Source organism: the organism of the source record quoted next, unplaced genomic scaffold (assembly GCF_019419815.1).
Source record: "Pyrus x bretschneideri cultivar Hongxiangsu unplaced genomic scaffold, Pyrus_bretschneideri_v1 Contig48, whole genome shotgun sequence".
Taxonomy (NCBI): Eukaryota; Viridiplantae; Streptophyta; class Magnoliopsida; order Rosales; family Rosaceae; genus Pyrus; species Pyrus x bretschneideri.
The window spans coordinates 1,264,976-1,381,494 of NW_025999785.1; the positions used below are offsets into that span (position 1 = coordinate 1,264,976).

The 116,519-nt window shown below is 36.8% G+C and overlaps 16 protein-coding genes and 3 long non-coding RNA genes across 28 annotated transcripts; 9 read left to right on the plus strand and 10 right to left on the minus strand.

Moving 5' to 3' along the window:
- Positions 1-602: 602 nt before the first annotated feature.
- On the minus strand, positions 603-3,290 carry LOC103954392 (auxin-responsive protein IAA16). The gene is made up of 5 exons (XM_009366215.3): positions 2,821-3,290; positions 1,707-1,933; positions 1,283-1,418; positions 1,107-1,168; positions 603-866 (listed from the first exon to the last, which is right to left on the minus strand). Exons 1-5 carry the CDS (start codon positions 3,111-3,113, stop codon positions 826-828), a joined length of 759 nt encoding a protein of 252 aa, XP_009364490.2. The 5' UTR covers positions 3,114-3,290; the 3' UTR covers positions 603-825.
- A 10,086-nt stretch (positions 3,291-13,376) lies between these two features.
- Positions 13,377-14,452, plus strand: LOC103954393 (auxin-responsive protein IAA4). Its single transcript, XM_009366216.3, has 2 exons — positions 13,377-13,728; positions 13,832-14,452. Exons 1-2 carry the CDS (start codon positions 13,523-13,525, stop codon positions 14,217-14,219), a joined length of 594 nt encoding a protein of 197 aa, XP_009364491.1. The 5' UTR covers positions 13,377-13,522; the 3' UTR covers positions 14,220-14,452.
- Positions 14,453-18,903: 4,451 nt separating this feature from the next.
- LOC125470029 (mediator of RNA polymerase II transcription subunit 14-like) lies at positions 18,904-27,268 on the plus strand. The gene is made up of 8 exons (XM_048568382.1): positions 18,904-19,119; positions 20,077-21,156; positions 21,312-21,409; positions 21,684-21,861; positions 21,980-22,958; positions 23,073-24,088; positions 24,600-25,678; positions 26,053-27,268. Exons 1-8 carry the CDS (start codon positions 18,904-18,906, stop codon positions 26,852-26,854), a joined length of 5,448 nt encoding a protein of 1,815 aa, XP_048424339.1. The 3' UTR covers positions 26,855-27,268.
- A 1,212-nt stretch (positions 27,269-28,480) lies between these two features.
- Positions 28,481-33,897, minus strand: LOC125470031 (transcription factor UNE12-like). 2 transcript variants are annotated; one of them, XM_048568387.1, is made up of 7 exons: positions 32,942-33,897; positions 32,143-32,247; positions 30,042-30,158; positions 29,676-29,741; positions 29,456-29,521; positions 28,970-29,041; positions 28,481-28,726 (listed from the first exon to the last, which is right to left on the minus strand). In XM_048568387.1, the coding sequence occupies exons 1-7, from the start codon at positions 33,287-33,289 to the stop codon at positions 28,496-28,498; spliced, it is 1,005 nt and encodes a 334-aa protein (XP_048424344.1). In that variant the 5' UTR covers positions 33,290-33,897; the 3' UTR covers positions 28,481-28,495. The 2 variants fall into 2 exon arrangements, with proteins under 2 accessions (XP_048424344.1, XP_048424343.1); XM_048568386.1 differs by having other exon boundaries at positions 28,964-29,041; positions 32,942-33,887.
- Positions 33,898-39,131: 5,234 nt separating this feature from the next.
- LOC103954397 (sec-independent protein translocase protein TATA, chloroplastic) lies at positions 39,132-42,016 on the minus strand. The gene is made up of 2 exons (XM_009366222.3): positions 41,540-42,016; positions 39,132-39,555 (listed from the first exon to the last, which is right to left on the minus strand). Exons 1-2 carry the CDS (start codon positions 41,861-41,863, stop codon positions 39,433-39,435), a joined length of 447 nt encoding a protein of 148 aa, XP_009364497.2. The 5' UTR covers positions 41,864-42,016; the 3' UTR covers positions 39,132-39,432.
- A 1,226-nt stretch (positions 42,017-43,242) lies between these two features.
- LOC103954398 (pentatricopeptide repeat-containing protein At3g18970) lies at positions 43,243-44,882 on the plus strand. The gene has a single exon (XM_009366223.3). The coding sequence runs from the start codon at positions 43,334-43,336 to the stop codon at positions 44,744-44,746; it is 1,413 nt and encodes a 470-aa protein (XP_009364498.2). The 5' UTR covers positions 43,243-43,333; the 3' UTR covers positions 44,747-44,882.
- LOC103954486 (light-inducible protein CPRF2) lies at positions 44,883-48,145 on the minus strand. The gene is made up of 6 exons (XM_009366320.3): positions 47,729-48,145; positions 46,308-46,404; positions 45,984-46,197; positions 45,774-45,849; positions 45,565-45,690; positions 44,883-45,446 (listed from the first exon to the last, which is right to left on the minus strand). Exons 1-6 carry the CDS (start codon positions 48,128-48,130, stop codon positions 45,054-45,056), a joined length of 1,308 nt encoding a protein of 435 aa, XP_009364595.2. The 5' UTR covers positions 48,131-48,145; the 3' UTR covers positions 44,883-45,053.
- A 2,423-nt stretch (positions 48,146-50,568) lies between these two features.
- On the minus strand, positions 50,569-52,968 carry LOC103954399 (V-type proton ATPase subunit F). The gene is made up of 5 exons (XM_009366224.3): positions 52,813-52,968; positions 52,031-52,109; positions 51,857-51,938; positions 51,211-51,293; positions 50,569-50,998 (listed from the first exon to the last, which is right to left on the minus strand). The coding sequence occupies exons 2-5, from the start codon at positions 52,091-52,093 to the stop codon at positions 50,834-50,836; spliced, it is 393 nt and encodes a 130-aa protein (XP_009364499.1). The 5' UTR covers positions 52,094-52,109; positions 52,813-52,968; the 3' UTR covers positions 50,569-50,833.
- Positions 52,969-55,421: 2,453 nt separating this feature from the next.
- On the plus strand, positions 55,422-58,667 carry LOC103954400 (GDP-mannose 3,5-epimerase 2). Its single transcript, XM_009366226.3, has 7 exons — positions 55,422-55,578; positions 56,251-56,661; positions 56,807-56,900; positions 56,984-57,113; positions 57,204-57,336; positions 57,847-58,054; positions 58,196-58,667. The coding sequence occupies exons 2-7, from the start codon at positions 56,252-56,254 to the stop codon at positions 58,349-58,351; spliced, it is 1,131 nt and encodes a 376-aa protein (XP_009364501.1). The 5' UTR covers positions 55,422-55,578; position 56,251; the 3' UTR covers positions 58,352-58,667.
- Positions 58,668-60,313: 1,646 nt separating this feature from the next.
- Positions 60,314-63,616, minus strand: LOC103954415. The gene is made up of 4 exons (XM_009366239.3): positions 63,313-63,616; positions 62,251-62,445; positions 61,138-61,319; positions 60,314-60,834 (listed from the first exon to the last, which is right to left on the minus strand). The coding sequence occupies exons 1-4, from the start codon at positions 63,599-63,601 to the stop codon at positions 60,535-60,537; spliced, it is 966 nt and encodes a 321-aa protein (XP_009364514.2). The 5' UTR covers positions 63,602-63,616; the 3' UTR covers positions 60,314-60,534.
- Positions 63,617-69,633: 6,017 nt separating this feature from the next.
- On the plus strand, positions 69,634-73,187 carry LOC103954414 (calcium-transporting ATPase 12, plasma membrane-type-like). The gene has a single exon (XM_009366238.3). The coding sequence runs from the start codon at positions 69,875-69,877 to the stop codon at positions 72,977-72,979; it is 3,105 nt and encodes a 1,034-aa protein (XP_009364513.2). The 5' UTR covers positions 69,634-69,874; the 3' UTR covers positions 72,980-73,187.
- Positions 73,188-89,128: 15,941 nt separating this feature from the next.
- LOC103954412 (perakine reductase) lies at positions 89,129-92,743 on the plus strand. The gene is made up of 7 exons (XM_048568383.1): positions 89,129-89,319; positions 90,630-90,797; positions 90,963-91,166; positions 91,263-91,435; positions 91,839-91,935; positions 92,017-92,170; positions 92,305-92,743. Exons 1-7 carry the CDS (start codon positions 89,263-89,265, stop codon positions 92,496-92,498), a joined length of 1,047 nt encoding a protein of 348 aa, XP_048424340.1. The 5' UTR covers positions 89,129-89,262; the 3' UTR covers positions 92,499-92,743.
- LOC103954410 lies at positions 91,633-94,929 on the minus strand. Of its 8 annotated transcripts, XR_668188.3 has the most exons (6): positions 94,789-94,929; positions 94,406-94,562; positions 94,244-94,306; positions 92,915-93,157; positions 92,428-92,520; positions 91,633-91,918 (listed from the first exon to the last, which is right to left on the minus strand). XR_668188.3 is itself a non-coding variant. In XM_018649208.2 (3 exons), exons 1-3 carry the CDS (start codon positions 94,541-94,543, stop codon positions 93,018-93,020), a joined length of 330 nt encoding a protein of 109 aa, XP_018504724.2. In that variant the 5' UTR covers positions 94,544-94,562; the 3' UTR covers positions 92,957-93,017. The 8 variants fall into 8 exon arrangements, 1 of the variants encoding a protein (XP_018504724.2); XR_007252312.1 differs by lacking the exon at positions 94,244-94,306 and having other exon boundaries at positions 92,915-93,146; XR_007252313.1 differs by lacking the exon at positions 94,244-94,306.
- A 940-nt stretch (positions 94,930-95,869) lies between these two features.
- LOC103954409 (probable aldo-keto reductase 1) lies at positions 95,870-105,221 on the plus strand. 2 transcript variants are annotated; one of them, XM_048568384.1, is made up of 8 exons: positions 95,870-96,020; positions 96,156-96,323; positions 96,469-96,672; positions 96,764-96,936; positions 97,021-97,117; positions 97,198-97,357; positions 97,446-97,636; positions 105,173-105,221. In XM_048568384.1, the coding sequence occupies exons 1-7, from the start codon at positions 95,961-95,963 to the stop codon at positions 97,622-97,624; spliced, it is 1,041 nt and encodes a 346-aa protein (XP_048424341.1). In that variant the 5' UTR covers positions 95,870-95,960; the 3' UTR covers positions 97,625-97,636; positions 105,173-105,221. The 2 variants fall into 2 exon arrangements, with proteins under 2 accessions (XP_048424341.1, XP_009364509.2); XM_009366234.3 differs by lacking the exon at positions 105,173-105,221 and having other exon boundaries at positions 97,446-97,827.
- LOC103954408 (probable aldo-keto reductase 1) lies at positions 99,385-102,337 on the plus strand. Its single transcript, XM_048568388.1, has 7 exons — positions 99,385-99,535; positions 100,360-100,527; positions 100,667-100,873; positions 100,958-101,130; positions 101,303-101,399; positions 101,512-101,665; positions 101,904-102,337. The coding sequence occupies exons 1-7, from the start codon at positions 99,476-99,478 to the stop codon at positions 101,918-101,920; spliced, it is 876 nt and encodes a 291-aa protein (XP_048424345.1). The 5' UTR covers positions 99,385-99,475; the 3' UTR covers positions 101,921-102,337.
- Positions 103,477-105,394, plus strand: LOC125470030 (probable aldo-keto reductase 1). Its single transcript, XM_048568385.1, has 7 exons — positions 103,477-103,615; positions 103,751-103,918; positions 104,106-104,309; positions 104,401-104,573; positions 104,662-104,758; positions 104,839-104,998; positions 105,087-105,394. The coding sequence occupies exons 1-7, from the start codon at positions 103,556-103,558 to the stop codon at positions 105,263-105,265; spliced, it is 1,041 nt and encodes a 346-aa protein (XP_048424342.1). The 5' UTR covers positions 103,477-103,555; the 3' UTR covers positions 105,266-105,394.
- Positions 105,395-105,719: 325 nt separating this feature from the next.
- On the minus strand, positions 105,720-110,973 carry LOC125470033. The gene is made up of 4 exons (XR_007252315.1): positions 110,879-110,973; positions 110,705-110,766; positions 109,727-109,787; positions 105,720-109,558 (listed from the first exon to the last, which is right to left on the minus strand). It is a non-coding gene; the product is annotated as an uncharacterized LOC125470033 (long non-coding RNA).
- Positions 110,974-112,271: 1,298 nt separating this feature from the next.
- Positions 112,272-113,172, minus strand: LOC103954406. The gene is made up of 3 exons (XR_668187.3): positions 113,032-113,172; positions 112,850-112,946; positions 112,272-112,692 (listed from the first exon to the last, which is right to left on the minus strand). It is a non-coding gene; the product is annotated as an uncharacterized LOC103954406 (long non-coding RNA).
- A 52-nt stretch (positions 113,173-113,224) lies between these two features.
- On the minus strand, positions 113,225-113,926 carry LOC125470032. Its single transcript, XR_007252314.1, has 2 exons — positions 113,790-113,926; positions 113,225-113,599 (listed from the first exon to the last, which is right to left on the minus strand). It is a non-coding gene; the product is annotated as an uncharacterized LOC125470032 (long non-coding RNA).
- Between the last annotated feature and the right edge of the window lie 2,593 nt (positions 113,927-116,519).

The following is a 116,519-nucleotide window of genomic DNA, read 5'->3' on the forward strand; positions in this document are numbered from 1 at the left end:
CGCATGAATTGCGTATTTGATCAGTCGACAGCTCGTTTGTTGCGCATAGCTGTCTAGAAATTATGCTTGTCACATACATAATTGATCAATCAAAAAATAAATGCCCCCAACAATGTGCACATGTCCCTGCTCCACCTTATCACGTATATAAAATTCATGGATCTAATTCATCGTCTTCTCAACAAATGGAAATATAAATAAATGAGTGAGCGGAATCATTATAATGTTTTATAAATCGATTATGTGTTATTGCACTGACACTTGTCGTAGTGATGTTGAAAGAAATTTTAAGTTCGAATTTTACCAGTCAATTATCAAAAATTAATATAAAATAATGTCTTTTAAGTTACTAATAATATCATAATTTAAAAGGAAATGTCAGATTATTCTGAAAACTAACATTAAACATTCATCAAAAATTAAAATAAGAAAACATAATGCAGAGAATCTCATCATACACAAGGCATAAAGTACAGTGCCAAATTAAAAATTAGAGAGAATAAAATAAAACCACTATTGACAAGTAACACTGGCAATATATATTATATAATTATTAAACAGTAGGGCTATGGACAATAAAGAAAGTTGCACGTGAGCCACTATGAAGTATGAACATCTTCTATAATATATATTATTGCTTCTTGTCCCTAACAAATCTCCGAATATATTCTTCCATGTAACTTTAATTAACATCATTAGACGACCAAAAAAAAAAGAAAAAAAATACAGAGTCACAGACATCCAAACTTCGTGCTCTCCATCTGTGTAGAGCCGGTCTGCTTACATTTGATTGTGTCCATGGCAGAAATATCAACCCACGGCAATCTAGCAACTTCTGTTCTTGCACTTCTCCACCGCTCTTGGTGCTGCAATGCAGTGGAAAAAATTAGACCAAATTAAAAGAAGACTACCAGTTTATTTTAAGTTTTAGTTTAAACTTATTTGACAACTGTTTTCCCTTTTTAAAATTTTGCTTGATTTTAAAAACTGAGAGCTGAAAATAGTTGCCGAATAAGTTCTAATTTTCGTTCAATAAAAAATTAAAAACCGAAATTGTTACAAATTACTCTTGAGTTTTCATGACATATTTAATTTAAGGCACTAACCAAGTCCAATAGCCTCAGATCCCTTCATTATTCGCAGGCGTTTGCATGAATTGACAAACATTCTGTGACAATCCAAGATAAATTTAGTGATGTGCAGCCTAATTTTGAACTAGATATAATTAAATTCGACTACTATATATGTATATGTATATGTATAATGTTAAGAAAAAACTTACTCCCATGGCACATCTCCAACAAGCATCCAATCTCCATCCTTGTCCTCATAACTAGGCACATACTCAGAACCACTCAGAAGGTCTATTAGTTTGCTCTCGTTCACGAAATCCTTCATTCCTTGTGACCCACAGTTACCTTCAATATTCCAAAATTAAGCAAAATTTTATCACTTGTAAATTACTAAGTGGAAAGGAGGGTATGAAAAACTACTTCTAAGCAATATATTCCTTGGTTTTTATTAATTTATCACAAACCATAAAACAAGACTATGAAACTGAAAAATAGTGGGTTGAAGAGAAAATCCCTATCAATTAGAGTACCACTTGCTTTATCACTTTGAATGTTACTAAATATCCAAAGGTATGAAAAAAATTGTGTTACTTGTAATTAAACTAAGCATTATTAATTAATTAATTAAATTACCGATGGTGAAGGAGCTAAACATTTTGCTTAAGGCAGTAGAAAGCTCTTGGTAGCTTTTGTACAACTTCAGGTCCACCTTACGCAAGTACGGCGCGCCATCCACGCTGACTTTAACAAATGCTGCAGTGATACTGTTGGTCTTTTCACCCTCATCAGAGCCATTCTTTTGGACGGCCAGGATGTTCTTTCGGAATGATCGGACAGGTGGCCAACCTACAGCTTGAGCCCTGTAATAATACAATAATGTGTGGTATAGTTAGGTAACATGTCTTTACTACTTTACTCATATTATAACACGTGAAAAGCAATCTTAAGTCAACAAAGCTCCCTACTTTACAAAGATCGGTAAAAGAACGTTTATGTATGCATGCTTACACTTACTTTACAAAGAGATTATTTTCACGATAAATTATTTTACTAATATACATCTCAAGGTATAACATGACAACTTTATCAACTATTATTATCACACGTAAAATAGTATATCTTTGGTACTCATAGAATTTAATCAATAATATACACGTGTGTACAGTAATGTTCTTGTCTATCTTGTTTTACTTTTGATGAGTTGTCCTTAATTCACGTTTAGTGGTTGAGAAAAAAAGCAAAATAAAATTCTATATGTTTTGTTGGTTTCCATATTCTTCCCGACAACAAACCAAACCATTCAAAAAATACCTATAATTCAATACGTAATGCAAACATTGTACGTAGTCCATACTCATGGCAATTATTTCTCTGGATGCATGTGATCCATGGAAAATAAAACCAAAAAAATAATGTATCAAACAAAACGACTTTCTAAGTTAGTGTTTGATGAATTGTAACAAGCGATTTAGATTCTAACTTGGTACAGAGAAATAATATATAACTTTAGTCAACTTAACAAGTGCTCGTTTTATGAGCACGTACTTAATTAATTCACAATTTTACGGTCGTCTTTCGGTAGATAAAAACCATTTGCATCGTCTAAACTAATAGAAAAATACTCTAGTAACAGTGAGTAATACTCGATGAAAATTATTTGTACCGTCTCAACTGACACAGTAATACTCAACTAACACACTAAGTAATACTCAAACTAAACAAGTAATTACGTAAAAAGAGAACTTACTTGGCAGCAGGAGGCTTAGTTGGATTATTTGACCTAGGAACAGGAGCAACATTCTTCTCCTTCTTCATCTCCTCCACTTGATCTTCATCACCAGCCGATTGATCTTCAGATGAAATATTGAGCTTCAAATCAACAGTTTCAGCAAACCCTCTCTTTCCAGTGTTCTTAGAAGCTTCACCATCCTTTCCAGCGGTGCCTAATATTCCACCAGGCAACCCCAGACGCAGTTCTGTCTCCTCAAAGTTTATCAAGCTGTATTTCTGATCCTGCTCTTCGTGTATCACACCACCCATCGTGCTTCTAGGGGTCTTTCTCTCTTCTTCTTCTTCTTCTTCTAGGATTTTTCTATGTGTGTTAGGGTAAATATTTGAGGCTGTAGCTTTCTGGATCTGAACAACTCGATGATATCTGTGAAGAGGGTGCAAAGAGAAAACGTGCAACTTTGGAAGAAGTTGAAAACAGGTGTGGTGCGGGATGATATACGGTTTGCTGAAGAAATCTTTAGGTGGAATTAAACGGTTCAGATGACGCCAAGTGGAGGGTTCAGTTAGCTGGATCGCTCGGGCCTTGTCGGAAAATTGATGTCACGGGTGATGTCAGGTTTGGAATGATTGTGGTGAGGCAAATGGACACAAGACAACATGGCGCTCTCTGTTTGCCTTTTATTTGTTTCCTTGCCATGGCTCCATCTCTACCAAAGGTTAATAATTAATTTTAAGGGAGTTTTAACGAAAAATTCACGATATTATTTATTTTAATGAAAAATTACATTTTTACACTAAAAAGTTAATCCTGATACTATTCACTTTACTCTTTATTTTGTCTTTATCATTAAAACTCAAAATTTTCAAGCAGTTTTCCTTAATTTCAAACTTAATTTAATTAAAGATAATATTAGAAAGATGAAAATTTTTAAATTAAATTTACAAATTAAATGATGTAGTTTTAGATAATTGGATATTAATTAAGATTTTGTTAACGTACTTATCTCTTATTTGATTTGTAAATTTAATTTAAAAATTTATCTTTCTTGCATTATCTTTTAATAAAACGTTATTAAGTAAACAAATTATTCTTAAACTTTTTTTTTAAAATCCAACTATATGTTATTGACACTCCTTCAAAAATATCTCTTTCCAACATAATTGGTCTACTTTTCCTATTCATTAATATTTTTTAATTAGTTTTTTAGTTGCCTAACTTTACTAATTATTACAAAATGTTTGGTCCTTTTTTCCTTTTAGGAGACAAGTCTCCATGGAGATGCTTTAGCTAGCCTACCTCCAGTATTAAAAAGTTCTGAGTGTCTTTTTTTTTATTTTGTGATAACGAATAATAATCATTGATCAATATTGATGTAGATCAAATAGCGATTGGGTTGCAAATTAAGTTGAAAGGCGCAAATTCGGCAACAAGACTTAACTTTAGCATATTTTGGGATCTGAATGTTATATTTTAAGCTGAATTCTATAGTTTGATATGCTTTACCAGCAATTTAAGATTTTAATTAGGCCGTTTGTGTTCTTTTCCTAATTCGTTTCTTATACGTGCTCCTAAAAGGTATAAGGCTAAGAGACATCATAAAACAACTCCTTTTTATCTGATTATACAAACAGCCTTTAGGGTGTTAGAGCCGAGTTCGTTGCGTTAATTATTAATCAATAAACTTGAGGGGTTTTTCATATTTTCTAGTGGATTTCAGTTTATTTGTTTTTTAAGGTGGTCATTTGATGCACGTTGTGGCAAATATCAACCTAATAATCGGATTCATCTCAATCAACTACTCATACTCACCCCATAAACTATGTGAGATTAAAGATTATTTTTACGATGGAGAAGTACTTTATTCTTTTAAGTCCTCAATCGAATCAAGCTAACCTTGGATCGCACAACATAATGCGTTCGGCTACACTATTAGTTTTCAACTCGAAACTTATATTGGCAATGAGTGGAGGTATTATGAATGTTTATAAGAAAATATTATGGGCAATACTGTATATTGGGAATCTTCAAACATAAAATGGCTACTACACACTCCTCTTTACCTTCCACACACCTCTTAATTTTTTGTTGTCGAATAAATTGAAGAGGATCAAAAAGCAAAAGTTAACAAGCATACGTGAGAGATAAAAAGAGATATATATGTGGATAGCATCACATTATAAAATGGGGAGATATCTACCAAGCATATGCTCCTTGCGTTATCATTGATGTATGTTAACCATTTAACATGACGGAAACCCACTTAGTACTACGGTCCCTTTCACTCGTAAGTGAGAAGTATAATTAGGTTCGATTCTCGTCAAAGACGAATTTGAATCATATTATTACTAGTACATTGTAAGGTTAAATCCACCCCTTCTCCTTTAATGTAGATAATATCATTTGTTAAAAAAATAAAAAAAACATGAAGGAAAAGAAAAAATGGACAGGTTTTGAAGCTTTTACCTACTTCAACGTATCCCATCTGCTTGCGTCTTTTATATCACAAAGATGACCTTTGTGGATATGAACAAATTAAAGCAAAGGTTGAAAGGGATATCAAAGATTATCCAAAGTTATTCCATTACCACCACAACAAGTGTTACAATCTAATTCGAAAAATGTAAACTCAAATACCATTTAATTATAATTAAGTTGATGTCGACCTTGAGCTTTATAAAACCCTAGTTTTTTAAAACCATAGGCGTCTACCATTGAAATCTAACCCTAAAGCCCTCTCATCTCCCTTTCTTTTGTCCTAGGTCCTAGAAATGAACAAAAAGGAACGAATCATGAACAGTAAACCCGAATTTTTCACCCAAAAAAATGTAAACCCTAATGATTTCGTTGCACAAAATTTGAAATTTGAAGCCGTTGATTATGTTGAATTTGCATGAATCATTGAATCCAACGGATTTGATTTAGCCATACGCATGAACCTAGAGGAGGGAGAGAGATGGGAACGCGTGGGAAAAGTCAACCCGATCGACTGAGGGAAAACCACGTGCATTTCTGCAGTATTCCATTGTAGAAGAAGATAGGAGCACTGACAGTCCGGGGCCCACAACCACCAGCATTAGGTGCCATTTCCATTTCCATTTCCAGATGGGATTCCATTTTTTTTTTTTTTTTTTTTTTTTTTGCGTGACAGACTTTTTGGGCCATCACATGTCGAGTAGCCTCGTACTATTTATTAGATTAAAAAAAAGGAAAAGAAATTATCAACCAAAATAAATTTATAAAACGAAATAAAGGCAATTGATCTAGTAATTCAGAAAGAGATTTCAGATTAAAAATAACAATCAAGTGTTATCTTATTAAATGAGGTTAGAATTACATTGTGGTTGGGTTTACGCCAAATCTTCTGTTAATTTTTATCTTTTCAAATTTTACTGAGACATTTATCGTTAGAGAAATATGACACCATATAAGTTTGTTTTTATCAGATAAACTTATAATTAGTTTTGTATATGGTTTAAAAACTTCCCCCTTTTATAATTTATAGAATATTACAGTTGTTCTTATCATTTCCCGTGAGTAGTGTAAATATTGTTAAGATAAGGAGTATTGTAAAGAATCTAAGCATGTCAAATGTTGAATAATTGCAAACACCATTGGCATGCATAATTTTGTTGCTGACTTTATATGTGATTTCGGTAAACGGTGCCTGAAACCACTTCAATTATTTTCGTTCTTATATATTTGCAAATAAATAAATGAAATCTTTTTATTTAATTACAAATAGGGATAAAGAGCAGAACATGATTGGTACTGATAATATGTTATTCCATTAATTGGAGTTTACTTAATTATAAATTACATTATCAATAATCTTGTAGTGATCATATATAATGAAATAACAATATGGGATTTCAAAATGCCTAATGAGAAACTTCCCTTGAAGATTCAGTCTCACGATAATAATATTAATTTGCCAGTGTTCTATAACTTATAGTAAAAGTATCCAAATACCATGTAATGAGAGTCCCTGCCAGTCATATCTGAACACCTTTCTAATACATATCGCTTCCATATAGACAGTAGATATATTTTTAGGCTTATTTGTCGATTTTTCTTTCGAATTTGTAAGGTGCTGCCAATTTCTTCTATGAACTTTAATTTTAGATGATTATCTCCTAAATTCTTATAATTAGCCAAATTCCCCCACGCCGTTAGATTTTCTAATTTTTCATCTGATTTTCCGTCCATCCTGAACAACGTCTTTTTACAGGCAAACTCCTCCTCCTCCGAATATCTTACGAGCCCCTTTCATTTTCTATGCTTCTCTCTCCAAAGTTCACAACAGATTACACACAAAGCAATAAGAAATGCCACTCCTGCAAAATTTCCCATCGACTTCGACAGTTAAATCTCATTTCCAATTTTTCCACCCGTCTCTAAACCTCAATCACTCTCCCAAAACCATCTCCAAAAATCTACTTCCACCAATTAACACCCAAATCCCAACCTGCCCACCACCCCATGCTTATTTTCTCTGCAACTACCCCACCAACACCCATCAATTTCCACTTTTACCCACCTCTTTCCCCCTATTTCCCACAAACTCCCGCATCCCTCAAACCCAATGCCACTTCCACTCCCCGACCCCATGACCTCTTCGCCATTAACGCATTTGCACCTTCATCCTCCAAAACTCTAGAAACCCCCCTACCCACCGCTCGCTACGTCACGTCACTTCGACTTTGATGGGGACCCCAATTCCAATTCCATAGTCCCTCCGCTTTCGCCATCGCCTCCTACCTTCCACCTTCCCCATTGACTTCTTGCAGAGGTTTGAGAAGGACCAAAAGATCATGCTCCCCAACCCTCACTTCTAGAAACTTTGTGTTCAACAGTTAGACCTCTTTTGCCAAATCGTCAACCCTGATACTCTCTCTCGATCAGTTTGGCTTTGGTGAGTAGCCAAATTACTTTTATGCTCGTAGAATTTTCTGGCGTTGATAGAGATAGATGGAATATTTGACGGAAAATTAGAAAATCTAACAGTATGGGATTTTGGCCAATTATAATAGTTTAGGAGGGTAATTGTCTAAAATTAAGTTCAGGAGAGAAATTGACAGCACCTTACAAGTTTGAGGGGGAAATCGACAAATACCTCTATATTTTTATGTTGAGAATAAACCTCACATTAGTGGGAGGAAGGACCTTGCATGAGCTTATAAGTAAGTGGGCTACTCCCCATATTGCCAATTGTTTTATGATGGAACCTCAACTTTCTTCATGGTATCAGAGCAGGTTGCCCCATGTGCAAAGTCAAACGGTCACAAGCGTTCCACGTCACCCTGTTGTGTTGTTCATGTATTAGGCTTGAAAATTTGCCACACGTGAGTGACTTGTTAGGAATAACAACCTTGCATGGGCTTATAAGTAAGTTGAGCTACTCTATTTTGCCAATTGATTTATGGTGAAACCTCAACTTTCTTCATGGTATAAGGTTGTACCACGTGTGAAAGCAAACGGCAACACGCGCTCCACGTCATTCTTTTGTGTTGTCCACGTGTTAGGCTTGAAAAGTCACCACACATGAGGGAGCGTGTTGAGAATGAATCCTACATTGTTAGGAGGAGGACCTTGCATGAGTTTATAAGTAAGTTGGGCTACTCCTCATATTATCAATTGATTTAATGATGGAACCTCAAATTTCTTCACTTTATTAGACATGTGGTCAATTAAAGTGATACAAAAAAACATTATTCAATGATAAACTGACTCTCTTGAGATCATCTACAACCAAGGGTTATATGCTAGTTTTAGCTTGATCATGTAATGTTCTTCTTCAATAAGGAGTGTATATCCTAGTCAGCAAGCAAAGATGAATACAAATAGCTCTTAGTATGGCTACTTGTAGCCCTCTAGCGGGCTACATTTATCCCTCTGACAACTTTTTTGTGATCCTCGCAAGCTTCTTATCTCTTTCCTCTCTCTCGCTCTCTTCAAATATAACAAATTCATAACGTTTGAAAAATAATGTGGAAACATTTCTATGACGTTTTTCAAATGCCACAAAACACGTCGTAAATCGAGGAGTCGTGGAAATTCTGAACGTACTATGACATCCACAAAACACGATAAAAATATTTTTGATGACGTTTATGCAACGTTATTGTTGATTCCTTTAAAGTTTTTGGTAAATGAATAATTATATTAAAAAAGAACCAATATAAGTAACAAACTACAACACATTAACGGCAACAAAGACCAAGCTAAAGTTGGCTGCAACGGCAACAAACTACAACACAACAACGGCTTTTATACCACGCAATCCAAAAGACAATTAATATTAAAATTTTCAGCACAATCGCATTGAAAATAACTCTATGAGGCTTTAGGAAAGGGGAAGAAAGCTAAAGCTTTGTGGGATGTTTGGTGTTGGAAGTTTTTTGGAACATTTAGTTTTAATTCAGATTGTTAGGTGCTAACCGTGCAATCAACTAATAAGGAAAGAAAAACATCTTTGCATATGCTTCGAGCTAGGGTTGCAACCGTTACAGGGATGGCCGTTTCAGAAAGCTATAGACATGGGCCACAAGGCCATGTTAAATGTTGCATGATATTTCATGGCTGGCTCATCCATCGCCATGGATGGCCAACAAGAAACAAACTGCTCCATCTTTGATTCAATTTTCTCATAAAAGCTGACGAAACACAGAAACTCAGAAAAACACAAATGACAAGGACCTGCCATCCACCACCAAACAAACGACTTAATAGAGAGAATGAGAGTCCCTCGTGTGGCGTGGACCCTTCTCCTTCAAATATCCGGGACCCAACTGTCAGCATCCTACACCTCTCTAGACCCTACACGTGTGCAGTAATTAGCATGGAACCAAAAAACCCAGCACAACAATCCATCAGCATCGAACTGGAGACAGGACAGACAGACACCACACGTGTGACTTTAATAGGGCGATGCTGATGGCTTGAAGCTTGAATTAACCTTTTCTTCTTCTTTCATGGTCCACGAGTCTCAGTGACTCAGTTGCAGCTTCTGAATTTCACATTTTTATCGCGAATTCTGTAGATGCTATGGGAGTATTTTATCTACTGAAGTTTTCTGTCGTCCGTGTTTCCGTCAAGATCCAATGGTCAAGATCTATCTTCAAAAACTCCTGTAAATGTTATATACCGGAACAGCAAATTTTCTGTGGAACCAAACGGAACAGCAATCAATCTACTGTTTGATACGGAGAGCTCTTTATTCACAACCGTTTATTTCCCATCAAAACACACAGCATCATGTGCATGTCTTTTTATCAGAAGCTTCAAATCAAGTTCAAAAGGCAAAAAATGAAAACCCTAAACGTGGCTTTGTTGAGGTCACGAGTGCATTGTCCCCCTCCTACCTTGCCTTTAATTTAATGAGAAAACGAAACTGATGATCCATTTCAAATTAGATTTATCATATGCGTAGAAATGTAAATTTTGGTGAAATAAATACGAGCCAAGTTGCACATATGACATGTGACTTATCAAAACCGGATAAGTCATCAGGCACACGTAAACTTTTAGAAAAAAAAATTATTAAAGAATTATCTTTAATTAATCTTGATTTAAATTAAAGAAAATAATAAACAAAATGAGTGCCAAATTAGAGAGATTGGTCAAATCAAGGATGACGACCAAATTAAGGATAAAATGTGATTGGTTTATTTGATTTAAATCAAAGATTATTTGATTAAATCAAGATTATTTGATGAAGTCAAATAACGAACCAAGGCCAAATCAAGTTTAGGTGATTTCGTCAATTAATTGAGTCCAAAATCAAGACCAAATCAAGCCTCAACCAAGGTGGAGATGCCTATAAATACGAGGCTCCAAGACAACTAATGTGTACACGCTACTAAAAACTGGTAGTAAACAAATATTGTACATGTTAAAGGAAGTTGAAGTTTTACCATACAACAAACACATGTGAGCCTTTGAAGCTTAGCCACGAACAAAACCACGGCCAATGAAGAATTAGACACAACATAATCTCTGAATATCGGCTTGTGTATTTCTCTTGTCACATTGAATAATATATTTGCAGTTGAACTAACCTAACTACTTCTACATGTACACTAATACGTATCTTTACTTGTGCACGTAAAGCCAATGACGCAGCACTTCTTTGTTTTTCTTTTGTTCTATCCAATGTAACCCAACATTTACAACCTATACTCTGAAGTTGGAAGAATTTGAAGTAGCGTTTTTCCTAAGAAATGAGAAACTATATATACTAATATGTTTGGTCACAGATGACAAGTGAAAGAAAGTAGCTAGCTTATATATGAAAGCCCTGTAAGAAAACTAACAACAATACTAGGCAAGGATGAAGATGAAGAAATGTGTGTGTGTGTGTGTGTGTGTGTGTAGCTGCAGATGGCGTAAAGGTCAGAGGTTCGTTGTGGTCGGGTCCCAAAGGATGTGAACCTAACTCTATGGGGCCTTATTTATCGACCATCATCGGCCGAAGGAGGGCTCATTATCTGCTGTCATGAAAATAAAATTAATGAAAACTTGTGGACCCTTTGTGTCTCTTGTTAGTTTGGCCCTTCCCTCTAAATAATTGTCAAAATTGAGAGAAGTTGCAGATCAATCGTGCATACGTGAGAGCTGAATTCAACTATTTACGCGATGTCATAAAAGTAAAAATGATTAGGATCAGTTTACACATATGTTCGTGACTAATCATAGCATGCCTCTTATAGGTTTCACTTAACTTTCTACGCAAATCCAACATTTCTCCGAAGGAATTATATTTAAATGTATACAAATTGAATATAGTCTCACAATTATTGGTGAATAATTCTCAACTCTAAGGCCACTTCATAATACCAAAACTGGACAAGAGATGCACAAAAAAAGGGAAGGTTGTGGAATAATTTCATATAAAAAGATACAATCAATCAAAGCCTTAATTTAGATTGCTATATTCATCCATAATGAATCTTGACATTGTTTGTTAAATTCTAGTTAATTTTAATATTTTAGTTATGCAACGATATTCTATTATGTGGGATGTGGGATTCAGTTTATGTGCATCACGAAACAACCCTAAGACCCTTTTTCTTCTGTGCGAGCCCTAAAATAGTAACGGCGTTAAGTTAGTACGGTTCTCCTGCTACTAATTTAAATGTTTTGAATATGAAAGCTCACATACAATCTTTTTTTTGTTATGGTTTTATTTGTAATCTACTAAGTATAATAAAAAAATTTCAGTTTTAAGTCAAGAAATATCATTAAAACATGGTTTTAATAATGATGATCATCTCATTTTGATTGAAATAATGAAAAGAAAAAAAAGTATATTCGTGGACTCGAAGGAAACGGAGCGTATTGAGGCAAGGGCTCATGGCGTCACATGCCAAAAAAACATGCCCTAACTTTTGCCCTAATTAAAGTCATGCCCATTCGGCTGCCCGGACCACCCCATTACGGGAGGGGATTTTTTCCGGATTCATTTTATAGGGATCCTAAAAATTCTTATATTTTAAATATTCATCATATATTATACAGTTAATTTTCATTGAATGCTATTTATGTTTAATTTTAAATAAAAAAATTAAATAATTTTAGATCACACTATACAAAATAAATAATTAAGATGTTAGAGTCCTCGTCATTTGAATTCGGATGGATCCAAATCCCCCATTACACCATGCCCTGCCCATCAACGACAGTCCATGTGGGCCCCAAACCTCACATGGGATGCACCCACCAGCCATAGCCCTTCTTGATCCGAGGGTCCCAGATACCGCGGAATCGATTGATTCATCTGGGTCGTTGGATTAGAAAATAAAAGTCTTCAATTTGGGCGGCTAAGTTTTGTCCCAAGCTTGTCCCAATTTGGAAGGACAACCGCCTCAAATGTGCTGCTCGTGTCACAAACACCATAGCTGCCCATGTCTAATTCATACCTGCCTAGTTTTGCTCTGTCCACGCTATTTTATGGCGCGTGACATCCACTTTCTCATTTTTCGTACGTCTATGTAAATTACATGTTCACAGGTGTGTAAATGTCGGCAAAGTAACATATTATGAGATCAGATTGTCAATTCACTGTCATTTTTTGTGCACTATATTCGATCTTTCTCAAAGACAATGTGTAACTTTTAATCAATATTCTTTAATTCGAATAACATGTGTTGGCATGGTTGATTGTTTGCTTATAGTGTAGAATCATCCCTTACAGCTTAAAATCTTGATTTCTTGTCTTGAAATGATTATTCAATTCTAAAACTAAGTTCACGACCATTTTATATCTTACACATACAAATTATGGGGTCAATTAAAATTATTGTTGCACGTTCTTATTTTTATTCTTGTAACAAAGGTGTACAAGGAGATTTATTTTTACACATCTATCAACAGTTCAACAACATACTACGTTAAATTATTACTTGAAAAAACCTTTAGCACGTACTACCTTCCATCCGTAAAATTTATGTAATAATGTGGCATGCACGCGCAAAAGGAAGAAAGATGCAAGTACCTAACTTTTGTTAATTTCCCTAGACAATGTCCTTGAACTTTATGACTGTCTCCACTTCTAATCTATATAATACCATTCAGCTTCATTTGCCCTCCACACAATTATATTCTACATCTCCCCTCTCCTCAAAGCCTCCATCACCGAATAGTCACGACTTGGTTATTTGCTAGTTCATCGTCAAGGTTTGAGCAGAAGAACAATCTTTGAAGAAAACACAGAGAAATCATGGTAATGTTTGCGCAGGATCTTGAAGCCACGGAGCTAAGATTAGGGTTACCAGGCACCAAGGATTCCGAGCAGAACACATCTTCTACTACTTTGATTAGCAAGAGCAACAAAAGACCACTGCAACCCGACATGAACGACGAAGACAAAGATTCTTCATCCGCCAAAAGATCCGACCAGCAGATTTCTCAGCCTCCACCTTCCAAGTAAGCAATCTTGGTACATATAAACTAGATGCTAAATATATGATTAGGGTTAGTGATTAATTTGCGGTCAAACAACTTAAACTAATCTGGTTATGTATTGCAGGGCACAAGTAGTAGGGTGGCCGCCGGTGAGACAATACCGGAAAAACTGCCTCCAAGCGAAGAAAACCGAGGCGGAAGCAGCCGGGATTTATGTCAAGATAAGCATGGATGGAGCTCCGTATCTAAGAAAGATTGATTTGAAGGTGTACAGAGGGTATCCTGAACTGCTTAAAGCGTTGGAAGACATGTTCAAGTTCAAAGTTGGTGATTATTGTGAGAAGGATTTAGGGTACAATAACAGATCAGAATTTGTACCTACTTATGAAGACAAAGATGGAGATTGGATGCTGCTTGGAGATGTTCCGTGGGAGATGTTCATCGCCTCGTGCAAGAGGTTGAGAATCATGAAGGGTTCGGAAGCGAAAGGCTTAGGCTGCTGCGCGCTCTGATCGAAGAACAATTAGACGAAATCAGAAGAGGTTAAGTCGTGTTTTCTCTCATGAAGACATAGAGCTCGGGCTTTCGATGAAGAAACAGAAACTTTGTTGAGTTGTTATAGAAAATATTTACAAGGAATTGTTAGAAGAAAAAGGAAAATTTTCATGTATAGTTTGTTCATGTTCTCTTCAAAAAGAGTTGTACAATGAAAAGAAACTATTAAAAAAAAAGAGAAGTTTGGGTTCGTTGTTGCATTGAATTTCAGTACAATTTTTCTGTTGATATTTGCTGAGGTTAAAACAGATCCCAACTATTACAACCCAACTTTGCAATTTGCCCTAATTTATGGTCCGAAATCTTGGTTGCCGGAAGCATCAGCTTTGATCTCTTCCTGATGGTGCATTCAGCCTTTGAAAAATTTTGTTCATTGCAATATCTCGCTTTCTTCCCTTCGAGTTCCTCAATCGTCGTTGGGACATTTTGTTAACTGCGGTTCGACATCAATCCTTCTCTTCCATTCGAGTTCCTCAATCGTAGATGAAACTTAGGCTGCTCCACCGGTCATATACGTTAGGGAAATTTTATTTAAACCCATATAACCTATTTTTACACCTAACTTAAATTTTAAATGTTAATTGTCTATTTTACCCTATTGCATAATTACTATTAAGTACAAAATAAAACTCAAATTTATCAATAAACCGAAATACTATACTTAAACCGTACGATCATTCTTTGTTTATTCTACTTCATTCTGACTAAAATCCTAATAGCTCTCAAAGAGAAAAACAAATTTTATTTTATTTTATTTATGGATGGTGATTATGAAGTTTTGAATCCGCCTCCAACCAATGTATGATTTTGAAATTTTTTTAGATAAGCAGATTGATTTATTTCAATTTACAACTGCACACGATTAAAATACTTACACAATTTCTCCCCATAACTTTTATCGTCTTTCCTCGTGCAATTTATATCCTAGTTTGTTCTTCGGTACCATGCCAATTAGGCCTCCACCCAAAAACGTATAACATTTCTTACCTTTATGAATTGCACAGGGTAAACAAATCCTTTCGAGAGTACCATGAGACATTGAGCAAGGGCTTCCTATGAGAATAATATCAGATTCAACATATACTCTTCGGATTACCATGGAACCTAATCAAATGATTTGATTTCAAGACACAATACATAACCTATATTCACCTATAAATCAAGCAAGGAGAGGAAATATATAATGATATAAATCAAGCAAGGAGAGGGAATATATAATGATGTTAAGAAGAATGCTTTTACGGAAGCCATTGAAAGGGTCAATTATGAGAGTTTGATGTCTATGCAGGATTTGTCTAAGAATCATGCCTGGAGAAGATTTCAAAATATTGTCAACATCTATAGAAGTGTCAGTCTTGTTGTTAGTTATGGCTGAATTCACACCTCAATTCTCAGTGTCCATTTCCAGACCGCGTAAAGATAGAGTTAAAAATCAAATAGTTGTAAAAATAAATCCACATATTGAATTGGGTTTATGGGGATATATTAGGTATTAAATTGGGTTTAAAGATATATTAATAATTTAGTTAAAAATCAAATGGGTGCAAAAAGTAAGTTGGGTGTAGAAATAGGTTACATGGGTTTAAATAAAATTTCCCTATATATTATCAGTAGCATTATAAGAGCCCTAAAGGCTAAATGTAAATATATCATCGTATTAAAAAAAATAACAATGAATTTATAAAACTTAATTATCATTTGGTGCTTGTTGATAATTCAAGTTTTTCTACTGAGTTTTCCTTATACGAAAATTGCACACGTTTTGTTATAAAATTTGGTACACCTATATGAACGCGTACCGTGGAAAAACCCTTCAATATGTATGTTAAGTTGATGCATTGCTTTGCTTTGTAGATTATGTATGCAGTTTAAGCAGCCATTAGACATTCTCAAATCCTGGGTTAAAACTCAAATTGCCACTTCTATTCCCCCCAAAACTCAACCCAACCCATGACTAAAATGTGGCCTAAAACTTAAAACTTAAAACTCAAATGGAAGCTAAATTTAGCCCAGGATTAATGGGGCTGACCCACTATATATGTATATTTTATTTAATTGTATATTTATAAATTCATTGAATCCAACGGTTAAGATCTAATTTGATGAAATTCAACGGTAAAAAAAATTTTAACTGTCCAAATTTAAATCTAACGGCTAAAATAATTAAAAAAATATATATTTCATTTGTTTCATATTTTTTCATAGTGTTTAACGAGTTTCATGGTGTCGGTTAGTGATTTTTCAGTATTTGTCAAAATCTAAATATTTTTAGGTTAAAATATTTATAAAATTAAATTAGGATAGTTTACATAAATTTTTATTTTAAAAAAAGTTACTTTAAGAAAAAAAAATTAGTCTAAATTCATTCTTTAATAATCTGAGGCTAAAATTTTAGCCTAGAAATGTTAGAGCAGAAAAGCTATTTCTGGGTTAAAAGCTAAATTTTATGGGCTAAAAATTTTAGGTTTTATGTCAAGGGTTGAAGATGGTCTTAAAAAGTAAATTGTAGCACCTTAGGCAGTGGCAGCCAGAATTTGATTGCAATTGAAAAAAAAAAAAAAAAAAAAAAAAAAACTGATTACACGAGAGATTTAGTATAGTTTTGCTTTTTTGCGCAGAGAGACCTTTTTTATTGCATGCATGCATATAAGCTTTTATATTTATATATATATATATATATTTTTTTTTTTAAATTTATTTTTAAGGAGAAGGGAGAGAGTTATAAACTATTACAATAATTTAGAGGGAGGGGAGTTTCGAACCTAGGACGCATGAGTAAAAACTCAACACCTTATTCACTAGGGTAATGGACCGCACGGCATGCATATAAGCTTACTTTTAAGTTCAACTTCTTGTATTTTGTTGGTACTAAATAAGTCTAGGTTTTCTTTTATGCTTAATAAACATACACCAGAGATTTCACAAATGTTATTTTCATTGTATACTAACATCAAATGCTCAAATTAAACACATATTGGTTAACGGAAGACAATGACTTTAACTACCTGGAACATGTATAAAATTGTCAAGCAAAGGTCTTTCAAATTTTTTGCGGGGAAGTCCTTTTTTTTAAAATTTTTTTTTTTAGATATATTTATTTTAAACAAACGATATTATCTACATTAATGTGGTTCAAATTCGCCTTTGGCGATAATCAAACCTAAGACCTTTCACTTATAAGTGAAGATGAATACTACTAGACAAGAGTCCTAAGCGGCGAAGTCTTGAATTAAGTTGGTGGAAAAGTAAGTTATTGGGGTCAAATACATCCAATGCATCCACCTTCCCTCCGCTACTGACCTTAGGTTTGCTGCAACAGCAGCTAAAGTTTGAGTACGTACGTGCATGTTGGGTTCTTGAACAACCATTACCCTTCGTTATTCTGGAAAGCTTTTCATCCACTAAATTATTTCTTGTAAATACTTTTCCGAAATTTGACACAAAGCATAATGTCAATTTTGAAAAATACTAAATTCTAGATTCAACTTGCTTTGGATATGTGTATATTTTTTTTATTAAATGATTTTTAAATTACTCTATTTTATGAGAAGCACGAGTGGACACATTACCTTGACCAAATAACTTCGGATAAGCAATAGGAGTACAAGATTAACAAACAAGAAAGTCAAGATTTTATATCATTGAAAGAAAATAAAAATAAAATTTTTATATGGGATTTACTTAAATAAATATTATGCGAGGTTGTTCATACTGTGTGAATTTTCAGTAAAAAAACAACGTAATTAAAAGATGGTATGTTGATAAAATGAACACATAAATTTTATTTTTTATACACATCTCATCTCTTAGTTATTATAACGAAGCCAGATTGACATTGCCACATAAGTTTTTCTCCAAATTTGAAGATATACAATTTTTTTTAATTAAGTAAACTATTTTGTCATCCGGCGATTGTCACGTTACAAGAATGCAACAACTCCACGTAAATTTTTCTTCAAACATATACTTATTTAAAAGCGAATCATTTAACTTTTATTTTGCCACCCAACACATGCCACGATGCGGGAATGTAACAAGTGACATGAAAGAAAAACAATTAAAAGGAAAAAAAAAGAAAAGAAACAAGTTGAGTAGTGCTATTCATACCATGTTTTAATGCTATATTTCTATATCACCTTAGGTGGCATCTGATATGGACAAACACATCATTTGAAAAATTTGCAAAATCCAAGGAAAGGAAGGAGAAAGACTCCTCATATACCACAATAATCGTTTAATTAACTAGTTTTTCTTAATTATTAGTTTATTAAATAATGAACTAATTTTAAAATTCTGATTAATTCAAATGATGTGGCTGTTTACATCAAATGTCATATTAGATAGTATAAAAATATAGTAAAAAAACATAGTTTGGAATTGGAACCAATCAGTACAAAGCAAAATGAATTTAATCCACCCTGACCCATGCATTTCACTTCCTCTCTCTCTCTCTCTCTCTCTCTCTCTCTCTCTCAGAAGCCCTTGACGAACACGACGACGCCTATGGAGAGAGAGCTGAAAGAGCACGCTAGCTCCCTTCTCTCTCTCTCTCTCTACAAACCCTAACGCCCTAATCTTCTCCCAGCAGCTGCGGATCTTTCGAATCCCAATCTGATTTCTCTCAATTCCGGAACCACAAGAATGGCGTCGGAGCTAGGGCAACAGACGGTGGAGTTCTCCGCCCTGGTGAGCCGCGCCGCCGAGGAATCCTTCCTCGCGCTGAAAGAGCTCACAGAGAAATCGAAGGCGGCGCCGGACCAGTCCGATACCGATAAGAAAATTGGACTGCTCAAGTACTTGGCTAAGACCCAGCAACGCATGCTCCGGCTCAATGTCCTCGCCAAGTGGTGCCAACAGGTCTCGTTATTCTACTGCCTCACTCAAGAAATCGATTTTGGGTTTTTATTTGGCCGCCAATTGGGTGTAAAAGTTATACATTTTGCGTCATATTTTGTGAATTATGCGTTAAATTATGTTACTTTACGGTTGTTTTTGGTGGGAGGATACGAATTCGGTTTCTTCGGTGGGTTCGTTTCTGTTCCTTAGAAAATTGTAATGCAAGTTAAAAGCTTTATCCTTTTCGGACTAGAAAATAGGTTTCGGTTTGTTGTAGCAAAATTTGTGCTTCAAAGAATATTAGAATGTAGGATTAAATTGTATTTTCTTTTTTTACGATTCGATGTTTGCTTGTACTTTTGGTATTGTTTTCTGCTCGAGGGTTCAGGCTTTGATTTGGCGGTCAAATGGAGTGGAGATTATACATTACAATTTCCCTTTCAAATTGTGTTAAATAATGTCAATTTAGGGACTTTCGGCTAGGAAAAAGCTGAGGGTTTATGGGGTTTGATATAGGACTTTGTAAATATGTCTGTGTCTCTTTACTTCCTGGGTTTGAATAATGGGAATTAAGGGTTTTGTTTTGGCTAGGAAAGGAAAAATGGGGTCTTCGGTGTTATTTGTGTTTTCTCCCTTCTGGGATATGGAAGATGATTTGCTGGTGCATGTTTCTTTATGTCTTTAGGTGGTTGAAAAGGTGACTTATACGACAGTTTATTAGCTCGTGATAGGAACTAGTTGTTTTATCGTAGGTACACAGTAGTGTCTGAATTTTGAAAGTCAAAAGCAATGCCATGGATGTGTTTATTGGTTAGTGTGAAGGTCTATGAACCATGTCTTATGCTGATATACCCAGAGTTTTTAGTGTCCCCGATGTTTCATGTTCCATGAAATTTATTTTAATCCCTATAAGCACTTTTCAACTCGGAAGCTATAAATTTTCAGCTATTAATAATATCCATGCATTTCTATTTGCAGGTCCCGTTAATACAATACTGTCAGCAACTTACCTCCACTCTATCAAGTCATGATACCTGTTTCACTCAAGCAGCAGATTCACTATTTTTCATGCATGATGGGCTGCAGCAAGCTTGTGCTCCTGTTTATGATGTTCCATCTGCAATTGAAATCCTCCTAACAGGGTCATATCAGCGTTTGCCGAAATGTGTAGAAGACGTGGGCATTCAGAGCTCACTAAATGAGGAACAGCAGAAGCCGGCTTTGAAAAAGCTGGACACACTTGTGCGATCTAAATTACTGGAAGTATCACTTCCAAAAGAAATTACTGATGTTAAAGTCTCCGATGGTACAGCAGTGCTTCGTGTTGATGGAGAATTCAAGGTTTTGGTGACTCTAGGCTACCGAGGGCACCTATCAATGTGGAGGATACTGCATTTGGAACTGCTTGTTGGTGAGAGAAGTGGACCTGTAAAGCTTGAAGTATCGCGGCGGCATCTTCTTGGGGATGATTTAGAGCGCAGAATGGCTGCTACAGAAAATCCGTTCATGATATTATACTCAGTTCTACATGAGCTTTGTGTTGCACTTATCATGGGCACTGTCACAAGGCAAGTACAAGCTCTTCGGCAAGGGAGATGGAAAGATGCAATTCGATTTGAGCTCATATCCGATGGGAACATGAGTCATGCAGGGACATCTGCCTCTGCGCAATTAAATCAAGATGGAGAAACTGATTCATCTGGTCTACGAACGCCAGGGTTAAAAATTTTATACTGGTTAGATTTTGATAAAAACAATGGTATTTCTGATTCTGCATCATGTCCGTCTATAAAAATTGAACCAGGACCGGATCTGCAGATAAAGTGTCTTCATAGCACATTTGTTATAGATCCATTAACTGGAAAGGAGGCAGAAATTTCTCTTGACCAAAACTGTATTGATGTTGAGAAGTTGCTTCTGAGAGCCATCTGCTGTAACAGATATACTCGTCTGCTTGAAATTCAGAAAGAGCTGGTGAAAAATGTTCAAATCTGGCGAGGTGCAGGGGATGTTTCTCTTCAGTCTCATGTGGAAGCAGCGGATGTTGACCATAAAAAGGTTGTTTCACGTTTTCTTGTTACTTGTTTCTGGTTATTCTTTTTTTTTTTTTTTTCCTTCTTAAATGTAGTCTCAGGATAATACTGTATTTTCATGAATGTGTTTTTCATGGTTCATTTTCTTCACATTTTGATATCCTAATTTTCTGTGTGCAGAAAGAAGATAAGTCCCATGCTGGAGAATATGAAGGGCAGGAAGTATTACGTGTGTGTGCCTATGGCTCGTCATTTTTCACCCTGGGAATAAACATTAGGTATCCTTGCTTATACGGTTATCAGTATATTATTACAGGATATATGAATTAAGACTTGCCAATGGACTTAAAAAACTGATTGGATGAACTAAGAAAGATGTGCAGCCAATATTGTTTCTGGTTAGACTTTGGAACAAGTTCTTGATGTACTTTTTAGGAGTTTTCCTGATTCTTAGAATCTTAGGACATTCTTGGTGGTTCATTCAGACGCAACTTTGGTATTCTTAAGTAGATGCTTTAGAAAGGTGTCTTCTGTAACATTTTTGACTTGCAGGAATGGGCGATTTCGTCTTCAGTCCTCTCGTAATATTCTTGCTCCTTCGGGAGTTTTGTCTGAATGTGAAGATGCTTTAAATCAAGGAAGTATGACTGCAGCTGAAGTTTTCATAAATTTGAGAAGCAGAAGTATTTTGCACTTATTTGCATCTACAGGCCGATTTCTAGGGCTTGAGGTAAACATTCTCTTTCATCTTTTGACATTATTTTCAAGAAGAAAAATCACTAGGGCTTGCCTGCTGGACTGTTGACGGTTACGTGCGGATTCACAGTATATGAACTGTGTTCTTGCAGGTGTATGAACATAGTTTTCCTGCAGTTAAAATACCGAAGAACATTTTGAATGGTTCAACTATGTTGCTAATGGGGTTTCCTGATTGCGGGAGCTCTTATTTCCTGCTGATGCAACTTGATAAGGACTTTAAACCCCTATTTAAACTGCTTGAAACTCAGCCAGATCCGTCTAGAAAACCGGATTCTTTAAATGACTTAAACCAAGTGATGCGGATCAAGAAAATTGATGTTAGCCAGATGCAGATGCATGAAGATGATATGAATTTAAGCTTGCTTGACTTGGGAAAACTACAATCCTTTCTGCCCAGTTCCAGGGGTTCTAATCAGTCTTCTGAAAATGGTCTTCTTTCGGATATCAGCCATGAAGGTTCTATGCCTATTACAGGGTGTCCACCTTCGAGTTTTTCTTCTGTTGTAGATGAAGTGTTTGAACTAGAGAAGGGGTTATCTGTGCTTCCTTTTTCTGTTCCTGGTTCTCATTTTGGATCTGCTCCGATGAATCGTCCCTCTCCTAAATGGGAAGGAGTTATGCAGATATCACAGTTAAATAATTCTTCAAATCTTTCTAGCATGGCCACCCACTATAATGGATCCTTATATCCATCAAATAATTTGAAAGGCCCCGTACATTCTGCTTCTCTTGGTAATCTACCTTCTGGCCCAGGAAGGAGTGCCACTGTGAGGAAAATACCAGTGTCAAAATCTGATCAGGATTTGGCTTCTCTTAGGTCTCCACAGTCAGTTGAGTATGGTTCTGGTACTTCAATGGATGAAGATCAGCTGAGATTTATGAATGAAACTTCAAAGGGTGCAATATATGGGAATAAATCATCCCGGTTATTATCTCCACCTCGGTCTACTGGTCCCAGAATTTCTGGGCCTAGTGTGAGACCCAACGGGCCCAAAAGTACACCTAATGGGCCTTTAACTGGACCTTCCAGAGTTGCCGGATCAAACTCATGTGCAACCACTCCCGTATGTAAGACACTTTCTCTGTGATATTTATATTATGAGGGAAACCTGCATTGTGCATATTTTTTTAGTACTATTTATACTCTACTGAGATTGCTACACTTTTTTTTTTCTTTGCCAGCCCAGGCCCCAGATTCGGGAGTATGTCATAGCCCTAACCATGATGTTTCGAAAAATGATATAAAACCTCGCAAACGCACAGTTTCAGATATGTTGAATTTGATCCCATCACTTCAGGGTGTGGAAGCCGATTCAGGAGTTTTTAAAAGGAGGAAAACTTCTGAAGTAACTCGTCCTCATCAGTCTTCTTCACAGATGCTTATGTCAAGGGATATAATTTCAAAATTTGAGGTATACAGTTACGGGGATCTGATATCTGAAGCAAATAAGGGAAATGCACCTTCCAGCATTTATGTTTCAGCTCTTCTTCATGTGATCAGACACTGTTCTCTTTGTATTAAGCATGCCAGATTAACTAGCCAGATGGCGGCTCTGGACATCCCTTATGTTGAAGAAGTGGGTCTAAGAAGTACATCATCAAACATATGGTTTCGACTTCCATTTGCCAGAGGTGATGCATGGCAACACTTATGCTTGCGACTTGGCAGACCTGGAAGCATTTATTGGGATGTCAAAATAAATGACCAGCATTTCAGGGATTTGTGGGAGCTTCAGAAAGGAAGCAATAGTACACCTTGGGGTTCTGGTGTTCGAATTGCCAATACATCTGACATTGACTCTCATATTCGCTATGATCCAGAGGGTGTTGTTCTTAGTTATCAGTCTGTGGAGGCTGATAGTATTAAGAAGTTAGTGGCAGACATCCAAAGACTTTCTAATGCAAGAATGTTTGCCCTTGGGATGCGGAGATTGCTTGGTGTAAGAGCAGATGAGAAGCCAGAAGAAAGTAGTACAAACCCTGATTTTAAAGCACCAGGAGTCAAAGTTTCTCCTGAGGCAACTGATAGACTATCTGAGCAAATGCGAAGGGCATTTAGAATTGAGGCTGTTGGACTTATGAGTCTGTGGTTCAGTTTTGGATCAGGTGTCCTTGCTCGCTTTGTTGTAGAGTGGGAATCAAGTAAAGAGGGTTGTACTATGCATGTAACCCCCGACCAACTTTGGCCCCATACCAAGGTACATTCATCTACTTTATTTTTTCTGGTTTGTTTGTTGTAGCATTTTCAATTGATGGCATTCTTATTTGGTTTGAAGTGATGTTTTATGAATCTTAATTGTTTACCTTATGTGAAACTGAGTCCTGCATGCATCCTTGGATTTTGTTTTCTTCAGTGGTTGTGCCTGAACATGCCATCTTTATGGAATTTAATAGAAATCTTCGGAAAAATTCAAAATATAATTTCAACTATTTTCTGGTGGTGTCATGGAAAAATCTTTTGATATTGGATTAGGATTTTGTTAAGTGCCTTAATGACATAAAAAAGGTACATTAAAACTGCATGCACAATTCTATCAAAGTTGCTTTACGAAGGATTACATCAAAATGTAATCATTGAAAAATAGTTTTTGACATGCATTCGAAGCAATTTAGATATATGTATTACAGAGATAACTTTATATTTCTCCCCAATTTTTTTCTGATTAAAAATATTTGCATTAATAACAATACCTTGTCTGTTCTTTACAGTTCCTGGAAGATTTCATAAATGGAGCTGAAGTTGCTTCACTTTTGGATTGCATTCGACTCACTGCAGGGCCCTTGCATGCTCTTGCAGCTGCAACACGACCTGCACGAGCTAGTCCTATCCCGGGGGTCCCTGGAGGAGCAGTCCTCTCTTCTATCCCAAAGCAGGCTGGGTACTTACCATCTCAGGGCCTTGTGCCTACTAGTTCAACCACAAATGCCGGTCAGTCTCCTGGCCCTATGGGAAACCCAGTTTCATCTCCTTCTACAGGGCCTCTTGCAAATCATAGCCTGCATGGGGCTGCTGGGTTAGCTGGTGCTGGCCGAGGTGGACCTGGCATTGTACCCAGCTCACTGTTGCCCATTGATGTCTCTGTTGTGCTACGTGGACCCTATTGGATACGGATCATATACCGAAAGCACTTCGCAGTTGACATGCGCTGTTTTGCAGGAGATCAGGTTTGGTTGCAACCAGCAACCCCACCCAAGGGGGGCCCTTCCGTTGGTGGGTCACTACCTTGCCCTCAGTTTAGACCATTTATTATGGAGCATGTAGCCCAAGAATTGAATGGTTTAGATACTAATTTCACCGGTGGTCACCAGACAGGACTGTCAAGTTCAATCAATCAAACCCCCAGTTCAGGCTCCCAACTGTCTACTGTAAATGGAAATAGGGTTAACCTCCCTGGTTCTGCTGCTATGTCCAGGACAGGCAACAACCAAGTAGCTGGTTTAAACCGTGTCGGAAATGCTTCTCCAGTATCCTCAAATTTGGCTGTTGTGAGCTCAGCAGGGCCGGCTTTACGTAGATCCCCAGGTCCTGGTGTCCCTGCTCATGTGAGAGGAGAACTGAATACAGCCATTATTGGTCTTGGAGATGACGGAGGGTATGGAGGTGGTTGGGTTCCTCTTGTTGCTCTTAAAAAGGTGCTAAGAGGTATTCTCAAGTACCTTGGAGTTCTATGGCTATTTGCCCAGCTACCAGGGCTCTTGAAAGAGATTTTGGGGTCAATTCTGAAAGACAATGAAGGCACACTTCTAAATTTAGACCAGGAGCAGCCTGCATTGAGATTCTTTGTTGGGTAAGTGCTTTCAGGCGAATCTTTACACATCTCAGAAACTTTATTTTTGAATTCTTATTCTTAATCTTTTGATGGTGTGATTCCATCTTTTTTATCGTTGTTGAGGAGTTACGCTAAAACAAAGGGAAGTGCCCTAAGAAAACATCCTGACAAGGTGGACACACTGATACACGTTTGTGGTATTTATGTTTATTAAAACTTCCCTATTTTATGTTCAATACTTGTACCAGATCACTTTCAGTTAGTTATGTTACATGATAATATTCACCCTTAACATTAGTGGTCCTCGGGTGATGTTTATCCTTACAAGGTTTTGCTAAATACTTCCAGGCTTATCTACTTGTTCTTTGATCTGATTGCTTGTGTTTCTGCAGTGGCTATGTATTTGCAGTAAGTGTTCACAGAGTTCAACTTCTTCTTCAAGTACTGAGCGTGAAACGATTCCATCAGCAGCAGCAAGGGCAACAGCCAAATATAAACACTGCCAATGAGGAATTATCTACAGCCGAAATAGGAGAAATATGTGACTACTTCAGTCGGCGTGTTGCTTCAGAGCCTTATGATGCATCTCGTGTCGCATCATTCATTACTCTCCTTACCTTACCCATATCAGTTCTAAGAGAATTCTTGAAATTAATAGCATGGAAAAAAGGACTAGCCCAGGCACAAGGGGGAGATGTAGCACCTGCTCAAAAACCCCGTATTGAATTATGCCTTGAAAACCACTCTGGCTCGAGGATGGATGGGAGCTCAGATAACTCATCTGTTGCCAAAAGTAATATTTATTATAATCGGCCTCATAACTCGGTTGATTTTGCACTGACACTTGTTCTTGATCCTGCTCACATACCTCATATAAACGCCGCTGGTGGAGCTGCATGGTTGCCATACTGTGTCTCAGTGAGGTTGAGGTATTCATTTGGCGAAAATCCTAACATGTCCTTTCTTGGTATGGAAGGAAGCCATGGAGGTCGAGCTTGCTGGTTGAGCGTTGATGACTGGGAGAAGTGTAAAAACAAGGTTGCTCGAACTGTGGAACATCAGGGTAGTTCGGGAGTAGACAGTAGTCAAGGAAGGTTAAGAATCGTAGCTGACTACGTGCAAAGGACACTGCATTATGTGCTTCAAGGGTTGAGGGATGGTAGTGGGGTTAGTGCAACCTCCGGGGCAACTTGATAGGTTGTGTCACTCAGATAGATACTTTTGAACTACTTCATTCGGGATTCAATCTCGATGATTTTAGCGCAGATTGACCGTGGCTAGTGTTCCATTTTTCAGTTCTCAGTTTGTTGCAGGAGGAGAAACTTGTAGTGATAGGGTGGGAGAGCAAATCTGGAGGTAGGGGAATTGCCGGGAGACGGTGGCCTTTTAGAATGTAGTTGCAGAGGTTAGCAAGGAGATTGACAGGGCGGTGATGGCGGAGATGGCCTAATATCTTTCTTTCTTGCTGGTTTGGTTCTTTTGATGATAGGGTGTACAATATTTTGGACATTTTCTGATAATTGTTGTACAAATCAGGCTTTAATTGGTTATACTTTGTAAACATTTTGTTTCCTGCAGTGGGTCATTTCTCAAGTAACTGTTAACAGATGTGAAAATTTTACAACTTTTCCAGTTTTACCGCCTGGTAGTTTACTCAAACAAGTGAATTTCATTCGCCTAGCCCCATCTGAGCGCTAGGCAGCTAGTCATCATCATGATAAATCTCTAAGCATTTGAAAATACAAAAACAAAAAAAAGCTCCTGAACTTACCTAGGCAGCCGTCTAAACTCGTCTAGGTCGCTACTCTTACTTAGAATGAAAATAGATATCTTTCAAGTCGAACATTATGTCATTGCTATTTGATTTTGATCAATTTAGCAACCAGGATTTGATTTCCGAATAATTTAGGCAATTTTTTAAGACTAGACAAAGGGGTCAAATTACAATCGTACGAATTTATACAGTGATTGATCTGGAGTCACAGAAATTGGATTGGAAATCAACAACCAGCTTCATTTCACTTTCTAGGCACTGCAAAACAAGGAATTCTTTTCCAACGTAACTTGATCATTTATTTAAATCTCACTTGCTAGTATTAACTCTTCAACTTATCTTCCCAATAAATTAAGTCAAAAGGACACGCGTCACTCAAGTAGATAAGTCACAAAAAGACCACTGAATTTTAGGTGCAAAGAATTTAAACACCATTGACACTTAGTAGTACTTTTGTTTTCGCTTTTGATTATTATTATTATTATTTTAGAAGATGTCATTTTCCATCTCTCTACCCCCAATAACCTTCCCTTCAATAATGATTCATCAAATTTGAAAAAAGTACTCGCCTCACTTTTAAAGAAACAACAAACTCAGATCCATATTTTTCTGCAAAACCAGAAGCTTCCAACATATCTTTACAAGACAAGCAACCATCATCCAACTTTCAACTTGCATAAAAAACAATATATATTTCTGAAAATACAATAATGCAAAACCCTACATCCCTTTTGGTTGGCCCCATCTCCCATTATCCATACAAGAAAAATTGAAGAGTTCCCACCACCAAATATTAAGGTCACACTCATTCAACTAACCCCACCATTGATATTACAAGAGGAAACACATCAATTTTGCTTTTGAAAAATTCTCCCATAGGGTTTCCAATGGCATGACAATCAGTCCCTTGTTTGACAAAACTCAAAAAATTAGAGTGATCTTGACCTGTAAGTATATCCGTTGTCATGAGTGACAAGGATACTAGGCGGAACGTGGGGTCCATAAGCGTGCCGGGAGGCGTGGATGGGGGCATGTAGTAGTGGATGCTTTGTTGGATAGGCTTATGAGGAGGAGTTTGATTCCGGCTTCACCATTGTCGTTGCGTCAGGTTGATGGGTCCGGAAGATTGCTGGGGCGAGGGATATGGGCATGATGCAGAGTGCCTTGGACTGGAGGAACTGCATGGCAGCTCCTACATCTTCTTCCATCAGCTTAGCAACTTGCTGTTCTGTGCCATCGTTCGACCACTTCTCCCATGCTTGTTGATTGGTTCCTCCTTCCATGCCCTCCCCCTTCATTGGAATAAAAGCAAAAACCGAAAAATAGTCAAAATACAGTAGACAGAAAAGGCGAATTAGTACATAGACTACTCTCATTTATCAATACATTGTAAACTGTTCATCAAGCCTAGTTATGTATTAGAGAAACTTTTGTAATTATAACATATGTGCATTTGACGCGGTGAACTGTATGAATCTAATAGCGAATTCTAATACACATGCTGCCTTCATAATGTGCAGAGAAAAAACCTCAACTGCTGATAGGGGTACGTCAGCAACAAGCTGAGCCACTGCACCTGCTCCCCCGAGTCGACTCATGCTCAAAACCTGTTTCCATATAAACAAAATCAGATCGATAAGCATCAAGAAAATAAATTGATTAACTCCAAAATTTTGAACAACGTTGTATAACTTGTGTCCTTTTCTATTTGATTATGACTTCATTGAAATATAGAGGTTCCAACCAGACAGTCATTTCAAGTTTGAAAAAATAATTAGTTCATACAAAGCAAGTATCGATGCCTTTAATGATGCCTCAGATATGCGACATGACCAGGACCTACCTTATGGTGAAAACATTTTGACGAGTTTAGCATTTGGTACAAGTTTCTGAAGTAAAAATGAATTCAAAAAACGCGTTTAATTTCGAAGCAGAAAACGTTTTTTTTGTTAGAAGGACGAGGAAATATGATTATTTATTCTTTTGAGATGATGAATATATTTGAATTTTGATTCATATACCTTGACTTGGAGCCTTAGAAATTTTACATAATCCACAATTTCGTCAAGCATAGCTGCCCTATCTGTCTGCACAAGGATATCATAACGTGTCAATACGTTTAGAATTTAATATTAAAAGCTACGCATATTCAAACATTGTTAATAATTTGACACGAGGAAACAAGAAAAAAAGCTCAATTCATCCAGCAAAAGGTTCACAAACTCGCTTTAAGACACTAACCTTGTTACAACTGGGTACCAATTCCTGCAAAGCCTTCATTCTTTCTGCAATTCTTTCCCGACGTAACTGCACCAAGAAGATAAATACGCAAACTTATATTATTACCTACAGCACTGGATAAGCAGGCATAGGATTGGATGCCAGGATGAATTCTTAAGTATTTTCAGAAACGGAATCTTTGTTACTACAAAACTAGTATAGCCCTCAATGCTAATGAATAACAGATGACTTTATCAGTCGCGACAAAATTGCGTAGGTTAAATATATGCAGAAGCGATTTGGACGTCTTCAATGAGAATGAACTTGCTGCAAACTCTCCCACGAAGAAGTATCTAGGTTCTCTTAGATATGAAAATTTTTGCTTACCCGTTCAGCAATACTGTGGGGATCTGTTGCTTGGCCTCGCCTTGCTCGAACCCTTGGGCGGATGGCAGGAGAGTGATGGACCGCATTAGCCGGCCCTGGTGGTGGTTGGCTATGAAACTGCAGCACCAAGATTAACAAAATTAAGTCAATCCACAAATTATCTACATGCGTTGGGTTTGAACTAATGCATACTTCACCATCCGATGTGAGTACAGATACGTCAAAATTTAGCTGGACAATTGAAAGCTTTTGTATGATGTGCTCTTAATCAGCATAAGATAATATGTTTCAGATCGATCTCAATACAAGATTTCAACTTGGATTTCCATCAGATTAATCCTGACAGTCCGTAGTGGAACACTAACTTAGAACACCATCTTACAAGTCATTTCACATCCTTATTTAACTTTCCTATCATATGTTTTACAAGGAAGAGATAAACGAAATTACACAACGAAACTAAGTTTTGACATCTCGTTGGGTAAATTCTTGGCAACAGCTTGTGCGCGAGGATGACTGAATATTTAGTTGGACAAGTCAAGATGTTCTTAAGTTGTTTGTGCGTCTTTTGTCCGCTTTAGTTTTGCCATTTAAAAGAAGTTTTACTCTATTGAAATTCATGTCTTGAACACGTATTTAATGTATTGTTTGCAGTTTTTGAACGAATATCAATCGTTGATTTGGTAATAACAAACACTTCATGCCTAGAACTAAAATAACCTATCAAACTCATTGAAAAAAATTAAATAAATTCAGGATCCCCAAATTATGCACAAAAAATCTGCATAAGTCTGAATCAACCCTAGTCATCACCAGAAGTCAAAGTATTGAAAAAGTCAAAGTAGGAGGAGTCAACTCCATGTGAAGAACAGGAGCGCATGTTCCCACACTCCAAGAGGCGCGTGGCCATCATTTATCCTAGTATGACAAAGATTGCAATTAGAGAAACTCGAAAGGACCAAAATGTCCCTCGGACGGCAGAACTCTTCTACACGTTCGAACAACCCACGCGTTTATGGCCCCTTCTGTCTGTCGGACACGTCTTACTAAACAATTCTCTCCACTCTCTCTCAAGCGCGTGCACGACACTTCTTTACCTACTACTAATGTGCTTGAAACAAAGCCCTTGATTACTACAATATTATCAACTGTACCCCTCACCCTCTAAGACCATCTACAACCCTTGTACTAAAAGTTAAAATTTTTAGCCTTGAAAATTTAGTTTTTAGCTCATAAATAGTTTTTCTACTCAAACCTTTTTGGTTTAAAATTTTTAACCCGAGATTATTAAAGAATAAATTTAGGCTAATTTTTTTAAAGTAATTTAATTACGTACACTATCATAATTTAATTTTATGAAAATTTTAACCTAAAAATATTTAAATTTTGATAAATATTGAAAATTCACTAAATTTGAATGAATTTTGAGTTAAATAATTTTTTTTAATTATTTTAGCCGTTGGATTTAAATTTGGTCGTTAGAACTTTTTTTTTTACCATTAGATTTGATTATATTCGATCTCAACCATTAGATTCAATAAATCCTGGAAGACATGCCTATGTGGATGGGCGCCTACTGGTGGTGCCCACATCATTTTCTGGGCTAAATCATGGGAGAATTTGCTTTTGTTTGGCTTTTAGCTTTTAACCCACACATTTAGCATGGGTTGAATTGGGTTTGGGGGGAGGGGGGAAACCCTAAAAAATAGCATTTTGCCTAGGTTGGGTTTGGTCACATGACATTGAATTATTAAATTAGAATGTCATATAACTGATGAATTCATTTTATGTAAGTTTCTCTCTCTCTCTCTTAACACTTCAAGTTCAATAATGGCAACAATCTTACTATTTGGCCTTTGGAGAACATAACATACATGATGGCATGATGCAGGACTTTACTTGCTAACGGCAGGTCAGCGTTGCATTTCAAACGACTAACGCGATGCTATGTGTTTTTTCTTTTGCACATGACATTGCATTATCTATTTGAGATTGTCGCGGTGACACACCGTATATTGGGAAGTGTCTCGTAAATGAAAGAGTGCATCTTTCAAATATCGAGGGCACTATAGTCATTATGAAATGTTGGAGTTGGACGTACCTGGTGAGGAGGTTGCGGAGGGCGTGGCGTTGGCCGGAGTGATGAGTGATTTTGCAAATGTCCAAATGCTGGAAACAAACTTGACATATGAACCGAATCTCTTTCCTGCCACCAGACAATTACTAAACCGTCAAGATTTGCATATGTAAATTAGGTCAGTTAACTACGTCAATATGTCCGTCTCGTGACAATTGATAACAAGATTCGTTCACCAAACTAACCTTACAATACTTTACATTTACAAGCACACCCTAACCCAGCTAGCATCTACGTTCTCAACTCTCAAAACCAACAAAAGGAAAAGAAATTCTGGATTCCAAAATTCTTCCAAAAAAAGAAATATAAAAAAAATAACAGAATAAAAAGAAAGAAAAATTTGTGCGTTTCAAATTCCAAAGAAAAAGCTGACTGAAACTGAAAGGGATCTTCTTTTCTTTCTATTTCAACACTTTTCTTGCAGCAAAGCAAAGGAATTTTCCATGGAAAACTCCATTCATTTTCCCGGAAAATGGCAAGCAAATCCGAAAAAAAACATGTACACAATAAAAAATTGACAACTTGACATATTTTTGGGCAAGAAAATACAATATTCGATGACTGCTCTAATTTACGAAAGTAGAAAATTCGAACTCAGGTGCAACTGCTCTGACCTACTGGCCTAATACAATATCCTCAGACTACTCGAAAGAGGGATTCAAACTCGAAACCATTATTCTGACCAACTGAACTACCTTACGAGAACTTTGATATCATAATCTTAAAACAAAATTAAGGTTAAAGTGGAGTGAGAGAGACTTACGTTAATTGAAGCAGAGACATTGGAAGTGTTTGTGTTGTTAGTATTATTGGCTTCAACAACTTCATCTCTGAACCTGTTGTCTTGCCCAAGAAACCCACGCTGCTCCAAGTTCAAACCCAACGGCATACCCAGCCCCATCCCAACTCCTCCTCCTCCTCTGTACCCAGCACCACCACCCGAGGACCCAGCAGAACCCAGCTGCAGCGCCATGGGCATGGACCCCACTTCTCCTCCGTAGCCACCACCAGCTGACTCACCACCACCACCACCAGCACTATACGACGGCGGCACAGCTAGGATCTGCTCAAAGAAATCGTCTCCAAGTCCTTCTGGCGGATTTCCCGCCATATTACTTTCACTTGTACTGACCAAACTCCACCGGTTACTAATTTGTAACTGCAACTGCTCAGAAGGGTTTTGCAATTTACAGTAAGAAAACGAAGGGTTTGGTGGGTAAACAAGTAAAGATGGGTTCTTGATGCTCTTTTTAGAGAGCGAGTCACGGAGAGAGAGAGAGAGAGAGAGAAACAGAGTGTGTCTGTGTATTGGGAAGTGGGAGGGAATTTGAGAAGTGGGGTTTTGTGTTGGTGAAATGGGTGTCAGACCCGATAACCCGGAAATGGTATTCGGGGATTTCGAGCTGGTTTTTCCAGAATCCCAGTGTGATGGGTTTTTGTTGGAGTTTTCTGGTTAGTTTTTAGAGAGAGAGACAGAGAGACAGAGAGAGAGCTGCTCTTCTGAAAACCTTCTGTCTTCGGCTTTCTGAATTGCTTTGCTTTTGGGCTCTGAACACTCCGACTTGGGTTTGTGTGTGCGTGTGATTTATGGTTTCCAACTTCTAGAGAGAGAGAGAAAAGGAGGAGAGAGAGAGAGAAGCAAAATTTGCAGTCTTCGTGGGACTACAGTTTCTATAGTCCCACGCGCTTACAAGACAGGATGTTTTTCTTCAAGAAAATAAGAAACAAAGCAATTTTTTCCTTGTCATTTTTGACAATTGAAAGAATATAAACAAAAATTTGAACTTAAACGCCAAGTAATAGGATGGTTAAAAGTTAAAACAAATCTTTTCTTTAAAGCCAAAATTCTAAAGACTTTTAAGGCGATTTGGTCTGAATATATTTTTACTTCTCATCTCAAGAACTTCGTTGCCATCCGCATATATGCTTATGGTCATTATTGTTCGACAAGGATTTTATGTGCGGTTTGACCATTGGAGATTGAATCTATCCAAGATTCGCTCATTGCTTTACAAAAATTTCTAAAGATTTTTAAGGCGACTTGGTCCGAGTCCATTTTTACTTCTAAGACCAAACTCAACCCTTGGCTAAATGCTATTTTTTAGGTTTTATTCCCTCCAAACCCAATCCAACTCATGCTAAATGTGCGGACTAAATGCTAAAAGCCAAACAAGAGCCAAATTCCCTCCAGGATTTAGCTCAGAAAATGGTGTGGGCACCACCAGCGGGACCCCACCCGCATGGGCATGTCTCCTAGGATTTATTGAATTTAACTACTGAGATCGAATATAATCAAATATAATGGTAAAAAAATAAAATAAAATCTAACGGCCCAAATTTAAATTCAACGGCTAAAATAATTAAAAAAACTATTTAACTCAAAATTCATCCAAATTTAGTGATTTTTCAATATTTATCGAAATTTAAATATTTTTAGGTTAAAATGTTCATAAAATTAAATTATGGTAGTGTACATAATTTTTTTTTTTAAATTACTTTAAAAGAAAAAATTAACCTAAATTTATTCTTTAATAGTTTCGGACTAAAAGAGTTAGAGCAGAAAAGTTGTTTATGAGCTAAAATCTAAGTTTTCTAGGCTAAAAATTTTAGGTTTTAATCCAATAGTTGAAGATGGTCTGATTTGAAGAACTTCATTGCGGTTCGCATATATGCTTTTGGTCGTCATTATTCGACAAAGATTTTTAATCGCTATTATGTGCAGTTGGATCACTGAAAACTGAAACTATCCAATATCCACTCATTGCTTTACAAACTTTTGAAAATGTTGTGTGTTATGTAACGGTGTAGTTACTATTCGTGGGGGTACTCGCAATTTAAGCGTATAAATTTGGTTAGAGTTTTGGCTATTTTGAATTACGTGAGCTTAGGTACAAATCACGCTAGATTTGAGAGCATACTCTCTCATACATGATTTAGCCACTTTACTCTCATACCTCGCCGAAATGAGAAATATTAACTCGTTTAGAAATACTTTTAAAATAACTAAAAACATTTTTAGAGAATATTTTTAGATTTCAAAAACATTTGAAGTGTTTCCTACTAGAAACACCAATTATGTGTTTCTTGCAGAAAGCACTTCAAATGTTTTTCCTGAATTCACTTTCAAAACACTTTCAAACAAGCCATTAATTAGATAGATTCAGTTATTTTAAAAACATTTTGAAAAATAATCATCTCATAGATGATCCTAGCCGTCCAATGCATAAAAAACTTACAAAAAGCAAGTCCAACTTTTTAAAACGAGACAAGAGTGTTTCCATCAAATTTTACAACCTGAAAATATGGTATTATGTTTACTTCACGTAATTAAGTTTCTATGATTGGTTCATACATCTAGCGTTTGGTCCTCTTTCTTTTGCTTTCTTAAGTAATTAGGATAATCTTTTCTTAATTTCGTCCTTAGTTATAAGCCCTTCTCTAATCAAAGATAGCAACTCACTCCTTGCACGTTTTATGCGGATAATGCGACCTTTTTCATCATTTATTTCTAACGAACTGTTATTGACACCTTAAAATATAATCATTTGGAACTTTTTATTTGTTTAATATTTCTAAAAAAATATTATTAGCATTCAAAAAATATAATGTGCTCTGGCAAAATGGGTCGTGATTGTTGTGTTAATGTCGTTTCCGTGTCGTATCCATTATTTTAACGGATCGTGTCATGTCAAACCCGTTATCTTAACGTGTACGTTAAAATGTCATTTTTGTGTCAAGTTAATGGGTCATGCAAGGAATTGCCATTTCTAATTTCTAGACGTTACAAATGGGTCGTGCTCGTGTTGTTTACATGCATACACATTATCTTAACGGGTTCTTAATGACAAACCTGATAAAGACCCCATTTATTAACGTTTTCTTAGCACATTTCGTATCGAGTCAATGGGTCATGCAAGGAATTACCATTTCTAATTTCTAGACCTTACAAATGGGTCGTGCTCGTGCCGTTTACATGCATACACGTTATCTTAACGGGTTCTTAATGACAAACCTGATAATGACCTCATTCATTAACGTTTTCTTAACAATTGACACGATAATAACATGCCTTGTAAACTTTTTAACCCAAAACTTGTTATTTTCGTGTAATTTTGACACATATTAGATTTTTGAAATATTAATACCAATTCCCATTTTTAATAGTGAAAATATGTCATAAACTTGGGTTCGATATTAGCAGCCCAAACAAAAAATTGCCTAGGGTTGACAGGGGTCTCGGTCGGGCGGCCTAGCTGATTCGTGACAAACATTGTCCATTTGCATCTTAAACAATTAGAAGACATAAAGGTTGCTATCTTTCTAGTTTTTAATTCTTTTCCCTTTCAAGAGACGGTGCCCTTTGTCTAGTGGAGTTACTTTTTATATAATACAAGGTGTATTATACGCCTATATGAAACACCACAATACGCCTATGGTATACAACTCTAAAACTTAAAATACCCTAATCCTACTAAGATAAAGCGTTTTCAGAGGGAAATCTTAAGTGTAACCAGAGATATATCCTCACGTGAATGTCTTACTTTGTCCCTTAACTTGTTTATGGGTTCGAGATGGCGAGACCTAAACCAAGAATGAGACTTGCGTGAGGAACTGTTATTTATGATAGAGTAGAATCTCACGTTAACGTGAGGCTTTAAGGAGAATTTTGTGGAGTTATAGAAGATATATCATAAGCAAACATAAGTCTAGAAACGCCCAATTAAACTGAGGTAGAGTGGTTTCATAAAAAAAATTGAGTATCACCAAAGATATATCACTGTATGAGCGTAGACCTCATCGCATGATCTAGTCACATATAGAAGATGAGCGAGATTTTGTGGTGTAACCACAAACGTATCCCCCTATTAAAATATTCATGATTACTCACGTGATAAAAGATATACTAATTGGTGGAGATACAACCAACTATAGATTAAAATTTATTCAAGCAATAAGTGAGATACTCACATGGCGATATAAGCTCGGTGAAATGGTAAAATCTTTCACTTAGGCTTTTAGTCTTAATAAGGGACCTAGCCTCATATGTGTAAAGCCAAAATCTAAGGGGAAAAGCCCTAAGTTTATATGATAGCAATTTGATTGTTAATTATGCCCTGTTTCTAACGTGAGTTCAAATTTTTATGCAGTTATTTGTGGATGGTTTTTCTGTGGTCTCTATCATTGATTAACATGTATTAAGTTTATGAGGATAGATTCAAGAAGGGTTATGTTTATAGACACGTGTCAATCAATGTTAGAGACAACGAATATGTCACATACAAAATGAATTCAAAATATTTGAACTCTTTTAAAGTAGTGTGGTATCCCACAAAGAGAAGCTATATCTATCATTAGTGCATCATTACCCTTTCATTACATATTTTTTTAGATTACTTTTGATATATGATTGAAGCCTTTTGAAGCAATCCGTTAAAAAAAAAAAGCATATCATATAAAATTATACAAAGCAGAAATGTGGGAAAACAAACAAAGAAGAAAAAGATCATGCATTTCTTGCATTAAATTAATAATTCTATACATATATTATCTATATATATAACAAAAGAGCTTCCAGTTGTTGCAACCAAAGAAAATAAAATATAAAAGAGCTTTAGAAATGATAGAAAAATAGTGTCAACTATTCAAGCACCTGTTTAATATCAAAGTTTTGTAAAAGTAGGACCAACTTCATAGCAGATATCTCGCTTTATTGAAGCAAAATTAAGATATATAAAGATTATTGTGTTGATTAGTTATTCGTCACATATACTCTTATAAAGTGGGGCTATTCACACTTCTTTTTAATTAATCTTACACACACTTCTTAACTTCTGCAATCGGATCGAATAAATTGAAGTAGATAAAAGAACAGAAATTACCAAGGAGCGTTTGGGAGGTAAAAATGAGTGTATGGATAACACCGTCCCCTCTTAGATATCTCATTGTTTGTCATTCATTTGCTCCAAAATTATGATTGTCCAATACGAAAAATACATGGTCTATACGGAAAACCCTTTCATCTTGATTTTGCTACAGTTATAATTATGTTATTTAACTAAAAACCATATTGTTTACTCGAAAGTATGAGTATATAATTAATAAATCTTTGAGTTGGGATGATGCCATGGCCTAGTGGCGATTAATAGCAAATTTGGACCACTAATCCATCATCTGTGAAAATGGTTTAGGGTTGAGTACACTACAAGACACGTTTAACCTACTTTTAAGGAAAGCAAAACCCCTAACTCAGAAGCTCCTCCTTTACCTTCCAAAGCAAAAGGTTTTTCATTTCTTGGGGTAATATTCTTCCTCCCCTCCTAATTAAAAAAATCTTATATCCCTCTCCCTGTATATGGCGGAAAATTCTTACAAGCAACTGGCCGTCCCCTCTGCACATGGGTCTCATCTCGAGTTCACCACTTGTGAGTGCTGCCATACACGATCAACTAGACATACGATTTTTTTTCACCGGCTTTTTAGCTAAAATGGTCTATAAGATTGGCATAATTCTTCTATTTGGTTCCGAAGATTTAAAAGCGATAGAATGGGTCCCTGAGTTTGTCCCCATCAATCATTTGTCATTCCGTGCAAAATCTCCATTATATAAGGATGAAATAACAAAAATACCCTTAGATTTTGTCATATCTAACTCAAAATTTGTTAAATTGAGAGTATTTTTGTCATTTTGGTTTTTATTTATGTTTTATAGAATGATCAAATAATTTATGATGAACAACTCAAAGCCCGCTTCTATTGATTTCAAATTGACGGTAAACAACTCAGGACCCGCTTCTTTCGATTTCAAATCTTAGAGACTAACAGGACTTATATACCAATCTCAAAGACCATAAAAAGCCATGTTCACCTAATGAGCATGGTTGGCAACACCAACACATTAGAAGGGGCACCTAATTTGGACAAATTTTAAGCAGTTTGAGTTGACGAGAGAGGGCAAAGTGCAAAGCTATCCTTAACTAAAGAAAGGAGTTTTCTGATACAAGCAACAGTGCAGGGGGAGGACTCGAACTCAGGAGTTCAGACCTGACCGTGTAACGATAAATGCGCTTAATCAACTAAGCTACAAATCCCTTCCAATGAAAAGAAGGGATATTCAGCTGAACTAACTTAGCATATTCGCAGAACACTACAAGTAGATTATAAAAGAACGAGAAAATTGATCTGCATTATTCTTGTTCTAAACTTACAGCGCAACAACAAATAGAGAATGTGTCGGATTGAGTGATCACTAAAACCTCATGCGTTTTCCTGTGAGATTGCGACCTTGGCTTCTTGTTTTTCTTCTTCACTCACCGCTGTAGGTGTCTCTGTGAGGCCCTCGGGTTCCTTTTTAAGCTCTGTCTCGAACTCCTTTGCTGCCTGCAATATTTACAGAGAATTCAAATACACTCTTTGAGAATTATGAGAAGCACAGAAAGGAGGCTGGACAAAACGAGATAATTATTAGTTATAAGAACAGAACTTCGATAGGCGACAGGAGTAAGCACCGCGAGGTGTATCACTGGGTTCAAAATTTCTTACATTATTCACTTAATTAAGCTCACTGAAGAAAGAAGCAACATTTAAATCAGTCTTCGATTGTGTGCTACCACATACACAAATAAACCATACTCCAATCAAATAAAAGGGTTAGATGCATAAATAATGCATCCTTATTTCTTCTCTTACTCCCCATTTACGAGTGCTTAATCAATTACACTATGAACTAAACTTTTTGTTAAGGTGCCTACTGCTCAGCATTCCTTGGAATTTGATCGTTCGACAAGGGCATACCGAATTTATTTGGATATGTAATGATTAGACCATTACTTTTAGATACTCTACCGATCAACAACTAAATGAGCCAAATCTGTCTCCTTCTTGCTTTTAACAACTTATGAGAATGCTTCCATTGTCGTCCTTATTACTTAAAAAGAAAAAGAATATCCAACTAGAAGACTTTATGCTTACGCTAAAGTAAAAAATATATTCGGAATGCTAGAGAGAGTTGTACTTGGTGACCAAAAAATGAAACTCCAAACTGAGTATATGTGCAACATAATCAACTATTTGGATTTGATATCTATATAAATCCCTCTGCCCATAATCATTTGATCCCTCTCCCGTTCTCCCGATTCCCACATCACACACTTCAAAATAAAATACAGTAAACATAACATTAAAGGTTCCATACGACTAAACTAAAAACTAATTCGCTCGTTAATATATGCTAACTTTCAATGACCAACTCAATTTCAGACCATACTGCATAAAGGCAAATTCAAGGACATATTTTCCCTTTTTTCCCCCTTCCCCAAGATGTATAAAGCCCCTAGAGATATGTAATAATTATTTGAAAATAGACCCCCACATTTTGATCACTCAAAATTTTGCGATTCACATTGTTCACTCCAAGAGAGCAAAAACGGGGAGAATGGAAAGGAGTTGCATTTTGCCCGCTTATTGTTTGTTATTCATAAACAACAGCAAGGGTTACCATTGTATTTGTTTTCCTTCCAATCATCATCATTTCGAACTATGTTATAACTTTGAAATCTTTTACCTTCAATACTGAAACTTCTGAGGAAAACTACCTTCGATTAAACCAATATGTTCACAATAAAAATCACTGTAAACTCTACTACGACTCAGAGGTTACCGTAGTTTCTTTCTCCAATATGAAGGCACCAACGAATGTACAGTTACTTAAACCAAAAGTCATACACAAGGTGCCAACAACTTCTTAAAACATACAACTCACTATAATCAACAATCTACAACATTTCAAGAGTTGCCCTACTCGTAACAACACAAAGCCGGAAAGGGAAGTAAATGGAATATCAGAATTCCAACTTTTCGCCATTTAACACCCAAAGTATAAGGCATTTACTTACCTAATCACCAATACAGCTATGAGCTATCCCACTTAATTCACTCCACTTTAAAATGACTTCAATTCTTCTTCCCCCTTCTTACACATAGTGTTTTCTCCTATCGATTATTGCCACTAACAAGCATGTTCTTCGAGAGTCCAGCACGCGTAGTACAATCATGGCATGTCATTTTGTTCTTACTAATTTGACTTTTAACTTCCCATTTTAACACAACATCCTCAAACATAATAACCCAATTTTGCTTCTTTTATTCCTCTTTTTTCCACAGAAACTAAAGCCAGTGCAACAATAATTCCAGATATTGCATAAATTTTCTCAAGAACAAAACCCCTATTTAGATACATAAAACTACCGAATTTCTTCCAATTCCCAAATACACAAACAACACTAACAATAAAAACAATCCAATAAGCAATAAAGTTCATAAATTTTCTCGAGAACCAAACAGATCCAGTTGAAAAGAAAACAACCTGCTGGAAGCTCTTGACAGTCTTCCCAATGCTCTTCCCCACTTCCGGCAACTTCTTGGGTCCAAAAACCAGAGCCGCCACACCAGCTATAACCACAATCTCCGGCATCCCCAGACCAAACAGAGCGTTACACGTCATACCCTTCTGGGCTCTCTCGGTTCTCGTTCTGCTTCTTCTCAGACCAAAAGCACTGCCATTGACAGTGCTTTTGCTGAAGGACAAAGAGGTGGTGCCATTGCTGGACAAGAAGGTGGATTGGGATGATTGGAAAGGGAGAAAAAGTGGTGATCTTGGAGTGGACAGAGTAAAAGATGAAATCTCCATGAATTTTTTTTTTTGTTAATTACTTTATCTGATTTTTGCCTTCTGGGTTTTGAAGATTTTGTTGAACTTTGCGTGTAATTGTATTGGGGTGTGGAAGATTAGATAACTTGAAATTGAAGGGGACGGTGGCTCCAGCCGAAAGAAGAAAATAAGAAGGGAAAGGTGGGACCTTTGGATGTAAATATTGACCAGTGATTTTCACGTGGGCTACTAAAGTTTGATCCACTCTGAGTTTACAATAAATTTTAACATTTATGAAGGGTTAGGTATAAATATTATAATTTGAATTGTTTATTTTTTTTTAATGTGGTAAGAAAATCAACGTCTAATAATAACAAATAATATTCTCACGATTAACAGGTAAATTGTTCGATGAAAATGGTCTCCAAAAATTGAGAAATTTTCTAAGAACGATGATGAAGAAAATAAATGACCTAAATGATGATTTTTTATAGTAAAATGATGTCATGTCATCGCGCAATAATTTTATTAAAAAAAAAAGATTCATGAAATCCGACATCTTCGTTAGCCCACTCTATTAATATTGGTCTCACGGTCGCCTTTTCGTTTGTTTGAGGTCTTTTTGCAATTATAGTTTCAGCATGGTAAAACTTGACTCTGACACCAATCGTATATATACAAATTAAAACTTGAGTAAAATAACAAACAAATACTAAGCTAGTTTGATCAACTAATCAACTCACGATTATTTTTCTCTTGAAGACATCCATATAATTCGTTACTTAATTGGCTTCCTTTATTTAATTAAAAATTATTACCATTAGTCCCTCAACTTTAATCTAACTGGAGAAATGGTCCCTTGACTTTAACTCTATTAGAGCAATGGTCCCTCAACTTTTTGCCTAATTGTAGCAATGGTCCTTCAACATAACTCATTTTGACAAAATTCTAACGAACCGGACGAAAATGACCATAACTACACGTTTTGATGAATTAAGGGACCACAATTGTAACAATGATCCTTCTAACATAACTCATTTTGATAAAATTTTGACGGAATAGACGAAAAGGACCATAGCTACACATTTTGATAAGTTGAGGGACCAATGGTAATGAATTTTTAGTTGAATGACCATTGCTCCAATTTGATTAAAGTTAAGGAACCATTGCTACAATTTACTCTATTAAATGTGTAAAAATTGCCTCTAAAATAAACTTATGACCACCCAACGTCTTCGTTAGCCCATCCCACTTTATTGATATTGGTCTCATGGTCGTCTTTTCATTTGTTTGAGGGTTTTTTGGCAATTTTTATAAATAAAATTTGAACTTGAGTAAAGAAAACAAATATGTTTATCTAACCAACTGATTTAATTCATGTCTTCGTTATTTTCTCGCGAAGACATCCATAAAATTCATCACTTATAAGCTTTTTTTTTTTTTTCCTTCAGCAAGAGCACTTGGTAGCTAGCTAGCCTCTCCATTTCAAGTTCACTTCCAAGAACTCACATGCACCATCTCCCAAGAGCCAGAGCTCTCTCTCTCCTAAACCTAAACCTAAAATCCACGCACCAACTCAAAAAAATTCATGCCCAATTGATCACCAATGGCCTCAAATCTCCCTCCCTCCATGCCAAACTCATCCAGCAATACTCTGCCTTCTCATCCCCAAAAAGCACCAACCTTTATGCCCATTTGGTATTCCAACACTTTCAAGAACCAAACTTGTTCCTCCTAAACACTTTGATCAGATGCTCCCGACCCAGAGATTCACTTCTTGTTTTTGCCAATTGGGTTTCTAAATCAACCTTAGTTTTTGATGATTCTACCTACATTTTTGTCCTTGGAGCTTGTGCTAGATTGCCTTCGGTTCCAACGTTGTTGGTAGGCAGACAGATACATGGTCGGATTGTGAAACATGATGTCGTATCAAATATTTCGGTGCAAACAACGTTAATACATTTTTATGGTAGTAATGACGATGTTGTTTCGGCACGGAATGTGTTTGATGAAATGCCTGTGAGAAATTGTGTTACGTGGAACGCAATGATCACGGGGTATTGTTCGCAAAGAGAGAGTGTCAGTGATGCGTTGGTGTTGTTTCGGGATATGTTGGATGATGTTTGTGGGGTGAAACCTACGGATACTACAATGGTTTGTGTTCTTTCCGCGGCGTCTCAGCTGGGCGTGTTGGAAACTGGGGCTTGTGTACATGGTTATGTGGAGAAGACAATGTGTGTTCCTGACAATGATGTGTTTATGGGGACTGGCCTTGTTGATATGTACTCGAAATGCGGATGTGTTGATAGCGCTTTCTGCGCTTTCAAGCGAATGAAAGAGAAGAATGTATTGACTTGGACAGCAATGGCGACCGGGCTAGCCATTCACGGCAAGGGAAATGAAGCATTGGAGCTTTTGGATGTAATGCAGGGTTCTGGAATAAAACCCAATGCAGTGACTTTCACCGGCTTGCTTTCGGCTTGTTGCCATTCGGGTCTTGTTGAAGAAGGCCTCCATTTGTTCCATTTGATGAAGAGCAAGTTTGATGTCGTGCCTCGGATGCAACACTATGGTTGCATTGTCGACATGCTTGGCCGCGGAGGGCACTTGAAAGAAGCCTATGAGTTTATAGTAGGGATGCCAGTTGAACCTGATGCCGTCTTGTGGAGGAGTTTGCTAAGTGCTTGCAATCTCCATGGGGATGTTGCAATGGGAGAGAAGGTGGGGAAGAAGCTGCTCCGTGTACAGTCCACGCAGAGTTACGCGGATTCAGCTCTAAAGAGTGAGGACTATGTAGCTTTGTCGAACGTTTATGCTTTTGCTGAAAGGTGGGAGGATGTGGAGATGGTAAGACAGGAAATGAAGGTTAAGGGAATCGAAAACAAAGCCGGTTGGAGTTCACTTCAAACTTCAAGCCGTTAGCAATATGTTCTGAATGACTTGTAGATCAGCATCGAATGATTTATTCTTTATTTTCCTATAGAATTTGTTCGAGTTGTAACATTTGATGCTGTGTCAAAGAAGGCCACGAAAATGAGCGTATAATCTGTTCCGTGCATGACAAGAAAAATTGAAAGTGCTAGAAGTATCGAACTGTTTAATTCAGTGTGGTACAGATGAAGAATAGCATTGTTTACATGACTAATCCAAAAGTAAAGAGGCAATACAATGGTTGTTCAAAGCATCCTTTAATCAATCTTTCCTCGTGCGTAGATCACTCTGTTTGTAATTACTGCTCCCAATTGGACGGGTTTCCACCCCTTATCCGCTTTTGCAGATGCTCTAAGCTAGCAACTCGCTGAAGGGAAGGTGTTCGTCCCATCTTTTTCCCCGACACATCTGCTGATGATGTTGCTGCAGAATTCTTCTGCACGTTTTCAACAGAAGGAACGTCTGCAGAATCATTCTTGACTCTCGGGTCATGAGTTGGTATAGGGTTATTAGAAGCAGGTTGAAAGAAGTGGTGATTTGGGTCATCTTGCTCCGGAACAGCAGCGTCTATTGATGCCTCTGAAGGGCTTCCATCAAATGGTGGCATGCCGATTGATGACACCTCTGACGTAGCATGGAACATGGGGTTCGACCCGGTAAATCTTTTCACCATCTCCTCAGCCATCTTTACCTGGAATTTAGTCACAAATGAAGTAACAAAGTTTATATGATTATTTTCGGTTCATATTCTAGGAGCCTTCGAGGAACCAGTTACCAAGGCATTCAACTTTCGAGCAGTTCAGGGTTACCTTTGCTCTCAATGTTTCGATATCAGCTTTTAAAACTCTATTGTCAACAGCCGCTTTGTTGTACTTCTCGTCTGAATCAGTCAGACGCTTCAACAGAGAGGAGTTCTCGACTCTTAATTGAGATACCTACGAAGAAAATTGCGTTAGGAAATCTATAGAAGACCAAAATACAGAGATAAAACAGGAAGCCGAGAAAAAAAAGAACAAACCTGTCCCTCAAGATCAGTCAAATGTGCCTGCTTTCTTCTTCTCGAGCGTCTAGCTGACTCTCTATTAGACAGCATTCTGGAAAAGGCGGGATGAATTAGCGAAAAGGCAATGAAACCAAACGTATTTGAAGCCAAACATTTGAATCAATAATTAAGAGATGGAGATTAGGCTGTGCTTGTTACAACCAGAAAATCAGATGCCGCTGTTACCTCCTCACGCGTTTGACATCAGCAGGGTCCATGTTCTCATTCATTGCAGTTTCACCTTCAGCTTCCTCATCGTCTGTCATTTCTCTCGATGATCCGCTAGTTGCCTGCCTTACTGGGATAGCGGATCTATATTTCGTTGCAGGTAACGAAGGAATGGCACCAAGTGGTGCATGAGCATTCTTATCATTTGACCTGGATAAATCATACCCAGCTCCTACATAGGTAAAAATAGTAAAAGAATATATATGACATTCTAACAACATTATCTAGCACAAAAGCAGAAGTACATGCGAATTATGAACATGTTTTTGTTCAAATGGAAACCTTTCGAAGGGGCTTCAGATCCGAGTTGTGAAGTACTTGAAGCGTGTGATCCACTGTCAGCCAAAGCCGCAGATTCTTGTGCTTTCACCAACGATCCCTATTGACACGACCAGAACATATCAGCGAGCACTTTGTCAATACATAACATAACTTCGTAAGAAAAATTCTCGAGAAATTCATGAAGATCGAATTAGATCTCAACAGGAGAATCGGCGTTTTACTAGAAAAGAAAAAAAAAGGAATGGCTTTTAACTCTGTTTCTACCAAAAAATTGGCGTTCCAAAAGATTACTTGATCTTTAGAACCCTACCACAGAAAGTTCCTTTGGGAAAACACATTCATCTGTTCGGTTTCACTCGGACTTCAAAACCATGTTTCAATTGTTAATGTTTTAGTTTTAGCAATACGCGGTAGCTAAGCGATTTTTCTTGAGTACCTACATGCTATAAACACTCAGTGTCGACGCATATTTTGACCGTTGGATTTCATCCACGGATGGTGGGCAGCAGCCCTGCTTTTGCTTTCAGACAATTCATCCTTTTGTGGCAGTAAGTTTTCTTTCCTTTCCATTTTAGCTCCGTCAAATAATATTCAAGCGTATCGAACAAACCAAGTTAACCAACCAACCAGTTATAAACACTTCGTGTAGAATTACTTTTTTGGGAAGCACCTGTCAGGTAGGATCCTCTCTGGATCATTTCCACCTAATCCTCGTCATCAAATAATCCGGATCCTTGAAATTTCATTCAAAGGCTAAAGTTTTAGCCGTTGTATCAAATTTCAAGGATTCAGATTGTTTAATAAGGAGAATTAGAGAAAAGAGATCCGGATTCTTAAAAAAGCACTCAAATTTTTAATAATTTTTTTGACATATTTATAATAAAAGCACTTCTTAAAAAAAACGCTTATGAACGGAATTGTAGTGTTTTCCTAAAAAACAAACCCAAGGGAGAGACTCTGTTTGGATACCGAGAAAAAGCTAAAAGCAGAAAGAATGAAACTTTAATTATTGAATTGTCAATGCACAAAGTAGAAAGCAGCTTACTTGAGTTAAACATTCCACTCACAAAAATAAATAAATGATAGATTTCAAATTCAATTTTTTTTCTAAGAAAATTAATGAAAATGATTTGAAAACTTTTAATTTTAATCAAAAAGATAAAAAAAATGTTGTAAGTGAATAGTATCAGAAGTGATTTTTTAAAATAAAAATATCATTTTCGTTGAAAATTGAATAGTACCGAAAGTATTTCGTTAAAACTCCAATTTTTGTTTCCTTGAACTTTCTCAGCAACCAAACAGAAGTTAAGCTCATTCCCAACCCATTGGTCTGACTTTGACCATATTTTCTCGGAAAAGCAGAGCAAACCAGAAAATGAAACCATGAGAATAAAATGCCCAGAAAGAGAGAAAGGACGAACCTCCCGCGACAAAGCCACGGCGGCGCAGGCGAGGTCGAGCTTGGTCTTCAGGAACGCCCGGTACTCATCGGAATCGACGGTGACATTAGGCGGTCGCATGTTGTTGTAGTGAGTGTGAGTGGGGTTGTGGTGGTGGGCATTGATCATCTTAATCTCTTCAACGTCGTTTTGGTCGTGATGGTGAGCTGTAGAAGAAGAAGAAGGATGCGGAGGTGGCGGCGGCGTCGGCGAGGGTGAGGGGGAGTAGGGAGAAGCTTCTTGGAGAAAACGCTGGAAGGCCCACTCCGATGCGCTTCGGTTCAACTTAGACAAGTTGTCGTCGTCGGCTCCGCCATTGTCCGCCGGCGCTGTGGAAGACCACAGCTGGTCGGACATTTCCTCCACTGAAAACACCCTATCCATCTCTCTCTGTTTCTCTCTCTCTCTCTCCTCTCTCTCTGTTTCTCTCTCCTATTGTCTTGCTTTCTAGTTTTGGTCAAGGATTTTATCCGATTTGGATCCTTAAAGTTGGACAACAAGTCATTATATTTTGGTTGAATATTATTTATTATTTGGTATTTAGCCTAAATTAATATTAAAAGTGGATGATTAATATTCTGCGGGGTCCTTGAAATAAGAAAACTTTAAAAGAATTTTGGATAGGGAAATTTTCCTTTTGGTTGATCGAATGTGTTTGAATTACATTGATTTTAGTCCTCGCATTCATTAGGTCCATTGATCGAAGAAATATGTCGTTTTTCTATATTCAAGTTTCTCCATTAATGATTGTTAGAAAAACTTAGAAAGATTTCAATCAACGTTCATTGGAGTTTAATCTCTTCGTTTGTTATCACTGTTTGTTAGAAAATCTTGTAAAAGTTTCAATCAAGGTAAACTCGACTTTGATTCCTCTGCCATGTTTAGAGTGGTTTAGATCATCGTCTAGTTAGAAAAGCTAATATTGATTTCAATTGAGTTGGATATTGTTAAAAAAAAATAGTCTCAATTTCCTCTTTTTTATATTACGTAACATATTTTGCTTTGATTTCTTTTGTTCAAGGAACATAAATTCCCCACTCCTCAGAAGGGGCTCATTTTTCATATACATTGATAGTAAGAAACGACTTTTTGTTACGTTCCGAATCTAAGCCAAAACAAATAATGCACGAAATGAAAAGATTTCAACAAACTCTTATCTTAACTCTCATTAAATACATTTTTATCTTTTTTACATAACAGTACGTAATTGACCTGAAATACTATTAAAATTCTAAACGCCTCGAAATTCATTTCTCATGCATGTTGATAGAATGAGACGACCTCTTCTTACACATCCAATACAAAAACAAAAAGCATACCAAACAAGAGGCAATGAGTGCTTTCCCCCCAAAAAAAAAAAAAAAAAAAAAAAAAAAAACAAGAGGCAATGAGCGAATTGAAAAGACTGCAAATGGCGCCTTTCCAAGTGGATGGGCATTGAAGCCATGCTGGCGCCGTCCATTTGTGGATAAACACTAAACTACCCCCACACATTTTGTTGGGCCCATTTTTTTGTGGGGTCCATTATGTTCTCTCTTTTAAGGCACCCAATGGACAAATAAAAAGTCCCTTTTGTCTCTTTCTCTTTGTGCTACCACCACCACCATCCTATATGGGGTGGGGTCCCAAATGAATTTAAAATAAATAATAATTAATAAAAGACTTGTCCTTTTTTAATTTGGTGGCCAGAAAAATGTTATCTATACTATTATTAATAAGAGAACTATTCTTATCAATTGTTTACTATTTTTTTTTTTTCAATTTTGCTCATTTTTTATATACAATACTTACATTAGAAGGGTAAAATAGTAATTTTGTATTTTTTGCCCTTTTTTTCCTATTTTACCCTTACTTTTGATACACAATACTTGAAGGCAAAATAGTAATTTTGTATCTTTTGAGAAAATAACAATTATATCCCTATTTTTCGTATTTTACCCTCATTTTTGATAAACAATATTTACATAAGATGGACAAAATAATAATTATGTGATATTATGATAAAATATGCACTTATTAAGATAAATTATCTCACCATCAATTTTTCATACTCTTTTTAAAATTTTAAAAACCAATCACAATCCTTAATAAAAAAAACAAAAAACAAAATGAAATTGTTCACACACACATAGTGTGTGGTCATTGGGTAGGATTAATTGAATAGAGGTCTTCCTCCAATCTTACTGTTCGAAATTCGAAGATCAGACAATTTGAATTTCTCAAATTGAATTTAAAAGTCTTCATTAATTGATTTCGTTTGTTTACCTCACACCAATTAAGAACTCTAATCTCTCTTCCACACAAATTAAGAGTCCAAATTTCTGGTTATTAAAATTCCGCAGAGTCAGACATGCAGAGAATATAAATTCATATTAATCGAGACCTCTTTTGTATATTAATATTTTATGAGGCCAATATTTTATCTCTCATCTCATTGGTGAAAGAAAATAATGTGGAAATTGGTGGCGGCTCTTTGAATATTTCTTTGATGACCTGGGTTAGAATTAAAATATTTTCATTTACTTTCAAGCTAATCCATTCACGATCACTGTGAGTTAACAAAGGTTCTCGCGTCCGAGAGCAACTTGCATAAAATAGATTCACCGTCATGTAACGTCCAACTCTAATAATGTGCTCTAATATTGTAATATCAATTATTAAACCAGAACGTCACGTAACAACTACTTGAGCTGGAATACACACGCTCCACTAGTGCGCCCCAAACCAATCTCGTGATATCGTGTGTTTCAACTTTTCTACGTAGTAAGGTGTAATTAGTTGCGTATTGAGGTTTGCAGCGTTTTTCTCTATCCATGTGGTAATTCCCAAAAAAATGCAACATGTATAAATAATAGACTTGTCCCTTGACATGGTGATCATTACAAGGAGAATAAAATGACACACAATTTGAATTGGTATTTAATAGATAAGGTTTTAGGAACAAAGGAACCTAAATACAAAGACATACCAACCAACCTGAGGAGTACAGAACTTGGTGTGAACAGAATGGCAAAAACACACATAGTATCGAAAGCAATACTTATTTTTCGCAACCTCTCGGGTAAAACATATCGAAAGACTAGATGATCACCGCCTTCCTGATGCAACAGATTCAGTGTTGAAGAGGTACTTCACTCGTGAAAGAACTGAGTCGTGTGCAGGGTCATAAGGATGGTCCTTGGACGGGATTTCCAAAATAGCTGGAACCGGCTTATTGTAGCTATCGACGAGAAACCTTATCATGTTTGCAACCTGGTAAGAGAAGAACAGGGTCACTTCCCTTTGAAATAATCTTGAACCAACATCCGATTTGGAAGAAATGCATACATTTGAATTACATACAAAGATTGCTATAGATTCTAAAAGGTTGGGCAAGTGCTTGGGCACTATGGATATTGCCTTGAGAACCAGAAAAGGCGCATTCATAACGGTTGAAGAACTTTTAAGTACGAGAAAGAACTTACATATTGACTGATCAAGACAATTGCAATGTCGTCCTTTGTTGTAAACTCTTTGAATGCATCTTCAATTTGTTTCACTGTTGTTTCTGAGAAGAAAACCGGAAGCACGTACTGTTAGAAACTTACCACCGTTCTATAAACCTTGCTTTAAATATTAATATGAATTTATTAGCTAATTAATTACAGGAAAAAAAAAAACAGAAAAGGAAAGAAAAGTAGGCTTTTTATTTAAGGGACCAGGCTGTGGGCCAATTTCAAGTTCTGTGATTCTCGTTTAAGAAGAAAGACATAAGGAACACCAAACCGCTGTCGCTGCAGCCAAAACGTAACTGACCAAAATGTAATATTACACCTTGCTTCATTAATGAATGATGACAGGCTAAATTGTTTGTTTTTTCTTGATAAACAAGAAGGGATTTCAGATAGATTTCATTTCCTAGAAGTTTGTGATTTCCTTCCCATTGCCTTACTCCTTTCACTTACCCACAGGATTAGACCGCAAAAATACCTGACTAATAGACTACTAATCATATACTAGAACTGGCATTTTGGCCCATCAGCTAACCTATCTGCATACAAATATTTAGAAACAGACGACCAGTATAAATGAAGTTTCAACACTCGCGCATAAATAAAGCTCATAACGTACTTGAATCAACAATAAGATAATTTGTCTTTCTTCGCAAGTCAACGTTACCCACTCCAGCTAGCAAAAATCCGGTTACAGTGTCCTATACACGATAACAAGCATCTCATCAGAAAGACAAATCGAGAATACAAGAACAGATTTCAAACAAAAGATTACCGAAAAGACTATCCACACCTCATCAGCAATCATGGCAATGAGCGCTGAACTCTTATTGGGAATGTTAGCTCTGCCGGCCATTTTAAGTTAATATCGACTACAACAAGAAAGAAGAAAAAACGATATCAACCACATTGGAAAGTCAAATTTACAAAATGTACAGAACTAGTTCCCATCGATATACTTCTCAATCCTAGCGGAACAATTCTATGACTACGATATCATGTTTATAGACAGATATCAAGCTCATAAGCAAATATGTTTAAACCGACGCAAACTTTCCGGAACTCCACAGTATAAAGATGAATGTAATCAAGATAATTGAATCAATGATGCCAATGTCAATGAGAACAGAATTCACACAAGTGATATCAGTGATCGAAAATCGAAAATCGAAAATCGGAAAATGAAGACGATGCAGTTAGTTGGCAATAGTTCCAAATCAGTATTCAAAATTAGCTGAAAAATGATTAGCCAAAATCCCACCCTGCAAACAAAATCTGGATCCAAAAAATTTCCCAGCTGAAATCAAAGACTCAAATTCTGCATTCAATCAGAAAAATCAAACACCAAAATGTTCAAATCATAAACTGACAGTCTGAAATCTAAACAAACCAAATAAACAAATCAAAAATAAACCAAACAAGACATTTAACAGTAAAAAAATTAAATTAAAATTAAGACCAAATTCACACACGCAGCAATTCCAACTAATCAGACAACAGCAGAAAAAATGAAACTTTGACGGATCTAGGGTTGCAAAACGACGGCGTATCAAATCAATTTGGGAATCAGCATACCTCTAGGGTTTGAATCTGAGCTTCCGATTCAGCTTCGCAGTACCAAATATCCTTTTTCCGGTGGTTTATTTCGTGCGATTTCTAGTTGCGATCGAATGCCTAATTTTATTTTTATTTATTTATTATTATATAGCCCAACGGGCTCATAGTTTCTTATGAGCCGTGTGCTAATGTACGCCCAAACGGCCCACTCTTCAACTCGATCCAAAAAAAAGCCCAGAAATCTAGGTATCCCCGAATTTCGGGAATTCGCTAAGGTACCGTTTGGTACGCATACCGAATAGAACGGAACGGGACATAAAGGAACAAAGTGAAACGGAATGGAGATTTCATGCTAGGTTTGGTGTACACTCATGTCGGAATTGAACGAATGATTAAATGACACGTTTGGTGTACTCTCCATGCTGTTTTTCTTCTTTGAATATAGAAATCAAAAGCAAAGAAAATTGCTTTTTGTTGGGTTTTTTGTCACTTAGTTTCTCAAAAAATTTGAAGTGTGACCAAAGAAGCTTGATATCCCGAAAAAATAAGAGAATTCAGTTTTTGAATTTATCTGTTGAGGTAAATTTCGATTTTTGATGAATATTTTATGCTAATTGTGAATAAATGTATAAATCTTTGGATTTGATTAATTTTAAAGTGAAATTAATGAAAAAGAGAAGGGGTATTGTTGTCTAAAAAGTTATAATTTTGTGTTCCATGTGTTAGAATAAGTCGTTCCAGAGAGGAGGTTGGCACAAAAATTTGATTAAAATCTGTTCCATGAGACAGCGCGTAATAAATTGACGCACAAAATGTGGAATGGTGCGTCACGTTCCACTGCGTTCTGTTTCATTCCACGTACCAAACGGTACCTAAGATTCAGGATCCTAATTCAAAATCCTTAATTCAGCGATCCTATTCAAAATCCCTAATTTCAAAAGCCCTAATCCAGAAACCCTATAATCAAACAATCTCCATGAACTTTGGTTGAGTTTATATCGCAGGAATTTCTTACCTTGTGCAGCGAAGAGGGAGTGAGGGTTGAGACCGAGAGCTAGATTCAGGCGATGAATTTGGGTGACGCCACTGATGTGGGAGGACTGAGGAAGGAGGAGATGCCGATTCGGTTCGGGCGGAGGAGACGGTGAGAGTGCGGTGAAGTCGGGAGAGTGATTACTCAGGTTAGGCAAAAATGAACGGTTGAGATTTTTTTTCTCAACCAATCCGACGATTCACAGAATTACGTGCGCTAGCAATGAAAGCTCTAAGATAAGAGGACCTTCCAGGTAATTTCATTTGGGCCCCAACAAAAACAGGCCTTGGCACATTCAGCCCATCTTTCTATGAACTTTCTCCTTTGGACAAGTGGTGGGGCCCATCCAGTCATGGCCCTCTCACTTCGATCCGTACATTACGAAGCCACCCCAGAATTTCACGATGATTCGTTTTTTGTACAACCAACTTAGTTTTTTGAACCCTCATTAATTTTATTTTAAAAAACACTCTCGTACTTGTATGCAAAATTACCCCAAAAAACGTAGTGATTTTTAAGAAAAAATTATTTATTTGGACGTTGATTTAACGAAAATAACTATTTTCTCTGTTTATCGGTTTTGAAACAAACAACGTGGTAATCAAACTGCTGATGAACTTTGCTCTCCCCGTGCTCTTCCTCAGCCTCATCTACCACTTGTTCTTCTTTATGTTCGCTGCCTGACTCTCCCCATACTTCTCACATAACCAGCGCTCGAGGCGTTTGGGGTTTGCTGTCTCAAATTGGGTCGTGATGATTCTGATTTTAGACCCATATAAAGTTTTTGATAAAATATAATCTAGTTTGGTAAAAGAGAGAATCAAACTCGACTGTAAAAATACTAAAAATAACCTCATTTTTTAGCTAAATGATCTAATATACATATGCAAGATGTGGTAATGGTAATCTCATTTATGGGACTCTTAAGTTGTTTTCGATATAACTCTGAAATTTTGAATTTTTAGATCAATAATAAAGAATAATTATCAAAATTTAACCGACAAAATTTTAGTATATAAAATATTCATAGCTTAATAGAATTTTCCACCAATTTTACAAGATAAATTTGACCTCAATCGCAAAACGATATGTGAAGTAACACTCATAACCAACTGACCAAATCCGTGTCTCCGTGGTGGTACAAGTTTGGTAGCTTTATACGGTTGGGGATCTGATCGTGACCGTTCATCATATATCATGGGTGAGAAATCATTTAAAATTTAAAATTAAATATAAATAGTACCTAACAAAAACTGACCTTATAATATACAATGAATGGTCACAATCATAGGATCCCTAGAATCCTCAAAAAACAAAAAATCTAGCAAGGATCCTTCTCTGCTTTATACCGCCTCTCTCTATCTCTCCCTCAATAATTTATGGAAAACCCATGATATTATTAAGGGAACTTTAACAAAAAGCTATCGGTACTATTCACTTTAACGAAAAATTATATTTTTACACTAAAAAATCAATCCTGATACTATTAAATTTATCCTTTATTTTATTCTTATTTTTAAAACTCAAAAATTTTAAATTATTTTCATTAATTTTCCTTATTAATTAACGAGTGGCGTTGCATTGTTGGCTGTGTTCAAATATCCTATAAATAGTAGCAGAGCGTTACAGCCAGAGAGCCCATACCCCATATCATAACCCCTTTAATCTCCTCCGAACCCAGCTTTTGCCAATCATTTTCTTCTTCCCAACTTCTCAAAAGCTTCAAAGCTCCAAACTTTTGCTCTGTCCAGGTAAAATTCCCAAATGGGTTCTCTGGGTTTCTCTCACTTACTCTCTCTCTCCCTCTCTCTCACATGCTGGTTCCAATTGTTGTAACATTTGATGGGTTTTCTGGGTTGTAACATTTGATGGGTTTGTTCATAACAACATTATTCTCTGGTCTTGAATTCTTGGAATTCTGGTGGTTTGTATAGCAGGAGGGAATCTAGTTGTCTGCTAAAATTTCATTCCTTTTGCATACACTACTTGATTTTAGCAAAATCTTGAAGATATAATTGTTTTTCCATGTGATTTGATGATGTTTTCATTTGGGTTGGTTATGAAATGTTCAGTAATACTTTCTTTACATTAATTTGGAGATATTTTGATCTTAATTTGCTTGTGTAGGTACTGGTTATACTCTTTTCCCATTTTTCCAAACTTTCTTGGGTGGTTTATCATTTTTTGTTTTTTTTCATTGTTCAATTTCTCTGCAATATCTACTCAGTGGATGTGAAATTTTAGTTAGTGGGTGAAATTTTCATGTTGGTTAGGTTGGGGTTCATTTTCGTTTATATTGTTAATGATTTGTCAGAAGTAATGACTTTCTAGCTTGTATAGCAAAGCAAGTTAACTAATCCGTAAGGGCTCATAAATTCTAATGCGAAAGTGGTAATCTTTTTCCTGTGTATCTAATCTTTCAGAATGGGAAGTACCGGCGAAACTAAGTATGGTGCGTACACCTATGAGAACCTCGAGAGGGAGCCTTATTGGCCTTCTGAAAAGCTCCGAATTTCCATTACTGGGGCAGGTGGTTTTATCGCCTCCCACATTGCTCGGAGATTGAAGAATGAGGGTCATTACATTATTGCTTCTGATTGGAAGAAGAATGAGCACATGACTGAAGACATGTTCTGCCATGAATTCCATCTTGCCGACCTCAGGGTCATGGATAATTGCTTGAAGGTTACGAAGAATGTTGACCATGTGTTCAACCTCGCAGCTGATATGGGCGGAATGGGCTTCATTCAGTCCAACCATTCTGTCATATTTTATAACAATACCATGATTAGTTTCAATATGGTCGAAGCTTCTAGGATCAATGACGTGAAGAGGTTTGATCTCCCAAACTTGCAGTTATAACTTTGATGTGGTGTATGAATGCTTTATGTTTGAGTTGGAAAGTTGGGACTTTAACTCCAAAAGGCTTTGAAGTACTTGAATACTCAAATTCTTTATCTGTTATCTGGGTTTCTGCAGGTTTTTCTATGCTTCTAGTGCTTGTATTTACCCTGAGTTTAAGCAGCTGGAAACCAATGTCAGCTTGAAGGAGTCTGATGCCTGGCCTGCAGAGGTATGTTACGTTACGGTTATGGTTTTGGTCTCTAGTTTTGGACGAATTAAATGAATTCAGTCTTTTTGTACCTTTATTTGTAGCCTCAAGATGCTTATGGCCTGGAGAAGCTTGCAACTGAGGAATTGTGCAAGCACTACACCAAAGACTTTGGAATCGAATGCCGTATTGGAAGGTTCCACAACATTTATGGCCCTTTTGGAACCTGGAAAGGTGACTTGAATTGCAATGATAGCTGATAAGGATGCATGGTCTATTTCTTTTTATCCTAATTTGTGTTGCTTACTTGTATCTGTTGTATAGGTGGAAGGGAGAAGGCTCCTGCTGCGTTTTGCAGAAAGACTCTCACTGCCACTGATAAGTTTGAGATGTGGGGAGATGGACTTCAGACCCGATCCTTCACTTTTATTGATGAATGTGTAGAAGGTGTACTTCGGTAAGAACCTTGTTACTATCACTTTTTCGTTTCAAAACTTTTCTAGCTGAACCACACTTCTTTTTTAGGGTTTAAGCTTCAAAATACTTGACTTTCTTAGATGTTGTTGATTGTTTTTTATTCTGTTTTCACAAGGCTCTGTGGAGTCTAGTTTAGTTGATTATAATGGTTATCATAGAACTTAAACCTTTATGGATTTGGTTTTGAATCTTTTGCATTATAATGTAAGTTCTCGTTGAAGGTGTTACGAGGGCATTTTCTGCAAGTAATTGTATGACAGTGCTAGATATGAAGACAAATGAATTTATTACATTGTTGAAATATCTTTCTGTTACATGTTCGATTTATATCTGCAGGACCTTACAACATTGTATGGTAGATTAACATGGCCCTTGTACAAAAACTTCCATTATTTATTTTTTCTTGGGGCAAATTTTATTAGGTATATGTTGGGTTTCACATGAAACCCCTTTAAAATTTGTAATTTATGTCCTCTCTTTCATGATTTAGGTTGACGAAGTCAGACTTCCGCGAGCCAGTGAATATTGGAAGTGATGAGATGGTTAGCATGAATGAGATGGCTGAGATCGTTCTTAGCTTTGAGGACAAGAAGCTGCCTATCCAACACATTCCTGGGCCAGAGGGTGTCCGTGGTCGTAACTCAGACAACACACTGATCAAAGAGAAACTTGGTTGGGCTCCTACCATGAGGTTGAAGGTAAATAGCTTGAGAGTACCCATTCTGCAGTTTCTTAAATCCACCGAGTTTCTTTAAAGTCGGGGTTTATTGTTGTCAGTTTTGTGATTGCTCCCTGTTTACGGCATAGTTTGAACTCACATTTTCATTTTGTTCATTTAGGATGGTCTGAGAATTACATACTTCTGGATCAAGGAACAGATTGAGAAAGAGAAGGCACAAGGCGCTGACCTCTCGGTGTATGGCTCATCTAAGGTTGTGGGAACCCAAGCCCCAGTTCAACTTGGTTCGCTGCGTGCTGCTGATGGCAAAGAATGAAGGGTCCTACAAAACTGCACCGGAAAATATAGTATTCATTAGTTCTGGTTATGATAGCAGGGCACATTCCATGTGCGTGGACAATAAGGAGGGAAGCTTTTATTCCGCTCCCGTTGAATATCTAGCTTGTTAGTTAAATCTGCCACCTTAGGATTGCCTTTGTATTTTGTTTCCCTATCTTTAGCATTATTCAGTTTATGAGTTCAGTTGATTCTGTTAAGATTTTTTTTCGGGTTCAAATTTCAGTATCGACCTGTCCCGAATGTTGAGACCGGCTGTTTTCAACCCGCGGGCAATCGGAGATATGCTTGTCTGAGTTATGCTGTTTTATGCTTGCAAAAATTGATCTTTGGTACCTTTACCTTTGCTTTTTTTTCTGCCTGTAATTCGCAATCCCTTTCCTTGCAATGGTTGATAAGATGGTTGTTAGTTGTTTACTTGCAACTAACAAAGCTTCATCTTTTTGGTGGCTCCCACCATTGCCTATTGCTAATGCTCGGGAGATTCTTGCATACGATCGGAGATATATCCATTGAAGAGAGATATAAGAAGAGAATGATTGTTGTAAGAGAGAGCCAAGTATCTCTCGCTCGTTCATTGTATACTTGTTAGTCTTAATCGAGCTTAAAATGTGCGACATCATTAGAGCGAGAAACATTATAGTGAAATTTTACAGTACAAGCACAATAAGAACCACTCCCTAATGCTTTTCACTCTTCCCTTGTCCTCCTCCTGTGCATCCCTAACTTCCTTTTTTTTTTTTTTTTTTTCCTGTTGTTTTACCACTTATTTATTCAATCATGTGGTCAGAAATGATTTAAAAAACCATCAAAAATTTGTGGATCAAACCCAAGCAAATGTAAAAGATATATACCAAGATTCTTTGAAGCATAAAGAATATATTAATTCAATCGTTTCAACTTGGCAGCTTGATTGTGAAAGATGATGATGATATTTAAATTATAATTATGAGATGATAGCGTTGATGGAGGGGCTTTTAATGACGGACGGTGGAATCCGTGGCTAAAAACTTTGGATGGTAACGTGGCAGAATTGTTTGTGTTAAAGACTCACCTACAAAACCCTTACGTGGATGCTCAGCATATCCAAATACCGACTACATGCTTTTCCCTTCCTGCCCATCTCTCTGTTCACGGAAAACAATTTACGTGAAACGATTTTACTGTTATTGTACCGTCTTGATTCAATAACGCATTAACATGTGAAGAATAATTTAGACATGGCAAAAAATTATTGAATATAAGGCTCATTTTGGAACTGTTTTTAAAATGACTGAAAGCGTTTTTTGTGAAAATGTTTTGGAACCATTTTTTTAGTAAAAATGCAAGTGAATCATAGAAAATAAGTTTAAGTGCTTCCTACAAGAAGTATATAATTGGTGCTTTTTACAAAAATACTTTAAGGGCTTTTGGGACACATAAGTATTTTTTCTAAAAGTATTTTCAATTATTTTAAAAACATTTTTAAACGTGTTGTTGACCATGTTTGATAGAAAATGTTAAAAGTGGTTTATATAAAAGCATCTAATGTGTGATTCTTTTAGGAAGAGCTTCAAGTTTTTTCTTTCAAGAAACACTTGTTTTTTTTAAAAAAACTTCTACGTAATTCTCATAAAAGCGTTTTTATTAAAAGTGCTTCTATAGAAAAGAACATTTTTAAAGAAGCAATTTCAAACAAGGTCGCATACGTGCAGGGTATTCATTAGTGTATATTTTTATGGGACAATGACTTGTAGCCTTGTAGCTAACAATTGGCTCGACCAAATCCCCCAAGGATTTTGGGACATATCAAATCACATACTGGCAAGTTTTCACATGCGGCTCCGCTCTTTCCATAACACCTTTTCGATCGAAGTGGTGTCGGTCGGTCACGTGAACTTTTGTGCGTCACTTGTGGTATTTCATAAGCACTTTGATAATCCAAAACATAATGCAGTTGAACTAGAAAGCAATCTGTATCAGATCCTTGTATTCAAGTAATGTGAAATTCAGCTTAAACCAATCATGCTATCAAAATTCAACGACGCAAAGTAATGTGCACAAACATATTACCAATCGTGATTTCGTACGTATTCCGGCTGTATGGATTCAAAGAACGCGAATAATAATCCGAAATGTGTTATCTGCACAAACAAGAAGCTCTGCCGGGTTGAGACTCCATGATCAAGCATTGTAAAAAACAGGATTCGCTTCCAGCTGATCTGCGAATTTCTCGAGTATCTCCTTCACAAGATTTCCACATTTGTCTTCCGGAGCACTCTTGTCTGCATCTAGATCATCAAACACTGCATCATACAAAAGATCAACTGCCTCGGCCTCGTATGGTGGCAGACCCAACTCTTGCCCCTTTTTCACAAGAAAACTCCTAATTTTTTCTGCATTCCCCAATCCGTCCTTTCCGTGGTGATCTTCTTGCAATATCTTCTCAACGACATTGTTCAATTGCTTCTCATCAGCCAAAAGCTGCATAGTTTTCGGCAGTTTATTAGAGACTTCATTGAACTTTCACAACAAAAGACTAAAACCCATAATCGACACAACAAAAGATTAAAACCCTTGAACTTTCACAATAAAAAAAGGCCACTAGACAAGATATATTTGTTTCCATCAAGGAAAGTTATAAAATCCAGTTGACTCGACATGGATTAGCATAATCCGAAGTGTTTGAAATTCTCGGTCAACCTGGCTACCAATGTTAAGCAAGTTTCTTTTAGTTCTCCAGGTAACGAGGGGGTACCATATAAAATAATGGGGAAAAGGAGCTACCTTTCTTAGCTGAGAACCATTGACAATCTTGATGCTCTGGATAAAAACAACATGCTTTTTAGCCAAGGCCTCGGCTAGTTCCTGCAGGACAGGCTGGAGTAGCTGAGCAAATTGTGCTTGGCCCAGTTCTTCATCCCCATCAGCTTCGTGTTTCGTCAAGATATCACTTAGGGGAGGAAATTCTGTTAAATTGCACCTTGTAAATTATTGACTCTATAAAAATTGACACTCCGATTTGAGAGCGACGCAATATACGAAAGAACGGAAGATGAGAATCCACGTGATTGGTCCCATATGCATAGAACAAAGCATATGAGCAAAACATCATGCATATGCATGTATAATATGCCACAAATATAAGTTCACACGAATGGATGTTAGTTGTTGAAATCACTCAAAATACGTACAAACGAAAAATGTGCCAACGCTAAATTATTGTAAATGAGCCTTGTAGTAATTCTTGATTCACAATTTTGCAAAACGGAAAATATGAATACACTCAATGCTCAAAGTACTTTAGGCCAAATTTAAACAAGTTGAGGAAAACAAAAGGAGAAATCTGGGCACCAAACCAAAAAGTTTCAAACCCAACACCACCCCCCCCCCCCCCCCCCCCCCAACAACAACAACAATGTGACCAATTAGTATGATAAAGGTCTGCAGCATTAAAAGTCCGATAACAAGCTATACTAGCACTCGCTGGGATACAGCATGGACTAAGAATACAACCGTAAAGGAAGAGAAGGTGACCAATAACAAACATATACAAAACAAAGAGAAGGCGATGCTAGAAGATGAGTTATAAAGTCAATTCACAAATCTGTCTGCCTAATCAATTTTAATGTGGTCCAAAATTGATCCTTTTGCACTGCATAGTCCACATGGATATCCCGCAACAAACAAGCCACTCATGGACCGAAAGTAGCGCAGTCTTTTTCTTCTTTTTCTCCAAAATAAGTGCTTGAACCATACAAGAACTTTTTGGAACCAAATTCAAGAAAACTTTAATTTAATGTCTGTGCAGAATTCATAATTCAGTTGCACATAACGCACCTATATGTATGTTTGAATAATCATAGAATTAACAGCCAAAGCAACGAATTCGAGATAAACCTGAAACGGGAGGAACGCCCATCTCAACTCCCATGTGAACAAGCGCATTCTGGATCTCATTCTTGTTGATCTTTCCTTTATCTTCTACATCCAGATCAGTGAACAGATTCTCTGCTAACATTGCAAAATCATCCTCGTCCTCTAAAAATAATCGAATAGTGTATCCGTCCAAGACAGATACGACAAGTGGATCATCTGAACATTGAAGACAAAACTTCAGCATAAGCAATAAGCATGCATTATGTTCAGTTCACCATAATACTAAATACCAGCATAATCAACCAATCATTAAATCATTAAGCTGTCCAACGTCCTACATTATACAATCAAAATTCTCCGAAACCAACTTATGTTCTTGCCAAGCATTTTTGCATCCGCCAAATGACGCAATAAAACAATACGTTAAATTAAACAACCAAGTTACTTCTATCAATCCGTCATTTAAGTACTTCAAAGTTCAAACCTCTTATTCCATTTCGGGCCTGAAAACAACTGATTCTCATCTTGTCAGCACGAAAGAACAAGCAAGTCATATGTATCAGAGAGACCCCAAGACAATAAGGCTCTCTGCTTTACGAGGGTTGGGAGAACGTCTATTGTACCCTTACCCTTGTGCAAATAGGCTGTTTCCACGACTCGAACCTATGACCAATCGGTCACAAAGGAGCAACCCTTCTGTTGTGCCAAGGCTCGCCCTCATGTATCGGAGAGCCCGATGACGAAAATTTTCATGCATCCTCAGCAGCACTTAGGAAAGGGAAAACAAAACAAACAAGAAAAATGTATTTTCTTTGTGTTTTTCATGTCGATATTTCCCACATTTCTAGCCACCAAACAGGTTCAAAGTCAAACGACAACAATTCACACTAAAATTACACCTTAATTTCTTCAAACTCGTTTAAGTACTACATCAATTACCGATCCTCACTTTATTAGATCCTAAATCACACAAGACATCCTTAAAACCTCATCGGACCCTCGTTTTCGGATTATACCACAAACCATCACACAATGTATATAATTAACATTAACAATTGTATTTACGCAACTTAAATTTAGCACCTTTCAATTCATCGGCGATCGCCGTGATGTACTCGCCGATCACCTTCAGAGCCTGGGCGCGATCGAGCTCCGTGCTTCGGAAACCGTCGTCTTCTTGGAGGCTGATGCGTCTCAAAGCAGAGGACTTGAGGCTCTGTGGCAGCGAGAGGCCGAAGAGGGAGGAAGAGGCTTTGGAGACAGCGAGGTCGAGGACCTGAGCTCCCGTTAAGCTGGCGTCAGCATCCGGCAGAGTGAGGTCGACGGCTCTCAGGTGGCTCCCGTCGAGGACCGTTAAAGCCCCGTCCGACATTTTCGGTTTAGAGAGAGAGAGAGAGAGAGAGGTGACTTTGAAAGTTGGTATTTGGACCAGGAATTGAACTGGTCTAGACTCTAGAGCTTTGTTGGTTTCGTGTCTCTTTTTGGTCTGAAAAATCAAATTTTAGATGGCACCTCAATTTCCAAGTAATTACAATGGGAAATGTTGCACAATAATACCGTCTATTGTTTAGGTCATTCATCAATTATTAACTTTGTTAAGAATTAACTAATTCGAAATACTTTATCAAGGTGAACAATAAAATTTTGACAACGTTAAATTAATGGTATTTCTAATTTTATTATTTTCTTCCGTTCAAAGTTGATTTTTAAAAGGCAGACTAGAAAGTAGATTATTCTAATGAAGAGTAGTGCTAAGGAGACTAAATTTGTACATAAAATTTTGTAAACTAAATGACATAGAAGTTGATGATTGAATTATTACTTGAGTGTTAATGAACATGCTCGTTCCTGTTAATGACACATTATTTAATTGTGTGAATATCACCACCCTTTTAATAATTTTGAAACATTGTAGGATGGAAAGGAGAGTCGCAGAAGTAAATCGAGAAAGTCCTAGTGAGAATGACAGTATCATTCCCAATTACAAAACGTCTATGACAATCAAAATTCAAGAACTTTTTTCTTGTTGTTGTTATGATCAAATTAATGTGATGATGAATTCCAATATACAGTTACCACAAATAAATTGGGAATGAAAGTTTGCCATCCCTTAAATCTCATATGGCAATGTCCGTCATCGATTAGATTTTATAGGTTGGTAATGTTTATTATCTGTAAGTCACACACATTTTCTATACCTCTCTCAATATTGTAAAACTTACCAACTCAGTGTTTCACTTTAATTGCATACCCCAACAATTATGGGATGCATGTATTTATAATACTTTCATGATTACAGTTTGGGTTTGAAAACCCTAGATACAAGGAGCATTTGAAAATCAAAATACAAACAGAAAACCAAAGAGAAGATTACATCCACATGTTCAGATTACAACAGAAAAACAATCAAACAAACAAGTCCTAGAAACTAGGAACGGCTGAGAGGATAAGAGTTTGATCCAAGTCAAACTCCTCAAGTTGCGGTGATTTCCTCAGCATACTGACTTCGTCTAACAAATATATCATAGTATATCAAATTTAGCTCTTTTAGTGAAGGGTTGGGTATTCGTCTGCAAGTGAGATCACCTAAATGAAGTATCACACTATTTTGACTTGTTTACTGAGTGACTTAGTCTACATTGTATAGAAAAATAAAAACAAAATCAAACGGTTGGTAAATTTGACCAAAATATATGTTACGTAAATCGCTATTCGGGGAGAAAAAAACGTATAGCTTAAGTAGTTAAGAGCTTTTTCATTGTCAAGTCAGCACCCAATCCCAATTATTTCAAATTTTAGGCCACTTGAATGCCTTAAAGTTAGACTAGTTTTAGTGTTTTTGTGGAGAGATTTTTCAATGTGACCGGAACAACATGTCATCATACAAATAGTGGGATATGTGTGTTAAAAAGTTAATAACTTAAAAAATACAATTTTTCACCACTTACATAAAAACACGTGATGTACCATCCTTGTTCCGATCACAAAAAAAAATTTCTCGGTTTTGTGTTTTCACTTGTTTAGGTCGGAAACTGGATTCAATTAAGACTAGGGCAAAGGCCCAAAACCAAACTGTCCGACTTGAATTGAGAAAGCTTGGGAATCAAGAAAGACTGATTAGGGCAAGCTACGAAAATGTTCCTTTTCCTACTTGACTCAGGATTTAGGAACAGCTATAAATAAAAATATGCGTCTCAACAGTAATATTCATCTGAAGAACAATTTTTTTCCTTGAATTTCAAGCGATTCGTTGAGTGAAAAAGAAGAGAGTGAAAGAAAAAGAAATAACATGCACAATGCGGAAAGAAGCAGGAGGATCTAGGAAGCGGAAAGCGGCGAGAGAGATTAATATAGATATGGAACAAGCTGATCGCTGCAGCAGCTGCTGCAGCAACAGCTACATGCCAGACACCAGGCAGCAGCAGCAGCAGCAGCCGTTGCTAAAGAGGATGAAGAAGACGCCGTCCCGAAACATGGACGATCTGTGGAAGGAGAGGATGAAGAAGACGCCGTCCCGAAACATGGAGGATCTGTGGAAGGTCTCCTTTCCTGTTGGAACAGCATGGGATGATCAATGGGAGTCGGTTTACAACCACGAACACTCCCAATCCAGGCCCTGGGATTTCTCAAATCTCGAACAAGCATTCGAAGACGGGGGAAAGTTCTATCCTGAAATTATTGGAGAAAAGAACAAAGTGCATCTGTTTGGTACAACAGAAGAAGCTCGTGATAGTGATGATAGAGTTGTTTTGATCCCTCTAGTGTTGGCTATTGTATCGCCTTCCCCGCCTTCCCATGATCTCGGTTTCTTCAAGTCCAAGGCACCCGGGGATGGTGGCGACGAAGATTTTATTAGGATTCCGATGAAAAAGATGAAGATGGACTGGCTTCCGTACATTCCTCTGGACAAGAGAAACACACAAGTTCACGAGATCGCAATGAAGAAATCTCCTCCTAATATATTTGTCTTGGGCTGTACACAAAGACGGGCTGCTTTGAAACGCATCAATGAAGACCGTTCCATGAAATTCCGGTACTCAGTGCCTTGTTTAGATTACGATCACAAGGCTGTCAAGGAAGAGGAGGAAAATCGTTCCGGTAACGAAACGAAGTTGAATTGGCTTAAGGAGTTCTTACTTGAACAGGTGATACAAGAGGATGAATTTTTAGCCGCGGAGAAAAAGGAACCCTTGGTAAGGTATGTGAGGGAGCAACTATTGGAAGCGAAGAGGGAGGCGAAAAATCGGCAGAGAATTGCTAGGGACAAAAAGATTTACAAGTTCTACCCCCTGCAAACACCGGATTTTCCTCGTCTTACTGTCCAAAGGTCTCCATACATCAGCTTCTACCGCCTCGACGCTCATGAGGTTCTCTGAAATTACTATGGCTAACTGCTGTATCTGCTGAAATCTTGATTATTTACCTGTACCAGGCTTTAGTTTAATTTTGTCAAAGAGTAGTTTTTTTTTTTTGTTCAATTTTCTCCGTCATGGGTTGAATAATATATGTTTATGAATTGCTATTTTTTATCAATTGTGTATATACGGAAAGGCTATAAGCACCTTTGCTGCAACATGTAACAAAGTTTGGAAATGAAAAACAAACAAAAGTTTTCAAGAGTCGAGACGACATTTTCTAATTTAATGAATGAATGAGACACTTTTTTGAGAACATTGAGTTTCTTTTATACACAACTTCAAATGCAGGTTAAACTATCTTAACCACTTGAACTACAAACTCTGCACTCAAAAAACATTATTACATACAGGTTGTAGAGCACAAATCACTGATTTTAAGGAACGCGGCAAAGATGACCAAGTGACATATGAAATATGACGACGACAACATGATGTCGTAGATGGAGATAACAAGTGGAGCCAACGACCCACTAAGACTAACATATCTACAACTACATCCCCGTTGCCACATTTTCCGTCTTGACCACAAATCGTGACCCACCTCCACGTTCTCAAGTAGTGCACTATTGTTGTCATCTCCTTCTCTTAGACCAACCGAAAAAATGAAAATGAGGTTTCAAGAGTCGTGGTCACCAAGGTGGAACTGCAGAATACTGACGGCAGTTCAACAAAACGTTCTCATTTAAGGTAAGACAAGTGGAATGCCTTTGGAAATAGCAAAAATCAAATGTGAAGGCAGCTTCATATTTTACATCTTTTTGTCCATGTTAGCTTAGCCTTCTTTTCAATGCTATCTTTGACATCTCGGTTGGAGTAAATGGTATGTCATTTATTATTGTTATACGTTCATGTGACATTTTTAAAATTTCCATTGAAGATGGTCTTAAAGATGAAATATATATATATATATATATCAAATAATATATATGTCTAAAATGTCTTTGACTAAATGATATATTATGACAGTGTAACTTTCTGTTCTAAACAAAAAAATTAGACAAGTTTGACTATCTGTCACCTTCCAACCTTATATATTCTAACTGGAAGAACGGACAACAGTTTACCATATCATATTAACTATTCCTGCTTTCTCCCCTTATGTATGTTGCTGCATGTGAACATATTTATACATATAGTTCAATTACAGCAGCTCCATCTCATGTTAATCACAAAATTTTAAGGTTATGATCAGACACAGCATGGGAGAGGTCACTGAAGAACAGATTGCAGAGTTTAAGGAAGCTTTCTTTTTGACAAGGATGTAGATGGTAAGTTTGATCTTCTTAATTATTCTGTATCTACATATAGCAAATGATTATAAAAACTCTGAAAGATTATTCTGTATTATCCGACTCATGCTAAGTTTTAATACATGATGAACATATAATTATGTCTCTAAGCTACTTACTAGAGTCAGTTTTTGTACTTAAAACAAAATTAAGGCGGGCTATTTAGCGGCCCTTGATTATAAATTATTTCTGTCAGTTTTTGGATACCCTGCAGCTCCGCTATGCGCGATCTTTGATACGCTTGAATGCTTGGATGCCATGGCAGCTACTGCAGCTAAGCTTGATTAATAGTAGAGGTGGCAAATCAACCCATTCGGTAGTTAGAGTAACTATTAAGACCCATTTAGTTGATTTCACCATTATATGGTGGTGAGATTGGTACTAGTGATAATGTGTAATAGTGAACTCTTTCAGTACTATCACCATTATCTGGTGGCTGCTTTACTATTGAAGAACTCGCCACTGCTGCTAAATCGTTGGATCCAAACCCTACGGAAGAAGAACTGCAGAACATGATAAGCGAAGTTGACGTTGATGGGAACAGAACAATAGAGTTCGGGAAGTTATTGAATCTCATGGCAAGAAAAATGAAGGTAAATTAATTAGTTTGCATATTTTAGTGCACACTTGATTGCTTTCCCTAACAATAATCTTCTGACAGCAACAAAAATTAACTAGTTAGCGTGTTTACTAATGTGGTTATATATAGGAAAACGACGGAGATGAAGAATTGGAAAGAAGCTTTCAAAGTTTTTGACAAGGATCAGGATACTACATTTCACCTAATGAGGTTGAATAATTATTCTCTATGACATTCACATAAGAATTTATTTGACGGCACGTAGATAATGAGACTTTGCCAATACATGAAGATCAAAGTTCAAGCAATATTCCAAGACTCCATACTTTATCCTTGACTTCTGCTTCACATTTGAATTCAAATATATTTTAATCAAGCAAAGTGTCCTACAAATATGAATTAAGAGCAGAAATCGATATCCGAGTTCATCAGCTCGGACTTATAGTATATGAACTCAGCGAGCAGATCGAGTACTATTACGTTATCTATTAGATGGTTCAAATTTTTGAACTAGATTCATAAAAGGTTCACATTTCTTGAAAGAAAAATGGATTCCACTCTCCTCAAGCTACTTGTATGTTATGTATATGTGTGTGTGTGTGTGTGTATATATATCTATATATCTATTAATTAATGAAATCTTCTTTGTCAATCAAAAGAAGGTGAAAAAACAACTTAGTCTTCTATCACACAAAAAAAATGATAGGCAACAATGTAATTTCACGGGTCCAAATTTTACTGTTTTTTATTGAAACCTCACCAACAAGTGATGCTAAAATATCTTTAATATTTAAAAATAATAAAAAAACCAAAAACAAAAATCTCCCACTTCCCCAGGTTCTCTCTCTCCCTCCCTCCCTCTCATTTTTAAAAAAAAATGTGTTCACACACACAAAGTGTGTAGGCAAATACTAATTTTTATAATGCGTTGCCATTCTATTTAGTTTATTGTGACGATGGTTAACATTAACATTTTCCTGCAGTTACGGCACGTGACGTCAAAATAGGAAACGGTTTGTTTTCTTTCTTCTTTAAAGCCAAGATTATGTTTTCTTTCTTCTTTAAAGCCAAGATTAATGTGTGAGTTAATTTTGACCAAAACGAAAAGATTGTGAATCAGATCTAGAATTCTTCATTCTCTACGGAAATCAAGCACAGGAAGCTACAGTGAAATTTCATCCCTCTTTCCATGCACTTTCCTTGGAACGATTCAGATCATATCCTATATAAACACTACTGTTACATATATCTCCTCACTCGTGAAATCCTACTTAAGTTTTGATATCTTGTTCCTGCGTTTATTTCTTCTTAATTCTCTGTGTTATTGATCAACATAATTGTTGTTCTTTTCGATTCTCATGTCACTGAGGTCTCGAAAACCCGCTGGACAACCAGCCATCGTCAATCAAGAAGATGTTCCAATCCCGAAACCCTACAAGCGGAGGTGGCGGTTGGCACTCACTGCCATATACTTCACCAGGGCTCTTGCTTCACTTGCCAAGAAACTACTACCCGGTAACAATTCCCAGTTGCTGCGCTCCCTCTCGTTTGTGGCCATAGACGTGCAACCCAGGAATCAAGACGATCACGACAATGCACGTGACAAAAAACACCTTCCTTTTCTCAACATTGATCAGAAGACGCTTGCTGACATGGTGAAGGAAAAAAACCTTGACCTTCTGAGTCAATTTGGAGGGGTTCGAGAATTGGCTGCAGTTCTTGAGACTGACGTGAAGGGCGGCGTTAGAGGCGCTGAACCTGATCTGATGCATAGAAAGAATGTTTTCGGCACCAATGCGTTCCAGAAGCCGCCTGCGAAAGGGTTGCTGAGTTTCGTGCTTGAAGCTTTCAAGGACACCACAATTATAATACTTTTGGTATGTGCATTACTTTCTCTGGGGTTTGGTATTAAACAGCATGGCTTGAAAGATGGGTGGTATGACGGTGGCAGCATTATCTTTGCTGTATTTTTGGTTGTTATTGTGTCTGCACTTTCCAACTTTAAGCAGTCAAGACAATTCGAAAAGCTTTCTTCAAAGAGTGATGACATACGTGTGGAAGTTGTGAGGGATGGACAGCGCCGTCCTACATCAATCTTTGATGTTGTGGTTGGTGATCTTGTGTGTTTGAAGATCGGTGATCAGGTTCCGACAGATGGTTTGTTCATAGAAGGGCATTCGTTGAAGGTGGATGAGTCTAGCATGACCGGAGAAAGTGATCACATTGAGATCAATGATGGAAGCAACCCTTTTCTTCTATCCGGTACAAAGGTGACAGATGGGTTTGGCTTGATGATTGTGACTTCTGTGGGCATGAACACGGCGTGGGGAGAGATGATGAGCTTGATCAGCCGCTCTTTGGATGAGCAAACACCTTTGCAAGTGCGCCTCAACAAGCTGACTTCGTACATCGGGAAGGTTGGTTTGACAGTGGCTCTCCTTGTTCTTGTGGTTTGTCTAATTCGTTATTTCACAGGAAACACCGTAGATGTCAGTGGAAATAGGGAATTCGGAGGCAGAAAGATGAAGTTTGATGATGTGATGAATGGTGTTGTGGGGATTGTAGCTGCAGCAATTACCATTGTTGTGGTGGCGATTCCTGAAGGCCTGCCTCTGGCTGTTACTTTGACCTTGGCTTATTCAATGAAGAAAATGATGAATGACAATGCTTTGGTACGGAAGCTCTCTGCTTGCGAGACAATGGGATCGGCAACAACAATCTGCACAGACAAAACAGGTACTCTTACTTCGAATAAAATGAAGGTTACAGAGTTCTGGCTTGGTACACAACCAATGACAGAAGAGAACATCACCGTGATAGCGCCTAATGTCCTACATTTACTCCGAGAGGCTGTTGGTCTAAACACAACTGGAAGTATTTGTGAACCAAATTCTTCATCCCCTGCTGAGATTTCGGGTAGCCCTACTGAAAAAGCAATACTTTCATGGGCCTTGTTTGATTTGGGTATGAACATTGATGAAGTGAAACAAGGTTGTGAGATAATTCATGTAGAAACCTTCAATTCGCAGAAAAAGAGAAGCGGTGTTTTGATTAGGAGGAACAACCAAAAGAGTACTCAAACGCATTGGAAAGGAGCTGCTGAGATGATACTTGCAATGTGCGCAAACTATTATGATAAAACTGGCGCGCTAAGAGCCATGAATGACGAAGAAAGAAAGCGTGCTGGATCAGCCATTCAGAACATGGCATCCAAAAGCCTCCGGTGCATTGCCTTTGCGCATAGAATGCTTGAAGACGAGAATGGTCAGGTTCCTGAGAAGCTTGAAGAGGGTGGAATGTCACTTTTAGGTCTTGTGGGTATAAAGGATCCGTGTAGACCAGGAGTCAGAACAGCAGTAGACCGTTGCAGAGCTGCAGGAGTGAACATTAAGATGATAACTGGCGACAATCTGCATACTGCAAGAGCTATTGCGGTTGAGTGTGGGATACTCAAAACAGATGAAGATTTGGAGACTGAGGCTGTAGTCGAAGGGGTACAATTCAGAGGTTACTCACCTGAAGAGAGGATGGAAAGGATCGACAAGATACGCGTGATGGCAAGATCCTCACCATTTGACAAGCTTCTGATGGTGCAATGCTTGAAGCAGAAGGGCCATGTGGTTGCTGTCACAGGAGATGGTACGAATGATGCACCGGCGCTAAAAGAAGCAGACATTGGGCTTTCAATGGGGATCCAAGGCACCGAAGTTGCAAAGGAGAGCTCAGATATCGTCATCTTAGATGACAACTTCGCATCTGTTGTGACAGTTTTGAGGTGGGGAAGGTGTGTGTACAACAACATTCAAAAGTTCCTCCAGTTCCAACTCACTGTCAATGTCGCTGCGCTTGTTATCAACATTGTTGCTGCTGTTACTTCTGGTAAAGTTCCACTAACTGCAGTGCAGCTGCTATGGGTGAATCTCATCATGGACACCTTGGGGGCTTTAGCTTTGGCCACGGAAGAACCGACGAATGAACTCATGGAAAAGAAGCCCGTGGGACGAACGGAACCACTCATTATTAGAATCATGTGGAGAAACCTCATTGCTCAGGCCTTGTATCAAATCACAATCTTGCTAACCCTACAGTTTAAGGGAAGATCCATCTTCGGCGTGGATGAAAAGGTCAAGAACACCCTTATCTTCAACACATTTGTTCTCTGCCAAATCTTCAACGAGTTCAATGCAAGAAAACTTGAAAAGAAGAACATATTCAAGGGATTACTCAAGAGCAAGCTGTTTCTGGCAATAGTCGGTAGCACCATAGTTCTTCAACTGCTGATGGTGGAATTTCTGAAGAAGTTTGCCAGCACTGAGAGGCTGGACTGGGGACAATGGGGTGCTTGCGTCGGAATCGCAGCGTTGTCTTGGCCGATTGGCTGGCTTGTTAAGTGCATTCCAGTTTCTGGATGGCAGGTTCCAAGGCTAAGAGCTCCGGCATTGTCAAACACAGAGAAATATTAAGTACTCATATATACAGTCTTTTTTAGGTATTTTACTATTCAAGTTTTATGCTTGTCAGTAGTTTTTCTTTAGAGATTTTCTCAATCTAGGGTTCGGAATATTTGATTACTATGGGGATTTTCTCAAGCAGTTTCAGATATATATTTTTATTTCTTTGGGTTTCTGAACTTTAATCACATGAAACAAAAACTAGTGCCTTTTCTTCTGATTTAAATCGAGAATAAATAAATAACCGTACAAAGGGCTTATATAGGTCTAGGCGAGGCATTGATTTATAGCTTTCGTTTAGATTCTCGTTTCATTCTCCTTGTTTGTCATTTGACCGGGTTCTCCCTCTATTGTTTCAATGTTCCAAAAGTGTTTTTCAATCAAGCAATTTTTTTAATACATTCAATACTAATTTCACGAGTGAGAGAGTAGACTAAACCTCAAAATGAACTAGCCATAGTAATTTAATTAAATTTGTTTTTGACAATAATTAAATGTAAAATATTTCACTTATATGTAAAAAAAAAAATCACTAAACCGTAATATTAAATGACTTCGATTAAACAATTTATTCATATCATATTAACCAAAACCCAAACCCTATAAATCACTCCGTTCAGATGGGCCCCTATTCCTAGGTGACATTGTTTTGCAACATCCAAGACAATAGTAACAAAGGATTTCAGTGCCTCTGATTTCTCAAATTTTGCCTGTAGTTAACCAAACCAAACAGAATATAAAAACGAATATATAAAAATTGGTAAAGTTTGAATCACATCAAGTAGTTCATTGGTAAGAATGCAGAATGCGGCTTCTCAATAAATTAAAAATAAAAAACTAATGAAAATGATTTGAAAATTTTGAGTTTTAATGATAAAGACAAAATAAAGGGTAAAGTGAATAGTATTATGATTGACTTTTTAATGTAAAAATATGGTTGTTCGTTATAGTGAACAATATTGAGAGTTTTTCGTTAAAGTTCCCTAAATAAAAATGTGGAAGGTCTTGTATTCGATACTCCGAATTGATAAATCTGCTTGACTGTGGCCACACACAGATTGAAATTTCCTTGGTAAAGTTTGCACATGCGTCAAATGAATATCATTCATTCACTGTGTTATGGACGATTAAACAATTAAAACTCACGGAAATTAATTTATAATGGTTTTTCCGCTTTCCTAAGTATACATGCATAGTATATAAGATTAACAGTCACAAGAAAGAATGCAAAATTGAAACTTTTATGAGAGACAGCTTCTCTCGGCCAATTGAACCTAATTTATAATGGTTTTTCTGCTTCCCTAAAGATATATGATTAGTATATGTGATTAATAGTCCCAAGAAAGAATGCAAAATCGAAACTTTTATGAGCGAGAGAAAGAGTGTTGACACGTATATAATTTTCTACAATTTAGGATTCTCTAGTTAGGGTGATTCCTTGTAATATAGGATTGTAATGATTGTATGAGAATTGTTATTAGCATTCTAAAAATTTCATTTGGCATTCCAAACTTTCTATAATTAGAAAGAAAAATACATTTGTGATGAGTGTAGAATGAGATTTTTGGAGTGCTAATAACAGTTCCTTTATTGTATTTATCCTTTCCCTTTTATGTAGGAAATTATTTATCCTTTCTGCTTAGCGAGAGACCTGCTTTTTCCTTGTCGTTGCTGTTCTCGACCAAGCATCGAGCAACCTTGTGTTGTTGCTGTCGGTTCCACTGATTCACCAATCTGTCAGTCCCATCGTTCTTCCTTTTTTTTTCCATCCGTATCACAGAAGCAACCATTTTCATCCATGGCAAATAAGGTTGATGAGAAAACTGTTGTCCCTGTTGGGATGCACTCAGACAACTCGAATAACTCAAACTTTAGCATTGGTATGCTAGTTGATGAGAAGAACTATGATTTATGGGCTCTTCTCATCCAAACTCACATCACTGGAAGAAATAAATAAAGAAAAAAAGAAAAAAAAAGGATATCTTTATGGGTCTATCAAGGCTCAGACAAAAACGATCCCAGGTACGATAATTGGCTCTCTGAAGATAAAAAACTAAAGAGTTGGCTACTGTCATCCATGAAACCGGAGATTATGAAACGATATATCCATTTACCCATAGCAAAAGAGATCTGGGATTCTCTCAAAATGGCTTATTTTGATGAGAACAATGAAGTTAGAATTTACACTCTAAGTCAGAAAGCATCATATCTTCATCAAAATGGCCATTCCTTGGCTACATATTTTGGAGAATTGACTGAAATTTTCCAAGAATTGGATCATTGTAATAGAGTGGCTATGAAGTGTGCAAATGACATCAAGGCTTACAAAAGTTCAATTGAGTGGTAGAGAGTTTACCTCTTCCTTAGATGACTAGATGATGATTTTGATCAAGTACGCGGAGAAGTATTGTGCAAGGATCCCCCCTTCTTGGGCTCCAAGCATCTTATGCATATATTCATCGTGAAGCGGATCGAAGAGCTGTTATGAAGACTTAAGTGGACAAGGCTGAACCCATGACTATGGCAGCAAATGCACATGGGTCATCAACCAGGTCAGACATAACTGGGGGTGAGAATCGGTCAGGGTCTAACCGACCCAACCAGGCAAACCGAGACAGTCCTGTCGGAAAGTGTCCACATTGTGGTATGCCGGGTCACTCTAATAGTCGTTGTTTCGAATTGATTGGATATCCCAAGAATTGGGATAAAACCCGCGATCCCCGCTGCAACAAACCTTGTGCGTCCATCACTGAATCTAAAAGTGAATCGGATTGTCTTGCTGACAAGGCATTGGCTCTAATTGCTATGTCAGGTAACGATGGTAAGGCTCTAAATACTTCTACCCTTGTTATGAATACTACATGAATAATTGATTCAGGAGCTACTGAACACGTGACTTGTGATTTTAGATAGGTTCTATCCTTAAAACCCTCCACTCAAACCCACATCAATGTTGCTATTGGTAATGTTGCTCCGATTATCGAGGAAGACACTGTTGCTCTTACTGATTTCATACTGTTCTTGTGGTTCCATCCCTAAATTATAATTTATTGTCCATTGCACAAATAACCATTGCCTTAATTTGTTTGGTCATTTTTTGGCCTTATTTTTGTGTTTTCAAGGATATTCGAACACGGAAGATGATTGGTTATGGTATTAGACGAGGGAAGCTGTACTACTTGGAGTTGACAACAAACAGTACTGGATTGTTAACTCAAGCTCTTTCACTTAATACATCTTAGTTAGAGACTAATAAAGTGTTAGACATTTGGATATGGCATCGTCGTCTTGGGCACACTTCGTTTGGATACCTGCATAAGTTATTTCCTAGTTTGTTTGTTAAGAATGATGTTTCTCAGTTTAAATGCAATGTTTGGGAATTGGCAAAAAGTCATAGAGCCTCTTTTCCTCCTAGTTTGAATAAAAGTTTTTTTTCCCTTTATGACTGTGCATTCTGATATGTGGGGTCCATTCAAAATTGGGACTCTTGGTGGTGCTCACTGGTTTGTTACATTTATTGATGATTGTACATGAATGACTTGGGTTAGTTTGTTGAAATCTAAAAATGAAGTTAATTCGGCCTTTGAAAAATTCATCACATGGTTACTATGCAGTACAACATGAATATTTAGGTTCTTCGCAGTGACAATGAAGCTGAATACGTCAATGCGGACCTTCGCACATTCCTTAACAAACATGGTATTATTCATCAAACTATGTGCCTTTACACTCCTCAGCAGAATGGAGTTGCTGAGAGAAAGAATCGACACTTGCTAGAGGTAGTTCGTGTCTATCTTTTAGCGGCACACCTTCCCATACATTACTTGGGAGAAGCCCTGACTTCGGCATCATATCTTATCAACCGTCTCCCATCTCGCACCATTGACTTCCAAATGCCTTTGCAGGCACTCCAGACTAAAACTCGTTGCCCACCTGTTTCTAATCTATCTCCCCATGTTTTAGGATATGTCGCATTTGTTCACCTCCACCCACCTCAAAGACAGAGTAAGCTTGACCCTTGCATCATTCATTGTGTATTTTTCGGATATGCCACACTCAAAAGGGTTACCGTTGTTATCATCCTCTAACCAAGAAAATGTTTATCACAATAGATGTCGTTTTCATGAACATGATATCTATTATAGTTCGTTTGGGTCCTCACTTCAAGGGGAGATGCGAGATGAAGAAGTTCGGGCCCTTGATTATGCTAGCACGATTGGAGTTGATATGCAGCAGCCCATAGTAGGAAAGGAGCCCACGGAATCTCGGCCTCATAAGAGTCAATAGTTAGTTGTGTAGCCCACAAAATCTGGGCCCATGACCTGCCCACATCTTCTGGGCTTCAGGAAAATCACACGCCCATGTTCTCTAGGCTTCATAACATAGAATACCAGCTCGTGGTCTCTGGACAGCTGGAATAGGGCACGGACCAACAGCAGCAGGCCATGGAATCTAGGTCTGTGACTCAACAAGATGGCACAAATCAGTCTCACATTCACTTGTCTCCAATCGATTCCCATAACCAATCACATTCCACTTCAGATGCTTCACCTATTCGTCGTCTTCCAGAACGCATTAACCGACGTATCCCTAAACCAACGTATAAGACCGATCTTAAGTGTAAACACAACTATCCTGTGAGTGAACCAAAAATAGATTCAGGGGTCAAATATCCACTAAATAATTATGTGCCTACCTGTTACATGTCGGAATCAAATAAGTCATTTGTCCATCAATTATCTACTGTATCTATTCCTAACAATATGCAGGAGGCCTTAGCAGATGTCCACTGGAAAGAAGCAATGAATGAGGAATTGAGATCGGAGAAGAAGAATGCTACTTGGGAAGTAATCGATTTGCCAGTTGGCAAGAAACATGTGGGATGCAAGTAGGTCTATACAGTGAAGTACAAAGCAGACGAAACAGTGGACCGTTTTAAAGCAAGGTTGGTGGCAAAAGGGTATACATAAAAGTTTGGGATTGACTACACTGATATGTTCGCACCAGTGGCTAAAATCAACACAGTCCGACTATTATCCTTAGCAACAAATTTAGATTGGTCGTTGCAGCAATTTGACGTAAAGAATGCCTTCTTACACGGAGAGTTGATCGAGGATATCTATATGGAACTCCCACCAAGGAGTAACGTTCAGCACATGCATAGACATAAGGTGGGTAGGCTTAGGAAATCATTGTATAGGTTGAAGTAGTCTCCGAGAGTATGGTTTGGTAGATTTACCAAGTCAATGAGAGCATTTGGATATAAGCAGAGTAATTGTGATCACACATTGTTCTTGAAATGTCAGAATAGGAAGCTTACATCACTCATTGTATATGTGGATGATATGATAGTTACTGGTAACGACCCTGATAAGCGTGTAACCTTGCAGAAGTATTTAGCTACAAAATTTGAGATGAAGGATCTGGGGTCTTTAAAATATTTTCTCAGGATTGAGGTGTCGATGTGTAAGGCAGGAATTTTTCTATCCTAGCGAAAGTATATTATTGACCTATTAAAAGAAACCGGTATGTCTGCATGAAAACCTATGACTACTCTGTTGGTAAAAGGAATGAAGCTGAGTATTGATCCTAACCAAGTACCAGTTAATAAGGGAAGATATCAAAAACTAATGGGAAGATTAATGTATTTGGCACACACTAGGCCAAATCTTGCACATGCCTGGAGTGTAGTTAGTCAGTATATGCATGATCCAGGAGAACAACATATGAGTGCCGTTATGAGTATATTGAGTTATTTGAAAGGAAGTCCTGGAAAAGGTATTTTGTTCAAGAAGAATGGTCATTCCAGAATTGAAGGTTATATGGATGTTGATTGGGCTGGTTCACGAATGATAGACGCTCGACATCCGGTTATTTTACCTTTGTTGGTGGAAATCTGGTCACGTGGAGAAGCAAGAAGCAAAATGTAGTAGCAAGGTCAAGTGCAGAAGCAGAATGTAAAAGTATGACGCTTGGTATTTGTGAGATTTTATGGCTTAAGTTTCTATTACATGATTTGGGAGTTAAACAGAGTCAACCGATGAGATTGTTTTGCGACAACAAAGCTGCTCGTGATATTGCTCACAATCCGGTGCGGCATGATAGAACCAAGTATGTAAAGGTTGACTGGTTCTTTATTAAAGAACAGATAGAAGGGAAAGTAATTGGAACAGATAGAAGGGAAAGTAATTGAAGTTCCCCCAATCAGAACGGAATATCAAGTAGTGGACATTCTCACCAAAACAGTCTCAAGTGAAAAAGTTTGCTAAGTTTGTAGACAAGTTTGACATGTGTAATATATATGCACCAACTTGAGAGGAAGTGTTGACTTGTATATAGTTTCCTACAATTTAGGATTCCCTAGTTAGGGTGATTCCTTGTAATATGGGATTGTAATTATTGTATTTATCCTTTCCCTTTTATGTCTGCCCAAAGATTGTATATTATACCTCATGCTTGGAATGAAACATACAATTTCAACACATTCTCTTCCGAGAGAACCTCGATTGCTTTGCCAATATAAATAGTTGTCCTCCCCGGAGTCCTGGGCCCTTTCTCCATGTTTTTTCACTGTTTTCTGATGGAAATTGTTATACGTAGTTCAAATGTTTGCATTTTGTGTTTTAGGGTGGGAGAGCTGGTGCAAAGTTGTTTCCCTGGAACACTTGACTTTCTGTGTGCGTTACGTAGAGTAATGTAATTTACGGTAATGGGTTAGTGAGTTTCCAGTAAAGAGTATTTATTTTACATTCGATGTTCTGTGTTCAGTTATGTCACCTATATTTTTTTCTTTTCTGCTATACAATATGACATTTTACATTTAAGCCTGAAGGATTTGGGGTTGAACTCCACAATGAGAAAATCATAATAATTTGGTAAAAAGTAATTTATATTAATGAAATTGTATGCAAACTGAGGCCTCAGGTGGAACTGAAATGAGGCCTTTCTAAGTTCGTACTTTAATATGATTTTTTTTCACAACAATATGAACTTGAGGTACATCATATTAAAATTATGAATATAAGAGTTTTGTTTCTTTCTTCTTTCTAGTCAAGAATACGATGAACAATGAAAATTTTAAGATATATAATAAAACTATAAAGAAAATATGAGGCCTAATTTAAAGTGAGACCCAAGGCGCATGCCTTGTTCGGCTTGTGATCACGTATTTTCTAGTTAAACTTAATTATAGTTTTTTTTTTTTTTTTTTTTTTTTTTGTGGGGGGGTTTCAAATGAAAGATTTGTTAGATTAGGAAACAAACGGGGTTCGAACCCACAACGTGGTGCAACGGCACCGCTCTTCTCCAGTGATTATGAGTTTCCCATCACTATGTATGTAATCTTGGATTTGTGGGTGTAGTTAACTTAGGTAGTGATCTTGAGTTTAAAGAGATAATAATACATAAGATAAATATAATATGGTGCAGAGAGTAAGTTTAGTATAAAAAGAGAATACGAGTATAAATAAAATTTTCCAATCTTTTATTTTTGAAATACATCAATGCTTCACATATTTGAAGGACTTTGCTGCGACATATTCATGTGCTTTGTACCTACCAAGTCAAATCAAGTCTATATATTGTTTGCTGTTATGCGCAATTGGGTCGTTGAGTACCAAGTCAATTGTGCACAAGTTCTTTATGGCGAGGTGTAATGCGCTCTATGGCGGTGGTGGCAGCCACGGCTTAGGATTATGGCCGGTTATTTGGTCACTCTGGGTTGTATGGTTAATTTGGTTTTGAGTCTTGCTAAAATGTTATGATGTGGGTAGGTTTTTTTGGGTTTATTTCTTTATTGTATTGATGTTTTTAGACGTCTTGTATGTTTATAGTTTTTCTAGTGCAATAAGTTCATTCTAAAAAAAAACCATAACTGTCGGGTATCTCTTGAAGTATTTTTATATAAAACTTAATTATATTATATTCAAAATATAAGATTAAAAAAAAAAAAGTTACAGCCATTGGGGTGTCTTTTCTATTTTACTAGGTAATATTCTTCCAATCCGGCCATTTTTGTAAAGATTAAAAGAGATTAATTTTTTTTATGACTATTATCTTTTATCATCAACTTGGATAAAATTTAAAAGTTGGTTCTTTCTTCTTACACACGTTGAAACTTATGGAGTCATCTAATCATTTACACCATAACCTCTTATCTCATGTACATTTTGAGCTTAAGCAACAAAACTATACTTGTATGGGTGAGTGACATTCGAAGTAAGAGTATCCCTTTATCGCTTGATGAGTGCTATATAATTGCGATGGTGGATATTTTCTTAGAGAATATCCCCAGCTCATGGTCATCCCTAATTATAGCAGTTAACAAACTCTAGCAAGCAACCACTCCGACCAGTTGTTGAGGCAAGCCTGCAAAGGTTTGTAAGCAACAAATGGGTGACGTGACGGTGCACTTTATCTCCATGAAGCTTATTTGGAGCGAAGGCAAATGGGCTTGCAAACAAAACGAAGTGTTCAGTGAGCTAGCACACATCTATCCAACAACCAAATTAAAAGTTCCATGCCCATCAATCAAACTTGGTTTCATATCATGCACAGTTGCTAACATTATGTAAGTTTACACTACGACATACGTTTGGTGTCAATAATACAAAGATATTTATAAGTTTTTTTCTGCATGACTTTGTATCATGAGTACAAATGTCACAATAACAGCTAATTATCCGTGCTATGTAAGTTGCTCGAAAAAGAAAAATGTTATATTGATGAAGAATTAGGTAATAGCCTCTTATCCTCAAATTAAGATGCATGTTGTACATTCAATCCGTGGCATAATGAGATTGATCACTGTTGAAAATACTAATATCACACATTATACTTGCATCTTGCCTCGAATAGTTGTCTTCGTTGAGAGAGAGAGAGAGAGAGATGTGTTCTCTTTCATGCATGTAGCATACTGTATACCATCACCTTGAGAATGTAAAGTTTGGTCCACAAAATAATGTATATAAAATTATGAAATCCTCATCCAATGAAGAGATGTTTGCCCAATTTCGGTTACACATGATTTATGGAATAGAAGAATAGGCATATACAACCACATGCGTTTCGGGGCACTGCAGAAGTCTTACATATTTATTTCTCCATGGTACATAAATTTATGCACTATCTACCTATATATCTTTATCTCTCTCTCTCTCTCGATAAAGATCAAGATTCAAAACCAAAAGAAAAATATGGGTTCTCTTCTCCTCTTCAGATCTGAAACTACGTTTAATTCATATCATGAAGCTTTACTACGGCTGTTAATAAGGGTCTTTGTCCGTAGGATCATATCTAGCTATCAAATCTGCAACTACATTACTGTTGTCATGTTACTTAATTACTATGTTTATATAAACCAGGCTAATTAATCTCGCGAGTTAACATTACCCTTGATTGATATTGAGAGAGAGAGAGAGTTCAGTATTTTATATACATATACATATATATATATATATATATATTACATACATAGAGGTCATATTTTTGAGAAAAATAGTTAATTATGCATCCCAAAGATTCTTAATCATATCAATTTGAGAGGAACCACACATTTGATTTGCATTCAGCTTTAAGTAGGTAATTTAGTTATATTGACTAGAACAATATGTTTTTCTTTTTGCATTCAAATTTGAATCTAACTTTTCTTAATTTAAATAGATTTAATTCGATTATAATATTGTTACATTGAGAACAAAAATTAATAATATTATTTGTTAAAAGAACACATTCAGTACTATTTATTCTATGAATCGATTAGAACAGAATCTCACTAAGATAATAAACTAATAAAATTTATAAATTAAAGGAACCTACTGATGTGAACAGATCAGAACAGATGTACTAAGGATTGCATATGGAAACATGAATTAGTACACATATAATTAACTGTACATGAATTGAAGGAATTTAGAAAGACAAAAAAAAAACACTTTTCCCAGTGAACGAGGATGGATCTCAAAAGCACCAAACTGCATTTACACACAGAAATTCTGTCACTCCAACCCCAACATCTATCATTTGCTAATGAGATTCTCCACAAGCTATAGCTACAAGCTAGGTTTTCACTTTATCAACAACATGCACAACGTCCGAAACATCATACAAAGAATTGCTCACAAAATCCAAATTGTTGAAAAAAAGAAGAGTAAATTGTGACGAGATACCCAGATGAGTAAAACAGACATAGATCTAGTAATTAAATTCTGATAAGTAATTACACAAAATCATATTCATATATGTAAACAGACCTTTTCTAGGGTTTATCCGGGAAAAAAAAAACCTAATGGGTTCTTGAGGAGATCGACCGCTGTGAATCTAGGGTTTTTCTCGTGCTTCATTCAACAGGTGAAGCTACCACATGATCTATAGCCTTTCCTGTATACAAAGATAGCTTAGATCATGCTGGCAGCTTCAACTGTTGGAGGTGCACGACAAGATAGCAAGCACTCTAGCTAGGTCATTCTTCTTTTCCTTCTTTCTGTTCTTTCATCTTGGAGGCTTCAGAGAGATAAGAAGAGATGAGAGGATATAAATAGAGCCTGAGGTCTTTGATTTCTATTCTTCCAGGCAATTAATTTTGCATCTTCCACTCTGTCTCTATTGTCTCACGTGAATAGGATATAGCGGTCTATTCAATTCTTTGCTTCTTCCAACCAAAGTTTTGCACCTTCCACTCCATCTTTTTTTGTCTCTCTTGTACATGTCTTTTTTGGTCTAACTTAATTAGTAAGCATTGACAAAGAAAAAAAAACTTAATTAGTAAACTAATAAGCATATTAAATATAGCATTTAGAAATAAATATATTTTGATTTGATTAAAAAAAAAGCCATGTATGTGTGTTCATGAAAGAAATACGCCAAAATAGTGGGAATTAAGTCATTTGATTAGAATATTATGTTCGCCTCTCCAGTACATTTAAATTTGAACTTTTGATCCTGTAAACTAGAGTGGGCTGGCACATCGGAATTTGTCAAAAAGTTAAGAAATATGCTCCGATATTCTATGTCTAATGTTAAAGGAATTCAAATTTCATTCCACCATACATGTTAGGAACTTAGGATACATTCAAGTCCTCCTAGACATAGCAATTAAACGTAAACCGAAACAACATAGTTTTAGTAGGCTTGTAGCTAGAGTAACTGTTTGTGTTATTATAGTTTTTGTAAACATTAACCTAATTGATTATATAAAACGCATGTTAATTAAAGAGTGATTAGGGGCTGGAAAGTGAGAAAATTAAGCACTAAGTTAGATTAGCTAGTAGATGAAATGTAAAACAAGGGAAAAGATGAAAGATGCATGTGGCCCCAAAAGAAAAATTGAAATTGAATAAGTCACGCCCCCCACGCCACCACATGCAGACCGGCCCTTTTTGTGTGAGGGTTTCTATATTTCTATGAAGGTCTTTAGTTAACTTTAGCAGGAGGGCTTTTCATGTTGTCTCTCTGGGCATCTCTCTCTCTCTCTCTCTCTCTCTCTCTCTCTCTCTCTCTCTCTCTGCCGGCCTGTGCTGTAAGGTAACATCAAGCATGAACCCAAAAAAAGTATAAAATCACACAGCAAATGGGGGACCATTATTTTTGCATGGCTCATCGGGGTTGCATAAGGTTCACACAAAAAAAGGAAATTAAGCAGCTGGCACCAAAAACCTGAACATCTTATCTCTCTCTCTCTCTCTCTAATTAGCTAGGTAGGTTTTGCATTTTGAAGTGTTTTTTCCTTTTGACCCTTTTATCTATGTTGACATAGTAATGTGCTAATATATATATAGTCCTATTCATGTCATTGCCTGTGTGGTGAACCATTTGATCTGAGAAAAATTAAACGTCATTAGATTTCCGATGTGACATGCTTTAACAATTTGAACTTTGTGTTCGTTTTAGGGTTTTTGTGTTCTTCTCTCTCATTAGTTTTTTTTTTTTTTTTTTTTTTTTTTTTTTTTTTTTTAAATTGATCATGTGCTGACTGAATAAATAATTAAAAAAAAGTTTAACTGCTTTTTGAAACAAAATTAACTATGAACTAATTCATTGATTCATCCACCAAAGATTTTCAAATGGTCAAGATCGATCCATCGTAAATTTGATTAACAAGAAACTTAGTAAGAATATAGTTTCTAATTTCCTTGTGCACCATCTGATGAAAACCAGTCTGCAACTCTCCAAAAACATATACATTTATAATTTTCTGCAGCTTGGTCATCAATAATATCGCAGAGACTGAATAAGGATTAAAATTTGGTGGTCCATCTCTGTTACATGCATGCCTGCTCACTCTAGGTACCACTAATCTCCGGCACGCCACAGTGACCCCGCACCGCCGTTGTTATCTTGGTTATCTTTTTGTTTTTATTTTCTTTTACATTGAGTTAATTGGTGAAATACAATTTCAAAGCATAAAGTACTTATTGATATTGCTCTCTTTCTCCTACATTACTTTTTTTTTTTTTAAATTTGTTTTGTATATGCCTCTATTTTAACGACAGTTTGGGTGAGATGTGAAGAAAATAGACAGTACAGAAAAATTGGCTAAAAAACTTGTTTGTGTTCTTAATTTTCTAAAGAGAAACTTCATGAGGGAAATTGGAAGTCAACTACAAGTTCAAAAAGAATTTCAGCGGTTTACTTTTACCATATCATTATGGTGTCAAATTACAATGTACGTATCACTCACTGATACAAAATTTATGCAGATCTAGCCGTTCAAAAATACATTAAATTTCTTTTTGCAATACTTAACCATTAATTTTTCGAATTACTTAGTTATACGTATCATGGAAAAAAATTTGTTATAATGTCATTATCATAGACTTATGTTGCGCGGTTGATCTAGCAAATTTAAAAATTAGATTGTAGCTGTTAAATGGCTACAAGTATCAAATTCTTACAACATTAATTACTCGAAAAAGTTATTCATGCTTTCCGCTAACTTTGACTTTTAACTAAATTGCCTTGTATGAATAGAACTTGAATGTATATATAATTGGTCAAAATTCAAACAACTATACTCAATTTCACATAAATCATTTGTGCTTAAAATTATATCTCATGTGCGTGTGAGTAACTATCAACTATAAATGTATGAGTCTTGTAATGAAACCAAGTAGCTCGTAGTCTAATGGTACATCTATAGTAAGGAATTTGGAGTTGGAATTCTTCCATACTCAAGTTCTCAACCTGTATGGAACAAAATAGAAATGTTTACCGAAATCATGTTCGAGTTACGGCAACTTAACTCAAGTTCGTGTTTAAATTTGATCACAGGAATCATATCCAAAACCAAAAGGCAAAAATATTGACAAGAACAAGTTTTGTACACTCAGAATACAAAATTTGGCCAAGAAGCATGGATTCACCACAGCTCAAACAGCCCTAGCTAGCATGGGTTCTCAATCAAGGGGATGACGTGGTGCCTATTCAAGGTGAGTTCTTCATACAAACTTACCAAACGAGCTAATTTGCAGTATGGTTTCATGATCTTCTCTTTGATAGACCTTTGCAGGGACGACAAAAGTTTATAAGTTGGTGGACAATATCGGGTCTTTGAGAGTGAAGCTGGAAAAGGATGACTTCAGAGAGATTTCGGATGCTGTGCCTAGTAATGAAGTTGCAGGAGATCGACACTTTAACTCTCGCTGCACATGGAAGTCGGCAAACAGACGGCCGGAGATATCGTAAATAAAGAAATTCAAACGTGCAATCTTTTTTATTTTTTATTTTTTTGGTTGAACAAACGTGCAATCTTTTGTTAAGATATGGAAATTGGACGATTAAAAAATCTATTGAGATTAGCCTAGGCGGTTTTTTGGACGGGGCGTTCAAGAAAATGCCTTTGCATTTTTAGTTGTGACAGAAATACAAGTGGTACACCACATGTTTTAATAAGAATGATGAAATTTTTTTTTTTAAGTTATTAACTTTTTAGCACATATATCTCACTATTTGTTTAGTGAGACATGATATACCATCCCGTATACCGCTGAAAGATCTCTCCTACCCAGCTGAACATGGGGTCCCAACTAATACGTAGTTGACACCTATAAATCTTGTTCTTTCAAAAGAAGAAAATATCACCTGTGTTATTTAAGTTAAATATGGTTTATCTTTAACATTCTGCCGTTTGATTGGTCCAACCAGCCCACCGTGCTCAATACGAAGACAAGACGCCATCTAGGGCCATAACAAGATGCCCTCGTACTGTCTGCCGTTTGATCCAATCAGCCCACCGTGCTTAATACGAAGACAAGACGCCATCTGGGGCCACAATAAGATGCCCTCGTACTGTCGAGGTTTTTCATAAAAAAAAAAAATATATATATATATATATATGTATATTAGGATCAAACTTTAGGATTGTTTTTTGTGGGAAGAGATCTGGTTATCTTTATATATAAAGCCAAAAAAAATTTTTGGGGTCACAAACTTCATTAAAAAGTTTTGGACAACAATACCCTTAAAACAAAAAATTTCAAAAGCAACCAAAATAATACAAGGGTTTTTTCGTCATTTTAACAATATTTTTTTTAATAATTAATTCTTTTTGTACAATTTTTTTTTAATTAGTACCTTACAATAGGTTAGCAATAATGTAATTCAACCAGTTATTCATTAAATTTTATTTTTTTCTATTTTTAAACACTTTCAAAACATCTTAAGAGATGTGTAATGCCGGTTATAAAAAAGATCTTTCATACACACATAATAATGTGATTAAATTAGTTGTCAATTTTGTTTTTAACAAATGATATTATCTACACTAGGAGGGAGGGAATGAACTTAGCCTTACAATAGGCTAACAATAATGTGATTCAATCAATTGTTTATTAAATATTATTTTCTCTATTCTTAATGTAAATTCAATATAATGTAGATGAAAATTAAAAGACCAATTTTATTATGTGAATTCAGCTGTTTTGATTGGTTTGTGATAAGTTTTATCTTACATTTAAAACATGTAAGTCATGCGTAGCACACTATGTGAGCTCGTATACTGCTTGGTGACGTCCCATTCTCCAAATAAACTGAGGTTCTCCATGTCAGCCTAAGAAAAAGATGGGGAAGAGCCGGCTGGATCAACCTAACAGTAAGAAAGATAGGAACCGTTGGATCAATCTTACGGTTCAAGTTTAAAAACATAAAAAATTTCAGCATTTATTTAATTTAGACTTAACCATGGCTAAAACTTGAATGAAAAATACCACGTGATATCATTTGAAAAAGACATAGGACAGGTGTTGATCTTTTATTTGTGGAGAACAACGGCTGGTCAATCTGGAGTTTTGAAATGGGAGTATTTTTGCTTAGCACCATTTAGTGAGATATATGCTCATTACTATATTTATTACCGTTAGATGAGTTTAAGTTTCGAGATTTGTTTTTTTTTTTCTTGTAAAAAAGAGAACAACTAATAGCAAGTCAGGATTATCAATCTCTTTTAGACCCGAATAAACTATAGAGAATTTTATCATGCCTGTAGTCTTAATCAAGTAAATTAAGAGAGGCCATTTCTAGGTAAGAGTTTGACCATGAAATGCCATTTCTAGGTAAGTGATTAACCATTTCTAGGTAAATGATTAATGATAAATGACAATGACAATTAAGGATTAGGAAACAACAATAATTCAATTGATTAATGATAAATGACAATGACAATGACAATTAAGGATTAGGAAACAACAATAATGCAATCAACGATGACACAAAATATAGACTAGAAAAAATTGCAGAAATAGTTTCTCCAATGGTCCTCAATTAAAAATCATGATCATTTGATCTTTGAACTCATCAAAACAAGTAGTTATAATCATTTTCGTCTAATCTGTCTAAATTTAATGAAGATTATTCATGCTGGAAGGACAATTGCCTACAAGTAGATTAAAGTTGATGAACCATTTTCTCCTATTGAGATTAAAGTTGATGAACAACTGCTACAATTTTTCTCATTTGATCTTTCATATTTCCTTTGATTCAGCTTCACGTGCATATCATGAGACTCATTTTGACAAAAGTTTTTATTGAGTTGGTAAAAAAATATCATAATTTTATATTTTGATGAGCTAATAGATTAATGACCTTGAATTTTTTTATTGAAGTAGTATTACTCCAATGAAATGAGTTAAAGTTAAAATCAAAGTCAAAGGAGGGTTGCTACAATTTCCTCCGCAGAATATAACAACTAATAGTGTCTGTCGTCCTTACTGGCCGACTTCGGAATTCTTAAAAGTCCTCGCCTCCTGCATCGGAAGCAAGCAAACAGGGAAGGAAAAAGAATTGGAGAAAAAAGCAGAAGCAGAATGGCTGAGGAGGAAGTCCAAATTCCGAGGGTGAAACTAGGAACTCAGGGATTTGAGGTAAAACCCCTATCACTTCCATTCTTTTGACTTTCAATCAACACGACGAAATGAAGAAATCTTGCTTAGATTGTGTTTCTCTAAGCTTTTTTCTTAGTAAATCGATAGCGTTAATAGGTTTATGGCTAGTCGTTAGAGTATGAGAATCGGTGGATCAATCCCCGCGCATAAACATGATTGCTTTCTGCCACTGTAGGGAAGCGCCATCTCCGAAATTTTATACCTTGTCGAGTAAATAGAGATACTTTCATGAACCCTTTCGTGTTCGAAACGATCGATCATCGAGTATAAAGAGAGCAATTTTCAGCAAGAAGAACTTGTTCTTTCACAGTTAATGGTTATAATACCAGAAAATAAATTGACTTTCACATAACTAAGTCACCTACCTCATCATCCGCAACAAACCATCAGAATTTTCACTCAAAACACAAAACTAGACATTCGGAAAAAGTACCGATCATCACTGCTGCTGGTGGTTCTGAGGATTGGGCGGAGAGGAGGCATGCCGGGATGGGGAGGACCATAAATTGGAACTCCACCTTGCAGAGGAGGCAATCCCGGGCAGGGAGGCGGAGGTCCTCTCATCATCTGCGGTGGAGGCGCCATCGGCCTCTGTCGACGATGGATCGCGAAATGTCCCGAAAAATCCCTACTGAGTGTGTGTCTAGCACTATTTTAATGTTTTGGTGTGCCGGGAATACAGGAAGGTGTCTGTCCAGCACTGTTTTAATTTTTTGGTCCTGGTCTTAGTTTTCTTAACAAACTTGGGCTCGTGTCCTACTCGGAAGACATATTTACTTGGATGTTGAAATTATTTAGTAAGATACTATAATTATTTCAAGCCCCAACTTTCATGTGTTTACTAAGACGTATGGCATAAAAATTGTGAATATCACATTAAGATTTGTAATGCGTGCTTGAAAAATCAAGAATTATATTGATAAGGTGCTAGACTCCTAGTTAATATGATTTCATACTTACACTTCACGAATTCACGGCTTCCTCCATTTTAAGTAAGTAAACATACGATTAATTATTGGGATTTTTTTTTTTTTTTTGGGTGTATTACGATCACATTGTCAAAGGTGGACTAGTAATATACACGATTGTGTGACGGTCACGCCATCAAGGATGGATTGGTAATAAGTCTAGTTTTGTGGCGGTCACACTGTCAAGTGTCAAGGATGGTTAGTAATAAACGTGGTTGCATGACAGTCACGCCGTCAAGGGTGACTGGTCATACTGAAAAATTACTTGAATTGCTGTCAATAGTAGTTTCTGTGTATTTCATTTCATTTGTTGTTGTGCAGGTTTCCCAGTTGGGATTTGGGTGCATGGGGCTTTCTGGAATCTACAATGATCCAGTACCTGAAGAGGTTGGCATATCAATCATCAAGTACGCATTCGACAAGGGAATCACATTCTTTGATACAGCAGATATTTATGGATCCCATACTAATGAGGTTTTGATTGGAAAGGTAAAGTCTTCTACTTCAAAATCCTAAAATATAAGGTGAAAAATCATCAGTTCTTAGGATGTTTCTTCAACGAAATCTCATTCAAAACGTTATTAGCTCATTTTTCCTGTCTTTGTTAACTTTCCTTGCAAGTTTGCATGCTATTTACGATTTAAAGTTTTTCAGGCATTGAAGGAATTGCCTCGAGACCAGATTCAGTTGGCTACGAAGTTTGGTATTGCAGGATTCGATTCTAATGGCGTTGTAGTAAATGGCACTCCTGAGTATGTTCGTTCGTGTTGTGATGCTAGCCTGAAGCGCCTTGGTGTGGACTACATCGATCTTTACTATCAGCACCGCGTGGATACATCCATCCCCATTGAGGATACTGTAAGCGTTAACCTTTTTCACTCAACAAAATATATTTGAAGTTGAAGATTTCTTATTTTATAACTATTAGTACTTGCTCTTGTGGTATAAGGGTAGATGGAGGAACTGAAGAAGCTGGTGGATGAGGGGAAAATAAAGTACATTGGATTGTCTGAAGCTAGTCCAGACACAATAAGGAGGGCAAATGCAGTTCACCCCATTGCTGCAATACAAATGGAGTGGTCGCTTTGGACTCGTGGAATTGAGGAAGAAATTGTCCCACTTTGCAGGTAACCCTCCTCATCTTACTATCCGATTTGAAAATCCTGTGCAAAAATCATAATTATGCATTGATAGGTGTTTTCGGAAACCCTAGTACAGCAATAGCATATAGCATTGGTTGCGTTTAATGAAACTAAAACGATCAAATTATCACTCAAAACAGAGAAGAAGAGAGAAAGGAGGGGGGGGGGGGGGGTGTTGGGGTGGTTTGAATTCGATGTTATATATACAATGTGTGCATAATGGCTAGCATATTAGCTTGTTGGTGCATTACATTTTTTCTGTCTGCATTAACTTGCCCTAGAACGAAGATGTTAGCATCTATTTTTGCCATCTTTTCACACGCTACATGTATTCGCTTCCCCCCTTTGTATGTATGACAAGAATTGTGCTGTCCTTGTTGAACATTAGGGAACTAGGAATTGGGATAGTGCCATACAGCCCTCTCGGTTCTGGATTCTTCGGTGGCAAGGCAGTTGTGGAGAGTCTACCTGCAAGTAGTTTTCTGGTAATCTATGTCACATAATTTATGTATGAAGCTCTTTCGTTCTAATTATTATATGATTTTACGAATCAATCTTGCTCTCAGTATGGGCATCCTCGTTTCCAAGGAGACAACCTTGTGAAGAACAAGATTATATATGGTAGAATACAAAAGTTGGCTGAAAAGCATAGATGCAGCACTGCACAACTTTCACTTGCCTGGATTCGTCATCAAGGCGATGATGTGGTACCTATCCCCGGTGCGTGCCCCTTACCTTCCCGATCTAGCCTCTAGTGTTTAGGGTATTTGATGAGTTTTACTAATGCAATGAAGTAGAAACATTGCTGGATTTTTTTTTTCCAGTTGCTGACTTTCCCTTGTGTTTTCTTGTAGGGACAACTAAGGTGAAAAATCTTGATGATAATATTGGATCCCTTAAAGTGAGGCTCACAAAAGAAGATGTAAAAGAGATTTCAGATATGATACCAGTGGATGCGGCGGCGGGGAATAATGTACCTGAAAGTTTCATCCCCTGCTCTTGGAAGTTCGCAGATACACCGCAAAGAGATGGAGGAAGACCATCTTAAATGTTCGTGTATGTGATCGGGTCTGCACATTTCGTGTAAGAATTTTTACTATGCAGCTAATATCTGTAAGAAATTGAAATGCTGTAAGGTGTTTATGTTTGTTTGGTTCTGATTGTTGTTAGAAAGTGCAACTAAGGTTCCAATTGCTGCACGGTTTGAGAACATTCGGTGAATGCTGCCCAGTTCTGTTGGATGCTTAAGCCTTCTTTTTTTTTTTGGTACTAATAAAAACTGTTCTCAGTTAATTGTGTGCTGATTTAAGCTTAATTTCGTACACATTTTAATCACATTTAGTGTTTCACGTATCAAATGATTTTCTACATCTTTTATGAACTAGATAAACAAGAAGGGAAAAACTAGAGAAAAAAATGTCAAAAAAAAAGCAAAACGAAATAAAACTAAAACCTGTAACTTACCAGTAACGAAAGATGAGTCGGTAGAGTTGCCCTACTAGGACAATTGCGTGAAGTTGAGAGAATCAACACAGATAATATCAGAAATGCGTTGCAGATGACGTGATTAGCGTGTCCCAGCCGCAGTTTTTCTTTGATAGTTGTGGCGAGCCCGTTGAGTCAATGGGGAAATTTGCAGACACACCAGCAAAAGAATGCAACAGACCATCTTAAATGTTTGTACACACAATCGAATCTGCACAGTTGCTGTGAGAAAATTGCAACGCAATCGAAGTCTTGGAAGCAGTTATGGATATTTCAACATCATAATAAGATAATTCCTAGGCGTAATTTCCATTTCGAAATTGTAACGCTCATGGACAGACACAAAGATCCGGGGACTACTTATCCTGGAAACTGCTGCTACGAAAATTTCCGTTTTCTTATTATATTATACTGGACTCATACAGGGCAGGCACAGAGAGATTATTTTAACATTTCAGGCACTTAGAATATGATTTTTCTTGAAATATCTTTCATCGATCGTATTTATGAAAAAAGAAAAGTTTAAATATCTTAATCAGTTTTAAACTAATACGGATACCTTTTGTGATAAAACCCTAAACCTAATGGGTTGTGCACATGGTAATTAACAATGTGTTGTTGGAAGTGGATCTTTGACCCGTCTTTTTGATAATTTCACCGTTTTAATATAAATTAGGACTCTAACAAACTTCCAAATAATATTTGGTATAAAATACTCAGAACTTCTGACTCTCTCTTCATTGAAACTTTAGAGTTTTTTTTCCCTTGCTTACAAATTGGAATAAAACTGTATTTTTTTTAATTGCTAAAAAATTGGGTACTTTTTTCATTCAGTTTTCAAATACATTTAACACAAATTTAACTTTAAAAATGTAAAAAAAAAGAAGGGGTAATCATCCTTTTATAAATGCTGTATTATACTTTGTACCTCATATTTTGCAATACAAATTTAACTTTTGGTCTCAAATCTTTCATTGGCAACCATTTTTTTTTTTTAAGAAAATTAACAAAAAAAAAGCCTGAAAATTTTGAGTTTTAATGATAAGAACAAATAAAGGGTAAAGTGAATAGTATCAATATGATTTTTTAGTGTAAAAATATAATTTTTCGTTAAAAAGAACATTACCGGAAGCTTTTCGTTAAAGTTTTTTTTTTTTTTTTTCAAAGGTTGTACTGCAGTAATGTATTTCAAAATATCTTGCAATCTGACAATTAGCTTTGTATGATTTCTTTTAAAATGTTTAAAAGTTGTTGATAAGCACATATTGTCAAGAAATGGGTCTTTTTCGGGGATCTGTAAATTATTACCTGTGAGAATGTTGTTATTCTTATCATGCTGATAATCTTCTCTGTAAATTTTTGCATTGCCGCCTTCGTAACAGATAATTAGAAATTAAATTTAGCTTAAAAATTATTTATTAAAAAAATTAAATTGCAATTGGAGTAAACGGAAGATTTATAATATCCCACCTTGAAAGGCTCACTGTCCTTCGAAAAGCGATTCCGGAGATATATTTCAGCCGAACTGGGAATCCCCTGTTTCAGAAACAGAACAAAAAACAGATAGGCCTGCCTGTTGCACCAGCTCGATGAACTTGTCCAAATCATATCCGTCCTCAAAATAATACTGCAAATTTGAAAAAATAAAAAGCCAATGAATTAGCATAAATATATTTGCATTAGAGAGGGCAAAGAAAATGTAAATTTGAATAGCTGATTGCATTACTTTTCCCGGAGAATGTTCATGGCCATTCCAAAACACAAAGGATGACAATCCCAAAACACAGAAGTCAGAAAAACCTGAAAATATCCCACACAATCCCAAATTTTGGAACTGCTTTAAGCCAACTTACCGTGAAATTACAGTCGCTTGAGAAATCTTCTTCAAATCAGGACGGAACAGGCATCGCAGACTGCGTTTCTTGGAAATCACTAAAAAAACTGGAATTTGGTGGTTCTCGGTTTTGTCGAGAGGGAGAAGGAGAGTTGCAGAGGGGGGACAGATGCGAGAGGCAGAGAGTGGCGAGGGATGGAGAGATGTTTTAATGCGATCGAAACACGAGATGATATATCACGTGTTATTATATAATATATATGATATATATGTTAAAATGTTAACAACTTAAAAATTAAAATTTATACCCCTTATATAAAAACACATAAGTACCACTCATATTTCGATTATAATGAAAAATTTCTTCAATGGATAAGAGAAAGTGATAGTGTTGAGAGATGGGGGAGTCTTAATGGGGTGTAGAGAGAGAGTGAATTAGGCGTGAGAGTGAGGGGAAGAGGAATTAGTTGGGGGGATAATGATGAGTCAGATGGAGGGGATGGGTGATCGAAACCAAGGAAAAATTCCAAAGATCCAGCTGGAGGGCATGCAAGACCGAAGCAAAAGGGCAACACAGGATGATCAACACGTAGCGAAAGGATAAAATGCTAAATAAAATAGGAATTTTAATGAAAAGTTACGATACTGTTGATTTTAACAAAAAAAATCATATTTTTATACTAAAAAAATTAATCCTGATACTATTTACTTTATCCTTCATTTTATTCTTATTGTTAAAACTCAAAGTTTTCAAGTTTTTTTTATTAGTTTTTCTAAATAAAATTTAGTTTCTAAATGGGACCTGGCTTCTTTGCCCTCCCACTTCCTATATACTTCCATCTTCTCTTATTTATGTGATTACGGTTAAGTGATGTTAATATTTTATATTGATTTTTTTATAAAAATAATAAGATAATATTGACGTGATTTAACTGTGATCGTACAAAATACGAAAGAATGTGAGTGTATAGGAAGTAGGAGGACAGATAAGCCGGCTCCTCCTAAATGAGTAGTGACACACGCGGTGATCTAAAAGATATACTGATGTAATCAATGACGACATGAAGTTTAGTCGATGACAACAGGAAGTTGAGTGCGTAAAACGCCTATAAATTCGCTCTCACTTCACCGAACAGGGGGCAAAAAGAGTGACAAGAGTGCACCAAGATCAAAGAAGATCGAAGAAGAAGAATGGCGGAGGAGCAGAAAGTTCAAATTCCAAGAGTGCAACTCGGAACTCAGGGATTTGAGGTGAAACCATTTCAGATTCTTTACTTCTAGCTTATCATTTCTGCAACTCGGTTATGTTTTTTGCTTCCCTCCAAATAAAAATTAGCATTATTTCACATTGATGTTTTGCAAATTGTGAATTCATTTGTTGTGCAGGTTTCCAAGTTGGGATTTGGGTGTATGGGGCTCACTGGAATCTACAACGATCCACTCCCCGAAGAGCTTGGCATATCGATCATCAAGCACGCATTCGATAAGGGAATTACATTCTTTGATACATCAGATGTTTATGGACCTCATATTAATGAAGTTTTGGTTGGAAAGGTAATGTGATCTGAAATTAGTCTTTCTATAATTCAAAGTTTTGATCTGCCTTGTGCAGCAAGCAAGGGTTTAGTATCTCTTGACTCGAAATTGGTATACATTTAATGTTAGTCATTTATGCTGTCTTCGATCGGTTTAACTTCAGGCATTGAAGCAATTGCCACGAGACAAAGTTCAGTTGGCTACGAAGTTTGGTATCGTGGAAATTGATCCTCATCAGATGCTAGTAAATGGCAGTCCTGAATATGTCCGCTCCTCCTGCGAGGCTAGCCTGAAGCGCCTTGGCGTGGACTACATTGATCTTTACTATCAGCACCGGATCGATACAACAGTCCCCATAGAGGACACTGTAAGTGAGATATTTTCCCCCACTTTTGAAGTGCAGTGTGAAGCCTTATTCAATTTTTTTTGTTACTCAGTTACTATTTTTGTAAGGACAGATGGATGAGCTAAAGAAGCTGGTGAATGAGGGAAAAATTAAGTACGTCGGATTATCGGAAGCTAGCCCGGACACAATAAGAAGGGCTCATGCAGTTCATCCCATAACTGCTATACAAATGGAGTGGTCCCTTTGGACTCGAGATATCGAGGAAGAAATTGTCCCGCTTTGCAGGTACTTTGTGGCTGGTTGATTGTTCCCGCATCATAGTCAATTGATCATTGTGAGAAAATATTGTCGCTTTTGTTGGAACCACAGGGAGCTTGGAATCGGAATAGTGCCATACAGCCCACTTGGTCGCGGATTTTTCGGTGGCAAGGGAGTTGTCGAAAGTCTACCTACAAATAATTTTCTGGTAAGGGAGTTCCCGGCTAGCGATATGCTTAATTATGTGAACAAGAACGGTTATTTGATGGCTATTCATTTTGTTATCAGGTATCAGGTTTCTGTCCTCGATTTACAGGGGACAACTTGGAGAACAACAAGGTCATCTTTGGCAACGTACGAAAGTTGTCCGAGAAGCACGGATGCACCCCTGCACAAGTTGCCCTAGCTTGGATTCTTAGCCAAGGTGATGACGTGGTACCAATCCCTGGTATGTTCGTATTAACTTACTAACTAGGCATACCATTTTTAATAAACTTGAAAACGAAGCATACTTACATATCATTGTATTCTTTTAGGAACGACAAAGATAAAAAATCTCGATGATAATATCGGATCGTTGAGAGTGAAACTCACTGAAGAAGATGTGAAGGAGGTTTCTGATGCGATACCCGTCAACGGTGCGGCAGGGGAAAGATATAGTGACGGTTTGAATAGCTGGTCATGGAAGTCTGCAAATACACCAGCAAAAGCATAGCAACATACCAATTTGTACCTAAAGTGCATGGCCAATGCTGCTCATTTCTGTTTACATGCCTAGCTTTTTTATTATTGATATAATAAGAGCTGAGCTCGTTTAAAAGTGTTTTTAACATAGTCGAAAGCACTATTGGGGAAAATAATTTTGTAACCAATTTTTAATAAAAATGCAAGTGAATCGTAGAAAAGCATTTGAAGTAATTCCTATAAGAAGCACATAACAAATTTTTTTCTCTGAAAACGTTTTCAATTGTTTAAAAATACTTTAAAACGAGCCCTAACTTAGAGACTCCATCTCCATGTTAAAGCTCTATCCATGGCCTCGTAACTCTACTTGGAGGCTTGAAATCGAAAACGTCCATGTAATGACCTGCCATAAATTTACAAATACAATCACAATTCTCGAGTTTTATCCATAATCCAAAGTGAAAAGAAAAGAAAATACACTCAAAGATTGTGCGTAAAATTACCCTAAAATGTTTAATCTGTTGAGAGTATCAATCTCATATCGAAAAAAGAGGTACATTGCATGTGCTTCTGAATAATTGAGTTACTTTCTATATTGCTAAATAATTTTATGACTAAACCTTGACTTTCTTAACGGTATTAAAGCAAGTTATCATTTGTGTGAAGTCAAAGACTACACGTATTCTAAGTTACTCAATTTATCTTGTTCACGTGCTAGGCTTAAAAAAAGAAACACGGTGCCACTTCCTCAAGATTTTGTAATATTTTATGCTTCAACATGGTCGTAACTAAGTCTGGATGGTCAAAAATGCCATATGCTTTTACTTTTACAAGAAATACTTGGCTGCTGAATGGTTCAGCAGGAACTCCTGCTTACACCCAATCCCAGGTGGACACGTGTCCACCCGAAATTAAGTGTAAGCAGGAGCTCCTACTGAAACTTCGGCAGCCAAGCAGCATTCACTTTTACATCTTGGAGTCTGGTAGAAAAGACATTATGGATTTTGCAATATTTTTATTTCGACCCCCCCAGCGTCGTTTGTCGTATTACTGATTATAAATTTATAATTGCCAATGTGTCCTTTTGCAATTAAGGACATCATTCGGTGTAATTTCTTTTCCGGCCGCTTTCACTCCACTTTCTGTCGAGGCAATAATAAGGTAGGAGCTGAAATCGACATGTTCGCACCAGCGGTCTAGTGGTAGAGGAGTACTCTGCCACGGTACAGACCCGCGTTCGATTCCTGGCTGGTGCATTTCCTTTTTTTTTCTTTTTCTCATTTTTTTATGTTTGTTTTAGAGAGCGAGAGAAAGGTCCAAAGTTTCTAAAGTCAATTTGGGTAGCCAAGGACTTGAGAGGTAAAAAGTAATATCTCACATTATGTCTTTGGACACCCAAATTTTCAATCCATCTTTTTCTTTATTGTATGTGTTGAAAAAAAAAAAAATCAGATTTATTCCCGTATGCATAAAGGAAATAAAAACGATTTATGCACACCGTTTTCACTTACTCTATGTATTTTTTTCCGTCATTAGATTAAACAAATTAAAGAAAATCAATTGCTAAATTTAAGAAGATTGTGCGGAAGGTAAAACACGACGTACGGAAATCACTTTAAGAAGAAAAAATTGACTTCTTTGCTGCAAACAGACCAAAGTCTGTGATCCAATGAGGTGGGAGGGAGTGCCAATAATATATCTTATCCTGGCCTTGTCTGCAACGAAAAATCACTTGGTCAGTGTTGGCAACTATAGACTTTGATTGTTATTTAGGCTAATAATGGTCAGCAGTTTGTGATTTCAAATCATATAAATATATTCTCTCATTTGGCTTTTTTTTTTAATGTTTTGAAAAAGAAGTTCAGAGAGGGTGGGGAACAGTATGGCTGAGGAGATGGGAATACAGATTCCAAGAGTGCAACTTGGAAACTGTGGATTTGAGGTATGAATTAATTAATCAATCCATTTTTAGATTCTGAAAGTGTTTTAATTTATGTCTTTTGTTTCTCAGATTAAGTTTTGAAAGTGAATAAATGGTTGGTTGTGTAGTATATAACTCATCAAATTTGCCTAAAGTTTGCTAATCTCCATTTTTTGGTAAAAGAAAGAGATGTAAGGGCTTGTTTTGGTGTCAATGATTGGATTGGATTAGAGTCGTTAGATTCAATGTATGTTGAATGAAGAATGCAAGATGGATTAGTCACCTCCAAATCCTATTGGAAGGGAAAAGTTTCCCTCGTGACCAATCTCTTATCTTCGGTTGAGACCAAATTTGGAATTTGACATTTATTTTCTATCAACATCTGTTAAATCTACTAAGTTATCCAATCTGATCCAATCCTTGACTCTAAATGAGACTTAAGAGTTTTGCCTCTTTCAATGCTTTCTAGGCTCCATTTTCATTAGGCCTTGGTTGATAGGGAGGACTAATTTTAATAGGACTATTCGTTACATTTAAGGCTTTTAAGGAAAGAAATAGATGAGAAGATTTTGTCCATGTTGAAGGTTAATCACGAAGAAAATATATCCCTCCTAGTCCCTACAAAATGGTAGAATTAAAAGGGACAACTTTTTTTTTTCATGAATAATCGTCGTACCCAAGCCAATCATCTCTATCAAACGAGGCCTTTGAGTTTTGAGGTTAACCTTTGTTGCAGAGGTTGATTCACCTTCTGTGGTTGGAAGTAGCTCAATTTTTTTTTTTAATATATTTCTACCATTTTTTTCCTGATTTGTTGCAAAATTTTTATTTTCTTTGTTAATCAGGTTTCAAAATTGGGGTTTGGATGCATGGGCCTGAGTGGGATTTATAACTCTCCTGTTGCCGATGAGGATGGTATCGCAATCATAAAACATGCCTTCAACAAAGGAATCACTTTCTTTGACACAGCTGATGTGTACGGACCTCATACGAACGAAGTTCTTCTTGGGAAGGTATGTGTTTGCACTACTGAATGTATATGTCTCCATGTTTTTATATGTGTTTTGTATGACGGAGCAGAAAAATGCAGATACCGTTACCTTTCGCGGTTGTTATGTTCGGTGATTCTAACTGCAACGTTGCGTAATTTAGGCCTTGAAGCAGTTGCCAAGGGAGAAAGTTCAAGTGGCTACAAAGTTTGGAATTGTTGGACAGGTGGATCCTCCTGCTGTTTCAGCGAAGGGAACTCCCGAGTATGTCCGCTCATCCTGCGAGGGGAGCTTGAAACGTCTTGATGTGGACTACATTGATCTGTATTACTACCACCGGGTGGATGCTTCAGTGCCTATAGAGGAAACTGTACGTCATTCTCCTCCTCAATCAACTAAAGCACCAAACTTGTGTATAAACTGATTAGATACCTTTGTTTTTCGTGGAGTTTAGGTGGGTGAGCTGAAGAAACTTGTGGAAGAAGGAAAAGTAAAGTATATCGGGTTATCTGAGGCCAGCCCGGACACAATAAGGAGGGCACACGCAGTTTATCCGATCACGGCTATACAAATCGAGTGGTCCCTCTGGACTCGTGATATTGAGGAAGACATTGTTCCACTTTGCAGGTATGTTCAAAATCCAATCTGAGACTCTGAGTTATGCAAAACTGGTACCATGAATTGTTTCCATCATTCCGTTTCTGTTTAAGTAAAAAAGGGAATGCTTTTGAAGATGGCCTTGTATGTATAGTTCATCGCAGTTTTTGTGAATCATTTTGTTCAATGCTATCGTGTATAGGGAGCTTGGCATCGGAATAGTTCCATATAGTCCACTTGGTCGTGGTTTTTTCGGTGGCAAAGCAGTTGTTGAAGGTGTTTCTGCAAATAGTTATGTGGTAAGTTCTTCTCCTCATTCCTTTGTAAAAGTAAATGTTGGTTCTGTAGAATAACGAAAAATGACAGCGTAGGGTTTGATTCTAATCATGTTGTTTTTCTTCGTTTTGTAAGGCCTCACATCCCCGGTTCATAGGAGAGAACTTAGACAAGAACAAGAACATGTACAACCGAATAGAAATCCTCGGTAAAAAGCACGAATGCTCTCCTGCTCAACTAGCACTAGCATGGGTTCTCCACCAAGGAAATGATGTCGTACCTATCCCGGGTGAGTCCTCATTAAATTTTTGTTCTCATCAAGTTCATTTGATGCGAAACCTGCTACGTTGCATCTGCAGCTCGTTGTTTCCGTGCCAATGAACTCGTGCTTGTTCTTATAATGGTTATCTTAGATAGAATAGAAAAGCTGCTTTCGGTTCATCTTACTTGAGCTCCGAGTCTATGACATTGTGATTTAGAACTCGTCATCGACACATTGTTTATTTGTTTTTGAATTTCGACTGCAGGGACAACAAAGATTTAGAACCTGGATTCAAACATTGACTCCTTGAAGGTGAGCCTGAAGGAAGAGGACCTGAACGAAATTTTTGATGCTGTACCGATCGACCAAGTAGCTGGTGATAGAGATCATGACCTCCTGATGGGGCTGCAATGGAAGCTCGCCAACACTCCTCCGAAAGACTCCAAGATCTGAGCTTTAGGACATGGAAACGTTTCCATCTGACTGTCGGAATTGAGCGATATAGTATTTTGTGAACGGAAGCTGCTATTTACACACCTAGAAAGTCATCGTGCACTCCTCTTTTGTGTGAAAAAAAAAATGGAGGAGAGGAGTTCAAGATGAAGTTTTTACAGTGTTAATAACAAATGAAAGTTGAAACTCGTGTTCTATACTTTATGTGTTCCCATTTCTTAATGTCTCTTCTTTCAATTTCCTTTAGACTTTGGAAAGATTTTCTATAGTAGTTGTAATTCATGCTTTGTGGGCTTGAGTTTAGCAAATTAAGCATTGAAGCATTGTATTGTCCCGAATTCAATATGTGGGAATAAGACCGGTTTTGAGAGGAGTCAGACCCTCAAGGTCGGTCACCTCATATTGGTAAGTGTGCCTTGCAAATACAAGTTGTGAAAATTGAATGATTTAAAACATAAAAGGAGTTTGGATAGAAAAAAATGTCTTTGAATTTTTCTCGTGTAACAGAGTAAAAAAGACATTGTACAATTTACCATTTTCTTCAATTTGCATGTGATTGTCTCATATTTGATCATTTGATTGTTATGGCCAATGTTGGACAAAAATAATAATAATAATTACCAACGGGTCATTTTGCAATTGAGGACAACATTCAGTTTATTATCATTTTTAGTCCCTCTTACGTTTTATTAATATTTGGGCGGAGCTGAAAATGTTTGCAAACACACCAGCAAAAGAATGCAACAGACCATCTTAAATGTTTGTATACACAATCGAATCTGCAGAGTTTCTGCGAGAAAATTGCAATCCAATCGAAGTCTTTGAAGCAGTTACGGATATTTCAACATCATAATAAGATCATATTCCTAAGCGTAATTTCCATTTCGAAATTGTAACACTCATGGACAGACACAATGATCCGGGGACTACTTATCCCTGAAAATTTCCGTTTCTTATAAAATTATACTGGACTCATACATGGCAGGCACATTAATGGGAAATTATATGTAATAAGAGAGATTATTTTAACGTTTCACGCAATTAGAGTATGGTTTTTGTTGAAATATCTCACATCGATCGTATCTATGAGAAAAAAATAGTTTAAATATGCTACCCCTCTTAAACTAATATCGAGGTTTTTTTTATCATAAAGCCCAATATCTGACAGATGGTGCAGCCATGCAGGTAATGCAAGTGGTAATTAACAAGTGTTGTTGGAAGTAGGCTTTTGGACACTAACAAACTTCCAAATAATATTTGATATAGCACTCACGAGTTTAGCTTTGGATTTAGTTCCTTAATGGCTAATGACACACGCAGTGATCTAAAAGATAAGCTGATGTAATCAATGACGACATGAAGTTTAGTGCGTAAAACGCCCATAAATTCGCTCTCACTTCACCAAAAAGGGGACAAAAAGAGTTCCAAGAGTGCACCAAGATCAAAGAAGATCGAAGAAGAAGAATGGCGGAGGAGCAGAAAGTTCAAATTCCAAGAGTGCAACTCGGAACTCAGGGATTTGAGGTGAAACCATTTCAGATTCTTTACTTCCAGCTTATCATTTCTGCAACTCGGTTATGTTTTTTGCTTCCCTCCAAATAAAAATTAGCATTATTTCACATTGATTTTTTGCAAATTGTGAATTCATTTGTTGTGCAGGTTTCCAAGTTGGGATTTGGGTGTATGGGGCTCACTGGAATCTACAACGATCCACTCCCCGAAGAGCTTGGCATATCGATCATCAAGCACGCATTCGATAAGGGAATTACATTCTTTGATACATCAGATGTTTATGGACCTCATACTAATGAAGTTTTGGTTGGAAAGGTAATGTGCTCTGAAATTAGTCTTTCCATAATTCAAAGTTTTAATCTGCCTTGTGCAGCAAGCAAGGGTTTAGTATCTCTTGACTCGAAATTGGAGCAGGTTCTGAAAAGAGTCTAAGAGTGTCTAGGGTTGTTGGTATGCATTTAATGTTAGTCATTTACGCTGTCTTCGATCGGTTTAACTTCAGGCATTGAAGCAATTGCCACGAGACAAAGTTCAGTTGGCTACAAAGTTTGGTATCGTAAAATTTGAACCTCACCATATACTAGTAAATGGCAGTCCTGAATATGTCCGTTCCTGCTGCGAGGCTAGCCTGAAGCGCCTTGGCGTGGACTACATTGATCTTTACTATCCGCACCGGATCGATAAAACAGTCCCCATAGAGGACACTGTAAGTGAGATATTTTCCCCCACTTTTGAAGTGCAGTGTGAAGCCTTTTTCCATTTTTTTTGTTACTCAGTTACAATTTTTGTAAGGACAGATGGAGGAGCTAAAGAAGCTGGTGAATGAGGGAAAAATTAAGTACATCGGATTATCGGAAGCTAGCCCGGACACAATAAGAAGAGCTCATGCAGTTCATCCCTTAACTGCTATACAAATGGAGTGGTCCCTTTGGACTCGAGATATCGAGGAAGAAATTGTCCCGCTTTGCAGGTAACTACTTTGTGGCTGGTTGATTGTTCCCGCATCTTAGTCAATTGATCAATGTGAGAAAATATTGTCGCTTTTGTTGGAACCACAGGGAGCTTGGAATCGGAATAGTGCCATACAGCCCACTTGGTCGCGGATTTTTTGGTGGCAAAGGAGTTGTCGAAAGTCTACCTACAAATAATTTTCTGGTAAGGGAGTTCCGGGGTAGCGATATGCTTAATTATGTGAACAAGAACGGTTATTTGATGGCTATTGATTTTGTTATCAGGTATCAGGTTTCTGTCCTCGATTCACAGGAGACAACTTGGAGAACAACAAGGTCATCTTTGGCAACGTACGAAAGTTGTCCGAGAAGCACGGATGCACCCCTGCACAAGTTGCCCTAGCTTGGATTCTTAGCCAAGGTGATGGCGTGGTACCAATCCCTGGTATGTTCGTATTAACTTACTAACTGGACGAACCATTTTTAATAAACTTGAAAACGAAGCATACTTACATCTCATTGTGTTCTTTTAGGGACGACAAAGATAAAAAATCTCGATGATAATATCGGATCGTTGAGAGTGAAACTCACTGAAGGAGATGTGAAGGAGGTTTCTGATGCGATACCCATCAACGGTGCGGCAGGGGAAAGATATAGTGACAGTTTCATTAGCTGGTCATGGAAGTTTGCAAATACACCAGCAAAAGCATAGCAACATACCAACTTGTACCTAAAGTGCATGTAGTACTATTTGGCCAATACTGCTCATTTCTGTTGACATGCCTAGCTTTTTTATTATTGATATAATAAGAGCTGAGCTCGTTTAAAAGTGTTTTTAACATGGTCGAAAACATTTTTGGTGAAAATAATTTTGTAACTAATTTTTAATAAAAATGCAAGTGAATCGTAGAAAAGCATTTGAAGTAATTCCTACAAGAAGCAGATAACAGTTTTTTCTCTAAAAATGTTTTCAATCATGTAAAAATACTTTCAAACGAGCCCTAACTTAGAGACTTCATCTCCATGTTAAAGCTCTATCCATGGCCTCGGAACTCTACTTGGAGGCTTGAAATTGAAAACGTCCGTGTAATGACATGCCATAAATTTACAAATACAATCACAATTGTCGAGTTTAATCCATAATCCAAAGTGGAAAAAAAAAAAAAAAACACCCAAAGATTGTGTGTAAAATTACCCCAAAACATTTAATTTGTTGAGAGTATCAATCTCACATAAAAAAAAGCGGTACATTGCATGTGCTTGTAAATAATTAGGCTACTTCCTATATTGCTAATTAATTTTATAGCTTGTTGTACCATATATTGGGCCTCAGTATTTGGGCTTCATTACTTAGCCCATGATTCATGTAAAAGGGAAGGAAACCCTTATTCTATAAAAGGGCTCCCTCGCACTCACTAGGGGGGAAAGATAGCAAAGGGAAGCACAAAGGGCAGCACACAGAGAGCTCCCTTGCTTGTCCATTGTAATTCACACAGAGAGCTCCCTTGCTTGTCCATTGCAATCCACACATTTAAATAGTGAAACGGAATCGACACTAATGTGGATGTAGCCCAACTTGGGTGAACCACGATACATCTTGTGTTGTTTGCTTCCCTGTCTCTATCCATTTGCATACTTATCCACTGACCAGAACAATCTAGCGAAAGTCATAAACTTGATATTTTCTGTTGTACCAAAATCCTCGCCGATTTTTGTGCATCAAGATTTGGCGCCGTCTGTGGAAATCAACACGAAAAGCTATGTCGGTTCCCTTTCATTTTTTCATCAAACCACCTGTCTCCACTGTGGATATGCAAAAAACCAAATTCCATAAATCCCAGAAAAACCCAAATCGCAGTCTTCAAATCCCATTGCAAAGTTCCCATATTTTCTGTTTTCCGAATAGTTTTCAAGAACGGTTTTTGAGTACGATCAAAACCCAGTTCAAAAACCTATAGACACCAAAATCGGTTCCCTCGACGTCTGCAAGCCTGCGTGCACTGACGTCGACAGCCTACCGAACAGCGCCGCTTTAGCAATCCAAAGCTTTGCCCCCTCCACCGTCAACTCCTCTGACGCCACTCTGGGTGGCCACATCGCCCACCGACTCGTCCAAATCGGTGTCACCGACGTGTTCACTGTCCCCGGTGACTTGAACTTAACCCTCATTGCCCACCTCATCGCCGAGCCCGGGCTCACCAACATCGGCTGCTGCAACAAACTCAACGTCGGGTACGCTGCTGACGGCTACGCCCGGTCTCGGGGAGTCGGGGCGTGTGTTGTTACTTTCACTGTGGGTGGGCTCAGTGTTCTCAATGCTATCGCGGGAGCTTACAGTGAGAGTCTGCCATTGATTTGTATAGTTGGAGGACCCAACTTGAACGATTACGGGACGCACAGGATTCTTCACCACACTATTGCCGGATTTTAGCCAAGAGCTGACATGCTTCCAAACCGTCGCTTGCTATCAGAAATACACTGACGAAATTGAGACCGCCACTAACGAGCAGATCAATGAACCAGTGGCCTGAAAAAACACCCACGAGAAGCACTCATGAATAAGATAAGAACTAGTGCAAGGTTCCCACTACACTGCACCAAGGTTCCCCGTCTCCACTTTCTGTTGTACTAGAAGATGCCCACCAACTTTTGAAAAAGATAAGACTTTCATCATGAAGGGGAGTGCATGTTCCCACCATGCCCACTTTCAGAAAAAACCCACGAGACAACTACGATGAAGATAAGAATTCTTTATTCTTTTATTAATATGTCGGCCACTTCCCTTTTAAAATAACACAACTTTAATCATTATGAACACTATATTTATTATTTAAATATTATTTTCATACGTAATTACTGTATATGCTTCATACACGCCATACTGCCTATTTTGTTCACTATACATTAAGTGCCACTATATATATATATATATATATATATATATATAAGTAATTGCTTTATGCACTTTTTTCAATCTTTGTCGCAGTGACAGTCAGCATGATATTTAGATAGTACTATTTGCATTTGATTAATAGTTCATGACATGGTATGTGCAACATGACAAATAGAGTCATGCAGCTACTGATACAAGTGACAAGTACAAACTGATATGTGCATGAATTGTGACTGCCATTAAACTGTGTCACTTATACACCTTTACCGACTGAATAAATTATTTATTTATAGAAGGCACATAGTACAATATTTTTCCTTGGCAAACTTTGTCAATTTGATTTATTCATTATACGGTCATATTTATATTATCATTTATTGTCAGGAATTATTGAGCAACTAGACTCTATTGATCAACATTGTCACTGATAAAGAAGCCTACCAACTTATAGATTGATGAGCCACATTCTTATGGTGACAAAGATTTAGTCTGAACGGTAATCTTTTGTCTAGCTGGACACCCACTTCCTCGGACACTCGCTTATTTGGACACCCGCGAGCTTGGACACCCATTCGTTCGGGCACTTATGAGATTAGACACCGTCAAACTTGGACACCCTTGAGCTCGAACCCCGACTCACAGACCCTATGTATGGCCTTGACTCAAAGACCTGACTTGTGGACCCGATCCGTGGATCCGACACATAGACCCAATATGCGAACCCGACAAGCAGACTCGAGTTATGTCAGGAGTTAACTCATAATGAGCTCACGCTGACGTCGAGTGCATACTCACAATGAAGAACGCCACAAGCTAAGTCGCTTCGCAACGAGCACTGCCTCCAGCCGAGCAACCGTGTCGCCGCGAGCATTGCTTCTAGACGAGCAGCCTTGCAATGTGTGCTACCTCTAGCTGAGTATTGCTTCACGTTAAGCACCGTCTCAGGTCGAGTACTAGTTCTGGACGACATCTAGTCACTTCGGCCCGCACATGGATTGAATTTGAAGTCTCTAGCCCAAAGTATCTCTTGACTGAAGACTTGGGGGACTCCTGTTGTACCATATATTGGGCCTCAGTATTTGGGCTTCATTACTTAACCCATGATTCATGTAAAAGGGGAGGAAGCCCTTATTCTATAAAAGGGCTCCCTCGCACTCACTAGAGGGGGGGAGAGATAGCAAAGGGAAGCACAAAGGGCAGCACACAGAGAGCTCCCTTGCTTGTCCATTTTAATTCACACAGAGAGCTCCCTTGCTTGTCCATTGTAATCCACACATTTACATAGTGAAACGGAATCGACACTAATGTGGACGTAGCCCAACTTGGGTGAACCACGATACATCTTGTGTTGTTTGCTTCCCTGTCTCTATCCATTTACATACTTATCCACACTAATGACTAGAGCAATCTAGCGAAAGTCATAAACTTGACACTTTCTGTTGTACCAAAGTCCTCGCCGATTTTGTGCATCAACATAGCTGAACCTCAACTTTCTTCATAGTATCAAAACAAGTTATTCCTCGTATGAAGCCGAAGACTACAAATACTTTAAATTATTCTATTTATATTGTTCACGTGCTAGGATTGAAAAAAAAGAAACACGGTGCCTTTTCCTCAAGCTTTTGTAATCTTTTATGCTTCAACATGGTCGTAACTAAGTTTGGATGGTCAAAAATGCCATCTGCTTTTTTACATCTTGAAGTCAGGTAGAAAAGACATTACGTATTTTGCAATAATTTTATTTCGACCCCCCTCCCCCCCTGCCCCGCGAGTCGTTTGTCATATCTTACTGATTATAAATTTATAATTGCCAACGTGTCCTTTTGCAATTAAGGACATCATTCAGTGTAATTTATTATTGTCGAGCCAATAATTAATTTGATACATCCGATTTATTTCCGTATGCATAAAGGAAATAAAAACGATTTATACACACCTTTTTCACCTACTGTATGTATTTTTTTTTTTCGTCATTAGATTGAACAAATTAAAGAAAAATCAAGCGGAAATCACTATAAAGAAAAAATTGACTTCTCTGTTGCAAACAGACCTAAGTCTGTGAACCAATGAGGTAGGAGGGAGTGCCAATAATATATCTTATCTTGGCCTTGTCTGCAACGAAAAATCACTTGGTCAGTGTTGGCAGCTATAGACTTTGATTGTTATTTAGGCTAATAACTAGAAATTCGACCCGCACGTTGTTGCAGGATTAAAAATTGTATAGATAAATGTTTTAAAAAACTGTAAACTCGAATTTAATGAAATGAACAGATGTCTAACCAACACTGCACTGTGGCGATACACATACGTTGCCAGCAACAGTTGTTTCAATTAAATTGTCCTGATTCAAATAGAAACATGAATTAGCTAAAATTGTTAAAAACACAAAATAACACTCGAATCAAATGTATAGACGAAAGCAAATGTTAAAAACAATATATAAAAAGAATATTACACTAAATAAGATCTATACAATGAAATAAACACATTACTCTGTTAAGTTTAATAATATGTACAATAAGTTCTTGACATTGCTTCGCTTATATTTTCTTAACAAATAAATAAAAACTTCTATTTTCTACCTCCCCTTCATCAATTAAGAAAACGAAAACATTAGGTAGCCATATAAGAGACAATTTATTCGATAACCAAGAAAAAAGCAGTTCCTAATATCTACATATGGGCAGCTGTATTATGTTGTGCCAAAAGAAAAAATTTTAACAAACGAATTAAATCACTTGGCGAGTTTTCAATCCAAAACAAAAACATACTCAACACACAGAAATCTCTATTTACAATCCCTTCCACTTTGCTTCCTGCTATCCCCTTAGTCCACACCCTCCATATTCATTCTTCCACTTCCAAACTCCTGTTAAATTATCCGCGTTTCCTCTAAAACCCATCAAACCGTTTTCTCACTCTTCAAAATCCAAACCACCACTTAAAATATACAAAATCACAATTAAATAAAGATTACAACACACTATATCACACTCAGAACCAAAATGTACTAAAACAAAAGATGAACTCAAAATCCTAAATTCGCTGTTCGTATTTAAATTTTATTTCCAAGGTAATTTTCCTACCGGAAAACATTGATCTACAAAATCAAATTACATTTTTCAGCCAAAAAAAAAAATAAAAGGGACAAACCAAATACAATATAGAAACACAGCCATTAAATTAAGCTTGATTTACATTATACAAAGTCAATTCAAACAACTAAAAGAACATAAATGAAAATATTGAGAAACCAACCTCTTTAAAACACAGCCGGTTCCACTCTTCTAATGTCTTTAGTTTAACAAAACCAAATTAACCTGAAATTAAAATAAACCTCATTAATTAAATCAACCTACTAAAAACAAATTTATACTCACACATGTATAACGCAATACACACATGTACAATATATATAATTGAATGAAATACCTTGACGGCTTGTGTATTTGCAACCGTGCCTGGAGGAGAATATCACACAAAAAGGATTTTAATGATGGAGAGTAAGGATCCCAATGAGAGTTGAAATCAGAAAAATTAAATTTCAATTCATGTACAAATCCGAAATCACAAAAATGTATAAATTATAGTAGATGAATTGAAATCGAAGATATTATAAATTATCTTGTAATTTGGTCAACAGACATATATGCAGATTTTAATTTTTTTTTTTTTTTTCCGCTTTTTCAAACGGTCGCAACTGATCCAGAGGAGTTGGCCTCACAGCTTCCATTTCAACTATTCAAAATGGATGCAATTTTTTATGAGCAATTAAAAAAAAAGCTCAAGAAATATTGGAATAAGATACACTAAATAAAAAACACAAATTAAACTCCTACACCTCACCTATCCAACAGAGGTTCAATTTGTAATACAAAAGATGAAATTCTTGTTCCTAATGAACATAGTTACTGTAAACATAACATCATGTAAGAAATTTATCCATTGTTTTTCCAATTGGCTTAATGTGGGGGTATAGCTAGAATCACAACAATTACTAAATAGACAAATGACCAAAATCCAATTATAACACATGCACCCTATAATTATAGCCAAATTTTGTGCCACTTTACACTTAACAGTATTAAACAAATGCATAGAAATGGAACATTCATTCCTATAAATTGTATATCAACGTACGGTGATTAAATTCATCTCTCTACACAGCATGTTACAACAAAATCTAAAAAAAAAAAATTTAAATAAATAAATAAAATCTGAAAACAACAAAATCCAACAAGAAAAAGACCAAATCCACAGGCGAAATATACACGCCCTTTTCACACACCTTCCAACTAACGAAGCAGACGGTATAACACCAAAAAGCCAAATAAAAAAAAAACAAAATAACCAAGAGCCACTACAAAAAAAAAGAGCACTGCACACAAAAAATTATATGTGCCTTTTGAGGCCAAAAAGCACCAACATTTGTGCTCATAGACCAATAGCAACAGTGCAGCAACTAAGTTTGTATCTGTGCCCTCTATGGGCGTCACCATTACTTATAGCACACAATATGATGTTTTGTGCCCAAAGCTAAGCACAAATACAACCCTTATTGTGTCTTACCTCTAATAAAGGCTACTGAATGTATGGTGTAAGATGGGCACAATTGCTATTTTAAAGGCTTAGATTGCTGTATAAATGTTAAAGCAAGGGCACAACTTTAAAATTGTGCCACTATTATATTTTAATAAATACAATAAAACTCCAGCACAATTAAAAATTTGTGGCATAATTGGATATTTTTATTTAAACATGGAAATCATCAGGTTGCTCATAGAACCTAATTTCCACCTAAATTTAGAAACTTACAAATCATCCATTACAAACTAAACATAAATCAACATTAGCACTAAAATAGTGAAGTTAATATATTACATAACCCATGTTCTCGGCTAAGACCGATTCATGCAACCTAACAATACAACCCATCCAAATGTTAAACCAAAAAATACATGTTATCCTATGCTGGACATACCCGGGATTCTCTATATACAACAAAATATAACATATCCAAGCTTGTATCCCCAAGTCAAACGTACTAATGGTTAAACTAGCAATATATAAACAAAATACACATCTACAAGGGCTGCTTGATGACAACTAACCAGTATTCTCATAGGCCAACCATACATAAACATGCAGCAAAAAGAAAAAAAAATGTCGGAAAAACTGACCTTTAATTGTGATTCTAACGAAAACAGCGAGGTTGATTGAACCTACAGATCATGCGCAACCCTCTCCTAAAACCAAAGCAAACGCAAGATAAGCTAAAAATAAATAACTTCATTCAATAAATTCACAAAATTAACTCCAAATCACTAAATTAGCCTCTTGAATTCGGCTAGAGATCTCATCAGGAAGCCCAACATTTTTTTGGAATATGATTAGCATTCTCACCTGTCATTTTCAATGTGAATTTCACACTTGCTTTCGACTCTAGCATTGTCAACCACTTTTGTTCCAAATCTTGTATTCCAGTAACGGGTCCCAACATCTTGCAATTTAATAAAGGAGCATTGTAAGATTGTAGAGATGCATAGAACAGATAAAGCTAATGACAGAGAGCTAAGCTAATTCACCTCTTCCAAAAGTCCATGTCTCCACCCAAGCCTAAACATCCCAACATTGCCCCGATAAGTGTGTTGTCCTGACCTGCAAGATTTATAAAGAAGAAGCAGAGAAATTGATGCATAACCACAGATTAAAAATTGCAGACAGAATAAAAGGAACAAATTGAAAACAAAGAAATAATGAGAAACCAAAATATGCATCTCAAAATCTAATCACTTTTTAGCCTGCTGGCCATTTTTAGTTCTTGAATTTAGACAGTTAAACCATGACTCAGCACATGAATGAAGTGAGAGCGTGAAAGATAAGTGGGATAAGCTAAAAGTCATCCTCGAGTCATGCATTAACTTTCAAACTGTTCCAAAATAGCAAACATCTTTAACAAATGAATAACTTAAATGCTTAAGTTAGCCATATGAAGCCTGCAGAACAAAGTTAAACATGAAGAATGAACAAAATGACAGACAGATTTAAACAGCATACCAAAAAAGGCGTGCAACGCTGAATTCTTCTCGATTTACCTATTTAGTGAGTTATTGGACCTATTTAGAGAGTTACTGGACTGAAATGAAGCCAACTCTGCAACAGAGAAACAAATGGAAAAGTCAAAATCCAGAAATCCAAGTTTAACTCAATCCAATATAATAACCAATGAGAGCTGCAAGCTCCAAATACTCAGCAACGTAGACAAAGAATTTTGTTTTTCAAAGACTTAATTGGTCCTCTATTTTATTAATTATCGTTTGGGAAAGGAAATTTGAGACAACACCTTATCAAAGAGAAACATATATGCATTTAAGTCATGGTACAATGGGCGGCATTTGCTGCTGCAGTGATCTAATGCTTTGGCAATGTTCAGAGCAACTGTTAGTCGTATAGCCCACTCAATGGTCTGATTCTCCCGTCAAGGAAGTGTGAGGTGAATTTATACCTGAAGTGCTTTGAAAAGATATAGGCAATAAATTTCATAGGTCACTTGTTAGGAATATGAGAATGGGAAAAGCAAAATAGCAGTCACAATTTGAAATGAAAATAGCACACGTGTAGATAATAAATCAGCTTTGTGAAAGTGGTTTGAGATCAGAATATTATGCTCAAGCAGATCAAATGCAATCTTCAAAGCGATGAATGACAAAAAAAATCAATATCTTATGTAAAAGAAGAGAAAATTATATCTTTGCAGGACCGTGGCCTCATCCAAAAGTCTAGCCAAAACAACATCTTAAAAGTAGTAGTCAAAAGTAAGAATTGAAACTGAAGAAGTAGGAAAAACAAAATGGTTAAACAGAAAACAGGCAACTTTGAAATATCCAACTTTATATGTCAGGTTTATCTTTTGACAACACCATAGCATCTTTAATCGGTATGGCCTATGCAAAATGAAATTGTCAATCCTGATTCACAGAGAAGAAAAAATCAACTCCCATATAAATTAAGATACTATCCAACATCCCTAGTCCTTATTAGCCCCCAATCCCAATCGAAAATACCAACAGCACAAACATTATTAGTCCCAACAATGTATAAATCTATATGCACACATATATTCACACAAAAATATATTTACACAGATATATTTATATACACGGACAACATTGAGTTCAAACCAAATCTATAGTCCAAACAATGAACTAAACACATAATAAACATAAATCCAATGTACCTCCAACAGAGACTTGAACCATCTTTCAAGAGTCACCATAGCTTTCCTTTGCCCTTTTTCTCTTTCTAATCTATGTAGATTTTATCTGGAAACATAAATAAACTACAAAATCACAACTCGCTTATACTGGATCAATGTTTTGCTCTGAAATCTCTATTTTAGACTTAGTATCGAGAAACGAAAAGTCTTATATGCAAAAGATAACTCATTCATCACATAGCAACAATACATTTGCAGTAACTGTTTAAATCAGAACATATCATTATCATGAACTGCATCATTAGCATTCTAATTAGACACTTGTAGCCATAAAATTGAACATTTCACTACCGTGTTTAATCGCATCAAAACAATCTGATTATCGATAATTACCTTAGCAGAAGCTTGAATTTCTCTGGCAGTCATATCCAAAGCAAGTGCATAACCTTACACCATCCGATTCTTGATTAATGAGGATGGAATTAGAAGTATGTCATTCAATTCTTGATTGTTACTAAGACACTTAATGAGGATGGAATTAGAAGTATGTCATTGCATTTCTCGATTGTCATTCCAATATGGATGTTAATTGGACTCTATTAATATTGAACCTATCAGATGAGAAATTAAACAGAAGAAAAATCAAAAGTTTCTTAACTGAACATGTTCATGAAGGGGTAATAGGTTGCTGATACAAAGAAAAAAAGACAGATTTCATCTACACATCACCATAAGAAAGAAAACGATCACAAAGTACTTTTTTTTTTCCTAGCAACTTCGTGGAACAGAAAGAAGCAGGATACATAAGGGGCAAAACAATCTTCTTACTCGTACATCAAAGCAAAAGAACAACCATTATATTAGTATGCCATTATCATCTGGGGAACAAATCCAATTGGCAGCTTTTACATACCTACAATTATAAGCAAAATTTGGAATTCACAAAAAATACTGGGCAAATACTAAGACTGCCATTTGAAAAAGCTAAACAACAACAAACTTTGACAAATCAACTACAACTAAATTCAGATGACATTCGATATATGAAGACATTCTGAGAAATCAAAGCCTCTGAAATCAATACCATATTTCATGTGCCTTTTACTGATAGTGAACCCAGCAGCAAAACCAGGATAAAAAATTGATTTAGAACCTTTCTATCTTTGTCCTTGTAAATATGATATTTTGGCATCGGCAATATATCACAAAAAAACCAAACAAACAAACAAATATATTTGAACTCACAGAAAATATAGAATGAACATAAAAAAGGCAAATTATGAACGTTTAGATGCTAATTTCATAGCAATTAAGCAACCAAGCTCTCTCAACATCACGATTCAGAACCCCTCGGGAACCCAGAAATTTAATGAAAATTTTTCTAATCATTCAATTGGATTAGACAAAATCAAGAATTTTTTTTTTCTAAAGCCCAATTATATTAAATCACAAATTTGAAGCAGATTTTGACATGCAATAAGTGAACAAGATAGGAATCGCTTCAGACTAACCTCGATGGCAGGGCCTCCGGAATCGCCCGATCCGAACCAAGCTCCTAGGTTATAGGGAGATGCCGTTGATGTGAAATTCAACACGCAAACCTTTAACGCAGCTGTGGCGCCTGGTGGTGGTGGGGGTTCCACACTGGGAGAGACTCCGGAAGAGGAATCTAGTTTTCTGGTTCAGAGAAAAGGGAATGAAGGAAAATAGTGGAGAAGAGGGAAAACGCTGTTGACATCTTGCAGGAACAACCCTAGGTAGAGCTTTCGAAACCAAATTTGTAAGGGAGTGTGTGGACGTTTTATAGTAGAATAAAGGCACAAATCCATAATTGTGCCAACATATTCTTTTGCTATA

Coding starts and splice junctions, on each gene's coding strand:
- LOC103954398 (XM_009366223.3), top strand. CDS start 43,334: ATGCACCATCTCCCAAGAGCCAGAGCTCTCTCTCTCCTAAACCTAAAC.
- LOC103954393 (XM_009366216.3), top strand. CDS start 13,523: ATGGTAATGTTTGCGCAGGATCTTGAAGCCACGGAGCTAAGATTAGGG. Junction 13,729..13,831: donor TCTCAGCCTCCACCTTCCAA/GTAAGCAATCTT, acceptor TATGTATTGCAG/GGCACAAGTAGTAGGGTGGC.
- LOC103954399 (XM_009366224.3), bottom strand. CDS start 52,093: ATGGCCGGCAGAGCTAACATTCCCAATAAGAGTTCAGCGCTCATTGCC. Junction 51,939..52,030: donor TTGCCATGATTGCTGATGAG/GTGTGGATAGTC, acceptor TATCGTGTATAG/GACACTGTAACCGGATTTTT. Junction 50,999..51,210: donor TTGTCTTGATCAGTCAATAT/GTAAGTTCTTTC, acceptor TTCTCTTACCAG/GTTGCAAACATGATAAGGTT.
- LOC103954400 (XM_009366226.3), top strand. CDS start 56,252: ATGGGAAGTACCGGCGAAACTAAGTATGGTGCGTACACCTATGAGAAC. Junction 57,114..57,203: donor CCCTTTTGGAACCTGGAAAG/GTGACTTGAATT, acceptor TCTGTTGTATAG/GTGGAAGGGAGAAGGCTCCT. Junction 57,337..57,846: donor TGTGTAGAAGGTGTACTTCG/GTAAGAACCTTG, acceptor TTCATGATTTAG/GTTGACGAAGTCAGACTTCC.
- LOC103954486 (XM_009366320.3), bottom strand. CDS start 48,130: ATGGATAGGGTGTTTTCAGTGGAGGAAATGTCCGACCAGCTGTGGTCT. Junction 46,198..46,307: donor ATCTGAAGCCCCTTCGAAAG/GTTTCCATTTGA, acceptor TTACCTATGTAG/GAGCTGGGTATGATTTATCC. Junction 45,691..45,773: donor TGACTGATCTTGAGGGACAG/GTTTGTTCTTTT, acceptor TTTTCTTCGTAG/GTATCTCAATTAAGAGTCGA.
- LOC103954397 (XM_009366222.3), bottom strand. CDS start 41,863: ATGGAGATTTCATCTTTTACTCTGTCCACTCCAAGATCACCACTTTTT. Junction 39,556..41,539: donor CTGTCAAGAGCTTCCAGCAG/GTTGTTTTCTTT, acceptor TAAATATTGCAG/GCAGCAAAGGAGTTCGAGAC.
- LOC125470030 (XM_048568385.1), top strand. CDS start 103,556: ATGGCGGAGGAGCAGAAAGTTCAAATTCCAAGAGTGCAACTCGGAACT. Junction 103,616..103,750: donor TCGGAACTCAGGGATTTGAG/GTGAAACCATTT, acceptor TTTGTTGTGCAG/GTTTCCAAGTTGGGATTTGG. Junction 104,759..104,838: donor TACCTACAAATAATTTTCTG/GTAAGGGAGTTC, acceptor TTTTGTTATCAG/GTATCAGGTTTCTGTCCTCG.
- LOC125470031 (XM_048568386.1), bottom strand. CDS start 33,289: ATGGCGGGAAATCCGCCAGAAGGACTTGGAGACGATTTCTTTGAGCAG. Junction 29,522..29,675: donor TGGTACCCAGTTGTAACAAG/GTTAGTGTCTTA, acceptor ATCCTTGTGCAG/ACAGATAGGGCAGCTATGCT. Junction 28,727..28,963: donor TACCCCTATCAGCAGTTGAG/GTTTTTTCTCTG, acceptor ATTCCAATGAAG/GGGGAGGGCATGGAAGGAGG.
- LOC103954408 (XM_048568388.1), top strand. CDS start 99,476: ATGGCTGAGGAGATGGGAATACAGATTCCAAGAGTGCAACTTGGAAAC. Junction 100,528..100,666: donor ACGAAGTTCTTCTTGGGAAG/GTATGTGTTTGC, acceptor TGCGTAATTTAG/GCCTTGAAGCAGTTGCCAAG. Junction 101,131..101,302: donor GACATTGTTCCACTTTGCAG/GTATGTTCAAAA, acceptor TATCGTGTATAG/GGAGCTTGGCATCGGAATAG.
- LOC125470029 (XM_048568382.1), top strand. CDS start 18,904: ATGGCGTCGGAGCTAGGGCAACAGACGGTGGAGTTCTCCGCCCTGGTG. Junction 22,959..23,072: donor ATGTGCAACCACTCCCGTAT/GTAAGACACTTT, acceptor TTTCTTTGCCAG/CCCAGGCCCCAGATTCGGGA. Junction 25,679..26,052: donor GCATTGAGATTCTTTGTTGG/GTAAGTGCTTTC, acceptor GTGTTTCTGCAG/TGGCTATGTATTTGCAGTAA.
- LOC103954392 (XM_009366215.3), bottom strand. CDS start 3,113: ATGGGTGGTGTGATACACGAAGAGCAGGATCAGAAATACAGCTTGATA. Junction 1,169..1,282: donor GTTGGAGATGTGCCATGGGA/GTAAGTTTTTTC, acceptor GGATTGTCACAG/AATGTTTGTCAATTCATGCA. Junction 867..1,106: donor ATCTGAGGCTATTGGACTTG/GTTAGTGCCTTA, acceptor ACTGCATTGCAG/CACCAAGAGCGGTGGAGAAG.
- LOC103954415 (XM_009366239.3), bottom strand. CDS start 63,601: ATGTCGGACGGGGCTTTAACGGTCCTCGACGGGAGCCACCTGAGAGCC. Junction 62,446..63,312: donor GATCGCCGATGAATTGAAAG/GTGCTAAATTTA, acceptor TTCAATGTTCAG/ATGATCCACTTGTCGTATCT. Junction 61,320..62,250: donor GGGCGTTCCTCCCGTTTCAG/GTTTATCTCGAA, acceptor GCAATTTAACAG/AATTTCCTCCCCTAAGTGAT.
- LOC103954414 (XM_009366238.3), top strand. CDS start 69,875: ATGTCACTGAGGTCTCGAAAACCCGCTGGACAACCAGCCATCGTCAAT.
- LOC103954412 (XM_048568383.1), top strand. CDS start 89,263: ATGGCTGAGGAGGAAGTCCAAATTCCGAGGGTGAAACTAGGAACTCAG. Junction 89,320..90,629: donor TAGGAACTCAGGGATTTGAG/GTAAAACCCCTA, acceptor GTTGTTGTGCAG/GTTTCCCAGTTGGGATTTGG. Junction 91,436..91,838: donor GAAATTGTCCCACTTTGCAG/GTAACCCTCCTC, acceptor GTTGAACATTAG/GGAACTAGGAATTGGGATAG.
- LOC103954410 (XM_018649208.2), bottom strand. CDS start 94,543: ATGATTTGGACAAGTTCATCGAGCTGGTGCAACAGGCAGGCCTATCTG. Junction 94,307..94,405: donor AGGACAGTGAGCCTTTCAAG/GTGGGATATTAT, acceptor TCTGTTACGAAG/GCGGCAATGCAAAAATTTAC. Junction 93,147..94,243: donor GAATAACAACATTCTCACAG/GTAATAATTTAC, acceptor GCAACTGTGCAG/ATTCGATTGTGTGTACAAAC.
- LOC103954409 (XM_048568384.1), top strand. CDS start 95,961: ATGGCGGAGGAGCAGAAAGTTCAAATTCCAAGAGTGCAACTCGGAACT. Junction 96,937..97,020: donor GAAATTGTCCCGCTTTGCAG/GTACTTTGTGGC, acceptor TTGGAACCACAG/GGAGCTTGGAATCGGAATAG. Junction 97,358..97,445: donor TGACGTGGTACCAATCCCTG/GTATGTTCGTAT, acceptor GTATTCTTTTAG/GAACGACAAAGATAAAAAAT.